Genomic DNA, 144,179 nt, shown 5'->3' with positions numbered 1-144,179 from the left:
ACCATGGCTGGATCCATGGCTACAAAACAGCCCACAGCTGATGATATCCAGCACTGATAGAGGTATCCGCTTTCATTACGGAAGACTCCATTAGCCAAAGGGTGTGAATTTAACGTTTGTACTTTGAGGCCAGGCCTCAGATAAATGAAGGGTTATCTATAGCACTCTAATTGGAACCACCTTGCCTCTTTGTTTTCTCTTTTCTCTCCCTCTACCTCTTTCTTGCTCTCCTTCTCTCTTTTACTCTGTCACCCTCTCTCTGTAGTGGGTGATTTCATGACTTTTTGTCCATTGGTGTCGCTGTAACCAGATGTGCGTGAGATTCCTGCAGGTTTGTGTTTTGGTTTTGCGGCCCCGGTATAGATGGTTGGTGTTGATAAGGTTTTGTTTGCCTGTGAACTTGTTCTTCAGTGAATTTATCGGTGTGTCTCCTTTCAAAACGCCTGCTGTGCCAGGACGGGTGCCAAATCATCACTAATACGCTCATATCTCCCAAATCTCTGAACGCAAAGCCAAAAGGGAAAAATAAAAGACTATACCCAGAATGGAAAAACCTTGTCCGTAATTAGTAGAATCTCCTGTAATGTTTATGAAAGTTTATATCATGCCTTTGCCGGAGGAGAAGTTATTGTGTTTCATAAGAGGGGCATTAAAACCGCATTCGTCATCTGACTATGCCTTATGCGAATGTACTTGAGAGATAAATTATGCTAGGAAGGTATATCTATCGTCTACTAAAGCACTCTGGGATGAAATATCTATCCATAGAGCGTCGCAGGCGCAATTATTTGGACCGAACAAATAATTAGAAAGAAGAAAAACAACAAAAACGGTGTTTCGTACCTTGCCCTTTTTCGGCATAAATAATTGTCATGAGTTGTCAGTCACCATCCGAGTTGGCTTTGTCCGAGGCTTACAGGTCTTTAAATGGTAAATACTTTCTGAAACATGTATGGGAAAAATGAATGGGAAATTCTCTTGAGAGAGGCCGCTCATAATATTTCTTTGTTTCTGCAAGCTTACCAAATAATGTTTTGAAGCACTATCACAATGAGTAACCAGAGAATATAAGATATGCAATTAAGAACTTACTGTATTAGCCATATACAGTACTTAATTGTACAGCAAATAATGAAAATAATAGATATACAAGCGATGTGAGCTTGTATACATGAACTATTTTGGAGAACTCTTGAAATGTCTCCTGTGAGGACATGCCCAAAAACGGACACCAGTGGGAACCCCTTTTGGTGTTTTAAACATTATGTTATAATTTAGCTATTGAAAAATAGCAGATCTACAACTTGTAGGTCTACTATTTTTGGAAAATCGTAAAAATGTGCCTCAAATCTTTCCGAAATCTTTCCAAAACTAAATCTCATGATTTCGATTTTTTTTCCGACGTCAGGCCTGAATGGGACAATAATTTGGGGCCGGCAGTGGCTCAGGGATATAGAGTGGCTGGTATAGAGCAGCTGGATGGGAGCTGTGAGGTTCTCTCAGTTCCATCCCGGGGCTCCCCCAGAGTTAGTGTCGAAGTGTCCTTGAGCAAGACAGTGTGTGAATGTAATACACAATCTATGTAAAGTGCCTTGGATAAAGGTATACATGCATATAATTGGTCCTCACTATTGCTCAATATCAGATGGCACCATTTCTGATGCCATATTGTCTCTCTCTCTCTCTCTCTCTCTGTCTTGACTTACTTGACTTACTTGACCCTTTGCTCCTCTAGGATGCATAGGCCGTTGACAAAAAATGTCCTCCATTTCACTCGGCTTTGAGCCGTATCTCCCCAGTTGAGCCCACTATTACTCTCTGCCATTTCTGCCTCGATGCTCCGATCTACAGCTGTTCCTGGGGCGACCATGGTTTCCTTTTCCCCTGCCTGGGGGTTCCATTTCAGGGCTTGTCGGGTGATATTTGTCGCAGGTTTTCTGAGGGTGTGGCCAATGCAACTCCACTTTCTTTTCCGGATCTGTATAGGTCAATGGGATCCTGGCTTGTTGTTTTCGACATGGGTCCACATTGCTAACTTTGTCCCTCCACCAGATGTGTAGCATTCTCCTGAGGCATGTGTTGGTGAATGTTTGCAGCCTGTGCGTTGTGAGTTTTGTTGTTCTTCAAGTCTCAGCCTAATACAGCATCACCTGTTTCTTTTTTTTTTTTATCCCACGATTTTGTAACCCATTTTTCACCCCTGTGTCAATTATCTAATGTGATCATGGGCTCTACACACCCTCCGCCGGACAAGGGGAGAGCAACGGACTTGAACTCATGCTTCCTTCATGCCTGAGTGTCCAAGTTGCTCCTTTACACCTGACAGGGTGTAAAGTTTCCCTGGTTGGACGTAGCGCGTGGAAGGAACACGTTATTCCAACCAGTTCCTTTCCCTTCCATCAGGCGCCCCGGCTGGCCAGGTGGAGGCAGTTTAGTGACCAGGATTACTGCATGTTTTTTGTGAGGGCACCTACCCTATAGGGGGGACACGGGGAGAACATGCAAACTCCACACAGAAAGGCCCTTTCGCCAACCCCGCCTTCGGGTATGGGCACTGATGACGCGGAGGAGGAAACACGCCGCCAGCACCCCGAGCGGGTGCGGGAATCGAACCCAGGACCTTCTAGCTGTGAGGCGACAGCACTACCAACTGTGCCACCGTGCCCCAGCATCACCCGTTTCACACTGGAGTTGAAGATGCGCATTTTGGTGTTGGTGGAGATGTTCTTTGAGCTCCAGATCTTCCTGAGCATGTTAAACACCACTCTAGACTTGTTAATTCTGCTTCTTATGTCAGCATCTGTTCCACAACACTGCCTATAGGTAGGTAAAAGCGTCTACCTCTTATAGCTATTCTCTCTCTCTCTGGTGTCTGTAAAACCATGAGGGTTGGGCACTTTGGGCCCTATAAGGTTAAAAGATCTCTTTTATCAATTATTTGGGGTTTCAACCATATATACTAACGTAATATCTAATATTGGTTTCATTGCAAACCGACCACTAGGGGGCGAGCCAAATTAGTCTGCAATGGTTTTTGAAAACCTTGTGTCCATACCTAACACCATGCCAAAATTCAAAAAGTATAGTTACCAAGTGCATAATTGTTTGATTGATTAATTTTTTTAAATATTAAATCCCAGGCATTTTTGCTCCCGGCAGCCATCGTGGATCAAATGATGTGTTTCTAGTAGTTTTTCCTAAAATCTTAGTATGTTATTTAGCACACCCAATAGTAACTAAATCTCTTCTATCAATTATTTTGAATTTCAACCATAATACCTATCTAATATTTGAGTCTGTGCAAAAAGACCAGTGCACAGTTTTTTTTAAAACCTTATAGCCATACCTACACCACACCAGAATTCCAAAAGTCACCAAAAGCCAAATCTTTACAAGTTCCAACCCTGCTAGCAGAGAAGTTTAAATGGCCGCTCTGATCAGGTAAAGAGTGCATGGGACTATAATCACCTGTAGACGCGCTCTTGAGTTGTCTTGGCTGTGCAGGCCTGCTATGCAGACTGTGAATCATCAACACATTGTGACTAGGGCTGCGAATCTTTAGGTGTCCCTGCACGATTCGATTCGATTCCGATTCTTGGGGTGACGATTCGATTCAAAAACGATCTTTTCGATTTTTCCGATTCTCGATTCAAAAAAGATTTTTGTTCGATTCTAAAGCAGTTTTTTTATTTTTATTAAAAACAATTAAATAGAATTTTAGCATGATCTACTCCAGTCTTCTGGCATGAAAGCAGAGTACATTTAGTAAAAAGCTTGTATAATTGTAAAGGTTTTATCAACTGAATGATTTAAACACACAAAGGTTAAATCCAAGAGTAAGAACATGTCTCATTAATTAGCTTGCACAAATTTGAACCAGTACAAAAGTTACAAAATCTCTTCTCACTCAATTTTTTTTTTTTTTTTTTTTTATCGATTTTTGGAAAATGAGAATCGATTCTGAATCGGACGGCATTAGAATCGCGATTCTAACTCGAATCGATTTTTTTTGACAGGCCTAATTGTGACCTTGTAGAGTCGCTATTAAAAAAGGGTTTAAAAATAGTTTAAAAAAATCACACCCACGTGAAGTGAGGGGCGCTCTTATAATCATACATCACATTCCGTGCTGAACCGATCGAATCATCACAAATGCCTTTTCCGGCCAATCACTTTGGTCTTCACATTCTGCCCCCACTTTTATCTTCAATCTGTACTTTGCTCAGCCAATCAAATTATCGCCAATTACAAGCCAAGGTTTGTGTTCACACAAACCCGGAAAGCTGGGCATAGGAGGGCCTAGCGCCCGTCAAACAGAGAAGTTTACGGATAAAGCTGGGCATAGGAGGGCCTAGCGCCCCTCAAACAGAGAAGTTTACGGATAAAGCTGGGCATAGGAGGGCCTAGCGCCCCTCAAACAGAGAAGTTTACGGATAAAGCTGGGCATAGGAGGGCCTAGTGCCCCTCAAACAGAGAAGTTTACGGATAAAGCTGGGCATAGGAGGGCCTAGCGCCCCTCAAACAAAGAATTTTAGGGATAACGGGTAAGGCACTGACGAAAATAGGGCCTTTTGTGTGCAGGACACGTAAAGAATCAATCAATCAATCAATCATTTAATCAATCAATCAATCAATCGACCAATCAATCAATCAATCATGGACAGTTCAAACTAAAATAGTGCCATTTTATAATGAGCATTAGTGAGGAGTGGACTACTAATTATGAATTACTAATTGGTTGAAAATGCATTAAGTTCCCTGCTGCATGTAAAGCTAAGTTGGGAGCTTTTAACTTCACAAGGGGGTCATCCCTATAGAGCGTCGCAGTCCCGCCGCCTTTCATGACGACGCCAGGCCCAATGCATTTTTCCCGTAGACATTTCAAAAAGTATTTATTTTAAGACCTTTTAAGATCTTTAAAGCCAACTCGAGTCGTGACAAATCATGACAATAAACACAATATTTTGGACCAAACAAATGATTACAAAGAAGAAAAACAAGAAAAAAAGTGTTGTAACCTGCCGTTTTTTTCTTCTTTCTAATTATTTGTTCAGCCAGAAAAAATTGTAGTTTGTTGTCATGATTTCTCACAACTCGAGTTGTCTTTGTACGAGGCTTAAAAGGTCTTTAAATAAATACTGTTTGAAATGTCTATGAAGAAAATGAACGGGGAATCATTTCCTAGGCCCCGGTAGGGCCGAACGGTTAGCAGAGCCGTTTTGATACCGGAAGGTCGCCAGTTCGCATCCCCGGACTGGCACGTTAAAAATACCACCACTGAAGTGCCTTTGAGCAAGGCATTGAACCCCTACCATGAAATGTTCTATGAGCAGGGTGTGGCTATAAACAAGTCCTTGGCTTAGTCCACTTCCCTGGGTAAACAAAGAACTTTGCTTTGCTTTGCGACGCTCTATGTTGAATGTTCCCCACTTACCTTATAGGGTTTAGGGTTAGCGTTCTGTTTTATAGTGTTATATAGTTAGTTTATAGTGTATAGTTGCGAACGTAGTGATTGCGAATGTAGTGAGCACTAACTATGAGACCTAGCAGAACATGTCTGTCTGTGTGTCTGTGTGTCACGCTGTAACACCGCCCGCCCGCCACCAGAGGGCGCAGCTGTATCACACACAAAAAAAACACGCGCACACACACACACACACACACACACACACACACACACACACACAAAAAACTTAACTTAACTAAGAAAAAACTTTAAAAAAATAAAAACACATGCACGCACACATACACACACTAAAAAAACACTCAAATTACAATTACACGTAATTTATCCGAGTTGTTGTTATTGCAAATTACGAGCTGCGTTCGCTTCCCGCGTTTGCGCGTCTTATACTTGTGTTATATATACTATACACAATTGTATATGTAAGTACAGAACATGTTTGTTTTTGCCATCTTTGTTGAAGAGTCTGAGCAATTATGTTTTAGTTTATTTTATGCCAGTGTTCATTTTTAGTTGGCTAAGACTAGATAGTTTATGTAGCCTAGGCAGGCCTAAAGTTCAAGATTACTAAAATTACTAGGTTGGGTTTCTGGTTTATAGGTTGAGGATTATTCTGGGGAACCTTTTTTGCATGGTGGAGAACATAGAACCTGGGGAACATACACACTCCCAATTGTTCAAAATAAGAGTAATTGCGTTTTTGATGTGGATTATTTAGGCTAAGTGAATTGTGTGACTGTAGTTTACTTTAGACCAGGTAAACTACAGTCTTTATTCAGCAGATAGTGACATAGAAGCAACGTGTCGCAAGTTTGCAAATCGGCTATATCCAGCACATGACACCGTTGTATGACAAATTATAATTCAGGCCAAAACGATCCACTATTATTCCCCCCTCAATCTTTAGAGGCCCTGTCACATTGGATTACAGCTAACAGTCAGCGGCAGCCCGCTCTGTTTGGCAATCAGCTAGCCCCTGAAACACCTGCTCATGTCAGGCAGTTTCCATGGAATAATCTAGTAATTCCATCAGGAATTGATTGGGATTGAGGGAGGGTAGGGGGGGAGAGAGAGAGAGAGAGAGAGAGAGAGAGAGAGAGAGAGAGAGAGAGAGAGAGAGAGAGAGAGAGAGAGAGAGAATGAAAGAAGGGGAAAATGGAAAACAAATATGCGCCTGCACACACAGTAGACTCAAACGGGAAAGAATGCCACTGTTTGTTTTCACAAGCAAAAGGGAGAAGGGGGGGGGGGGGGGGGAAGCAGTCTTGTCTTTTACAGGGAGAGGGATCAAAGCGATTTTGTGATATGAGATGGACTGCGCATGCATGGCCCTGAAATGAATTACGCCAGGCCCAGCTCACTCGATCTCTATAGTCTAAGAGGCTTTGATAATTGAGAGAGAGAGAGAGAGAGAGAGAGAGAGAGAGAGAGAGAGAGAGAGAGAGAGAGTGTGTGTGTGTGTGTGTGTGTGTGTGTGTGTGTGTGTGTGTGTGTGTGGTGGGGGGGGTTGGAGAGCTGTTATGGCTCGGTTGCCATGGCTACCTGTCTTTTATTTATGTGAGATAAGTCATAAATTGAGTGCTGAGTTTTTCTCTCTCTCTCTATCTCTCTCCCATTTCCAGAAAAAAAAGAGAAAAAAAAGAAAAGGCTACTTCGTGTTTGAAATTCCACACGCGTCCAAGAGTCCTAAATCAAGCGAGGAACATACAGGGACAAGCAGAACTAATTATACATGGAATCTCTTTCGGGCCATCCATGCACACGGTGTTGTATCTATGTGGTATTTCCTGGATCAACCTTTTTTTTTTTTGGAGGACGTGTCCGGGGAGATGAATCCCTCCCACCTCGATCGTTACGAGTACCGCCAGGATCTTCTCCCTCCTATACACATCCTTGGACACCACCAACTGTTGTTTCACCAGCGGTATCCCCTATCAACAACACGCCAATACACACACACATGAGTATACACACATATACACATGCCTGGACCCATTGTACGAATCACTACGCACAGACACTGGGATGTTTTGATATTGAAAGATATTATGCTGCATATAGGCCGGTGATTCTCGATATTTTCATTTCAAGGACCCCCCTGTTTGATAATGTAGCCTACTCTATAGGCCACTAGACCCACCGTCTGATAGCATTTAAAAATATATATATCGGGGTCCCCAATCTATTCTACACTGTATCTATCCTCAGTGTTACTATAACTCTGACAGTGTACAAATGAATACATTTTGTGTACACTCTCTCTGAGTTACAGATCTTGCAAGTGTCCATCTGGCCCTTAACTATATTATCGTACATCTTGCTTTGTGGGAACCCCCTGGAATCCCCTTAAGAAGACCCCCTGGGGGTCCCCGGACCCCAAGAACCAGCGGAGACTACACACTGGCAGTCTCCATGTCTCTCCAGCTCTTTATCAAACAGATCAGGATACAAATGTTATCCAATCAGGATTGAGAACTCAGACAGGATACAGGTTGTACAAGTTATGGCACAAAGAAATGAGCAGACGAAATTGGAACTTAGAACGCTATAAGAATTGAGCAGCTGATAAATGGGTTTTCTGTCCTGATTGGCTAAAATGTAGTCACCTATACCTGTAAAAAAGGTATATAAAGGTATGTAAAAAAAAAAAAAAACTTTTAAAATTGTTCAAATAGCCGATCTACAAGCTCACAATGTCTCGATGTAAATCGGCTAGTTGAACTTTCTTTTAAATGTTATTCAAAATAGTAAAAAAAAAAAAAAAAAGGCAAATAAGTTTAGGGATAAGCGTGGCGCAAGACGGAGCCCCCCCTAGTGTTTTAACCCAATTTCAACACAATTTTTAAATTTTTAATCCCACAATATCACTTACCCTATAGTGGTTATAAATTCAGACTGTGACTTGGAGGCGTTCCGAGGCCTCAGAGATTTCCCTTCACGGGGTTTTATTCTCAAACCGAGGGACTGGTATATGGATGGGTTTCCACGTTTTTTCCGCCATTTTTTTTGGACTAATAGTGAAATTCCCACACCTTCCAGCGGGGAGGGGATAGTTTGCGCTTGGTTGTTGCAGCCAGCCAGCGGGTCAGGGCTGGACTGAACGCTGTCTGGACAAGCTTTGGAGAGAAGACGTGATGTGGAAAGGGGGCTGTGGGGAGGATAGGCCCGGATCCCAGCGCTATGAGGTAGCAGTCCCCGCGGAGCTCCTCGAGAGCTCTGTCCTTCAAGACTAGTGCACATTTATCATCCCACACACCTAGAACTACTTTAACCCATTCTGACCTGAGATCAGATTCATACGAGGTTTCCACTGGACACACACACACTGGTCTGATGAACCCATTCTGACCTGAGATCAGATTCTAAAAAAAATGTCAGTCGTTCTTCGATTTTTCAAAACCTACAAGCTCGTAGCGCGCCACTCGGTGGCGCGCTATGAGCTTGTAGATCTGCTATTTTTCAATAGCTAAAGCACGACATGATGCTAACACCGAAATGGGTTCCCGTTCAGAGTGGGTTAATGCTATGTCATTCCTGGCCCGCCGGAGAAGTTCATCTCTCGTTCTGTGTCAATTTCTCTCGATGTTCTGAAATACTGGAGCATCGACCGATGCCAGAATTCTGGGTATGACGCCGACTCCTAGTCCTATAGCCCCGTTGAATACCAATATTTTCACCAATATTATGTCAGGGTGGGCAAAACGTTGATAAAAATAAATGAAGACGCTCGCACACTGGGCTCCGATGCTGTGATAGATGCCTTTATATTGCACCATAAGGTGCACTGACTGTGACGTTTCTCTTCCTCAGACACTCATCAGACACATATTGTGCTGGGAAACGTCACAGTTATACCTTATGGTGCAATAAAAGATCACATTGAATTTATAGTTTCCCCAGACATGTCGATATAGACAGAGATCTCTGATCATCATGGCTATACGCGAGACTATGTCTATGACTCTATGTCTATGCATGTGCATATACACAGTGAAGCACAACGCCAAGCTCCATAGCACAACATTAAACATTGTCAGCTCAGTGGCCTTGTGGTTATAGAGTGTCCGCCCTGAGCCTGGGAGGGGAGGGGAGGTCAGGGTTCAATCCCCAGTTCAGTCATATATATACCAAAGACTATACAAATGGGACCCATGCAATGCCTCCCTGCTTGGCCCTCAGCATCAAGGGTTGAACTGGGGTTATATAAGTCCCTGCGACATGCCCAGGGGGTGTATTTGTACATTCCGTGACATGCTATAGCGTCATGTCCAAGGGGGAGTGCTTGCTCCTTGTACAGTACATAATTCATGTGACATAGAAACATCATTATTTTTACTAGTGCACTTCATGTGGCATACTAGTGTCATGTCTAGGGAGTATAGGGATGTATACTTGTACATCATGACATTGCCATGTTACTTACTATAGCGTCATGTACCAGGGAGTGTACCTGTACATCAAGCTGACTCGTGGTGCTACCGTACGTACAGTAGATGAAATAGGAGATATAGGCTTGTGAGTGACCTCCTATGGGCTACATTTCTCAGGAGCCACTGCTACCTATACTGTATGTCAGTGAACACTGCCTCTAGTGGTTACACAGAGAAGTGAGCACAAAAGCATAATAAAGTATAGTGTTTCTCAAAGTATACGGTCCGGGGACCTTCAGGGTTCCGAGTGGACCGTTACAGGTCTGTAACTCTGACAGGTATACACACACAATGGAACCAGATGGACTCTTACAGGTCCATTATGTACACTCAGACTTGAAATATGTGTGTTTTTTTTGTTTTTTTTTAAAAGCACCGGATAAGGTGTAAGAGTTTGAGTGAAATGTGACTATAGTTGTCATCGCTGTGCTAAAGGAAATTTAACAATACATTCATGCTTATCTTGTGTATATGCAACAGCATAGACAGCTGACTGAAGTGATTTTATTTGTGCTGTGCTTGTGGTCTTTTGTTTTTGTGTAACTTATAGCAGGGGGTTCTCAAAGTTCTTTGGCCGGGGACCCCCTGGAAAGGCTTTGGCCATGTGGCCATGCGACCCCCACACCACCCCTAATACAAACTGACTGCAAAAAATAACCTCAATAATGGAGAACATATATCATCATGAATGAATACTGAACCCAGATATGAATACTGAAACCAGATATAATCACTGAGGAAAGTTTACGCATGTACTCTGTGTATGTAAACTCTTCGTTTACATACACCCCCCGAGGGGTCGCGGCCCATGGGTTGAGAACCCCTGACTAGAAAAACAGGTCTTTCCTTTAAGGTAAACAACGCTGGATGGATGGTTACTAATTGTTGATGGAAAAGCAGCTCTGTGTGTGTGCGCGCGTGTGTAACACGTTGTCATGTTAGCGCTCTGCTTAGAACACTGTTTATTTAGTCTCTTTAGCCTGCTAGGACATGAGATATTATCTAACTGCAGGTATTTTACTCACTGACACGCACGCACACGCGCACGCACACAAAACACACACACACACACACACACACACACACACACACACACACACACACACACACGCACGCACGCACGCACACACACACACACACACACACACACACACACACACACACACACACACACACACCTCGCAATATATTGTATATATAATATACCTGTATATTTATCAAATTATATATACTTGTGGGGACATTTGGGCCCTCACAGGTAGATACACCGTGTTGATGACTGTATACCTCGCTGAGGATAAACATTCCTTGCAGTCAGGAGGTGGATGAGCCCTGAAGGTGTGTTGGGGTGTGTGCGTGTCTGTGTGTGTGTGCGTGTCTGTGTGTGTGTGTGTGTGTGTGTGTGTGTGTGTGTGTGTGTGGAGGGTACTCTTGGCGCCCTCGTGGCAGTGTACATAAACAGACTGCAGCGGGGTCTGTCTGGCTGTCAAAGGAGCGCCCGTCTGCAGGGAAGTCATGCGTGGCGTGAGAGGTGTGAAAAGCCCCCCACATACAGTGTGTGTATAATATACTGTATACTGTGTTCATCCTGGCCAATGACAGTCACAAGAAGAGCAGCGTTGTACGTTGGTTTGTTTGCAATAAGCCGCGTCTCTTTGCGTTGTGACTTGAAGATGACGCCGTCCTCCTCGACCTCAGGGTGTGTGTGTGTGTGTGTGTGTGTGTGTGTGTGTGTCTTTCATTTGACTTCTGTGACCTCTGTGTCCTGTCTTTGTAATGCAAAGCAGTGACTGCTGAAATATACTGCAAATCAGGCTCAATTCTGCTCAGGAGTCACCGATGATTTAGTAGAGAACACTTTTTTGACACTCTTTTTTCACACTTTGAAGCGCGCACGCAGGTGTACTGTATTAGAGTGTGTTTGTGCGTCTGTTATTCCCGTCCTCAGGTGTATGTATTAGAGTGTGTTTGTGTGTCTGTTAATTCCCGTCCTCAGGTGTATGTATTAGAGTGTGTTTGTGTGTCTGTTAATTCCCGTCCTCAGGTGTATGTATTAGAGTGTGTTTGTGCGTCTGTTATTCCCGTCCTCAGGTGTACTGTATTAGAGTGTGTTTGTGCGTCTGTTATTCCCGTCCTCAGGTGTACTGTATTAGTGTGTGTTTGTGCGTCTGTTATTCCCGTCCTCTTGACAATGAGCTTTGACAATCTTCCGGGTGTTTCTTTTATCACAGTGAGAGATGGTAGAGCTGGACGGAATTCCCACTTCCACATGACACACACACACACACACACACACACACACACACACACACACAGCGTTGTCATTCCCAGCAGGCCTCAGCGACTGGACGTGGTGAATTAATTATGTTTATACACCACCCGTTCATAATATGGAACACATACAGTATAGGCTATACTGAACAGTCTGCAATGCGCTGGTCCTCGCATATATAGTGACACCGGTGTGTGCTGTTACATGCTGTAAGTGATCGTAGAAAGGAAAGAGAGACCTTTGTTATAGTCCATATATAGTTATTGGTTTTGCCCATGGTATACACTTCAATCAACAACACGCATGTACAATCTTAAGATTACATGTTACGATATATGATTGTTTTTTATCCATAATCTATGCAATACTGCAAACAACTGCGGTTCCTTGCCACAGTCATCCACAGCACACAGCCAAATCCAACTCTGAGAGTGTGTGACCCTTACGGCCCGGGTCCATTCAAATGAATACACTGGCGGCGTGTGCGCTCTACTTGAAATGCCAACTACTTTCCCCCTGCTCAAATTGGGGCGCATTATGCATGCATGAATATGTCATGTTGGAAACAATGCGAGCGGTATACATGCCATTTCTACATTCCCAGGTTCACACGGGCAAACGGTCTGACTCTGGAGACAGACTGACGGCCCCGAATAGCGAAAAGCCGGGCCCCGTTCTCACTCCGCGTTGATGAAAACGGAGGGCCAGAGAGGCGTCTGGAAAGCTGCTGGGTTAAGTGACATGAGCGAACGGCACTTGGCGGGGCGAGGGAAAGGCCCCCGAAAAAACAGGGCTGTACGTCTCTGCTCATATTCACACTTAACAGCAGAACAAACAATGACAGGGCGGGGAGGAATTGCAGACACCTCACCCAGCATGTGTGAAAATAAATCTGCAGCTATAGGGTGGAGCTCTGTGTGTCTTCCACAATCATGGAAATTTCAATGGCCGCGCCACGGGTATAAGGCAACGCGCGCCATAATAAAAGCATTTAATTTACCCATGAGCGTGTCAACGGGGGTTACGTGTGCTCGCTGGTATTTTTGCATCACTGGTGACTTGAAGACCTGTGTGGAATTGTAGCCTACACTCCGTTGCATTGCCTTGAGAACCACCAGACTACTAGAATGAGCTGGAGCTATTAGACGGACAATAGATCATTATTCATTATCGTTCAGGAGTGGAATATTCCACTAAAAGGGTGTCTCCTCTACTACGTACATCTCCTTGTTTATCCCGTTAATCTTTGAACTTGTCATCAAGCAGATTAATTGCATTTTGCCAAAGTGAGCAAAAGTATTATTGTCTGTATAACCACAAGGTAACAGTAATATTTGGAGTGCCATAGATCAAAGAACGGTTGCGGCAGCTTTTGTCCCTTTCGGGGTGGGGGGGTGGGGGGGCTCTTTGAAGAAACGGAAACTTTGATTGTACTCTTGTCTAAACTTATAGGCTAACCGCCTTTTTTTTTTGCCACTGAAAATACCGTGTGGAAAATGTGATCTATAAATAATTCTCCTTGGAGATAGTGAGCTATTGGGTGCAGCAGCGTGCGTGATGGAACAAAAAGTCAATCCTCTCACGTGGGTTCGTTTTCATCGCTTCCCTCACTTTGGTTTCCATAAATGCCACCGCCGGTAGCTATCGATATGTGTTGTTTTGTTGAATGACAAGGAAGTGGTTGTTAAGTGCCGCCGGTGGCTATGGCGAGAGAGTAGCTGGCCTACTACAGTAGCGTACGGTAGTACACGATGTGCACGGAACATATAAACAGGCCAGATGGAAAGTCTATCATCCCACAGGTTGAGATGCTGTTTGCTTTGCATTGTGCTCCGGTTTCCCTCCCCCCCCACCCCCCAGGATACAATCTGTAGTTGTGTTCTCTTTCCATGAGTGACGCGTCACACGAACACAGTTCCAATTTCACAAAACACACACGCACACAGTACACACACACACACACACACACACACACACACACACACACACACACACACACACACACACACACACACACACACACACGCATCGACGCACACGCACAAAAAAGTGTCCAAACCCTAAACCTATAACCTATAAAATGCCTACACATTTTCCTTTCTTTTCAAATCTTTTCAATTTCAATTTTTTTAAGAACAGAAACTCTCCATACAAGGCCTCGTACTCCATCTCTGCTAACGATAAGTCATGGGAGAGGGTGAAGATAGCCTATAGGTCTCCTCAGATCCCCGGGGTCAAGCTTAAATGCCTATAATCTTAACCCCAACCTGAATCGTTGCTAATTGTTGCCTACAAGTAAAACGTCTTTTTTTTGGTGCCTTTTCTGACTCTATTGATAGGTTGAAAGTAGTATGACATGAAATAAAACTTTTAATCACAAAATCAACCCTTTTAAAAAAAATATTTTAACCTTCTTTTCTCCCCAGTTTAATCGTTATGCCAGTTGATTCCTCACCGCACACATTTTGTCACTGCTTGTTCCTATACTGTGACTCACCCGCCAGTGAGGAGCCCCCACTGGGAAGACGTATAGAGCCTTCGTCCTACTCCTCCAGTGAGGAGCCCCCACTGGGAAGACGTATATAGAGCCTTCGTCCTACTCCTCCAGTGAGGAGCCCCCACTGGGAAGACGTATAGAGCCTTCGTCCTACTCCTCCAGTGAGGAGCCCCCACTGGGAAGACGTATATAGAGCCTTCGTCCTACTCCTCCAGTGAGGAGCCCCCACTGGGAAGACATAATAGAGTCTTCGGCCTACTCCCTCGGCCCAACACCTACTGACAGGTACAGTGAGGTCAGCACATTTGGGCAAGTGCGACTATATGGCCGAATTTAGCCCAAAGGAGTGTTTTTCATGCAAAACTAATGCTTGGGATGGATTCAGCATCATGACAACGCCCTAGTTTGACACGTCACATGCTACTTAAAGCATGATGACATTTAGAAAATGTTGCCTTATATACTTTAAGGTTGTCAATGGTGGCCATATGGTGACCCCGAAGGTCGCCGGCTTGGGCGCCCTAGCTAAATCATTAGGCTTGCCCTATAGCATGCCCTGGGTTATACATCTGTGCGAAGTTTGGCGCTTTTAGCCGAATTAGCGTGAAATATCCCTATGCTCCTCAACTAAACGTCTATTTCTCAACTGATTTCCACTGACTACATTCATTCTCAAGGCCCTAATGACCTTAATTTACCCTAAATCCTATCCTTAAAGGACCATAGTGGTCGGTCTGGCATGTTAAGCCTGTTGACTATATGACACAGTAAGTATATATTTGACATGACTGATTTCACAAAGCATATCTTTGTTTTTGTTTTCTAGGAAGCCATTGGATGGTACAAAAATCAACTTGCAGAGACTTGAAATTGAGTGGGTAATCCCGCACACACACACACATGCACACACACACACACACACACACACACACACACACACACACACACACACACACACACACACACACACACACACGCACACAGGCAAGGAGAGATTAAGTGCAACACCTTCCCTGATGAGATGAAATCTTTGTTCCTCTGAATGATTAGCAGCAGAATATGAAGCAGAGCATCTTAATAACTAAATATACTGTTCCTATACACCTCTCATGGACATGAATCTTTCTCTCTCTCAAAGTGTCTGTGAGACACGACACTTTTTGGCAGGCAGCGTGAGCTATTAAGCTGCTATACAGTAAGAGATACTGTAAATGAGCAGAAAACACACATGGACGGAACAATGAATGGCCCTTTTCCTCCCCTGCTATATACGGCGGTGCTGCCGTCTATCAGAACGCCGATTCGGAGTCTATTACTCACCGACGCTACAGTGGGGAATTAAGAGCCGTGTGCGAGGCCTCATTAGGTTCTGGTGATCCGCTTCCACTGACGCAACCTGCATGTCTCCGACGTGGCTGAGGGACCCGGGGCGGCTCGGCCCGGAATCGTATCAGACAGAAATCACTCTTCTTCCTACATGGGCGTCTTGGCACTGACGCTCTCGCAAACACACAGGAATGTGCATGCATGCACGCGTGCGCACGCACGCACACACACACACACACACACACACACACACACACACACACACACACACACACACACACACACACACACACACACACACACAGAGAGAGAGTGGAACACTGACATCAGCTTTCAGTCCAGGTCCTTTTGCCATGGGCGGAGAGTGAGACCTTATACCTGTTGCTATACGCCTCGCCTCCAATTCAGCCTGGACCAATCACCTACCCGTCTTCTCCACTATATATGTTTACTGGCAGTGCATGTGTCTAACAGTTTGCTGTAGCTGTATAGTACGCAACGCTACATGTCCAGAGCTGTGAGGTCTCAAATGATGTCCATGCTGTCTGCCCCGCACTGAATGTTTGGTGTGGCCTCAGTTTGTTTGTGTCAGAACTGAACACATGTTATGTGTAAACTGTGAAAGTTGCAAGCGTCAGTAAAGTATGAGAGCCTCATGCTTATTGTATAAAGCGACGCCTTTCGGATAGTTGCAGTCAGTGCAGCCAGAGAGTGCTATATATATATAGCCTTTGTATAGTGTGTAAGTTCTAACCCTTTTTATTTCCCTGAGCTGCCAGAGTTTTCTTATATTTTTTAAAGGTGAGGACAAGATTATTTTCGATTGTTTCTTTGATTTGCTCCATATTATTTTGACTGTAAGAAAAGACAGGTTTGAAATCCTCAGAATTCTGTATATTTTTGTACTAAGTTGACCTTCAAAAAGAGCCGAAACTTGCCATATATTGCATCCTTTACCACCCCTAGACATTTAAGGATTGTGTAATAGCCTGCATCCACTGAATATTGTGCATGGCCGGCCGCTGTTTCTTGGAGCATTGAGGACACGACCCCCTCGGTTAATGATATCATAGGTTAAAAGGATCACCACAAAACAAACCCTTGTTCCAGATGTGAACAGCTGTATAAGTGTCAACCTAAGCGCACAGCGCCGGCGGGGGCCTTTGATACAACAGCGCTAATGTGGCATAGACTCTGTGGGTGAGAGAACACACTATCTGTCCTCCGCTGTACGTGACAGCCTACTGCGATTTATTAGCGGCCCTTTTTTTTGCCGTATACACGAGCAAATGGATTAAATTGCCGTAAATATTCTGACCAAACCCCCCCCCCCCCCCTGAATAAAGAGAGGTGACTCTTGTTGTCTGTGTCAATCATTTACATTTCAAAAGGGTATATGAAAATACCGACCGGCTGGAGATTCTCTTTTTTTTTCTTCACTCCCCCAGTTTTTATTTTTTAGCTTGACTGTTTTCCCAGTCCTGTGTGTGGAAACGGGTCTGGAGTTATCATCGCCGCGGAGTTCCACAGCAGGTACTTAAGGGAATGTGTTTCCAAGCTCTGTCTTTTAATGCACGGGAGCTGCGCGTCAGGGGAGAGAGGACAGCGGGAGTGGAACAAACACAGGAGGGGAGGAGGAGGAGGAGGAGGAGGAGGAGAAGACCTGGAGAGAGATAGATGGATGGGAGACTGGAGGGAGGGAGGAGCAGACAGGAGGATAAACCAAGCGTAGATAAGGGAGATTAAGGAGATGAGTGGCTGTGGTGGGGTGAGATGAGGAAAGGAGATGACGGGTGGGGGATCGAGTCCCCCACACAGCAAGCATCAGACTGGGACGGAGAAGGCAGCAGAGGTGCACTGGTAAAAAAGTGACTCTCCTATAGCGCCATTGCCGTTGATTAATGCCAATTGCGCTTTTATAGTGCATTCGATCGATCGAGCCATAATGCTATACTTACGTTAGCCAGTTAGCTAGCTGTGTTGTTAGCACAGCACTGGATCGTCCATCTTAGATCGCCGTCGACATAATAATCCATTCTATCCGTTTCTTTCAATCGCCTTGTATCTCCTATTCCTTGTTCCCAGATGGCATTTGTTGGTCAAAACAGCGTTTCTTTGACGGCACAGATGTGGAGCTCTCCAGAGCTCCGGTTTGGATTCACATTGTAAACAAGGCCTGTTCAGCTCCGTTCAGCTTCCTAGGTTATGTCTGCTGCTAGTGGATTTCAAAATAAGAGCTCAAATGGAAGAAATGCTGGCGTGAATAAGAGTCTAAATACAGCTGTGGGTGCGGCTTCAGTTCAGGTGGATCACCACCCATCACCACCCACCCGGCAAACCAGGCATACTTAATGAACTGGTGGGCGTGTCCAAATAAAAGCATGATTTTAACAAATACTGTACACTTTTTGGAAAAAGTTATTCCCCCTTATATGGTAATAATACCTGATGATCATGTTTTAGGGTGGAAAAAAATGGTGGCACTCCATCTTTAAAATCTTTCACGTTTCTTCAATTTATTTTTATATTAGCTGATCTATACACGCTCACGACGCGTCGCATTGTGTGACGCGTTGTCAGCTTGTAGAGGTCTTGTAAGGTCTTGAAAAATCGGAAACGCTTTCCCCCCCGCTGCAAGTCGCAGCCGTGGCGCGTGAGTGTCATTTCCATCCACCAGCTGTTTAAAAACCTGGAAGAGACACCTGCTCTATAGGCTGCGCATCTTGCATCTTCGTGACGCGCTACTGTCTGGGAGTACTGTGACTAGTTGTGTGTGTGTGTGTGTGTGTGTGTGTGTGTGTGTGTGTGTGTGTGTGTGTGTGTGTGTGTGTGTGTGTGTGTGTGTGTGTGTGTTTGTGTGTGGGGGGGGGGGGCGGGGGGGTGTAAAAGTAGAAAAGGTGGAAAAGTGATGCATATTTGTGTGATTGGTGGCCGCAGATCTGATTGAAGGGTGCCTATAACTGCCTATTAGAACATGGGGACCAGTGGATTTGCTATTACTGTGGTTGGTCTAATAGAAATGGCAATGGTGGAGTGTGCTACAAGGGAAACGGCTCAGTAAGGGTACAGGCACACTGTTGCGTCAAGAGGTGGCAAGAAAGCGCAGAGCATGCAGGCATCTCTTCCGGGGTTTTTAAACAAACAGCTGCATGTTGGATGGAAATGACGCTAGTGCGCGGCGGCTTCAACTTGTAGTGTCGGCAAGGCGTTTCCGTTGTTTTGCCGAAGCTACAAGTTGACTACTATAGCGTAATTTCCATCTATATACCAGATGTATAGCTCTATAGGCGTTTGTTGATGTGGATATGCGCCCGCGCCCTAAAGCTGCGTTCAGACTTGGATGGTTAGAGAGCAGCGCGATTACATACGCATTCAGTGCAAAGATGAGAAGTTGCGCGAGTGCCGCGAACGGGCGCGGCGTGACCTGCCGCAGCGCAAGCGGGACGAACTGAGGCGAATTTGTTTAAATTCTGAACGGACCGTAAGAGTGTAGGCTGCCACGGAGAGAGGTTAATACTTTGCCTCTCCACTAAGCCACAAAAGTTAGAATTTGTTGCGTTTTTAATTCAGCTACTTTTCACAGTTTTTCCGGGGTCGGTCCGCTCATAATTCCAAGTCCAACCTCCCATCATTCTGACGTCCCAATATTCACAAATGTTAGGTTCGTGCACTGCTGATATAATAAACTTACATTAATGTACACAGACATACACACACAAAATGTAATGAACTTTGCGACATACTAGCGTCCATGGGGTGTACTTCAAGCTGCCTCACGCTACAGAAACAGGAGATAGGCTCCTGTCCTATGGGCCTCATGGCTCGGCAAGGCTATACTTACTCTTTTTTACAGGTAAAAGGGCGCCAGAAGAAATGCCTGGCTTTAGTAATCAGCGAGTGTCTAGACCGACATAGTCTAATTTCATACGTTTATTCTCTTACATTTGAAAGAGAGGATTATGCATTTTGACATTTTCCATAAGTATCGTGAGACCTTGACCCTCTGGCCCCGAAGTTGAATCTATGGTTCCTGTCCCGTCTCTGTGACGACCCACCAGCTGCAAAGCTCTGACTGCTGTACAGGTATAGGTACAAACCAAAAGAGCTTATATAAACACAACATAAACTCTAAACTAATGTAGTACAAACATATACACACGTTTGTATTTTCATCTTTGTGACCTTGGGTTAACCCATTGCCCCCAAACTAACACTAATCTTTACCATACCAGTAAGACGCCTGAGGGCGTGCCGCGTGCACGCATCCGCCTCGTTGACGGCAGACCTGCTGGGCGAGCGCTAACGCTTTGGCATGGGGGGGGGGGGGTCAGATCAACATGGAATGAATTCTGTATACTTCCCATATAAGGAGCATTTCTTGAGTGTATACAGGGTTTGATGAGGTCAGATCAACATATTGAATGTCAGAAACAGGTCAGCTTCATACAGTATATGGAAATCTAAGGGTGGTAGGTTGGGGACATTCTCTTGAGTGTACAGGGTTTGGATCTACAAGCTCATAGCGCGCCACCGAGTGGCGCGCTACGAGCTTGTAGGTCTGCTATGTTTTTTTAAATCGAAGAACGACTGACATTTTTAGAATCTGATCTCAGGTCAGAATGGGTTAATCAGACCAGTGTGTGTCCAGTGGAAACCTCGTATGAATCTGATCTCAGGTCAGAATGGGTTAATTTCCAGGCCTGTTGAGAACTCTAGTTTTCGCCGGCTACCGGGTGCGGCTGCACTAATAACTTTGGGGCACGGCCAGGCGGCCCCGTCTAGAGTTTGAACGGACAGGTGTAAGTCAAAAGGGAGACATCGAGGAAGAAGGATGGAGGGGGAAGGATCAACATATATCCATATAATGTAGAGATCTAAGGGTTTGAGGTCTGAGGTCAGATGATTTGCTGGCCAATATGGATCAGAGTTCTCCACATACAGTATGGACAGCAGATCACATTTTCTATATATCCATCCCAGATGATGTCACGCAATGTCACGATGACCTGGGCACCATTTGGGGGCTGATGTCACGCGATGTCACGATGACCTGGGCACCATTTGGGGGCCAGAGTGTAGAGTAGGAGAGTAGCGACACGCTTTAATCTCGCCGCAAAGAGAGATCAAAAATTGCTCCTATTGGCTGGAACTATCCCATTGAGATAGAATGAAAACGACCCTATACCCTATTTAACCCCTCCCTTCACCCATCCCTACACCAACATGCCCAATCATAACCCTGAATTCCAACATTTTCCTAATTGTAACTCTATATCCCACCGTATCTTTGCAGGGTGGCCCACCCTCAAATAATAGCAAAGCATGCCACGCACGCACGCACGCCCACATACACTGAGAACCACCCAAGCATTGCCAGCCATGCCCTGCCATGGCATGTCTTCCACATGTCGATTATAAGATTCAACAACTAATGTCAGAGTAATTGCCGCGGAAGGACTGCGAGCGCAAATACTTTGCGTGTGATTTATTGATGGGAAACATTGTTTGAAGGAGTAGACATATGTTTCTCTTGGGTAGCACATTAATGTTAATATCATAAACAACTGTCATACTTTTGGCTCAGACAGAATGCAACCATTTACAAATGGTCCAACGGGTACATTTTTATACTTAACAGCATAACGCCTGGTGTCACTATTCTGGGAGGCGAACATTTGGTGAAACTACAGCTGATGCACAAGCTCCACAACGCGCCAATCGCGCCATATTGTGACGCGTGAGTTTGTAGATTGGCTATAATGTTGTTTAGTGTGGGCTTTGATGGACTCGGGTCAACTAAGTATATATATATGATTCAAGTGGATAAATGATCACTCCGCGAGTTTCACTTTGTAGTCTTTTCAACAATGCCCCTCTGTGTGTATTACACTAACGTTGTTTTAGTGGTCCTCTATAACTCTATTCAAGTAAAAAATCTACTTTGCAGGCATTCCTTTGTCCTTCATTAAATTAAGCTCTTTGCTTCCATTTGATGTTGTGACGGCCTGCCAGAGAGATATGCACTGTATATACACACACACCCGTGTTTCGGTCACCATGACGACCAATTCAACTGGCTCACATGTCATCAGATGTCTGATAATGGACATGTCTTGTAATGATGATGTCACCACCTTCCGTACAAAGGAGAGTTCTAGTATTTAATAGAAGTGTGGAGGAGCCTTCTCATTGACTGCACAGCTCTCTGTTGAGTTAGGGATTAGAGGGGGGGGGGGGGGGGGGGGAATTAAAGTGCTGGTGTCACCTTCAAACAACTCCCCCATCTTTTAAAGTCACACACAAAAAATAAAAAGATAAAGTTAAATCTATGCACTCGGGCCATGAGCAACGAGAGCTTTGTTACATTGTATTTTCCACTTGGTCTCAATAGCCAAGAAAAATATGGCATAACCAGCAGTGCTACATCAAAGTCAGGAGTTGCAAAGGGAGGAGAAAAAGAGAGGGGGCGAGCGTTCCTTCTGCTCCTGTGCACTCCACTCCCATTCCCCTCCTGTTGGCAACGAGACCTGCAGTTCACTGAGGCCAGTGGCCTCAGCTAGGCAGCCTATATACTTACTTGTTACAGTTTTGAATTCATGTTTTTCAGTTTGGTGTTTGCGTTTTGTTTTAGTTTCAGTATTATTTCACATAAGTGCAAAGGTGGGTTTTTTTTTTGGTTTAGGAATTGACTTAGTTTTAGTTTAGGGTTTATTTAGAGAGAGAGGGCAATTAATGCCGGGTACTATACTGACCCTTGAACATGCTGATCGAGCGTGACAAAGTGCCATTGTTTCCGCAGTAAACCCAGCAATGCCACACACCTGCTCTTTGTTCTGCATTTTCTATTTGTTGCTTTAATTCAATTTGCATTTATATCAATATGGCTTGAAAGAGTTTTGGAGTTGAGCTTGCATTTTGAACTACAAGTATAGAATTTGAGCTTGAAGAGGTTTGTAATGATAGTGAGTTACAGGTAACATTATTGACCTACAGGTATACATTCTGTAATGTTTATTGGGTGGCAGAAAGGAGAAAAGCTCAGGAGGTGGAGCAGATCGGTCCCTGGTTCGATCCTCGGCTCCTCCTGGGTTGCTGTCCTGTCCTTGAGCAAGGCAATGTAATTGTTCCTGACGACGGTGAATGTATAATGCACATTGTACAATATACATGTAGAAACACTTGGAATGGTCTTTTAAGCAGTTCTTTCACAACCCTCCCTGGCATTACCAGGTGTTTGTAGGGTTGAGGATCTCATTGACTGACAGAAAGAATACATTATATGGTTCTTTAACTATACATGGACACTGGTCTAGTCAAACGATTCTCTACGGTTGAACCATTTCCCCAGGCTTTGTGTGCCTCTGGCCTAACACAACGCTCTCTCTTTCTCTCTCTCACACACACACACACACACACACGCTGACACACACACACACACACACACACACACACACACACACACACACACACACACACACACACACACACACACAGGCAACATTAGAGGCTAATGTGTGGGTGCATTTAACCAGAGTCGATGCACAAAGCGCACGTCCTCCGCCCCCTCATAGGCAGCTTGTACGTTCTCCACTGCTGGAGACGCAATCAGCATGAAAGAGCTGTATTCTGCCAGAGAAGTCAGATGCACTTACTTCTTCTCCAAGAGAACTGTTGATTTGCTAGTGTCTCTACACGGCCACATTCTGCAAGGCCAAGTTCCAGAGCCCTTTGATGTGTCGTCGTCTCCCCCCCCCCCCCCCCCCCCCCCAACGTATTTATGTGTTGTTCAACGCCGAAGGAGTATTGTTAACAAGTGCAATAGAGGCGACCTTTTTGCCAAAGAAAAAATTGTTTCCCTGCCGTCCGCTATAACGATTTAACTAAAAGGATTAAATAAGGAATTTGGTTAAGCGGAATAGGATTTGGATTTTCAGAATCGATATAATGCAATCTAACGACTACTGTAAGTCTGTAAGTGGCATTGACGAGCGGGCTGCTCTCATAGGCCACAAGGCTCTCATAAAGCTCACTAATGGCCCTTTCATGTGACCTGGCTCATTGCTTCCCTTACGTTGCGACACCTGATTGCTCCTTTGTGCTCTGATTGCTTCCTGATTGCTTTCGCGTGTCAAATTTGCTGCAAATCTTCCATGTTTTATAGTGGCATTATTGCTAAAAAAAAAGGGCCTTGCTTTGTTCACCTCTCCACCCGGTGCCGAGACCAGACATTGCTCTTCATCCAACTGGAAACGTTCTTGTTTTCTCTCAATGCCAGAGAAAGATGTCTTGTCATAGAACCTAATGCACAAAACGGCGTCACACCATAACGGCGTCTTTGCCCAAACAAATAAATGACACGCGACCTTGGCATGTTGAGCTGATTATCGTAATGCCCTCATGTAAATGCTCTCCAAATGACTCGAAGTCCATCAGAAGAAGGGGCAAAACAGTAAATGACAAACACGAAGAATGAGGGAAGAGAAGCGACAGGCGGACAGAGGAGCAGATATAGTGCAGTGCCGTGTTCAGAGCTATAAGCAGACAGGATGGCTACGCCTGTTTTGAATCTGATACACTGCTATCGTCTGCTGTCCAACATCAGCCCTGCTGTGTCTATGAGTCAGGGCTAAGACAGAAAGACTTGTCTACCAGCACGCACGCACGCACGCACACACAAACAACACACACACACACACACACACACACAGAGAGAGAGAGAGTGTGTTGAACCTAGCAAATAATCTACTCAATGATGCACTAATTATCACCACCAGCCAGGCCAAAGGTCAAGGACGGAGAGCATGTTTTTGCCCTGTCTGTCTGTCTGTCTGTCTGTCTGTCTGTCTGTCTGTCTGTCTGTCTGTCTGTCTGCCTGCCTGCCTGCCTGCCTGCCTGCCTGCCTGCCTGCCTGCCTGCCTGCCTGTCTGCCTGTCTGTCTGTCTGTCTGCGTGCCTGCCTGCCTGCCTGCCTGCCTGCCTGCCTGTCTGTATGTCTTTCTGTCTGTCTGTCTGTCGGGTTAATCCAGCAAACCTGTGTCAAACATTTTGTGCATGCTGCCAGTAAGCCAATGAAGACAGAACACCCCAATGTTTTCAAACTGGCCTCATGGTGGTGCTATACCAGCCTGCTTTTCGTTTTGGCCAACTTTTCAGCTTAGGTCCTACAATCAAAATGTATTTGGATTCTTTGGTTCAACTCCCCACACAGGCCTCGCCCATTTCCGCCATAATTTAGCATTTTCTTTAAAACACACCGTATCACATCACAAGTTTGTAGATCTGCCATTTTCAAATAGCCGCAGTGTGTGTGTGTGTGTGTGTCTGTGTGTGTGTGTGTGTGTGTGTGTGTGTGTGTGTGTGTGTGTGCTCAGGTTGCCTAGTCGCTTCTGTTGGCCATATTTTCATAGAACCTGGTTGCTTGTTTCTTTCGCGAAATATGTCAACACTGCTCTTTGCCACCCTGCCACTTGAGCTCCAAAGCTGCATTGATTGATTGATTGATTGATTGTTTGATTGATTGAAGTATTTATTATAGTTTGCAGAATTACAGTACATTTCAAGCACAACTCAATACAAAAACTTGATTCAGATTTTTACGGGGGCCAGTTTCGAATTGCAGCCGTTCGAAACTGGCCCGAAGGGAGTCAAGGTCAAGGGATCGCATGTCTTCATGACTGTTGGTAGGGCGTTCCGGTTCCACATTTTGGTGGCATAGGAAGCGAAATTAATTTAGTCCCTTGTTATAGTGCCGAATCTGAATTGCACATGGTTTGTTGAGCTCCCTCTGGTGTTGTGGGTGTGGACTTAACATTGACATTAAGGAAGTATTTAGACAGGTACATGCGGGTATCTTGGTGGTGTATCGAATATTGTGGACCAGACCCATTGCAAGATGCTGTACTCTGTCGTCGACCCTACGCCATTCCAGCCTGTCAAAGTGGGCAGGGGTGAGGTGGGTTCGGGAGGAGAGGCCAAGAAGAAGTCTGACCAGTTGGTTTTGGGAAGTCTGGAGCCTTGTTTTAAGGTCCTTTGAGGTGCTGTGGTACCAAGAGGTGCATGCATATAGTCAAAGAAACCTTGTTAGGGTCTTCAAGGTGTTTAATATCCTGTATAGGAATCTTGTTCTTTGGTTGACTTTTTTGATTACGTTGGTGGACATTTTATCACCGGAAAGATTTGCCTCCAGTCCAGGATGGAACCTAGGTATACGGTAATTTCATCTTTTCGTGTGACTGTCACCCACTCTAATCAAGAAGCCATCTGCCTTGCTGAGATTACTGCTTGGTCCAAAAAGAATGGGTTCAGTTTTTCCCAGGTGTATTAAGTTATGTTATGTTGGATATGTTGTTATCCGTGAGCCAGGTGCAGATTCTACAGAGTTCAGAGCTGAGGGCCTTTTCAACCTGCAGTTTGTTCCTTAAAACAGTAAAGTCCCTAGTATGTTTCCTTGTGGAACGCCACAGCTCACTGGGAGGGGAGGGGACAGTGTTCAGTTCACTGTTCTCTGCTCTCTCCCCTCCAGGTATAGGATTGCATCCAGCTCACTGATGTGCTATGAAAACCAATTGCTTTTAGCTTGTTAACCAGTATGGAGTGGTTCACGGTGTCAAAAGCCTTTTGGAGGTCCAGCATGACCATGCCGCAGTATTTGTCCGCATCCACCTCTTGTTTGATGTGGTCACTCACATTATCACATAGGTGCATAATGTGCGTGTAGCTTTCCCTGTAACTCACTCAGATTCTGGCTGTAGTGAGACAGATGACACCATGTTGGTTTGAGCTGGTGTGTGTGTGTGTGTGTGTGTGTGTGTGTGTGTGTGTGTGTGTGTGTGTGTGTGTGTGTGTGTGTGTGTGTGCGTGCGTGCGTGCGTGTATGGCGCTCCATCGATGCGCGCCATAGTGTGTGTGTGCGTCGCTGGGTCGAGACCTCTGGACCGTGAACTGTGGTGTGTGGTCGAGACCTCTGGACCGTGAACTGTGGTGTCTGGTCGTGGAGAGGACAGCTGGGGTCACAGGCAGCGCTATGGCCTGATCATTCCTTATCCCCGTTTTTACGTAGTGCTCACGTCTGCCTTCGGCCCTAATGGAAAACAGACACCATTAATCGCGGATTCCTACCCGTGATTAATGATATTGATTCAGTTTTCCAATCCTATGTTTTTCCCCTTCTCTCTCTCTCTCTCTCTCTCTCTCTCTCTCTCTCTCTCTCTCTCTCTCTCTCTCACACACTCACACGCACGCGCTCCCTCCTTTTCTCTCTCTCTCACTCTCTCCCACTGAAATGTTTCATCAGCGTTGCCATGGCCAATTAGTCTGATTGCTCTCCGCTGGCATCAAAGGCCAGCTGGGAGAGAGGGGCCGATGGAGTCCCTGGGCTGCGTGTCCAACATGGCTGGAAAACAAAGCTCCATGTCTCTCATTAGAGGCTCTCTCCCACGTAATCAAACGAGACTCGGGGAAAATGTCAGCTATTTCAGCTATGCTTTTACGTCTGCTCACATAAAAAGATTACATGATGAGAAAACCTGTCCGAAAAAACAACTGCTGAGGGGGTTGAGTTGCAAGCCAGGCGGAGTCACACGAGTACAGAGAGACAAAGAGACGAGGAAACTCACCGAAACAAAATAACAACCAAATTCTATCTTGTATAGATTGGCTATTTTTGGCAAAGAGATTCAGAATACAATTGTAACTCAAGTCTGTGTCATTATAGACTAAGGGGTTTTAAGTGGTCAAGTGTATACTTATACTTATGAGGGTGCTCTGGTGGTGATGCAAGGGTATAAAGTCCATGCCCAATATAGGGGTTAAAATCTATACTGTGGTGCATCCGATTTGGCCCCCGGGCATCCCGATGAACACGTGTTCGCAGGTCGGGGACGGTGATCTCTGTCGCTGATCACTATACTTACTACCTACAGGTTGAGGCCCATGGCTAGTGGGGGACTGCTGAACTGCATCTCCTCCTCGCCCTTGATGGGGCTGGGGTGGAGTCACATTCATGTCGGTGGAGTCAGGTTCTTGCTTGACTCACGTATAGCCCGACGTGTCACAGTATGGGGCTCTGTGTTGCCATACTGTGGCTATGTGTGGGCGTCGCCCTTCCACCCAGCTTCCAGCCTTGGCACACCTGTCTGTGGTCACCTCATCGCACTCAATTGACACACCTGCCGGCCATCAAGTCTTCAGCCCTGACAGTATTTATACCCTGGTCTTCACTCCACTCATCGTCAGATCACTGTTCAACCTTTCATGGTAGTACTATAGCTTGATTCTAGCCAGTGTTTATGTTCTAGTGAAGTTATAGTCTAGTTATATTTCCTAGTATCTGCTCCTGTGTTTTCTGCAAACTCAAGCTCTTCTCCTCTCCTCCAGAACCCAGCTCACCTACGGTATATTCTACTGCCTGCTCTTCTGCCTGCTTCCTGCCTGGACTGCTTTCCTCATCCTCCATGTTTGTTTGCCATGCAACCTTCCACAATCTGCAATTCACCATATTGTGAATAAATATCTGAATTTTGCTCCTGTGTTTGGCTCTGCATTTGGGTTCAACTTTCTGCTACCGTGACACGACGGTCATATAGGTCAATTCCACAATGTAGTTGCTAGAACAGCAGCGAATTACAGAATTACAGTAGATTGTGGGATTGTGGGTATTAGAGCTGGGTGGGTGGGTCGCACTCGCACACATGCACGCACACACGCACGCACGCACGCACGCACGCACACACACACATACATATACCGTATGCAGTATATTAGGCTAGGGTTGTCATCACGTAATCTATAGACAGCAGAAAGATGGGGAGAGGTATACTATACGCAACTAACGTGTATGAGAGAGGGAGGAAGACAGTGGCTCAGGGGGTAGAGTGGCCGGATGGTAACCGCAAAGGTTGCCAGTTCGAAAACGGGCTGCCCCCCCCAGAGTTAGTGTCGAAGTGTCCCTGAGCAAAAGACACTGAACCCCTAATTGCTCCCGATGTGCATGGTTGGCGCCTTGCATGGTTTCCGCCGCCATCGGTGTGTGAATGGGTGAATGTATAATGCACAATCTATATGTAAAGCGCCTTGGTTAAAGGCGCTATATAAATGAACCATTTACCATTTATAAACGATGTGCACATCGGGCCGCCTCAAGGGTCTTTCATGGATAGGTAAACCCCAGAGAAAACTCCAGACCACAGAAAATCCACTGAATGTTCAAAGATCAGGTTTCGTTTGGGTGTAATTGAGGTTTGAGGCAGAGATTTGCACCCTACTGAGCACGCCTTTCTAGTTTTGTAGTCAAATCATATAGTAATCGGTTATGAGATAAATATCTACTCCGAACACAAAATGTCATCACATAGGTCATTCACAAACACAATGATTCTCTAAAATAACAATATGGCAGTCTCCCTGTCTCTGTTTATCTGTCTGTCTGTCACTCACATCTCTCTCCCTCTCTCTCTCTCTCTCTCTCTCTCTCTCTCTCTCTCTCTCTCTCTCTTTGTTTACTGACCTCCAATGCCCCCTGCACATGACATGATTTCACAGAGTCTCATCGGAGATTGTGCCTCTATAATGTGCAACCAATTAAACTGAATTAACTTTGCAGCACAATGGCCTGAGGACTGTTTCTATTGGCCATGTTCTAGGCGAATGAGTGTACGACAGACAGACAGACAGACAGACAGACAGACAGACAGACAGACAGACAGACAGACAGACAGACAGACAGACAGACAGACAGACAGACAGACAGACAGACAGACAGACAGACAGACAGACAGACAGACAGACAGACAGACAGACAGGAATCGTGAGGGAGGAGCAAGCAAGCGAGAAGCGAAATAATTATGTCCTATATATATACTTACGCACATTTGCATCGAGGCTAGCTCTGTCAAAACTCACGTTGGAGAATAATAAGTATAAGGTACCGTACCTGTCCATGTGAGGAATACGCATATATACACTGCTTGGGTGTTCAGTTGATGAATGGATGAATGAACTCCTGCTGTGCTAACCCACGGTTTAATAATGTTATTAATCGTTCTCCTATGTTAGTCTTCCGTCTAGCGCATTGGTTCTCAACCTTTTTATTCTGAATTACCCCCTGAGAAAATACTAGTACTGTACTGTAGTACTGTATACCTGCCCTTTTTGTTCCATTCCCAAGCCAATAATGCTGCTGCTCTGACAAAACTCTGATCACCAATCAGCACAGCTGATATGTCTATGATGATGATTTTCTATGATTAATCCGTTCTCAAATCGTCTCATTAACGTGTGCTGTCATGCTCATTTCAGCACGGCTGGAGAGCCTATTTCAGAAGAACTATATTTCAGACTACCTCATTCATTCCACTTTTTGAGTGGTGCAACCGTGCAACCACTCCCTTACGGAGCTATGTGTGTGTGTGTGTGTGTGTGTGTGTGTGTGTGTGTGTGTGTGTGTGTTTGTGTGGGTGGGTGGCTGGCTGGGTAGCTGCATGGCTGGGTATATGAGCACGAAAACAACATGGTTGTTTTTCACCACCTGTGCGCAACCTAACGCACACACAAACACACGCACATAAATATTAACTGTGTATATGATGCTTTCGGGTGTGCCAGTACAGTGACAGTACAGTACAGTACAGCACAGTAGAGGGTATACAGTAGAGGGACTGCCGCACGGTAACTATGTCATTTCTCAACCATTTCGGACGTGGGGCGGCATGCCGGAACCCCGGAATCACATTCATGGAATGAAAACAATGTTAAGGAGTTGCTTCAATGAAATATAATTGCTTTAAGCTGAAAATGACATGTTTAATGGTGTTTTTTTTGCGTTGTTACATTCTATGCGCAGCTAAATGTTACACTGGAACAGCGTCCACGTTCGGTTTAATAACTCCCGACCTGTTTTATCAATTGAAAAACTTTAAGTGGTTTATGGTAGCAGACATGTGTATAGGTCCGTTGCCTGGAAATATTGTAGATAAACGGATCTCTGAGTAAAAGAGTGAAACGTGCAAAGTGTTACAACCATGGCGGCTCGATCTCCCCTACCACCAGTCATACTAGTACCAGTGGTTGGGAACCTCTGTTCTAGTGTAATAGAACAGATATTTACATAACTTTAGGTAGCACCTTATCAGGTCATCATGGCTGTACTGGCTTGGCGCACGTAGGGCCTATACGTGGTTCTCTGCCTCAGACTCAAACAGCCCTGTGGTCTGTGATGTCGACACTGCACCTCACCTCGGCTCTGTCTGTTGTCATGCTCCCTCTTAGGAGCGCGACAGATGTCGACATGAGACTCAAACTAAACTTTACTAATTGTTAGGGGGAGAAAAGTGGCCTCATTCACTGAGCTTGTTTATGTCACATATTTTGTACTTTTTTGTTTATTTGTTTATTTGGATCCCCATTAGCAACTACCTTAGTATAGCAGCTATACTCTTCCTGGGGTCCACACATAAAAGACATTACAATTACATCATATGAAATACATTTTACAAGAAACAAAATGACCATTTTTCTTACGTCATCATTGAGAGCTAGTCATACATATACACACCACGTACTCTGGTCCCAGCAGATCAGGCACAATTTGCTATTTTATTTTTTACTGATTATGTGTATAGTATACGTATGACTAACTCTAAATGATGACGTAAGACATATGGTCATTTGTGTAGTCTGGTCTCAGCAAACCAGGCACAGATTTGCTGTTTTTCTTGCATACCCATCAAATGGTTGACGGCTGTCACGTTGAAGAGACCGGGGCGAAATTATTACTTGCGCGCTCTGCTTGCGCAAGTAATAATACCTCTGACAAAAGACAGCAGGGAAATATGAAGTCTGTCCTCCATCAGTGGCCATCCCAAAGTGGCATTTATCGGCATTTATGCAAATCGCCACGTTATGAGTCCGATTCATCAATCTTTTTTTTTTAACGTGGATTTATCACGTCTGCTCGGAGGCAGACTTACACGGGACCAATGTGTATATGCATGCATCAATGCCTTATTCTTATACCTGTATGAGTGCCTATAACGCAAATTCAATTGATTTTTTTTTCTTTTTAGTTGACGCATATTGGGTTGAATTAGTATAGTTCCCTCCACAGTTTCTCTTATAGGACTTTCATGCCAACTTTGCACTGTTCATTTATAATATTGACCACATCACATGAATGCAGTATAATTACCATCCTGTTGAGGATATACGGATGAAATCTATCCGTGTCCATTGCTCCATCATATCCAATTCCAATGTATATAGGACAGCGCATGGAGGATGTTCATCCAAAAGACAGTATATCCATTCTTTAATCCAGGGGTTCTCAACGTTTTTGGCTGGGGACCCCCGCGGGAATGCTTTGGACATGTATCGCGACCCCTGTCCCTCCCCCCTCCCCACCACCAATACAAACTGACTGCAAAAAATAACCTTAATAGAGAAAATGTATCATAAATAATGAATACTAAAACCAGATATAATTTTTAAGGAAAGTTTATGCATGCAACACGTACTACTGTATGTAAACTCTTAATTTCCATTTTCCGCAGGTATTTAGTTCAGTTGCAAACACCCCCCCCCCCCCCCCCTCCCCCTTTTTATATAATTTGGGGACCCCCCAGAATAATTTGGCGACACCCCGAGGGGTCGCGACCCACGGGTTGAGAACCCCTGCTTCAATCAATAAAGCCCTGATAACATTTATCAGATATTGCCAGATTCCAGAATCATCTTTTTTACCATTGCAAAGTTATGAGTGAACAATTATTCAGTAGAAAGGCATTCCAAGTTGTGTCATGAGGTTAAACTTTGTAAACTATGTCTTCTTATTCTCTTTATTATTCATAGGCTATCCATCGCGTGGGGGACTCGCTTGCGCCAGGGACGGATTAACCCCCATGAGGGCCCCTGGGCCAGTATTTTTTTCAGGGCCCCCATAGGGTGCGTGCGCGCGATTTTTTTGTCTTTTTCCATGTTTTTCTCATCTTTTCGACCTAAATTTAACAAAATCAACAGCCAATGAAGGGCCTCAGGAGCCCTTTTCAGGGTGTCAACCCCAGTACCACGCGGGTACCAAATGGAAATTGCGGAAATTGCGGAAATGCGGAAATGGAAATTGCGGAAATGGTAATTGCGGAAATTGCGGAAATGGTGGAAATTGCGGAAATGGAAATTGAGGAAATTGCGTAAATGGAAATTGCGGAAATTGCGGAAATGGAAATTGCGGAAATTGCGGAAATTGCGGAAATGGTAATTGCGGAAATTGCTCTTCACTTATAGCTATCTATTTTCAGGTAGATTGTTTTATTTTACGGTCCAATTTTGCTGAAGGGCCCCTGAGAGCCCCTGAGAGCCAAGGGCCTCTGGGCCACGGCCCCACTGGCCCAATGGCAAATTTGTCCCTGGCTTGCGCTGATCTACAAGTTGTCAAGTGGGTCACAGTCCTGCCGTGTTGTAAGCTTATAGATCTGTCCATTTTGCAGATTGATGACACTTTTCGGCTGATGCTGGGTGTTTCCGGTGTTGCCTTTTGTTATGGTCTTCAATTGGACGTGGAAGGATGCAAATGATCTCCATGAGTGAGCGCCTCTGAACTTCTGTGATCCACAGTGGCCCCTTTTCCACCGGTTGGTTCACAGTGGGAACCGGTTCAGTTCTTTTTGGTTTTTAGTCCACGAGCCAGAGTTCCAAAATTGAAACGTTAATTATGAATTGAGTGTCAAAACCATACTAATATTAGATTGTTATCACCATTAAACTTCCCCAATTGAGTACTTACACGAAGACAATGATTTATTGTATTACACATGTTTTATTTTAAAATATGCAAATTAGGCATTATGTAGGAAAATATGCTAAATAATCAAAAATATGAAAAAGCTACTACTGTGGAAGGGTTATCATGTATTAATTTACTTGTATTGATCCTATAAACAATTGAATATAGGGTATAGTTTGCCCACCAATTCTGGAGCTCTGTCTCATGGACTAAAAACCAAGAAGAACTGAACCGGTTCCCAATGGGAACCAACTGGTGGAAAAGGGGTCACTGTGTGATCGCACGTATCAGTTCACACCCCTGTTTCGTGAATCGCACGTCAGTTTGTGCTTTGGAAAAAATACACCCGCCCCCTTTTCTCACTTTATTTACACACTATTTCAGCTAGTGAAATAGTGAACGAGGCCCAATGTCTTTGTGCAGAGAATATGCAAATCTTTCCTCAGTCGCCTCATTACTGACCTTGTTGTGTTAATCTATACCGTGTCTCTCACACACCACCAACACAGTTTCCATCCGACACTTCTGTGTCTCTGTCTCTCCGACTCATGTCCCACCTGAAACACAGCGCCTTAAAACACTTTCCCCGCCATGCAGGGTTAATACATTAATTCACCTCGTATAGATAGAGCGCTGAAGTCCATGTCAGGACTAATTTATTCACTGTCAGTAGAGGGCGCCAGTCCACAGGTTCGTGTACATTGTTTTGCATTGAAATCCCCATTTTTAGATCTCTTTTTTTTGATTGATTGAAATATTTATCAACAGTTTGTAGAATTACAGTACATTTCAAGCACAAACTCAATACAGAGACTGTTAACTGTGAGTGGACGACCCAATTAAGCATTACACTTGTATAAGAACTGTGTTTGAAAAATAAACCGATCATCCTTTTCACTCATATGGATATGAAGCGTCGACTGAAGGTGGAAATGTACAAATATGCCCAAAGAGAGACACAATAAGCGCTAGAAACAAGTCAAACAACCCAGGTGTAGGTCCGGGTGGGGTCGCACAACAGAAACTGACATGTTAATGAATTAATTTATATATTTTGTATTGATATTTTATGTTTCGTGGTTAGTACAAGTCGAGTCAATGCCAGCTGAGCTTACGTCAAGGAATCTCAGGAACGCAATGTGTTGACAGCTGGGCGTGACGTATATTAGCAGTGACATTGATTTCATACCCTTGTTTCAAGGCTTCTGCGGCCACATTAATTCCATTTTCTCCAGAAACTGGCTGTATCAAATATGAATGGACATCATTAACGACGCACAGCCACTCCCCCTGACAGAAAGGCCGGGATGATCGGTTTATTTTTCAAACACAGTTCTTATATGAAGCGACCTAAAATCCCCCTTTGGGGATTTCAATGAAAATAAAAAAAATCCACATACCTGTGGACTGGTGCCCTCTACTGAAAGTGACGTCAGACTTCGTTGCTCTATTGCCAGGATTTCACCCCATTCAACCCTTATTTTGAAGAGCCAACACCCGTGACCGGATGTTACAAATGATACTACTACTGTGTGTTGTTGCATCCACTCCCGGTCTCCCAATCAGTGACAAGAAAGACTCATCGCTAGGATCACGGCATCGGCTATGGGCCGTGGAATAAACCTTGTTTTGATCAGAAATTAATTGGAGATACGAGGCGATTGAAAGAAACGCGCGAGAAATTCAAGATGGCGCGCTCCAGTCTTGTTGACATCATCAGTTCTAGCAACCCAATGCTAATGTGAGTAGCATCTTGACTCGATCGATCAAAAGCACTATAAAAGACCAATTGGCGTGAATCTACGCTAATGGCACTGGGCCAGACTAACGCAAATGACGTAAATTCACACTAATGGATTCACGCTTTGGGCTTATCAAGCGTGTTATCGAACATAGAGTGGCCCTGCTGGTCCATGACATCATGTTCAACAATCAAGACAAGAGGCGGTCAAGAAATGAATCTGGCATGCTGGCACAAACATGTCGGTCTAAAAGTGTATCGATACCAACCAGCGCTGCCTGCATGGGTAAACAAAATTACGTTTTAAAGTGACGGTTACATATACATTAACCAATAACCAGTTAACAGTTTCTTCAATATTTTTTTCCAAAAGTAAAAAGGTCAATTTCCTTTCCACCTGTTAGAAAAGTACTGAAGTATTTGAAGGCCCTAGTGAAAGTTACTGGTTCTGTTCAGAATATATATATATATTTGTTTTCCTAATTTTTATCCCACGATTTTGCCTTTATTTTATATTTTTTAGAGAGGAACAGACAGTAGGCTGACAGGAAATGGGGAGATAAATGCAGGGGAATGACATGCAGTAAAGGCCGTCGGGATCGGGAGTCGAACCCGCGGCACACTGCCAGACTCGGACTATACCGGCCAAGATGCACCCAGTGTCAATTACCTAGTCCTAATGCAATCCCGGGCGCTACACTTCTTCTGCCCAACCTGGGGAGGGCAGCGGACTGACCTCATGCTTCCTTCTATGCATATAATCCAAGCCGCTTCTTTTCACCTGACAGGGGAGAGTTTCCACGGCCGGACGCATGGAAGGAACACATTATTCCGACCAGTTCCTTTCCCGAACCCAGGAATCGACCCCAGGACCTTCCAGCTGTGAGGCGACAGCACTACCGTCGTCCGTGCCCCCCCGGTTCTGTTCAGAATTTATTGTCTTTCCACAAAAAGACCACTATTAGAAAATGGCTGATAGTGGATCGATAAGGTGCTCGTTATCAATAAAAGATCACACCTGTGTGAAGCGATCGTACATCATCTCATTCTGGCCAATCAAAATGTGCGTCCTCACTTTTGTCTTCAACGTGTTTACACAAACCCTTGTTAATGACATTCAATGTTTGTGTTTCAAAGTTGGACATAGGAGGGGCTAGCGCCCCTCAAAAATGTGTATGTTATTATATAGGTATATAGATATAGTATATAGTAGATATAGGCTACAAAATAAATGTGGGTTTTCAATTCATAATACTAAAACACATTTTCTTACATAGATAGATAGTAACAGCGATGGTTATAAAACAGTAGTCAGTTACTTCTACAACTCAGTATATGTCACTTGCAGTGGAGTCTTGACAAGCTTCCCGCTTGTTGACAAGCGGCGGCATAGTGGCCAAAGAGATGTCTACCTAGTACTGTATACCTACAGTAGTACCTGCAGCTTTTACAATCTCATTTGAAATAACTGGGCTCTCTTCTCATGCCCACCAATCTCACAACATCATCGGTACACTACTCTATTATGTTGGAAATGCTAATCAACAGGCCATATATGTCGTCTCTGTCGGGTGGGGAACCTCATTATGTCCAAAACGGTTACATTTCAGGATTCAAATGAAAAAAAAAACACCCAAAATAGTTTTGTGTGACGCTGTAGTATGATCAAGGGCGTTACTTTACGAGGAGAAAAAAAAGGTTAAGTTGCCTAATAACGATATCAAAAATGATGCAGACCCACCCACCCACCCGACAGACTCTTTTTCTTTTTGCAATATATATTGCAATAGTCAAAGTGATTTCTTTATGACCCAGGGCTGTGGTCAGATTTACTCAACATGAGTGAATATCATAATAAACTATTGTTTGCTACAGTGCTTAATTAAAAAAAAAAAAAAAAATCTTAAACCCAACACAAAGACAACGTTGTAAATCTGCAGCGGGACCCCATGGTGGCACGCGCGCGCTTATCTTCCGGGTTCGGCCCCGCCGCATCAGCACATCATTTCTGCGGCGCTCCGTGTACACAGACATGTTTCCTGCCAGAATGATCAGTGCTTTATGGCCCGAATGGCAACAGAGAACACTTTAATGGAGCTGGAATCTGTGCAACATGTGGTTCACAAGTTACATACCAGGAAAACAGGAGCAGGGTTCGAGCAGCGACCGGGGTACTAACACTATACGGCCTCTCTCAACATGGTGCAGCATCCCCCGCTATACGTCTAAGGAGTCCCTCTATATATGGCGGGCGCCGTGACCATTTGGAAGCATCAGAGTCACGAAGGAGAGTTTCCGTTGCTCACCGTGTGTCCAAGAACATGCTAACAAGGCTTTATCGATTCAGTAACGGCATTCCCGTCGTCCACTCTATCTCTGCAGGGCGCCCCACCCTAACTGGAACCAGATGATCCAATCATGTCATACTTGGAGGAGAACCAATCTTATACATGACAGAAGTGGGTGGGTATTTCTAGACTTCTGATAAAAATGGAGAGGAGGAGGAGGAGGAGGAGGAGGGGGAACAAAAAAAGAAAAAAAAACTTTTCTAAAGGGACAGTCTATTAAAGAGAAAGCATGAGGCCTTTTCCACAGCTGTTTTGTACATTGTCCTGACTGAGTCAAGCGGGCCGACTGGTAATGGAGTGATAGTCAGTGTGGAGCAGTTGGTCCGCCGAGGCCTGTTTCACGCTTTTTCAGGGTGTTGAAGAAGTAAACTTGCAGCGGGACCGCACACGCGCATGGACCTGCTTTGTCTCTGTGTTCTCACACATGCAGACAGACACATTTACGCACAGACACCAGCCTCAAGCTGAAACACCGACCTAGACACTAAACCACTAAACTCGTCAACTGAAAGGGGGGGGGGGGGGGTGTATAGGCGATAGTGTTTGGTTAAAATTAAGTGTTAAATAGCTCTATATAGGTTACCAATCATTGCTGTCGTACATGTGTTTGTTCAGTATGGGGTCTCGTCTCCCCCATAGAGTTATATACAGTATAATAGAGACGTCACCGGATTTCTCGCATGAGGACGATTTCACCTCTTCTTCCGGCTTAGAACAGAGTGCATTCTGGGGATGGCTTTGGGCCATATACGTGAACGTGCCGGTGGCGGAAACATGAACGCGTGCTGTGTGTGCGCGAGCGTGTCACGAACGAGAGCCGCCGTTGTATTGTATATTGGCTGGCGGCGTGAGCCAAGCGCGTTCATGTACTACTGCATGGCACAGGCTGCAGTACCTACTTTCGGCCACCGTGTACGTATTTTTTCGCTTCAGGGTTTCCTCTCGGTGACGTCTACTCCTCGTCTCTCCAGCTCTTCTGTAATCAGAAAATACATCTTCAGGTCGGGATGCCAATTTCATCCAATCAGGAGAGCCTATAGAGGGAGCTCATACAGGTTAGTTGAACAAGTGAAATTCAAAGTGATTCTCTACCGACTAAGTGCACGTTTCTAGATTTGTAATAAGAAAATAAAAACACATAGGAACAGTCAAAACTAGAACTTGAACACTGTAACATGCATGACAATGAATTCTCTTTGGGGGTTTGTCTCTCCAGATTGGATTTGGACGACCTGAAAAAGCCCTTTCTAAAGAGCCGTGGAGATCGAGGGAGACCCGCTGTTATTGAACAAACACTCAATTCAAATTGCTTCATTGCCGCGATCAAATATTATGTTTTACAATTGGGGTGGTTGTAAATATTTTGGTCTTTCTGCACTTCTATTGTGACATCTGCAGTGTCTGGTTTGACGCCTGTTTGACAAGTGGAGCACAGCCTGAAGCTCCTTTTGATCAAGCAGCAAGGCTCTATTAGTTCAGTGGTGAAACAGCACACCCGAGCAGCAGGTTTGAATCTGCATGGGGGTGGAACAGGAAAGTTATACAGAGGAGGGTGTGCAGCTTTAAGTCAAAAAGAAAACCACTGACTGTGAACAGCTAGCGTATGAACAAGCACCTCATGGTGACGTGACGGGCCTTCCGTGGACTCCGTCTGTCCCCCATACATATACTTCTCACAATTTAACTGCCTGGCAGTGCGAGAAAACTCATTACACCAAAACGGTGTACATACTTCAAAGTTCATTTGGATCCCTGCACGCTTCACACGCGCTGATTGCCTCACTCCTACATTATGGTCGTGTGCAATACTATATAGAGCAGGGCTGTTAAAAAACCACAATGTGGCCGCGATGTTTCATGTATTTCGCCGGTGTTTGTTGGTGCGCGGCCGCGGGTGCTGGGCTTAATGTTTCCTTCCCCCCAACGCCAAGTCTGGTTTCAGTGGCCAGCTTCCATGTTCCAAAGATCACTTTGCATTTACACTTAGCAGTATATACGCCGGTGACTCTTGAACTGTACCTTCAACCACACACGCACACGCACGCACACGCACACACACACACACACACACACACACACACACACACGCACACACATGCGCTCGCAGAATCATCTGTTTCAGATCTTCTAGTGTGACCAGCTTGAGACATATGCAGCAAACTGGCAAGAGAATAATTCCAATGAATTGAGAATAAGAAAGAGAAGAATCTGGAATGGCGTGTGTGTGTGTGTGTGTGTGTGTGTGTGTGTGTGTGTGTGTGTGTGTGTGTGTGTGTGTGTGTGTGTGTGTGTGTGCGTGTGTGTGTGTGTGTGTGTGTGTGTGTGTGGGGGGGGGGGGGCTTGGGTCTGGGTGTGCGTCCATGCAGGTATGAAGTAGTTCTGACACGACTTAAGTGACATCACAAGGAATAGTCCGGGGGTCCGGGGTCAGAGCAGTATATAGAGGGCTGCTGAGGGGCCCCTAAGAGCCCCCTAAGGGCCCACTAGACCTCTGACTCCATTCTTCCACTTTTAACAGCTCCCCCACTGTGGTGTGAAAGACTCTTACAGCTCTATCGGTGTCTGCCGTTCAACTCTTTGTTTCTACCGCTCTGTCATCAGCGGACACAGCAACTATAATATACATTTACTTATACTATTACTTACTATTACTACTTTTACTTAATGTAAGTTTTGTCGCTTTGTATATCTGTTGGTCAGACTTCGCTGAACGTCATGTGTGGAAGGCACATCGGCCGGCAGGGGAGTTTGAGGAACAAACCAACAACAATCCAGCATGTAGCTTCCTTCCATTGCATCTGGAAGCTCAGGTTCAATTTGTATAGCTTTGTAGCTTTTGCAGCAGCTACAAACATTACATCGGATGTATCTTTGTATCTTCAAGTCGCTGGCCTCCATTGGAAATGAATGGTAGACTGCATCTTTGCATATGCCCGTGTGAACGCGAGGCAAAGATGCAAAGATCACAGCATGTCTGTCGCTTTGTTGTTAAAGTAACACCCAGAGTGGCAAAAAAAACAACAGAGGTCTCCGTCCTATATCATATAATCCCACTGCACGCCCAGGGCGGAGACTAATCAAAAGTTCCATCTTTAATCATCCAATTCTAATCAAAGATTGTGTTTTTTGACGGCCCATCGCGGTCCCGTCACTTGTCGCGTTAGAAGTAATCATACTTCCCGTTGTTTTCGATCCCCTCTGGGGTGTTTTGGCTATACATCTAGCAAAATGGAGCGGAGCGTATAAATTAAAACGATAGCAATGTAAGCTAGCAATGTAAAAGCACACTTATTTAGCGGATTGTTTCCGGGTCGTGGGTTTCAGAGTAAAAGCGACCAGACATGTCCGCTTTTACTCTGGCACCCCAGAGCTCCTATTTTGAAGGACTTCCGGCACTGTGACGTGTGTTGGAGGCACGGCGGCTGGCGGGGGAAATTGAGAAAAAACAGCAAGCATGGAGTCTCAAATGAGAGCCCTTTTAGACCTATAGCAGGCATTATTTATGCATTGGAAACAATTGAAACGGACAAGGAGAAGACGCCGCACGTTTTTGTCAGCCAGAGCAGGGTGAAAAAGCGGAGAGACGGTCAATGAAATAAATTGCAGCTATACCTACAGTTGTGGCTTTGTAGCTTTGCATCTGGAAGTTGAACCCGTGAGCTCAGCTTCAATCTGTATAGCTTTGCATCTTTTGCAGCAGCAGCTATATACGTACAAACGTCGGATTTTTCTTCGTGGCTTTCATGTCGCTGCATGGGCTTCCATTGACAATGAATGGTAGACTGTATCTTTGCATCTGCCCCGCGTGAACGCAGCATATTCACGGCTGCTTACTTGTCTGTCTCTTTCACGGCTCTTCCCTTAAAAGACACCCCCCTTATACAATGCCATGATGTATAACTGCAGATTAATGAGAGGTCTGGATCAGTGACACAGACTGTGTCAGCGGCGCCGGCGAAATAACAAAGCGAGGACAGGCCTGTGAAGCGGGGCGCGCAGCGACGCGGCACAGCTAGCATTGCCGCGCGTCATAGCCGCCGCCGCACAGCAACACCCACACAGGACGCGGCGCGCTATACCGCGCGGCTGTATATCCTATAGCGGAAAAATAGAACAGCGGCGTATCGGAGCGTCAGGCGAGGAGGAGGTGTGAATGAACGCGCACCATGCAGCGCGCGTCGGGGCGCCGCCGTCCGGTGTGGGATATATAGTTCATTGAAAATAACGGAGGCGGCTGTTTTGACGCCTGCGGCTGGTGTTCACAGACGGTGTGTGTCGGGCTTAATAGACCTTATACAGATACAATAGGTATGTATGCAGGATAGTGGTGGAGGAGGAACTTTACAGTAAAAGTATATCAACGCCACAGTGTATGAATACTCAGTTACAAGTAAAAGGCCCGAATACATCATTTTACTTGAATAAGTACACAAAGGTATTGGCAGGCATCAAAGTAGTCATTACGAAGAATGACCCATTTCACACGTTTTCGACATTTGTCTTTGGCTTGTGTGCTTAAAGCCATTAAGACCTGAGGCCGATTCTACAAATACGCACGCGCGCGCGCGCACGCACAGAAAAGACCGAGAGAGCGGGAGAATGAACCGTGTATCGTATATTGCGTCTTCTCGTGGTTTTTACTCGATGCGCGTTATGGGAGGATTTATCCCACAATTCCAGCAATTCCAGTTGACTTTACTGTGCCTGGGGGAGTGCTTAAATCAATTAATATATCGAACAATAAACAGCTCCATGCGGGAACTTGAGACGAGCCTTCGCCAAAGGGCCTCCGCCAGGCCAACAAACATGGCACCTAAACATCAAGTCAAACATAAACCCATAAAACCACTATTAATACTCCTCGCAGTGGTCCAATTCACTCACAGCAAAAGACAGAATAACAGACAATTGGCTTCTTACGCCACTCGAGGGCCAAAAGGATTCACTTACAGGCCCTTTTTCTGCCGGCCAGACAGTGGAGACTGTATTAGTTCACACCTCACACCTCAATGAAACATGCTTGTGTTAGTTTTACAGGCTTTGGCCCGATGGCGGCGAGTATCCACACTGACCAGTAAAAAGAAGAAAATAAAAAACGGCGGTCCACAATGGAAAGTCGAGATAGTGATGCTAGCTGTGTGTGCACGCACGCGCGTGTGCGTGTGTGTGTGTGTGTGTGTGCGTGTGTGTGCGTGCGCGCGTGTGTGTGTAATCGGACAAAAGACAGCTGAGATGGAAGAGATAGCGCCCTTCGCGACACACCAAACAAAAATGCAAAAATGTCACAGAGCGGAGCAATGAATCGATGGAAAAGACACTTAATCCTCGTTACAGAGGGCTTGGCGCCTCTTTATGTGACACATGTGACTGCAGAACAATTATACAATTCTCCCAAATCCCCTCCAACTGTGAGCGCTGCTCTCTCTCTCTCTCTCTCCCCTCCGAAGGCATAACCTTTATAGTTACAATGGAATCTTCTGATCAAAACATGTCATGTCCTCCCATTTAAACACAGTTTGTGTGTGTGTGTGTGTGTGTGTGTGTGTGTGTGTGTGTGTGTGTGTGTGTGTGTGTGTGCCCGCCCGCCCGCGCCACGGGTATGATAATGCAGGGAAAGTCTGCTACAGTGACTTGGAGTTCATTCAGCGCTGCCGCGCTTTGAAGAGCTCAATTTGTTCACAGTCGTCTTGCTTTGGGTTTGTGGGTTTCTATGGCCACAATTCATTAGAAACACTTTTCTTGTCAGAGCATTTACTGCACTATCAGCAGGCGCCTTGCCCTGTCTTCTAGGCAGAGAGAGTAGGGGGGAGTGAAGGGAAGAGAGACAGAGGAAGATAAGGAGAGGGAGAGAGAGAGAGAGAGAGAGAGAGAGGGGGGGGGGGGGGGGGGGTCACACAACCAACTGCCACACTGCTCTGGCAGGCTGACAGCTACAAGACTGGGGGGGGGGGGGGGTACAAGTGTGTGTGTGTGTGTGTGTGTGTGTGTGTGTGTGTGTGTGTGTGTGTGTGTGTGTGTGTGTGTGTGTGTGTGTGTGTGCGCGCGCACGCACACGTATGTGTGTGCTTCCCTGCATACTGTATTGCAAGCATGCGGCATGCCCGGCTGTGTGTGTGTGTGTGTTGCCCACCGTGCACGTGACCGTTGCGTCGGAGGTCCAGAGATGTTGTTCTGAGGATGGGGGTTCGCTGTGTGACCCCGCGTGGCGGCGGGGGGGGGGGGGGGGGGGGGGGGCGGGGCGGCAGCGCGCGGCGCGCGCACTAGGGCCATTCCAAGCAGCTTGTCAGTGTTGGCGGCTACTTTCCGTGGGACCGCTCGCTTCTCTCTTATCCAAATTGCAGTCAAGCTTCAGAAATAAAGAGCCCCCGAGACCCATTCGCCTAAGCAGCTAAAACCCACGCCGACCGTGCGTCACAAACTCCATATTGACACTTTCATGGCTGTTCGTTTTTTTTTTTTTTTTTTACTTCTCTCTCTCTCTCTCTCTCTCTCTCTCTCTCTCTCTCTCTCTCTCTCTCTCTCTCTCTCTCTCTTTTTTACCAGCGCTTTGACCTTTGGAGAATTTTCACAATTGTTCCCTCCTCCTCCGTCGCGCCTGCATCGCCTTTTGTCTCCATCCATATTTTCCCCCCTATTATGACTTTTTTTTCCTCCTTTTCTTCATCTCTCTCTTCTCCCCTTTCTCTTGTTTTGTTTTTGCTTGTTTCTCCTGCTTGATTTCTATGGTGACAGTGCGCTATCCCAGGAATAATGGAGGCTGTGGGGATTAGGAGGCGTGAAGGAGAATAAGATGGCTTTCTCATAAATAGGTATAGGAAACTCCTGGAGCCCGGGGCGGATGGGATCAGCAGATGTGTGACATGAGCTCCAAGGCTCTAATTGGAGACTTTTCTATCACTCAGAGGTACGAGGAACCAGGGAGCGCTCAGGGTGGAAATGGAGACACCATCTTGCCCTGCTGCAGGCCTCACGTCGTCTCATCTCAAAACCCCACTTAATCCCTGTTCACGCGCTTACGCACGCACGCACACACACACGCACGTATGCACACACACGTAACATAAACATACTCACGCCGTTCATAGCTCCGGCGTTGACAGCCACGTCCTGCACGGCTACAGGTAATGACATCATCACGCCGAGCGATGCACCACTTCCAGGTCTCATCGCTGCGAGGCTCCCTGTTGACAGGATACCAATCGAGCGTTTGCGGCTCTCTCTCTCTCCGAATGGCATGGGAACCGCGCACGAGTCAAAACACATCAAAACACTTATAAGGCACACGCAGCCGCGAGGCCCGCGGCGGTCTGTTTACAATCTGACACGGCACTGTTTGGAATGAAAGGGACAGGGCCATTGGTTGGTTTCGCGGGGGGGACGTATACAGTAACTCTTTATATACACTGCAGCGTAATGAGGGAGTCGGGTTTCAAACCGGCGGTTTTGTCCAGTAAATGCCAACCGTTGGTGCCGTGCCTTTGGAAAGCGAGAGAGAGAGAGAGAGAGAGAGAGAGAGAGCATGTGCCTGAACTGTTCAGAGGCTGATGGACGTGACCGCATCGACCACAGGCGAGCCGCAGCTAAGCCTCCAAAGCCAATTAAAATGTTACAAACTCGTCCGTTTATTTATTTATTTTTTTGCTCCTCTGGTCCCGGGGAACGGCTCGGAGACGCTTATACTGTAACAAGAGGAAGCAACATCCTCCTCCTCCTCCTCCTCCTCCACCGTGGGTCCGCCTGCCTGTGGGAAAGGTGTGGATGGGAGAGAGGAGGTCCCCATGGGTGGGCCCGGCCCCGGGGCAAGGTATAGGCTGGGGGGGGGGGGGGCTTTGAGAGCGAGCCTCCATCCTGACATGGCTGACAAGAGCGAGAAGCTTACAGAGGCCGGCATCATAGAGTATATATACTCTAAGGCCGGCATGCTTCCCAACAGACAGGGAGGGGGTGGGGGGGGGCTACAGGAAAGGGCTGCATGTTGCAGCTTTGAGACAGACTCGTGTCTTGCATTCCGACCATATTGCACATATAAGTGACGCATTGTGCGCTGACCACGTAACCCTATGCCGTCAGGGCTAAAGCCCATATGCACCTGTGTGTGTGTGTGTGTGTGTGTGTGTGTGTGTGTGTGTGTGTGTGTGTGTGTGTGTGTGTGTGTGTGTGTGTGTGTGCGTGCGTGCGCGCGTCTCTGTGTGTGTGTGTGTGTGTGTGTGTGTGTGTGTGTGTGTGTGAAGGAGGGGATTGCCTCCCTTATAAAAACATCCTGAAAGTGCAGCTGAACACACACCGCAGTCCCCGCAGCAACCCTCAACTCAACACACTGCACTGCAGACTGACTCGCACGTGTATACAGTATACCCAACACTCCGGGATCACACACATGCACACACACACACACACACACACACACACACACACACACACACCCCTCCGGCGGGAACCATATAGCCATGCGGAGCTGCAGGCCGTCATTTCCCAGGCTTCACTGGTATCGCGTGTCGCAGGTGTCGGAGCCCCGCTAAATGGCCTCCCTCCTCCATGCATGCGGTGGTGGTGGTGGTGGTGGAAACGCCAGGCGAGAAGACGTCACAGTACAGTTGGTAAACAGCACGCGGCGGCCGACAGTATCGTCGGCGTGAGGGAACACACGCCTGTGATATTCGCGCTTGTGTAGGTCTGCTATTTTGGAAAAATCATGAAAATGTGTCACAAATTTGGAATATATATATATATAATTTTAACTCAAAACTTTGCTTCTGGGGGGGGGGGGACAACATATTTTCAGATGTGCGTCGGGGGGCCAATTACATATAATTTTTGGGGTCCTTGACATGAAATATATTGAGCACCACTGATAAAGAAACATAGGTATAGGGGTATTTCAGAAAACTGTCAGAATTTAGAAGACATTTCGTTATTTTGGCGTCAGGCCATAAGCACTTTTATTTTGTCAAGATTTGCCTGCTTAATAATAAGAGAAATAGCCCCTTTAAGAGAAATAGCACATTGGCTATACCAAGACTAACTTTGATAGTTGTGTTTTTTCTTAATTTAACAAAAGTCAGACCCATCTGAAGTGAGTTGTACTGTACTGTACTGTACTGTACTGTACTGTACTGTACTGTACTGTACTGCACTGTACTGTACTGTACTGTACTGTACTGTACTGTACTGTACTGTACTGTACTGTACTGTACTGTACTGTACTGTACTGTACTGTACTGTACTGTACGAGGGACAGACACACATAGCTGTCTATATAGGCGTGGTTGCACCACTCAAAAACTAAATGAATACTCAATAAACTCCACCTTTGTGGACCTTCCATCATAATACCTCACAAATACCACCAGCTGACCATTATCACTGGTATCATCACAATACCTCATGCACAAACACCACCAACTGACCATTATCACTGGTATCATCATAATACCTCATGCACAAACACCACCAACTGACCATTATCACTGGTATCATCATAATACCTCATGCACAAACACCACCAACTGACCATTATCACTGGTGTCATCATAATACCTCACAAACACCACCAGCTGACCATTATCACTGGTGTCATCATAATACCTCACAAACACCACCAGCTGACCATTATCACTGGTATCATCATAATACCTCACAAACACCACCAGCTGATTATCACTGGTATCATCATACCTCATGCACAAACACCACCAGCTGACCATTATCACTGGTATCAATATCATCATAATACCTCATGCACAAACACCACCAACTGACCATTATCACTGGTGTGAGTGGACTTGTCCACTGCTGGGGAAATGCATTCAGCATTTTGTATTCCCACAAAGCTGTTTGGACAAATCACCATCCAGTATAATTCAGTACTTCCGGAGGTTGCTGTGTGCCCTGAGAGTGCAGGGATTGGCTTTATTTTAGCTGTCATTTCCTCCTTTTCTAAACATTTAAGTTGTTTATCACTTCATTATGAACAACATTATTTTATTTCAATTAAGAAAAAAGAAAAACCCCGTGGTACCCCTTGATATACAACAATACAAAAATGTACTTTTACTTCATTTGTGTATGTCCATTTTCTAAGGCTTCTCAATACTTCTACTACACCACTACATCTCAGAGGCACACAATTGTGTTTTTTTTACTCCACTCCAATGCACTGCACTTGATTAATTGAATACACAGAACAGAAACAACTAAGCCCTCTGGGCTTTTCGTGTTATCCTTTTAGCATTATTGTATATACCGTGTACCTGCAGGTCTTGTATTTGTGCGTGCGTGTAAATGGGCGTGCGCATGAGTGCATGTGTGTATGGCAGGCACACTTATGTTTGCTCGTGCAGGTTTGTGTGTAAAGTATATATGCGCGCATGTGCATGCATGTGCCGTGCGTGCATGCATGCATGCATGCATGCAAGTGACCTGCATGAGTGTCTCTACAGTAGACAACATTACATGCAGGTGATTATGTCTACTGTACTGTAGGCGAAGAGATGTTGTTTCTATCTCCCTGTCACACACGCACACGTGCGTGCACACATGCACACGTGCACACACACAAAATATGCATGCACATGCACGTATACGCACACAAACACACACGCACGCACGCACGCACGCACACACACACACACACACACACACACACACACACACACCTATGTACTATACTACACGCACACACACACGCGCACACACTACACATATCCGGGGTCTGCCCCAACCTGCTGATATAGGAGGTGTTTGTGTTGTAACTTTCTTTTCTTTTTTTTGCTGCACAGGGGTAAATGTTTTGATTAAAAGGCTGTTACTATTTTTCTAGTCACAATGGCTTTGTAGTGGTGTGGTTCTGCTGCCGTGCTGACGGACGGACGGACGGACAGACAGACAGACAGACAGACAGACAGACAGACAGACAGACAGACAGACAGGCCGCTCCCTGCCTCCAGTGACTGGCGGAGTGGGAGAGAAGCTGTCAGCACTTCACTGCCGTCAACACTGAGAGAGAGAGAGAGAGAGAGAGAGAGAGAGAGAGAGAGAGAGAGAGAGAGAGAGAGAGAGAGAGAGAGAGAGAGAGAGAGAGAGAGAGAGAGAGAGAGAGAGACAGAGAGAGAGAGAGAGAGAGAGAGAGAGAGAGTGGGAGACAGAGAGAGGGAGGGAGGACGGGACAGAGGGAAGAAGGGAGGGAGAGAGACGGAGGGAGGCAGAGAGAGGCGAGGGAGATGGAAGAGAGAGAGAGAGAGAGAGAGAGAGAGAGAGAGAGAGCGAGAGAGAGAGAGAGAGCGAGAGAGAGAGAGAGAGAGTGAGTGAGAGAGAAAGGGAGAGCGGGATTGAAAGTGTGTTCGGAGAGAGCAAGAGAGAGAGAGAGAGAGAGAGATTGAGAAAGTAGAAAGCGTGATGGAGGGAGGGAGGTCAATGGAGGGTGTGCGACTCACTCACCTCACACCCTCGTCCTTCCAGACGGGAGGGGGGATGGGGGGGGGGGCTGCATTACGTAAAAGGGGAGAGAGCAGATGGTATACCCTCTGTGAGCAACAAGAGCAGTATAGTTCTCAAGCTAATTATTCAACTTTTCTTTTAAAGGACCACTTCACCAACTTTTCAACCTATCTTCATATAATAGGTCCTCGCTAATAATCATGAAGAAAAATGGCGCAGTTCTTTTCTATACTCGGTCTGTGCGGGCATGCAGTTCAGAAACCGTCTTCCAGTGACATCATCGCGATGGGGAATACAAGCTAATAGAAACCGCAGGCTTTTCTATAGTCCTGAAAAGTTGCAATGCGAAAATGGATGCCATCGTTCTCACGATAATGAAAATCTAAAATATTTTTGTAAAGAAAATGGTGTAAAAAAAAAAATCTGCCTAATGATGATGTCACTGGAAGACGGTTTCTAAACTGCCCACAGCCCTCCTATGAGACACAGACTGAGTAGAAAACGTTGTGCCATTGTATCACGATTATTAATGAGGACCTATTATAATTCATGAAGAGGTTGAAAAGTGGTGAAGTGGTCCTTTAAAGTAAACACACTGCAGGTTTTCTCATAAATGCTCAACAACAAACAGCAGATATGTGATGCGAAGAGTGAGCTTGTATTATCTGCTATTTGTGAATAGTCAACGTATATATATGCTGTATTAACACATGTATAGCATGATGGGGAACCCCTCAAGCACCCCCGGGCGTCCCCGGCCGGACCCCCTCTCTTTATATGGACCAGTGTGCTATATGAGTCCACCACGGGGCATGCTCCACTGACTCTGGAGGTCCTGCAGGACGTGATGCTAGACGTTTCACAGTCTCCAGTAACGGGGGGGAGGGGAGGGAGGGGTGTTACGGCGGTTGCTATGCGTCGCGTCGGAACGGCTATAGCGTATACGTCACTCCAGAGGATGACGGAATGCCATAAATCCCAGAGAACAAAAGGGAATGAAAGGGACGAGGCAGCATCTCTCCGAGGGCCGGGGGTTATATTATTAATGGGGCCATACTTTAAAGGCGAGCGTCAGACACTGCACGGTGGAGGTCATCTCTTCCACTCGGTATACTGTGTATAAGTGACATCAGCGGCATGTCGGAATAGGATCCGTCCGTCCTGTTTTTTTTATTGCTGCAGGTTTCCTCGTCGTGTTTCGCGATAAAGACGAACGCAAACCGGACGCTTTGGTGTTTGGTCAGACATATAGGACAACGGGACTCTTGATATCTGGGATTCCAACCCCCCGGGACACCAAAGATACAGCACCAGGCGCTATATATACTGTAGGACCAGAGGGAATGCCCCCCCTTGACCAAGGACGGGAGATATTGGGTTTTTTGGGGGATTCAGCTCCCCCCCCCCTCCCTTTGACCCTTTGACCTTTGACCTCTCTCCCACCAGGAAAATCACATCCAGGTCACAATGCTTATAGATTTGAACCCGGGCTGACCACCTGGAAAACCAAGAGGGAATTCCTAACCTGACGCTGCCAGATCCAAAAAGCTTGCTACACAAATTTGTTTCACAGCTTATTGGGATCTGGGATCGCGGAAGCAAATTCGATGACGGGGCTGTTCCTTTTTTTCCAAGATACTTGGTAGATGATTGGATGGGACCGTCTGTCTATCACCGTGTGGGCGTGCAAACACAACCAATCATATTGACGTGTCTATATACCGTCATGCACATCCGCTTTTGCACATATCCCGCCTTTAGCTCACGCTGATTGGTTCGGTACGAAGCAGATCTGACTCAGCTCAACTCCGTCAGAGATCCCAGATGAGTGTTGTGTTGGGGAATATGTTTCCCCAATACTGCCCTCATCTGGCAGCGTCAGGTTAGGGAATTCCCCCCTTGGTTTGAATACTTTATTACTGTGGTCAGAAATATAAACAAACACAAGGTACAGTCGGACATTATAGGCTAAAAACTCCTTTTGAGCTATACTCTCTGCTGCACAGGCTTGATCTTCAGAAGCTGTTTAGGCCGAGGCCTATAGCGACCCTATTCTGGGGGGGGGGGGGCGATCGCGAACCTTCAGCGAACATTGCCGATGTACAAGCTCCCGACGCGTTCATGGCTATATATTTTCACCGAAGACATTTTGGTGTATAGAGCAGCGGTTTTCAACCTTTTTCATATTGAGGTCCATTGTTTATTTGGCATCTGACCACCATTTGATGAGATGGTCTTATTATAACCAGGTCTTATTATTCATTATTATGAATTATTAACTTAAGACCTGGAGGGCGTGGTCAATGCCATTTGGCTATTCTGAGTGGCCAAAGAGCATTGACCACGCCTCCAGGTCTTAAGTTAAGTAATAAGACCTGGTATACTTAAAACAATTCCATGCTGCATTGATGTTTGTATACCACGAGCAGAGATAACAGGCAAACGTTGATCAAAATAACAATTCTTCTACATTCTCTAATTGTGTCGACTTCTTATAAATGAAGTAATGTTTAACTCTTCATTTTACATTTCATTTTACACTCTCAAGAGTTAAATATCTATATAGGGGTCCATTTGGTTACCAACTTTCCAACTTTCTGGTGTAGAGGGGGAAAAAGGTCAGGAGCGGATATCATGGGCTCCATTTTTGTCACCGCTAAACCCCTTATCCCTAAACTTCTTTGCCTTTTTTCTTTTTTTTTACTATTTTGAAAAACATTTTTGAACTAGCCAATCTACATTGACACGTTGTGAGCTTGTATAGACTGGCCAATTTAACTATTCAAAAATGTTTTGTAAAATAGTAAAAGAAAAAGGCAAAGAAATGAGTTGAAACAAGAAATGTGATCCCACTTTTAATCCAGCGAGAACCCCCAAGACACTGCCAGCAAGCAGGGGGTTTGTCCCACCGTTAAAGATGGTTCTAAAAGCATTTTATGATCGTGAGGTTAACTGTGGAATTGTGTGCTGCTGCTATACAGCCAGTCCCTTAATGCTAGAATGGTCTCACAGCGCCCCATATTGGTGACTTGGACAAAATGCTTTTTTTTTATCATCCAAAACTGTGTTCGGCTTCAGTTTAACCCATTTAGGCCTGACGTCGAAATAAATAAAAAAGTCTTCCGAAAGAATATATATTCAAAGATTTGTGCCGATCTGCTATTTTTCAATAGCTAAAGTATAACATAATGTCGTCCAGAATGGGTTAAGTGAACACAGAACAAGGTGATGTAATAGTACGGTATAGTAGAGTTTGAATACTAGAGGTGCAGGAGTCCGTTTCAACCATGAGTCCATCGTGTCAAGCAAGCATGCTAAATACAGAACTTTGTCATTATATATTAGACGGAAACATGTCATAATTATAGGCCTATAGTACCATGTGTTTGAAACAAGAATTGATTCAGCAAAGGTATATTGATAATAGCCTAAAAACGGTGATGTTCAAATTTTAGCTTCATTGGTTCATTACAAGGGCTAATGGTTATAGTCTATGGAAAAACAGAGAATTTACACACAAAAAAACAGAAAAACATTGCATGGACGCACCTGGGACGTATCCTCAGTGATGTATCCTGAGGTCATCAGGGTTTCATATACCCCTCACTCAGGTGACCCAGCCGGGAGTGATCAAGTCCCGACTTACGTCCCAGTATAGCTATACCCTCGATCAGTCCCATTAGGGAAAAACCAGGGCCACACAATCCGTTCCTCCTGAACTAATCTGCCGGGACTGGGTCACAAAGAAAACCATGGCAAAATATTTATACAACAATATTGTAATATGTTGTCTTTTTGCTCGCTACCAGTAGCCTATAGGCTACAGGTGTGTAACAGCACAAAATACAGTAGGCTATACCAAAATATACCCCTCTTTCACCTATACCACAGATTATACACCCCTCGTGTTTTTCATGAATAAATTCACTTCAATAATAGGCCTACAGTAGCCCAGTGGATTTGGATCTTGAGTAATATCTCTATAGTCCAGATTATGTTTTTTCAGAGACAAGGTGACTTGAAGTATTGGATTTAGTAGTAGTCTGGATAGAAACACAAGTATAGTCTGGGCTATAGAGAGTCATATTTTGGGCTAGCCTATATCATATACCCTGGGCTATAAACTGCGCTATAGAACATACAGGTATAATAAAACAGGCCCACTTTAAAACCCACTTTAGGGCCTGACAGCAGGGCCTACCCCATTCTCTAGCTCTCTCTGACCTAGCCTCCAGAGGTCCACGTTTCTGATGACATTAAGTGCCCATTCTTAGTGTAGACGGCATCCATGGACCTATAGAACAATTAGAGTGGAGGAACATTTCAAAACGCATCATGTTGTCTGAAAAGGTTTCACCTAATCTGTACAGTATAGCCTATAACTCCATCGATCCGTGTTCTCATGCTATGCATTAAATTCTTCATTGTAGACCATCCAGCACCCCCAACTGGTTTTATTTGGTATCCTGTAGATATTTCATCATTTAATATATCCATAAGCTATATACTTGCATCATAAATGATCATACTCACAGATATGATATGGAGGTAGTACGTACACACACATCCCAGGAGGTTAGAATACAGTAGCCTATACGCACATATTACACTCGGATCCATACAGTCTTGCACACGATCGTTGTGTATCAAAAGATTGTTCGTTTTATTATTTTCACAGCAGGAGAGACATACCGGTACAAAACATCCACAACAGATCAGAACGTGGTTCCACACAAGGCATTCCACTGTGAACTAACACTGCCACCTATTGGCAGGTGCCAGGTGGAGGAAACTATGGATGTAAACACCTCCTATGTGACTTAAACAGGTATGATACACAGCTAATGTCAAACACAATCCTTGTAGGTACTACATTCTCCCCTGCAAAATAAATGTTGTCCACAACATGAATGTGCATTCTCTGCATAAGAGCTGCCAAATGATCTTAAGTCAGTGACGATGTGCATTCTAAAGCAATAAAGCAATATACATTCTGTTATGTAATTTCTTTCTTTCAAGTTCCGTGTCCATGTCAAATTGTCAATCACAATCAACAATACTCAATTACAGTTTCAAATATTTTCATCACTAGGCAAGTATCACAGCCCTTCCCATTGCTTCAAAATAGTATCAAACCATTGCAATAACAGGTGAGTAACAAGTTATCTTTTTTTTTCCATCTCTTTATTTCTTTCCTTTCTATTCACATCACAGTGCCACACTTTACTGTTCTCATTATTCCATATACAACTGTATGCAGAGATCAGTTCGAAAGGCTATGCGAGCCTCCTATTAGTCCGTATGTCTGATTGCACTGTGCATGTAACAGTCTCCAAAGCCATGTAGGCTGTGTGTGCATGTGTAATATAGAATATGCTGTGTAAGACAGTCCTTTGCCGGTCACACACCGTAAGTGGATTTCAATAATATCCAACAGGCACCGATGTGGGGTGTATATCATCTGAGGACCCCACCAGTATGGGACTGCCCAGGGTACTCCATATTGTCCACTGGCTAGCCTTGGTGCATCTACATACACTGGATTATTGTGCAGTTCCACAACACGGTGAGTAGGTTGACCTAACGTATCATAGGTCAGTGTCTCTTTGGGCCGACGCTCTCTTTGAGATCTCCGTTGTTGTGTTTCAGGCTGAGCTGGTTCCTGGTTACAGCTGTCACCTTCCAGTTCTACCGTCCCTGTCAGCCGTTGCATTTCAGGCTGAGCTGGTCCCTGATTACTGCTGTCGTCTTCCAGTTCCGCTGTGACTGTCCCTGTCAGCTGCACAGTCTCCGTTGCACTTTCCTATTCCACGGGCTCCGGCCTGCACCGGATTCTCCATTGTGAATGTGAACTCCTCCACCCCAGGATTGAGTGAGAATTGTGTTCTAGTTTCAGGAGTGACAACAGGGTTGTCTGTGCTGAGAGTGTCTGAGCCTGTTTGCCCAATGGCTTTTCTCCTCCTCAGTCCTCAGAGCTCTCAGAGTCCTCTGATATCTCTCTCGTTTCCAACTGTTTGCGACAGCTTCTCTGTTGAACCTGCGATTCTTTTCTTACAGAAACAGGCACTGATTCCTCCAGTCAGTGGCAGAGCATTGCAAGACATTAACATACTGCGGTGGAGTATTCTGCTTCTCCCTGGCCCACGCTCTGGTTTCACTGCATACACCGGACTGTCCTCTCCTTTCCTGGAGACTACAACATGTATCTGCTCTTCCCAATGGGAATGGCGTAATTTCCCAGGTCCTCCCCGCTCAGACATGTTTCTTACAAGAACCTTGTCTCCTGCTGTAAGGACTGAGCTCTGTCTCCTTTGATCATAGTATACCTTTTCCCTCTGGCTGTAGTGTTTGTGATTGTCCTATAGATGCAATATCATATGCTTCCTTCATTTGCTGCTGCCATTTCTGTGCATATTCTTGATATGACTTCCCTTCCTCTTCCTCACTTATAGCCCAAAGATTAGGTCAATCGGCAAACGGGGCTTTCTCCCAAACAGTAAGTAAAAATCACACCTGTGTGAACTGAGTGGTGCAATCCCCCCCCACACCCCCCCTCTCTCTCTGTCTCTGTCTCTCTCTCTCTCTCTCTCTCTCTCTCTCTCTCTCTCTCTCTCTCTCTCTCTCTCTCTCTCTCTCTCTCTCTCTCTCTCTCTCTCATTAGCAGCCACAGCAATACCCCTCTCTCTGTTTCTGGTGCCCCCTACTGGTATAAATACGTAACATACTCGTGCTCACGTGCGCACACACACAGGTACACAGGTACACGGACATTGCTGCTTGTAGGAGTGGTTGCACCACTCAAAAAAAGGTGAATATAACCTGTGGCCTCACTCGTTGTGCAGTTATAAGCATGGATTACTTTATTCAGATATTCACTCCAGTTGGGCTTTTTGTCTTCGTCCAAGGTCCTCAGCATGGACAACAAGGTGTTTAGTTTAGTTTATTTGATCTTCCTTCAGTTTCAAATACAAAATGTAAAAGACAATGAACGTTGAAGCTGGTATGAAAACAAAACCAAAAACATGAAGATGATCAAAAGGAGTAGGCAGTAAGCTAAAAGCTTATAAATGCCTACCCTATACTTACAACAGAAAATGAATCGTAATACTCATTACATTAACAGATTCACAAACAAAAGTCAGATACGAGAATTGAATCCTACACCAACCCCCCTCCCCCCCCCCCCCCAGTGTCACCGTAGAGATAGCATTACATAACCGTTAGATTACACATTATTATTGTTGTTATTATCCTTATTCACATTACCCTCATTGTCAATGATCATTATCATTTATGTTGTTGCTGAGAAATATAATTTGGTTCACATTTTTACTGTTAGCATAAATACAATAACATTAGTAAATGTATTATTAATAATGACAGCACTAATGACTATCAAAACCTGTACAAAAAGTATCAGTTGATCATACAATAATAGTATGCTGTATTTGGCCAAAAGGATTCGCTTGAGCAATTTTTTAAATTTTGAAAAGTTACTACTGTGTTTGACTTCCTCTGGTAGGGCATTCCAGATCTTAACCCCTTGGACAGAGATGCACATAGTACTCTTCCGAGTGGTCTTGGCACTGGGTTGTTGGAAATTTAAGTCTCCTCTTCCTTCCATACCCCCCTTCCCTATCCTTGAAATATGACAAGATAGTCTTGGGAATTAGTCTATTTCTTACTTTATAAATGACAAGAGCTGTTTTATGTTCAACTAAATCAATAAACTTCAAAGTATTTGACCTTGAATTTGACCCTGAATGTGATTCATTCTCTCTGCAGGACTTCCTTGTGGGTGGTAGGGGGTCGTTTTCGAATGAGTCCTTCCTGTATATTTCTGTAGTCTTTTGAACAGCTGGTTCTCAAATTCTCGACCCTGATCGTGGTGGATTTTCGTGGGGAAATTGAATTTCAGGGAAAAGTCATTAAAGATTTTGTCTGCAGCCGTCTTGCCTGATTTGTTTCTGGTTGCATAATATGCCTGTGCAAATTTGGTGAAATTGCCAATGATCACTAAAATATACTCATACACTCCCCTGCTTTTTTCAAGATGAAGATAATCTATAGATACCATTTCAAATGGTGCGGTAGCAGGTATGTGACCCATGGGAGCTCTGCTTTGAACAGTAGGTTTTTTTTGTTTAATGCACTTACATACTTATACTTTGGTTACAAAATACTCAATGTCACTCTGCATTCCGGGCCAATAAAACCTATCTCTGGCCAAGTTCACAACCCGCTCTGAACCCAAATGTGTCACTCGTATCCCTGACGGTTCCTGTGTAGTTATGATCTCTTGAATAGCTGGATTACAAGTGATGGCTGAGATCCAGTTCACATCCTCTTGTGTCGTGACTGCGGTTATGACTGTGCGAGATAGGAAGTCTGCATCAATGTTCACCCTTCCAGGGCGGTATTTCAAGGTTATATTATAGTCTGCCAGTTCAGATACCCACCGGTGCCCACTTGCATTTAATTTAGCTGATGTCAGGACATAAGTGAGGGGATTGTTGTCACTGTATTCACTAGTACTAGTACATCGTTTAACATGGTTTAGTATTTATTTAGAAAAGAGGTGGAACATGAGAAGGAATGATGCATAGAATGAGATGCATTGGATGGCCTCGACTGTTCGTGTAGGATGTGTCCCGTTTGGGATGAGGGGGAGAGGAGGAGGATGTCGGGTTGGGAAGAGGGGAAGGGTAGGGCGTGAGGGGATGTAGGAGGTTCCGAGGGGCCGGAAGGATGAGTGAAAGGAGGGGGTGGGGAGGGGAAATGGTAATTGCGGAAATTGCTCTTCACTTATAGCTATCTATTTTCAGGTATGATTGTTTTATTTTACTCAGTCAGCCATATCACTACTCATTTTTTTTCATGAAAAAGGTCATAGCTGGGTAATCTATTTTCAGGCAAATTGTGTTTATTGTATTTTATTTTACTCAGCCATAACAATTTATTTTCTGTTAACCAACTTGCTGGCTGGCAGGCAGGCAGACAGCTACTCATAGACAGACAGACAGCTACTCATGGACAATTGGACAGGCAGGAAGGCAGGAAGGCAGACAGCTACTCATAGACAGACAGACAGCTACTCATAGACAATTGGGCAGGCAGACAGCTACTCATAGACAGACAGACAGCTACTCATGGACAATTGGACAGGCAGGACGGCAGACAGCTACTCATAGACAGGCAGACAGACAGCTACTCATGGACAATTAGGCAGGCAGGCAGACAGCTACTCATAGACAGGCAGACAGACAGCTACTCATGGACAATTAGGCAGGCAGGCAGACAGCTACTCAGACAGGCAGACAGACAGCTACTCATGGACAATTGGACAGGCAGGCAGGCAGACAGACAGCTACTCATAGACAGGCAGGCAGACAGCTACTCATAGACAGGCAGACAGTAAGACAGCTACTCATTGACAGACAGACAAATAACTACTCATGGACAGACAGACAGACAGACAGACAGACAGACAGACAGACAGGCAGGCAGGCAGGCAGGCAGGCAGGCAAAGAGCTACTCATGTTATGTTATTATGTTATTATAACAGCTACTCATGTTATGTGCAATAATTTGTGCAGTTATGGAAACATCTCTTTGTTTTTATGCAAGAAAGTGTAACACATTTAATTTATTTACATATTGTGTGCATGCACATTGTACTTTGATACATTTTGCGAAAATAAAGCAATTGAAAGAGAGAAGTTATCAAGTATCATTAATGTCGTAATTTTATCTACTGGCCCCTGGCCCCTTGCCATTTTTGTAATGTGGCCCACAGGTAAATCTATTTGAGTATACTGATATACAGTATAGGCCTACAGCAGGGGCGTATATAGTCATGGGGTGTCGCACGCGTGCATGCAGGCCCACCCAGCTGTTGTTTTATAATTTGCATCAAAAAATGATCTTATATCCATTGGCCCATAACATTTAACCAACCTGTTCACTTGAACGGGATTTCTGCTGATGGCAGGTGGTATTGCCAAACAGAGAGCACTGGAAATGCTACAGCAGTTCACCAACTTTAGTATAACGAGCAACCAGAGTTCTTGGTATTGAATTCAGAGATTGTACAAATGTAACCAAATGGACCTGTACAGTATATAAGGGAACATAATAATGAGCTTACTCAGTAAAACCATTGTTGTTATTGTTGTGAGAAAACAAACAAAAGACAATTCATTTAATTGCAATGCAGTGCATGTCTGTGGAACAAAAGGATAGAAAATATTATATTCCTGTAGTTAAATAAAATTGTTGCAAATGTGATGCATTTTACTGCGTGCATGCATGGTCCGAAGGTATACTGTATACGACAGGAGGACTAAAGTTAGCTACTACTTAGGTCGCATTCTCACCAGAGAGCTTTGCTGCGATTAAAACGAATCCTGCTGCGCATTTTCAGAAAGTGCGCTTCGTTTGGCAGGTGTGAAGGCTCTTTCGAATCCTAATGCGCAGCAAAGAACCGCATTTTACTCCGAGCAAAAACGGGGGTTTCGCTTCGCTTCCAATCGCGCTTGACTACGATTCGGTGCAGGTGTGAATGCAATCCGCAGCAAATAAAGGAAATGAAGCAAACAATGTGGCGGGTGAGGAGCTGAACACAGTTGGAGACGGAGAAGGCATTATTTTACGCAGCGCAAAGATGTCCCGTTACCGTGGATAGACGTGGTCGAATGAGGAGAGTGGAGACTGAAGCCCTGATCGAAATGAGGACGAGTAGCCTACATTAATCAATTGCTTAAGAAAACACAAACACTGCGTGCCGTAAACATGGAGTGCTGTCACTGTGTGGGGACTAGTGGGGAGTAGGAACATTCATCTCGATAAACTTGTAAACATTTTGCGCTGCTGTCTGTTATATCAGTGCGCTCAGCGCTGTGCCTCCATGCCCAAAAGAACAGTGCGTGGCTGCGTGCTTATAGTGAGAGAGAGAGGGGGGCAGTCCCAGACGGCACGACACATGCACGTTATGAGTATAATTTTATCACCATAGATTTATCATTTCACTGTGTAGGCTATGAATGGAACACATTGATAAAGGTCCCCCCTGCTGCGTTTCCAATTGCTGCGGATCATGACAGTGTGAAGGCAAACCGTAGCCAATTAAATATGCAAGAACCCCATTTCTCCGCCCATACGCATTCGAGTCTACCGAAGTATTAGGTGAGAATGCGACCTAATTATTGTATTGCATTCCAGAACAGGGCATAACTTGTGATATTAGATGCAGACTTGCGAAGAATGTGTGCCCAATCTGTCCCCATGCTGCTTTTGAGGAATTCCTCCTTTACAGGGTGTTGTTTTGTTCATTGCCATTGTTCCAGATCGCTGATAGTGTTTTTAATTATCCAGCAAATTCGGAGGATTCTTCTGAGGCAGATTGGCAGTTGAATGCCTGGATGGATTCTCTTCATGGTGTTAACAGTTAACAGGTTTCTGATTACTAGGCTTCACCGTGGAATTAAATATCCTGATCTTGGTGTTGGACTTTTATTGTACCTTTTTAGGAGGGCCATTCAAGGCGCAAGGCCGTAAGCAGAGCCTGAGAGGCCCCACCGTTCCCCTGCTGGTGGAGCCTGCGTAACCATTGCGGCTCAAGAATCCGCCGCTCCTGAATGAAGTGTCTGGTGCAACGCACAGGTCCTGGTGCTGGGAGTCTGGTGCAACGCACAGGTCCTGGCTGCACCTGGTGAGAGCAGGAGTGGACCTGGTGAGACTTATAGGAGGCGCCCGGGCAGGAGTCTTCTTCTTCTTCTTCTTCTTGGGGTTTTATGGCGGTTGGCATCCAAATAGTTGCATTACCGCCCCCTTCTGATCCGTGTATGGATCAGACAAAACTAAAACTTATATAGCGTAACTTATCATCGCCCTGTACAAAATTAAATATTGCCCAGCCCAAAGTGATCCCCATCCATATTGTCCATTCTGTGCGCTACATCCCAGACCCTGAGGCCTGAGATGGTGTGAATTCTTCTCTCAATGTACTATCCACATCTTCCTACATCTAGGAATCTCCTCGCCGCTTCCAACACCATCTTAATTCGCTCCGACTTAGTTTGTATGTCCGCCGCACAGTTGATGATCATCGCAATGAATGCCAAGAATCGCTTCTTGTCCATACAGATGTTATCAGTGTCCCTTACGCCTATATTACTTTTCCCTTCACTTGCCTGCTGTACTTCCACTGCCGCTTTTCCATTATTGTCCTTGCTCCTCTCCACTCTCTTTACCGCTTCGGCATACGACAACCCCTTCACTTCTGCTCGGACCCTGCTCACCATTACCTCCTTCTCTCTCCTAGGACACCCAGCTGATCCGGTGTAGTGTCCCCCACCACAATGTACACACTTTTCTTCTCCCTGCCCTTCTTTACATTCCTCTCCTTCGCATTTTTCCTCCCCACACCTTCCACACCGTCTGTTCTCCCTGCAAACTGCTGCCACATGCCCATAACGTTGGCAACAAAAGCACCTGAGCGGTGCTCTCTCATATGGCCTAACCCTGAAACTCATGTAGCTCACGTACACTCTCTGAGGTAGATCTCCTAAAAAAGTCAAACAAACAGACTCACTTTCCTCGCGTTTCCCCTCTCTGAATCTGGACATTCTTTTTGCCTCGGGCTCGACTGGACCGCTCGGCCGCGGCCCGGGCCAAAATCTTTAATTGTTTTTATCATGTTTAAAAAAAGGAAAAAAAAAACTTCAGAAAAAATTAAATGTTGTGAACTTGTGACCCATAAAAATATGTACGCAACCCACATATGGGTCCCGACCCATCGTTCAGGAACCAGTGTTCTACAGTCTACAAAGCACATCGGCAGGTTTGTCCCACCCTCTAGTTGTTGATTTGGTACCCCTTCCGCCGTAGTCTGAAAACCCACCTTTTCAGACTCCATCATGGCCCATAGCACTTACCCCACCCCCTTAGATAGCAATTCTGTAGACTTAGATAGCATTTGATACAGACTTATAGCATGTTATGTAGACAGCATAAGTGCATTGTATGTGCTATTGTCATAGCACGTCATAGTACATATGTATAGCATAGTAGTATAGATGTATAGCTTATATGTATAGTTTCATTATAGATATTCCACTGTTACTTTCTTAGCTTACGCATGTTTCATGATAAATGTTTTTATGTGATGTATTCCCATGCTTTTTTGTTCTTGCTTAATGTAAGTCGCTCTGGATTAAGAGCGTCTGCTAAATGCCTAAATTGTAAATTGTAAATTGTAAACTGTACACAGTCAAGTGACCCAGAATGAGTTGTTTCTAAATCTATTATTCATTTGTGAGATAACATACAAATAAATGTAAAGGCTATCAAGGATATATAATATAGGCCTAATATAGGATCACATCTGTACATGTATACGTATGGAATGGCTTGGATGAAAATAAGACGTGATATGGATCCGAATGTCTTCGTTTTAAAATGTTGCTTTTCTCATTTCATGTACACAGTAACTGTGTGTGGAAGATGCATCGGAAGATAAGATGATCTTTTGGAAGATCTCCAAAACCACCTCCGGAGGGGGCCAGAGATGCATTTTTGACAACATTTATATAGCCGGTGACTCACTATTTTCCAACCAATTATCATATCTGCTCAATGGAGTCCTATATACAGATGGTTGGATGGATGGGTGGATGGATGGATGGATGGATGGATGGACATTTTATGTGCAACAAAATTATTTGGTGGCATCAATCCAATGCAGAAGAATCAATATAGTGAACAGTAATATAGAGATTAATAATATATATTATAAATACATGTCTAGGGATTGTACTTTTACTTTTTATTGCCTTGTGTTTTTTTTTTTTGCATTATGATTACCCCTGTTAGGTGACCCCCTTCATTTGATTTACTGTATTTAAATGTGTTGTATCTATCAGTCTAATGATCCCCTCCACTATATCCTCTGGTCAATGTATTCTCTCCTTGTAAATAGGTTGCTCTTAACCCTAAACACTTCATTGAGTGGAGTCCCCCAGGAGTCTGTATATGCCTTCTCTCTGCAGCAAATCACCTTGTTCTACAAGCTCACCATTACATTAAGTAATTATAATGTACTTGAACTGTTCAACAATTGGACTTTAATCCATTTTTGGGGCGGGGAACCCCTTTGGGTGTTTTAAACACTATGTTAGAATGTAGCTATTGAAAAATAGCAGATCCACAAGCTATACGAGCTTGTAAGGTCTGATCTTTTTGAAAAGTCGTGAAAATATTTATTTCAGAAAACTGGAGGATTTAGAGGGGTTTTTTTCTTTTTTTTTTTTTCTAAATGGGTTAATACAATTTATCTTTGTGACTTCCTTAGAAGAAAAAAAGTTTATGAAAAAAAAAAAAGAGTCTTTGAGTGGCATGATTGCCTGTCGGCAGGTTCCTTATTTGGTCATGACTCACTATAGGAAGATTATGACATGATTCTGAAAGTCTTCCTCAGGATGTGTGTAGAGGTGTGAGAGTGTCAGCAAACTCAGCATATTTACTAGAGTATATAAGCAACAAGTATTTTAGCATGCACCATTAAAGCTTTCCACTTCGACTTGACAACTTGAGCTGTATTAGTTTGTATATACCTTCGAAGCCATGAAGACTGTATGGATCCTCTTTCTGACATACATGATGTTGTACTGTATGACGTTGTACACAGCAGCAGCAACACCAAAGCACCGCGACATGGAACACAGGCTGAAGAAGGGCATTATAGATGCAATAGTCGAAGTAGAAGAAAACCACCACGTAAGTGTATATATATATGTTCAGTGTTGCAGAATCTTCGGTGACATTATGTGATTTAACCCATTTTGACCTGAGATGAGATTCTAAAAATGTCTTCTATTAATTACATCCTGACAGTTTTCTGAAAAAGCTATATATGTTTCTATATGTCAGTGCGGTTCTTCGATTTAAAAAAAAAATAATAATAGCATAATGCTATAATACCAAAAGGGGTTCCCTTCCCGCCCCAAAATATGAGCAAAAGCAAAATGTGTCATATATCTAAAAGCCTTTTTCAATCTCTGATTTTTTTCTCAAACAGGCACTGTTGAATGAGTACGTCTACATGTCGGAGGAACAAGCAAAGTGCCATGTGGTATGTTATAAACTTTTACCACAATTTGTAACCAACTGTTTTGGTATTGTTATATTAGTAATCTATTGTTTCTATAGACGTTTTCTTTTATTTAAAGGACAACTTCACCACTTTTCAAACTGTCTTCATATAATTGGTCCTCACTCATGTCTCTGTGTCTCATAGGAGGGCTGTGGGCAGTTCAGAAACACGTCCACCAGTGACATCATCGTTATAGGCAGATTTATATTAAAACAATATTTAGATTTTTATCATCGCGAGAACGATGGCTTCCATTTTCGCATTGCAACTTTTCTGTTTCTATTAGGTTGGATTCCCCATCGATGATGTCACTGGTGGATGGGTTTCTCAATCAATCAATCCATTTTTATCATGATCATTAGTGAGGACCAATTATATGAAGATACATTGAAAAGCGGCGTGCTGTCAGGCTACATTGTAGCTAATTAGACCCCTTATCCTTAAACTTCTTTGCCTTTTTTACTATTTGGAAAAAAAACAGCCGATCTACATCGACACGTTGTGAGCTTGTAGATTGGCTATTTTAACTATTCAAAAATGGTTTTCAAAATAGCAACAACAAAAAAAAAGGCAAAGAAGTTTAGGGATAAGGGGTTTAGCATGGACGGAAATACGCGCAGCGGTCTTCATAAAAACAATACGATGCTGTTATCACAACAGCATCATGTTGCATCGTGGTGCTTCACTCCGGCTGACTCATATTCTAGTCTATATTTCAACCCTATAAGGTGTAGGATATTGTAACTTATTCTGTAACGTGTTCTGTCTTCTTCCCCCAGGATAAATTCTACTGTTTGGCTGAGAAGAGTCTAACTACTTTTCCGCCACATTCATCTCTGAATGAGAGAGCCGTGAGGAAGCTTAAAGTACATCTGCAGACCTTCAACAAAAAGGTATAAGAAATAGTACTTTCTATGATATTTACACATCCAATGTGTCTTATTATCTGCAGTATAAAAGCTCACCAACTTTCACAAGTTGTTTTAACTATATGCCTTTGTGCAAGCCAGAGATATACTGTATTTCTATAACAATGTGCACATGTTGCTCTAGAGAAGAGTGGTTTTCAACCCTTTTCATATTCAAGTATGTATCATTTATTCAGCATTTGAGCCACGGGACCACCATTTCATGGGATTTAGCCTTGATGGCCCAAACTTAAAGAAGTTTGTCATCGTTGGATATAAGATTAAGTGTCCACAATTCCATGCTGTATTGATGTTGGTACCATAGGCGAGATTAACGGGCAAACCTTGATCAAAATAACAATTATTTTGCATTCTCTAATTGTTGTGTAGACTTCTTGTAAATTAAGTAATGCCGGTGTTTAACAATGATTTAACTCTTGAGAGCGTTAATCCAATAATGAAACCAAATGTTAGCTACAAACTCTCCATCAAGCTGGGGGCCACCTGGAATCCCCTCAAGGACCACCGGTGGTCCCCGGACCACTGGTTGAAAACCACTGCTCTCTATTGAGCATGCTTCAGAAACATGCCACAGAACAAAAGCATGATTTTGTTAACTGTGGGGAGGGTCCACATGTTCATCATGTAATTGTCATTATGCAATGATTTTGTTTTTGATTACAGGTTACCAATTGCACCAATTGCACGAATCATCATCCCGAAAGACAACGTAAACTGAAACGACTACTTGAAAAGATCGTCGAATGCACCGGACTAACCAGTCACATAAAGACGTGTCATCATCACTAAAGGGTTATTATGCCATGGCTCTGCAGGAGTTTTGATTTTGACTTCGTTTTAGTCATCTTAAAAGTTGTAGTTTTAGTCCAGTTTTAGTCAACTAAATATAAGATTTTTAGTCAACTATTTTGGCAGGCCTTGATGGTGTCGTAATCACGTAAATGCTTGATTTTACCCTTTTGTTTGCATGCTGAAAATATGCGATCTATAAGCTCACAATGCGTCCGCACTGCAACGCGTTGTGAGCTTGTAGATCTGCTATTTTCAGTCCCTGCAACAAACATGAAAATTACTTGCCTTTTAGTTCTATACTGGATCTCTCCTCCACTAGTCCCTCCCTAACATTTTAGTCTAGTTTTTATTTGTTTCGTCACTGACAAAATGTAGTCCACAAACATTTTTTGTCATGGTTTTAGAAGTCAACGGAATGAACACTGCTCTGGGGGAGAGGACAGATAGCCGTCTAAAAGGGCTGGTCTGGACTCTAACCCTGACTGTATCGGCACTTACATTCAGTGTTGACACTGACCAACTATTTATTGTAACATGACATTCTAATTTATTTATTTTTCATGTTCCTTTTATTTATGCAACAATAAATTATGAATTAATATATTTAAGGTGTGTTGTTTGAAGATGGTGTCATTTGTATTCTCGCAGTGACATTGTGTGGTTATATGTTCCACAAGACTGTAATACAACAATACCTTATACACAAGATAATTATTGACATACCGAGTAATGCTGCATGGGTTGTAATGAATAAGACAAAAATAGAAATAATAAAAATAAGATGAGACAAAAAATGAAGTAAAGGTTAAAAGTACAGGTACGATTCACACTAACCTTCTTTAAAAAAACCTTGTGGCAGAAACGGGGAATGGGAAATTGGGCATGCAGAATTACAAGGGAGGATAGGTGTGGTAAGGTCCAGGACTTTGTGCTATATTAAGTATAAGGACACACAAATAAAACATGTAATAAATATAAAAGATACATACTCCAAAACAGACAAGATCAGTGTACCCAGCATTCCGCCCCCAAGGTATGAACATACATCAACTAACCCCCATCATGTTATGCTTTAGCTATTGAAAAACAGCAGATCTACAAGCTCATAGCGCGCCACCGAGTGGCGCGCTACGAGCTTGTAGGTCTGCTATTTTTGAAAAATCGAAGAAACACTGACATGGAAACATAGCTTTTTCAGAAAACTGTCAGGATGTAGAAGACCTTTTTAGAGCCAATGCCACCGCACTGCCCCAGGTGATCAAGCAAGGTTCATAAATGCTCTATAGGCCTATATTGCTGCATTATGGTGCTAAATAAACATTACATTACCTTCCAACACACATGCCCTCAACTACAGGAATCGCAAGCCTTACTGCATTCATTTTCACACATTTTCAATTATTAATATCTATTGTTTTATTTGATGCACGATTAGGTAAAACGGACAATGCTGCGATCCATGCCTGACTGCATATAGATCAAATCATGCATGACAGACAGCACACGCAAGAGTTCAGCAACAAGCTTTTCACATGAATACAAACTAAAGGGTTTTGTATAAAGCATGATGGTGAGTGGGACCAGACACCGATGGCCCCAGATTAGAAGAATACTGGACAACTCACCACGGTGCTTGCCCGTTTTTCCTCCCGGAATTTTCACCAGTGAGGGGGATAACTTTGTAATATGCTATTGGCTGTTTGTATTCTTTTTGGAAAAATATAAAAAGATACTCCTGTGGAAAGGCTATATTATTTTACTTATATTGACCCTATAAACAATTTAGTATTATTTAGTATGTAAGGTTTTGACCACTCAAATGGTACCTCGTCAGATAATCCCCCACATATCCTACAACGACTTCTGTGAACAGACTTCACTGTAGTAGCTTTTCATTAATTATATTTGTGCTTAAGCCGTCTGCTGCCAGCTCCCCTCACTGGGGAAAATTCTGGGAGGAAAAACAGAAACGGGGTGAGTTGTCTTGTTACCGATTAGAACATGGCTACTGGGAGTACTGGAGTCACTTGTAGGCCTATGTAGGTCACCAACTTTGGTGTAACTATATATAGCAACTACAGGTGTACATTTTGCTCCGAGTGTACAAATGTAACCTAATAGACCGACCTGCATTGGGCAATATTATAATGCTGATCATACTTTTTCTAAATATCCTTGTTAATCATGTAATATACCAAGACAGAAAATAATGATCAGTTTGTTCACCTTTAAAGGAGAATTCCATAGAAGGCTTTCTTATAGCTTTATTTGTAGTTACGTTATGGTTACGTCCCCACCAAAGAGGTCCAAGTGTTATTTTGTGCAAAAGTGCATTATTGGCTATTTCCCCTAATATAAGCCTTCAATGGGTTGGTTTTTGTGCTAATTCGCTTATTTCCATTGAAATAAGTAACAAAGTGTGCCGCTTGGGATACTATTTACACTATGAAGAGAGGATATTAAAAAAAATAAGCAATAAGCATACAACACCCCAATGGCCCATTCAATTCTTTGAGGGCTTATTGAAATAGCCATTAATGTGCTTTTGCACAAAATAGCACCTCTTTGGTGGGGACGTAACAACTACAAATAAAGGTAAGAAAGCCTTCTAGCAAATTAGACAGTGTTTTCATCATGTTATATTAAAGATTTTCTTATTATATATATATATATATATATATATATTATTATAAATATAAAATGTTTGACTCCATCAAATAAAACCAACACCACCATTACTTCATCACATGAACTTTAATTCAGCCGAACCTTTGAAATCATTCAACTATATTTGCTGTAGGCAGATATGGATTTAATAGTGCATAAAATGGCACAGAGAATGTGAGATAAAACATATAAAAATCATTTGATAAATTAAGAACGCAGAGAAAAGTCTGATGCTGTAAACATGTAACATACAGTATAATACAATATAAAGTAACTTTACTTTCACTTACAATGCACCATACAACTGAAATTAGCTCCCTGTATTTAATTCACGCTAGTGCATTACATGAAGCTATGTGGATTTTACAGTATATCCTGGGAAGGGTTCATACATTTGTAACAAATGTGAAAATAAATAAAATGACTTGTTGTTTATTGTACGAGGCCAATGGCACTACAGTAGAAGAAGCTGAATAGCATGCACGCCCTACTCTTTTGACCTATAACAGAAGCACAATGCACTGCTTTTTATATTTCATGAAATTGTCAATATTGCAATAATTGACTTGCAGTCCTCTAGGGATCTTCACCTGAACAACTATTTCACCCCTTCAAGTCTTTCTGCTTCATTCTTACTGTGAGGTTGGAGGGTGACTGATTTAAGCAGTCACACCTGGCCTTAGTCGTCAAACTAGAACTGGACTCAGGCCAGGTGTGACTGCTTAAATCAGTCATCCTCCCTCTCACACTTACATTGCAGAGCTGCATGGTGCAGGTTGCTCCATCTGGGCAGGAGACCACAGCTCTCACTATCAACCCCAACCTATATATATGCTTAAAGCAGAGAAATGTAAAAACTCGCAGAAGCAAGAATGCCGTCATTAAGATGAATTCTATAGTTTAAGAAGAGGTGTCGTTGGCTTCACAGTCAAAAAAATCCTAATCTTTATGTGGCTTTTCCCCCATTAATGTTTATGGTAGCCTACCTATTAAAAGACCAGGCCGAAATGGAAAATATGTTTTTCACACTTTTAAGAACATAATGTCGTTTTACAAACAAATAACGCTTGAGTTGCAGAAACATTGACTCGATCTAACGCCACCTTGTTTAAATCCCATAGCCTGAGAGGACGGGACGGTGGACTGACTGATTCAGTCAGTGAACGACCCCCCCCCCCCCCCCCCCCACTGCCCCCATCATCACTGTGATTGGCTGAGAAGCACCCAGCCGCTTGTTTCACTAGGAAATGCAACACGATAAGGTGGCGAGGAAGTCTTAAAGTATATAACAAGCAGAGGTCCCACATGGATATGTTCCCAGGTAACGATAAAACATTGTCACCCATCCTCAAACAAAGCATTACATTGTAATACAAAATAACAGGTCCCATTGACCACAACGTTTTAAATCCTACAGTGGCTGCTCCCCCTGACCAGCCTCTCATTCACAACGAACCCTTTTACTGGCTATACAGTGTATTCAGATACATATTTTTTTTAATAAGGTAACATTATGGTGGTCGCGGACGCCAGGATTCACTGCAGAAGAGATTCGATCACAGCTTCCGGCTTCACAGATCGTTTCCTGTTTGGGGATATAGGTGGTAAGTGTTGGCATGCATTTACACGGCACATTTCTCAGAATAGAGAGTATGCACATGCATGATTTTCTCATCAGGACACGCCCCCCCCTCATCTAGACTGAGTGGCAAAACATTGAGCAGCATGTTGGAGTGTTGGAGTTTGGAAGCGCTCGTTGTAAATCACTCAACCATCCCTGCGTACCAGCTCTTTCTAAATGTCACATAATGCAGGAGGCAGCAAAATGTTGTGTTATTGAAAACAAGCACTTCCAAACTCTGACACACTTGGAAAAAATAATCAAAGGCAGGACATCTTTTGACAGAAAGTAGCTCATAACGTCTCTATGGTGGATTTTTATGAAACAAACACTTTGCAGATAGAAAGAGGATAATTCAAGCTTTTCGTAACAGCTGCAATGTTGGCGAGTTTAACATTGTTTAATGCAATCAGACAGGACTTTTCCGTTTGGACGAATGGGCTGTCATGGCCAGAAAGTAGTTTTTTTCCACTCAGTGGGCGTTCCCGCATAACTTCCCACATAACATAAAAGTAGGATGATGTCACACGCATACTGTAACCGAGATACAGTAGTCTAATCATGTTTTGGATTGAGCAATATACATCTGACAACAGGCAACAGGCGCTCCTAGCCTGTGGAGCGATGCGTTCATCGGTTGGATGAATGGGCTGTCAAGGCCAGAAAGTCGTTTTTTACCCCACGCAGTGGGTGTTCCCACATAACTTCCGCAAGTTCTCTTACGCAAGTTCGAACTGGCGGTCACTTGAGATCTAGATATAGTATCTGCGGTCTACTACGTGATCTGAGTTCTTTCTTACTTCATACTGTCTTAAACTTGCGTAGGCACGATATTTATAGTTCCGGGGCGTCGAGGGTGATGTCACCCCCTGACGTCCCGGTTGTGATGTCAGAGAGGCACTACATTCCTTCGTAACACTCCCCCTTAGTGAAGCTATCAGCTTCACTATCCGTTTCCTCTGGTCACTGCGGCTGTAGCCGGCAGCTTCCTGGAACTCGAAAGGCCGCGTCATGGGCCGTGTGTAGTTGTGGCTGCATGACTGCGTCTGGGGCTTCTTCACGAGGGGGCGACTGGCCGATGTGGAACCGGGGATTGTCGCTGAGCAGTTTGGCTTCGCGACAGGTGGCTGGTGGTATTGGGCTCTATAGCAGGGTGCAGTGATATCTACAGTAGTCTAATCATGTTTTGGATTGAGCAATATACATCTGATCTGACTGCATATTTGTCTTTTGTACAATATTGGGAACGGCGGCTATATAGACCCTTATATGGTTATTTGTTTGAAAATAGATGATGCAGCAAAAAAAACATATTTATATATATACACATTTTCGATGACGTCCCACGCTGTGGAGCGATGCGATCGGTTTTGATATCATTAATCTACGTCCTGTTAATCAATCTCCGCCCTGGGCATCAGAGTGTACCAATTAACAGGACGGAGACCTCCGTCTGTGGGCCCGAATCGGTATCAGACTAGAAAAATCCACGTCAGATTAGCTGTAATTTATCTGTCAAATGTACACTGTAAAATCATCAGTTTTACTATACAACAGTGTTAATTCTTTTTACAATATTTTAATTTAGTCTTAGTCCTATTTAGTCTTCTGAAAAACCTTAGTCGGCTTAGTCTTAGTCTTAATGCAATGTTAATTTTACCAGAAAATATTTAGTCTTAGTCTTAGTCTTTTGAATAACACACCATTTAGTCTCGGTCCTATTTAGTCTTCTGAAAAACGTTAGTCGACTTAGTCTTTAGTCTTAGTCAACAAAATTAACACTGCTACATAAAGGTTCAACAGTAAATTACCTTCGGCCAGTCTTGGGTCGGCCACTCTTGCTGCTTTTAGAGGTCCTGGGTCTCTCTACTTTCATCAGAGACTGTCGCATGCTCTCCTCGGTGTACGCCAGGTACACGTGGGACAGATCCACCTCAAATGGCTGCAGAGAGGACGAGAAGATAATAATTATAATAATAATAATAATAATAATAATAATAATAATAAAACTTTGTTTGTATAGCACCTTTCATGACATGAAATGCAGCTCAAAGTGCTTTACAGAGCAATGGAGAAAAAGAAAAGCAAGGCACAAACATTAAAAAACAAGAGCAGTAATGCAATACAGTGAGGACATGAATGACAAAAAAATATCAATTAAAAGCAAGGGTGTAGAAGTGGGTCTTGAGCTGTGCTTTAAAAATGTCTACAGAGGCTGCCTGTCGAAGGTACAGTGGGAGTTTGTTCCATGCCGACGGCCCGTAAGAAGCAAAAAGCTGCTTCCCCGTATTTTTTTGTTGCCATTTTTTTAGGCGAAGCGAGCAGGCCAGCAGTGGAAGACCTTAGGGGGGCGGTTTGGGACATATTTAGGCAGGCAGTCATGTAGGTAGGACGGTGAGAGACCATTGAGAGATGAAGGGTTATTATGCCTGGCTGCCAATTAGTAATCACCACAAGCTTATGATCCTCTGGGGGCAATAACACCTCGTATCCAGGTCAAATATCCGTTGGGTATGTGATGAAACAAACTAATTTAGAATATCTAAAACGTCAAAAAATGTCAGGCAAATTACTCACATCCTTCTCCTCAAACAATGTCAGGCAAATTACTCACATCCTTCTCCTTCTTGTCTGGTACCGGGGTCTGCTTTCTCATATTGTTGCCAGTGTACGCTACACATTTCTGAAATAAATTAAAAACACAGACATTTAAACACGTTTAGTTTGTATCACAACAAGGTCTCCAAGTGTAATTTCAGAGTTTATTAGCCTAAAATGTAAAAAGAACCACCGCTCATCTGCTGAAAAAAACATAAGAGAACATGAGAAAAATAAAGGGAAGCTCCGCACACACTCAGATCTGCGCACAATCAATGTATTTATTTAGCAAGCTTTCTCATATTGTTGCCAGTGTATGCTACACATTTTCTGAAAGAAGAAACACCGACATTTAAACACTTTTAGTTTGTTATACAACAGGTCTTTTCAAGTGTAATTTCAGTAGTTTATTAGCCTACAACATGCCGTTATGTTTTTGTGTTATTAACCCATTCTGAACGGGAACCCATTTTGGTGTTAGCATCATGTTATGCTTTAGCTATTGAAAAATAGCAGATCTACAAGCTCATAGCGCGCCACCGAGTGGCGCGCTACGAGCTTGTAGGTCTGTGATTTTTGAAAAATCGAAGAACGACTGACATTTTTTTAAATCTGATCTCAGGTCAGAATGGGTTAATCAGACCAGTGTGTGTCCAGTGGAAACCTCGTATGAATCTGATCTCAGGTCAGAATGGGTTAATATATGCGCTGTCCTGTGTGTTTCGATACGTGGATGTAAGAGAACTCACCAGTTGCCACTCTCCAATATCTTCATTCCAATGCACATAATTCTCTATCATCTCCTGTAGAGGAAAATGTGGCAAATATTGCTATAATCTTACAAACCCAAAATCAAATCAAATCAAATCAAATCAAATCAAATCGCCATACAAAACACAAATCAGAGCACAAGCTAAAGTCCATAACTTTCAATTGTCGTCTATCTCCTATCTAATTTCTCACGGCATTCAAAATAAGCAAGTTTGATGGCGTGTGAAAGCAAATACGTATTACTTTATACAACCATGTGCTCCACATTAGGGTTCTGGGCGATTAACAGTGACATTTCCAATACAAATGTACCGTTTAAGGCTTCTAACAATTATAAAAAACACGATAATTGAGATTATTGTGCGGTACTCTATTTTTGCAACGATGCTCTTGTTATGTCCCGGCTGTGTTTACAGTGGTGTGGTTTTCCCCTAAATAAAAACCCAAAACTCACTCACAGTAGAGATGGGGCGATTCGACACATCTTGTTCTCAATCCGATTAATAAGGCCAGTATCCCACGACCAATGCATACTTTCAAAAGTCTTCTTGTGTACATAAAAAGCTGTATATTAAAAGCCCTCGTCAGTCACGCTAAAACCTGTCAATCCTTCCATCCGTCCATGCCTCGTGATACGGTCCATATATGGCCGTCTCCATACCGTCTCCTAACCCTATAACCCTGTATGAAGATCACAACACTGACCTCATCAAACCCCTGGACAGCCATACATGGACTGGATCATCACATCCGACCTCAAACCCCTTAGATCTCCATATATGGAGCTGACCAGTTCTGTTGATCCATCCCCACCCGTCCTTCAATCTTAATTCATCATATAGTGGACAGTAAAAACAGAAAATGAATTACATTTTCGATTTCATTCCAACAGGCCAGAACATTAAGGGACCCCGTCTCTACCCGGGCCCTAACTGGGCTGTCCCGAGGCCCACACCTGGCCTCACAAATTAGCACACAGGCCCAACCTACCTGGCCCAAAAACGCAAAAAATAAATAAATACTAGTATATATATATATATATTTATATATGCCCATTCCCAGACCCTGTTGTTTCAGCGCGACCTCACCCTTTAGGGCGAGAACCGTTTTTGGTGTTAGCACTGTGTTATGCTTTAGCTATTATTTTTTTTAAATCGAAGAACGACTGACATTTTTAGAATCTGATCTCAGGTCAGAATGGGTTCATCAGACCAGTGTGTGTCCAGTGGAAACCTCGTATGAATCTGATCTCAGGTCAGAATGGGTTAAGCCAATCTAAAATGAAGCAACTGTCCGAGAGCTCACCTGACTGAGCTTTACTCATTTTGGTTAATTTTGTTCGTCCGAAAGGACAAGTAGTAGGAATCGTTCGCGACTGACGCATAGTTTTTATCTCTGCATTTCGCCCTGTCATGGAGTATATTTTACGATCGTTTTGATTATGATTTCAGCCATAACTGAGCAGCACTGCTTCGTATTGTATATGCTGCACGCACGCACACACACACACACACACACACACACCTGGTATTCTTGGGGGATGAAGTTGTCTATGATTAGCATCTGGAGCCGCAGTTCTCTGCTCAGCTGTCGAATGTTCTCCAGGAGACCCTCGATCTCCCGGTGATTCTCCTGCTGTAGATCAGCCATCTGACGCACACGCACACGCACACACACACACACACACCAGAGAGAGAGAGGGAGGAGGGGGAGGGAGAGAGATTTCAAGACCTCTTTATTCAATCTTTTTTCAGTACATGATAAACATGACAGATGATTAAGTGAAAAAAAGTTAAATTAAATAAAATAAATTACGCAATTTGTAATTTGCCTCTCCTACACATCACACCTGTACAACCCCCCCCCCCCCCCCCCCCCCAATCAGACTGTAATAGGCGTTAATGAGAGCTGCCATTATCTCCTTTGCCATCCATCAACAGGGGATCAACTGACACCAAACCCCAGGGGGCGGAAACTCCGTGGGTTCAGAGGCGCGACTGAACCCCCTGGCATTTTGGCAAAGGCGCGACTGAACCCACTGTTTGTCATCGATCATGTTGAAATGTTGCTGAAACAATTTAATGTGTTCTTCGTTGTGAACTGAAACACTGTGTTCATTAACAAACTGTAAATAAATTCGGTACCAACCGAAAGAAAAAAAACTCGTTTTTTTTCCACAGCTGGGGGGGGGGGGGGGGGGCGTGGCTGCATGAACCCCCTGCCGTTATAAGAACTTTCCGCCACTGCCCAAACCCTGCACCTTATTCTTCCTCGTCTTCCAAATTGCCAACTTAACAGATCCATAATACAAAATTGACCAGTGAGTGAGTGAGAGAGAGAGTGAGAGAGAGAGAGAGTGAGATAGATGTGTCTTAAAATAATCCCACCTATAGAAATCTAGGGAGAGCTTTAGAGAATATAACAAATCCATGGATTAAATCTCAATTAAAAATCTGGAAGATATGGTAAAAGATGAATATAAATTAGATAAGATATAAAATACGTCAGTGGTGTGCGTATGGATCCAGGTTTCAGACCAAATACGTGATTAGACTGTAGGTTCAAATCATGGAATTAAAACATTCCGTCCACTTACAGAGAAGGGACAGTTTAAGAGTTTTGAAAAACTGAAGAGAGAATTCAATCTAGATAACTCAGACTTTATTTTAGATACTGACAGATTCGCAATCACTTTGAACATAATATTAAAAAACTAAACGGATTTCGGTGACCCAATAGTGAGATTATTTATTCATACCGAAACAGTTTAGCTAAAGGTATTATTTCAGATTTTTATGATGGCTTCATGGAGAAAAAAAAAAACAACATGATACAAAATATATTAAAGAAAAGTGGGAAACAGAAGGTAACATCGTTATGTCAAACGATGAGTGGTCTGAGATATGTCAATTCCAATGGAAATTGGAATTGTACTAATACACATAGTACTAATTCACATGTATGGAGGGAATTTGGGTGGAAATGTCTTGTCACATTTCTCGAATGGGGAGGCAACATGCTGGAGACAGTGTGGGTCTGGATTGGGGAGGCAACATGCTGGAGACAGTGTGGGTCTGGATTGGGGAGGCAACATGCTGAAGACAGTGTGAGTCTCGAATGGGGAGGCAACATGCTGGAGACAGTGTGGGTCTCGAATGGGGAGGCAACATGCTGGAGACAGTGTGGGTCTGGATTGGGGAGGCAACATGCTGGAGACAGTGTGGGTCTGGATTGGGGAGGCAACATGCTGAAGACAGTGTGAGTCTCGAATGGGGAGGCAACATGCTGGAGACAGTGTGGGTCTCGAATGGGGAGGCAACATGCTGGAGACAGTGTGGGTCTCAAATGGGGAGGCAACATGCTGGAGACAGTGTGGGTCTGGAATGGGGAGGCAACATGCTGGAGACAGTGTGGGTCTGGAATGGGGAGGCAACATGCTGGAGACAGTGTGGGTCTCAAATGGGGAGGCAACATGCTGGAGACAGTGTGGGTCTCAAATGGGGAGGCAACATGCTGGAGACAGTGTGGGTCTCAAATGGGGAGGCAACATGCTGGAGACAATGTGGGTCTGGAATGGGGAGGCAACATGCTGGAGACAGTGTGGGTCTGGAATGGGGAGGCAACATGCTGGAGACAGTGTGGGTCTGGAATGGGGAGGCAACATGCTGGAGACAGTGTGGGTCTGGAATGGGGAGGCAACATGCTGGAGACACTGTGGGTCTCGAATGGGGAGGCAACATGCTGGAGACAGTGTGGGTCTGGAATGGGGAGGCAACATGCTGGAGACACTGTGGGTCTGGAATGGGGAGGCAACATGCTGGAGACAGTGTGGGTCTGGAATGGGGAGGCAACATGCTGGAGACAGTGTGGGTCTGGAATGGGGAGGCAACATGCTGGAGACACTGTGGGTCTGGAATGGGGAGGCAACATGCTGGAGACAGTGTGGGTCTGGAATGGGGAGGCAACATGCTGGAGACAGTGTGAGTCTGGAATGGGGAGGCAACATGCTGGAGACAGTGTGGGTCTGGAATGGGGAGGCAACATGCTGGAGACAGTGTGGGTCTGGAATGGGGAGGCAACATGCTGGAGACACTGTGGGTCTGGAATGGGGAGGCAACATGCTGGAGACACTGTGGGTCTGGAATGGGGAGGCAACATGCTGGAGACAGTGTGGGTCTGGAATGGGGAGGCAACATGCTGGAGACAGTGTGGGTCTGGAATGGGGAGGCAACATGCTGGAGACACTGTGGGTCTGGAATGGGGAGGCAACATGCTGGAGACAGTGTGGGTCTGGAATGGGGAGGCAACATGCTGGAGACAGTGTGGGTCTGGAATGGGGAGGCAACATGCTGGAGACAGTGTGGGTCTCAAATGGGGAGGCAACATGCTGGAGACAGTGTGGGTCTCAAATGGGGAGGCAACATGCTGGAGACACTGGGGGTCTGGAATGGGGAGGCAACATGCTGGAGACAGTGTGGGTCTCAAATGGGGAGGCAACATGCTGGAGACAGTGTGGGTCTCAAATGGGGAGGCAACATGCTGGAGACAGTGTGGGTCTGGAATGGGGAGGCAACATGCTGGAGACAGTGTGAGTCTGGAATGGGGAGGCAACATGCTGGAGACAGTGTGAGTCTGGAATGGGGAGGCAACATGCTGGAGACATGCAGTGTGGGTCTGGAATGGGGAGGCAACATGCTGGAGACAGTGTGGGTCTGGAATGGGGAGGCAACATGCTGGAGACAGTGTGGGTCTGGAATGGGGAGGCAACATGCTGGAGACAGTGTGGGTCTGGAATGGGGAGGCAACATGCTGGAGACAGTGTGGGTCTGGAATGGGGAGGCAACATGCTGGAGACAGTGTGGGTCTCGGGAGGCTCCCCATTGGCACATTTTCTGGTGATCAGTGATTAGAACCTTCTGGACAGAATTTCAGAGATCAATAAATACAATATTTGCTGCAAATTTTCCCTTAAGAGTTTACCACGTTATTTTTGGGACATGCACATTTCCAGAGGGGAAGATCTGATGAATACCTATTCGGTATTCTGATATCCGCATGTAGAAAAGTATTTACATGACACTGGTTGCTTCCTGAGGCCCCCCACCATGAAAGAATGGATAGATATAGTAAATGATATTTATAATATGGAACAGATCACTTTCTCTCTCAGACTGCAGAAGGAGAAATTTATAAAGTTTTGGTCTAACTGGGTGGAACATATTATTCCTTCTGCGACCAGATTTTGTAGCGGCAAGGATTGAATGATTCCGTCTTACTCATGTCTCTCTTTTTTTGGTTCTGTTGTTTTTATTTTAATTACTGCTCACAGTTTCAAATACTCCCTTATGTCTCCCTATGAGTATTATATTGTGTTGTACTTTAATTTCTGTACACATCACTCTCACATATTATGCTTTATTTTATTTATTTGTATTATTTTTTGTTCCCGTCTAAAAACGAAAAATACCTGTGGACAAAAAAAAAACACTATTATACAAAAATGTTCGTATAATATGATTGTGATGTCCCTAAAAAAAAAAAAAAAAACACACAAACTCCAAAGACTAAATTTAACCTTTAAACATTCTTTGCAGATGGTTTAATCCTATAAACAATGAATATTAACACGCTCATTAACTCTACCCGCTCTATGAACTTTCAGTTTGCTAGCCGTTGCCATGGAAGTGACATCAACTAGCTGTTAGTTAACTAGCGAGGCCAATGAAAATGTACAGTTTTTTCTTCCTATTTTAAATTAGCTAGTGGTGTGTAAACCACTGGCAGGAAGTTGAAAGTGGTTTCTAGAGACAACAGACCCATCATTTCACATTTGTGTTACGTACCTCGTTAAAAAAAAAGTATAAAGTGCACTCTCTAGCTCTGGGAGTACAAGCCTTTGAGCCGTTAGCATTCTTGGCCATACCTCTGATTTGGCAGCCATCAGCATGGTCCAGACCTTCTTCAGCTTCTTGGTTTTCCCCTGCGCCTCTTCCTGAAGGCTGGTGTATTTCTCCTCAATGTCCAGACGCTCTTGCTGTGATGAAGAAGAAAGACACACTTATAACCACGCTCATGAGCTTGTAGGTCTGCTATTTTAGAAGAATTGTGAAAATGTGTCGCAAATATTTGAATATATATATATTTTTTATATATATATATATATTATAACATTTTTAACTCAAATCTTTGCTTCTTGGGGGGTCGTTCCTGGAACAACATATTTTCAGATGGGGGTCGGTGGCCAATTACATTATAATCTTGGGGGTCCTTGGCATGAAAATGTTTGAGAACGACTGACATAGAAACATGAGGTTTTTCAGAAAACTGGATTTAGAAGATTTATTTTTTTAATTTCGATGTCAGGTCAAAATAGGTTAAACCACTTAAACCAGGGGTTTTCAACTGATTTGTCAACAATGTCCTGCAAATCAAAGATACGGGGGGAAAAAATGCTCATCATTTGAGCTTATCATAATCACAGTCATCTTTAATTATATTCCATCACATTCAAGGGCTTTTGGAGAGAAATTAGACTCCAGACTCTCAGAGGGAAGGTGTGTGAGTGTGCGTGCGTGTGCGTGTGTGTGTGTGTGTATTCAGCAATCATGTTTCTGCGCTGCACTGTCAAATCTCAAATACTACATTTTGGCTTTTGTTCAAGCCGGATGTAACAACGAGACCACATTTGGTTTGTCGTGTGTGAGACACGTTTTTATAAATAAAGCACTTTTAAACTGAAGCTGATGGCCAATGTTGATAATTGAAAAAAAACGTAAAAAAAGGTTTCTGAAACAGCTCTGCGGACGGTTGAAAACCCCTGTTACGAAGTATAAATGTGAAAGTAATGCATTATAGACCCAACCTTTACAGTAAGCAAAGTGTTACCTGGTAGTTAAATAATGTGCTGTTCTTCTGAGCTCATAATGCATAATGGCCAGCACCTATAATACTTTACACACCTCGTTATAAGTTGTTGTTATGCAAGATTATACGATGACTCAGTCAGTGCTAATACATATAGTATATACAGCTATAAAGTGACATGACAAGCTTCTCTTTAAACACCGCGTATGTGCAACTTCGGAAGAGGAAACCATTGTGGCTTTGGGAAGGAAGTGGTGTGTTTATACCTCATACTTTAATGCTTAGTATGAGGTATAAAGTACAGCAGCCTGGTGTTCCTAAAAAAGAAAGAGTGGGTATTGGGTAAGACTGACGTTATGCATCTTTCAGGACCTTTCACTGCTTCGTCTCAACCATTACTCAATGGCTCTGGTCTCAGCCACCGCGGTAGATATTTTGACATTCCGTTTTTCTTTTAATGTTGCCACTACTGTTGGAGCAGCCATAAACTACACAGGTTCATCTCGATGTTCTGGGCATCTTTGTAATGTTAGTGTTGATAAAAAGCAGGTAAAAGAGTAACGTTTGAAGCAGACTAACATCAGTCACTTTTCCATTCACTGTAGTAGAAGCTTGGTGCGGGGAAACCGCAGATGTGTCGTCTCCGCCTACAGGAAATACGTAGGCTGCGACCATGAGACCCCCGTTACGGAATCGGTCTATAGGCAGCTCCTGCTGCTTCATTGATTTGACCCAGATTTGTGCCCGACAGACTGTGATGTAATTAGTTTGGTAGCACAGCTGTGTAAATTTCTAATATTATAAAGATTTTAAAAGGCTGTGATATACTCTGAATATATTCTTTCAAATGAGGTTTGGCCTAACAAGCGCACCACAGCTCATGAAATATAGGCTGCATGGTACAACAACAGGGCTTGGGCACTACCCTACCATCTCTCTATATCATTTGATGAAGGCATATAAAAAACATGACTTGGACACCCAATGAAAACATACACTTCACGGAATATATACACCACTAGATACCAGGAGGAATATCACTGCACTCAGACTCAGACTCAGTGCACTGAGCGACATTGTATTACCGGATTTAGCCTGCAAAGCAGATCATCGGCTACTGCCATCGGTGAAAGTTTGGCAGATATATTGTAGATATATTGTCCCGACTTTAACCGTTTACAACCTGACAGCCCTATTTTTGTCATGTCTTTATAGAGCATGGAAGTCTGGCGTCACTTTCAGTAGAGGGCGCCAGTACACAGGTTCATGTATTTTTTGAGTGGTGCAACCACTCCCTTATTGAGCTATGTGTGTGTGTGTGTGTGTGTGTGTGTGTGTGTGGGTGGATGGGTGCCTGTCTGCCTGGCTGGCTGGCTGGGTATGAGCACGAAAACAGCATGGTGGTTTTTCACCACCTGTGAGCAACCTAACACACACACAAACACACATGCACATATGTTCTGATGAAGGCTGCATAGTCGAAACGCGTAAGCGTTCCTTTTTGGTGTGTGCCCATAAAGAAATGGAAATGTGAGTACTTTGTCCACCGCTTGTTTAATTTTTGGATGTGCTACCTTTTTGGAATTTCTTAAATTCCTGTTTTTTTTTATGTATACTGGATTTTGGGCACTCCACTGAAAACCATTGTTGATGCGCAACCTCTTTTTCTCATTTACACATGCACATATTAACTGTATATATGATGATTTCGGGTGTGCCAGTACAGTACAGTACAGTAGAGGGTACAGTAGAGGGACCGCCACACGAAAAATAAACAGACCTCCCCGGCCTTTCTGTCAGGGGGGTGGCTGTGCATCGTTAATGATGTCCATTCATATTTGATACAGCCAGTTTCTGGAGAAAATAGAACAGTGGCATATCGGAGCGTCAGGCGAGGCGTGAACGCGCGTCGGACGCCGCCGGTGTGCGATAGGTTCATTGAAAATAACGGAGGCGGCTGTGTGTAGCCCTTTAGAGCGACAGAGAGAGAGAGGAGTGTGTGTGTGTATACATGTGTACATGTGTGCGTGTGTACTGTGTATGTCAATTTTACCAAGGTGCAGACGATCAGAAATCAGCAGAGAGTTGAGCAATGTTTGCGCTATACTCTATGCCGAATTGAAGTGGACTCTCAGACCCAGACTTTTTTTTTTTCCTCCTTTGGAAATAAAAAACGTCTGGGTTTTCTCCGAGGCTAAACTCACCTCTTTCTCCTCCAGTTCGATGCGGAGCTGCTCGGCCCGCCTGCGCCGCTCCTCCAGCTCACTGTTGGACTCCTGCAGGAGCTTCTCCTGCTCCTCGGCCTTGGCCAGGAGGTCCACACCTCCCACGATCACCTTCTTCTCCAGAGCCGACAGCTTCTCCAGCAGGAGGTGGTGCTCCTGTCTGAGAGAGACAGACAGACAGACAGACAGACACAGTCAGTCAGTCAGTGTAGTGGTTCCCGAACTTTTTAGGTTGAGAGACCCCAAAGAGAGATAAGACGTTTGGCCGGGGACCCAAACTAGTGAAAATAGCAGATCTATACAAGCTCACAACGCGTTGCATGTTAGATCGTCCATTTTTACTACTTTCTTAATAATCATATTTTTTATTCATGGAATTTCTTAGATTTAGTTTGTTTGTTTTAAAAAAAACACACATTTATAAAATAAAATAAAACAATATTTTTAAATATATGTATATTTTTAAATATAATAAAATAAAATGGGAATTTTGGGAATCGTGTCCCATAAAAATGGTCAATGACCCACAAATGGGTCGCGACCCACTTTTTGGGAAATGATTGAATCCTTGAATTGTAGTGACTGACTTTGAACAGGATTTGTAGTGATTTGAAGTCGTTTGAATGAGATAGTGATTTAAAGATGAGTTGTAGTGATGTGAACATGAGTTGTAGTGATGTGAAGTTGTGAACATGAGTTGTAGTGACGTGAACATGAGTCGTAGTGATGTGAACATGAGTTGTAGTAACGTGAACATGAGTTGTAGTGATATGAACATGAGTCGTAGTGAAGTGAACATGAGTTGTAGTGATGTGAACATGAGTTGTAGTGAAGTGAACATGAGTTGTAGTGATATGAACATGAGTTGTAGTGATGTGAAGTTGTGAACATGAGTTGTAGTGAAGTGAACATGAGTTGTAGTAACGTGAACATGAGTCGTAGTGAAGTGAACATGAGTTGTAGTGACGTGAACATGAGTTGTAGTGAAGTGAACATGAGTTGTAGTGACGTGAACATGAGTTGTAGTGAAGTGAACATGAGTTGTAGTGACGTGAACATGAGTTGTAGTAACGTGAACATGAGTCGTAGTGAAGTGAACATGAGTTGTAGTGAAGTGAACATGAGTTGTAGTGACGTGAACATGAGTTGTAGTAACGTGAACATGAGTCGTAGTGAAGTGAACATGAGTTGTAGTAACGTGAACATGAGTCGTAGTGAAGTGAACGTGAGTTGTAGTGAAGTGAACATGAGTTGTAGTGAAGTGAACATGAGTTGTAGTGATGTGAACATGAGTTGTAGTGATGTGAACATGAGTTGTAGTGAAGTGAACATGAGTTGTAGTGAAGTGAACATGAGTTGTAGTGACGTGAACATGAGTCGTAGTGAAGTGAACATGAGTTGTAGTGAACATGACGTTTCTCACTGGGCTTTGAGCAGGTCTTTCTCTCTCTTCTCCAGCTCGGCTCGGGCCTTGTTCCTCTCCTCTTCCTCCATGTCCAGCTTGGCCTCCAGCACTTTCCTCTCCTCCTCGATCTTCGCCTGCATCTCCACCATCTTGTCCGCGGAGACCTTCTTCTTGCCTTCGGAAGAGCAAGACATTCGATACGTCATTGCAGGCCTCCTTTTAATCTCACCCTCAATCTATACTATAGCCAGTTTCCAAGCAGTTATGGGTGAGTGAAATGTGGCTCACTGGGACGAGCACTGCAGCGTTTGTACATTTTAATCACTTAAACTCTATATACTTCATACCGGAGTCCAAAAGGGTTCTATGCTATAGGCCCCCCCTTCCGTTTTCACTCTATAAATATCTTCACAAATATAACCTACAAAAGCTCAGCTTGCACTGTAGATCTAAAGTGGTTAAATTCAGACAATGTAGTATTACATTTATACATAGGAATGTTAATCTTTCGTATAACCAGACAACTATTCCACAATCTGGAACTACATCTCCAGAAATACAAGACAAGCAGCTCATCGGTTCCGTTCACCAAAATATATTTAAAATTTACATTTTATTTTAGAATTTCAATTTCAATTTCTGATAAGCAGCAAGCTCTATGAGATTAGAATGACTGTATAAAGACGAAACGGATGGCGGATAAGGAGGCGTCACATCCGCGTATCATTTTCAAAGATTCCGTGCTCCAGACTGTATATGACGGAAGCATCTGAAAACAGTCCCGGCTCGCGAGACTACCGATTTTGTGAACCACATTAATCCTGACGATCCCTATTTTGGGAGTGTGAAATCTCCGTTTAAAAAGATCTACAAGCTCGAACTATGGGGCTCATATGTTTGTACACCGTGCTGAAATTGGAAATGTCCACTATTCTGGGGCTATATAGGGGCTGAAGTGATAAAATGTTCCATCTAATGTGTACTAAAACTTAGCTTAAAACTCACTAATAATTAGTGTGATACTTAAAGGATAATTCCATGCTAGAAGGCTTTCTTACCTTTATTTGTAGTCGTTACGTCCCCACCAAAGAGGTAAAGGTGTTATTTTGTGCAAAAGCGCATTATTGGCTATTTCCCCTACCATAAGCCCTCAATGAATTGAATTGAATTGAATGGGGCTATGGGGTGCTTATTTCCATCGCTCAAAAATAAATAAAAAATCTCTTCATAATGTAAATAGTATCCCAAGCGGCACACTTTACTACTTATTTCGATGGAAATAAGCGAATTAGCACAAAAACCCAACCCCCATTGAGGGCTTCATGGTAGGGGAAATAGCCAATAATGCACTTTTGCACAAAATAACACCTGGACCTCTTTGGTGGGGACGTAACGACTACAAATAAAGGTAAGAAAGCCTAGCATGGAATTATCCCTTGCAAGAGGTTAAAAAAGAAAAGAAAAGAAAAAAGGATTTTCCAGAAATCCATTCATTCCATGTAGGATCACAATGATGGAATAATGAAGACGATGGAAGACATTCATAGGACAGAAAGACAGTAAACAATGATTAGAAGAGGCCTGTCTGCTGTTGGCCTCTGTAGACTCTAACCTCATTTGCATGATGGTGTTTTTGGCAAGCGACGCCATCATGCAACGAAGCATCAATTAGGCAGAGTTAGATTAACCTCTTACAATCTGTATACTTGACCAGAGTCCCCCATGTCCATCCTGTTTTCACTCTATAGTTAAATATCTTCACCAAAATAGCCCAATCAATAAGTTCACAATGTGTCACGCATGACATTGTTGTGAGCTTTTAAGATTGTCCATTTTCACCAAATGTCCACCACGGAATAGGTAAACAAGGGTTCCAAGTGGTTATAAAGACCAGCTGAAATGGCTTTTTATGACGATGTCACGACATAACATAAGAGCAGTGGTGGTGGGGGCTGGGTTGTGTCTCAGCCAATCACAGCAATGCTTGGTAGTGTTTGAGCTCAGGTTTTCCAACCTCCATACACGGCGTACATTTGTGCACTCGAACTATGGGGTTCTAAACTCTGCGCACCTGTGTTGAATCACGTCCGTTACCGCCCCACCTATTTCACCTCAAATGTTATCAGAAACAAATTCAATTGTACCGTTTAAATTCAAAACGAACAAGAACATTTGTCACAATGTGTTGAGATTTTAAGTGCCACCGCCCTCTAGTGTCAGCTAGGGCATTCACTTCTAGTCATTTTTACTAGTTGACTAGTTGCCTAGTCGACTAGTTGTTGAACTACCTATTATGTTTTTTTTCTTAAAAAAAAACTAGTACCAACAAAGTCGACTAGTGGATTCACTAGTAAACTAGTCGCTTAATGCCCTAGTGTCAGCATCAGCTCCGTGTAGGAAGAGGGATTGGCCATTGAGCTACACTATGGGATTGACAGGTGGCAGTCATCATTTCATTGATTGGAATTAGTACCTGGCCTGCCGATGTAATCACACATTATGTTTCCGTTTTCGAAATTAAGAATGGATTTGTGGAGGAGAAAAAAAATAACAGGATTTTTAATTTGCCAAATCATGCCTATGCTTTAATAGTGTGCACTGTCATTTCAGTTGGTCTTTAAGGGTGATACGTTGGGTAGGAGAAGTGTAGAATTGTCATGTCTACTCTACAGTACATTACAGTCAGGAGCACCAACCTCTTTCTTCTGGAATAAAGAGAGTATGGCAAGTCAAGACAGGCAGCATTTTGTACCCAGAGAAAGACAGAAAGAGAGAGACAAGGTGTAACACATTACAGAATGACCTGGAAAGTCTTACTGTCTCTACCAAAATGATCATGGGGAGAAAGAAAAAAAGGCAGATGGTAATTAAGTAAAAATAAAGACTCACAGACAGGTAGAGCAACAAGACAGGAGGGGCATGAGGGGACACGTGAAAAGGCTAAGGCCTGACTCACACCTTTACAACAGACTGATGTATAGCTGATGCATGAGACTTGTTTACTCGCAATTCATTTCCAATGGGAGTCACATCGTTTGACGCAACATTTTTGTTGTATGAGGGGGGGGGGGGGGGGGGGAGTTGAAACCAGGGGGGCAGTCAGAGAGATATTTTGTGAAGCCACTAAGGAAATGAAAGTTCATATAATGGCCTGTTGTGGCGCTGTCACTGGACCCAGAAAAACCCATAGCCCCATAGAAGTCCATGTATTTTGGCCCAACTTCACCTAGACTGTATTACCTTAATAAACATGGTCATGAATACTTTTTGCTTCCAGTCACTAGTTTAAAGTCTCATTTCTAATGTCATAATATTCTTTTTGGAAAATTATGGTCCCATTTATTAAAAAAATGACCATAAAATCGCGCATGTTCTGAGGGGTGTGGCTACCGTTACAGTCTATGAACGGGATCCCCCACCCACTCGAGTCAAAATAAAAACCAACGAAGAAGAAGGGGGAAGTCCCGCCTCGTTGTCTGGGCCAGCCAATGGGCCAGCTGGCCTGAGCTGGGCCAAAACGGATCTAGAAAGATGGCGACTTCCATTGCAAGGACTGACAGGCTTCATTTTACCTTCATGTTAGACCCGCGGAACGCTTTGTCCATATTTTTTACAGTCTATGGTTGAAACACAGCTGAAAGCCGTACAACAAAAATGTTGTGTCAAACCATGTGACCTCCATTGGAAATGCATTTGGGGCAAGATGTAAACACATCCTTTGTTTACATCTAGCATCCAACAATGTTGTATGCTAGATGCGAAGGTGTGAGCGAGGCCTAAAACGTGTGACAAATGCAACATGATGCAGACGGGGGACACGTACAGTATGTGCATAGAATAAAGCCTATCAAATCACACACGGCATCATACGGGGCAGGATTAGAAGGCCCGGCGCGACACCCGAGAACGTCATGCAATGGAGAGTTGATGCTGTGCCTCTGGTGAAATACGTCATCCTATATCATCACATTCCGGGCCAATCACAAATCGGTGCCCTCACTGCCATCAGTGGCCAATCACAATTGGAGTCCTCTGTCCTCAACATTTATCCTCAATACGTACATGGCTCAGCCAATCACATCCTCGTTATGGGGTACACACAAACACACAAAGCTGAGCATAGGAGGGTCTAGCGCCTCCTCGAAGATAAGTATGGAACAAACGCTCCAGCAATTATAAATGTACAATAACTTACATACATATGGTTGAATGGTTTGACCTTTACTGACCCAGAGATGAACCACGATTCACAATTATTAATTAAGACACTATCGTCACATAAATAACACCATGTTGGTGTACATATTTTCCTATTGACTTAATATTTTCCATGGCGCTAGGAATCAAAGGATTATGGGTAGCAGGGGAACTCCTGACCATGGGCTGCGGTGCGTCTTCCAATAAACTCCGCTTCAGACGTGTTAGTGATAATTATCTGGAGTAAAGGTTGCTGAGTCATAACAAGATAGGGGTGGGCTCTAATTAGCTCATTAGAGATCATATCAGTTTAATCTTTAGAGTCACAACACAACCCTTCACTGGGGGAAGAACAGCAACGACTGTGGAGACTTGAAAGGAAAATTACAATTCCCCATGAATTCAAGGCATCATTCATGAGTTGATTATTGATAGAAAGAAAGTCTTTGTGGGGTGAAGTGCTCCTTTGACCGCGATGCAGAATACAAAGCCTTCTTTGCTTTAACCCATTTTGGGCGGGATCCCCTTTTGGTGTTTTAAACATTATGTTATAATTTAGCTATTGAAAAACAGAAGACCTACAAGCTCATAGCGCGCCACCGAGTGCTATTTTTGAAAAATCATGAAAATGTAGTGGAAATCTTTGAATATATATTCTTTCAGAGCGAATGTTTTAAACTCAAATCTTTGCTTCTTTAGGCCTTTAGGTGGTGTGGTTTTGGTCACATGGACCAATCGGGTCGCAGCTTCATTCCCACTCCCCATAATAACAACAGCAACGGCGACCTACTACATCGAGCTGCAAGGAAGAGCTAAATAAACTAAAACAAAGACAAAAAGTGCGTAAAGACGAATTCAAACGATGCTATATGCATGTTTTATTAGTACAGAAGGACGTCGTCCAGGATTTTACTGAGACAAGGTGGGAAACGTGCAGATCCTGAGTCAAACAGTGGCTTAATTTGTCTGGACGGCAACAGTAAGGGCCGATTCATACTCCTATTTTACCGCCGTTTCGGCGCTGTAGTGCCGAAATGATTTCGGCTCGTCAGAAATTTTCAGTAGCACGGAAGAGACGACTTTAGCCCGGTACCACCCCCCCTGGGGGGAGGAGACACTGGGGCACACATTATATAGCATCATGTACAACACTACCAACAGTCTCAAAAGACAAGGGCCACAGAACTTGTTTCACGATGAAAGTGTTCCATTGCAGGCAGAGACATATACCGGTTGAACACTGTGTCTGCTGCCAAACAGAACTGGCATGTGTTTTTTTTGTGAAGTACACATATTATGCTGAAGCATGTACAGTGCCAATAGAGGATTTACAATGTAAATGTAGTGATGCCACTATGCCTACAATCCATTTAAATGCAATGCATTTATGCAAAATGTTTGGACCTTACTTGCACAGCCAATTTTGTATTTTAGTTTTGCAGATACTGTGTATACACATATATAGTGTGTGTGTGTGTGTGTGTGTGTGTGTGTGTGTGTGTGGGGGGGGGGGGGGTACACATGACAAATGTCATTGTGGTATTTTAATAAATGTAATAATTCAGATTTTTAGTGCATTCATTTGTAGTCTTGTGCATTATTCCAATTTAGGGGGCGTGGTAACATTTTGATAGATTATCAGTCATGTTGGGCCAAGGTGAGCTGATTTTCTTTAATGCCTTTCATTACACAGTAGGTTGAGACATTTTTTTATCTATAAAACATAAGCTTTTGGCAAAATTTCCTATGTGTATGCTTCATTGTGCTGGGTGCCAATTACTTAAGGTGAAGCGTTTTCTTTTAACAAATTTGCTACATTTCAGGATCTAAATTCACATATGAGTAAAACTATGGCACCAATACTTGTTTCAGATGTTTGGTATATGTATTTATGATTTTGTGTTGCCAAAATCAGTAGCATGCGATTTTCGTTTTTTAGTTATACACTTACATACACAGTACATATCTGGCTTGTGACAAAATACTGCAGGATATTATGCGGAGAACTTTTAACCCAAAGTCCAGACGGCTATTGTCTATGCAAAAAATGCATTGAAATAGTAGTGCCAAAGACGTGGGAACGAAAATCTTTTTCTAGGCACTTTTTCTTGGGTCGCAGCACAGCCTATGTTGGCTATGAGGACCTTTGCGCAACCTAGTCCCTTTGCGCGACCACCTAGTCCTGATTGGCTGGCCCGAGTCTGACCCCATACTCTGAAACGCCGCCTAAGCCAATGGGAGTCTGACCCCATACTCTGAAACGCCGCCTAAGCCAATGAGAGTCTGACCCCATACTCTGAAACGCCACGCGGAAGTCTCAACCAAGTCCCCAGACTTCCATTGAAGTGAAAAACGGGGGGGGCGGGCGGGGCCTGTCGCTCCCCATCCGCTCTTTAGATATATAGTATTATCCCATTTAGGCCTGAATATATATATATTTTTTTAATGTATTTTCTTCTGAAAAACCTCATGTTTCTATATCAGTGGTTCTTAATATTTTCATGTCAAGAACCCCAAAAGTTATGTGTAATTGGCCGCCGACCCCTATCTGAAAATGTCATTCCAGGGACACACCCCCAGAAGCACAGATTTGAGCTAAAAAACGTTCGCTCTGAAAGAATATATTCACATTTTCACGACTTTCCAAAAATAAAAAGGGGAAGCAATGGAACGCGGAGCCATCGCTCGAGGGGAGCTTTGATTAGCGGCGAGCCAACTTTATAGTTGTATCATTAAATAGAACGCTGAACACGTTAATGGCGTGGTTGGCGGTGCGGGATCTCATTAAAAAGACGCTAAAGGAGTCCTTAACCCATTCTGACCGGGAACCCATTTTGGTGTTAGCATCATGTTATGCTTAAGCCATTGAAAAATAGCAGATCTACAAGCTCCTAGCGCGCCACCGAGTGGCGCGCTACGAGCGGCGCGCTACGAGCTTGTAGGTCTGCTATTTTTGAAAAATCGAAGAACGACTGACACTTTTAGAATCTGATCTCAGGTCAGAATGGGTTAATCAGACCAGTGTGTGTCCAGTGGAAACCTCGTATGAATCTGATCTCAGGTCAGAATGGGTTAAACCAGGGTTGAGTTAAGAAATAATCCTATAAAAATATATCCTATTCTGACAATAATCCTATGAGGGAAAAAAAAAACCAATAGGATTTTTTGTAGAATTTTTCTATCGGAATCCTATAGGAGTTTTTGACTGGGGTACTACACGGCCATAAAAGGGAGATCATGTGGTTAAACGTGTATCTGCCCCCATCCGTCCCTCCTTCCCTCCTTTCTGACGAACAGCTGTTCCTGTGAGAAAAATGTGTGTCCTCCTCACCTCTTCTTCTCCTGCGTCCTTCTCCTTCCACGCCACCTTCGTCGTCTCCTTCGTCCATCTCCTCTGATCCACTGGCTTCAGAGCCCGAGATCTCCTCACCTATGAGAGAACCGCATTACTTCTGTGTGTGTGTGTGTGTGTGTGTGTGTGTGTGTGTGTGTGTGTGTGTGTGAATGCTCTGCATTTCACACGCGCATGCACGCACACGCACACACGCGCTATGAAAGGCCAACCTGCTCATCGGGAGCATTTAGGCCGGGGTTCAGTCACTTGTTCACAGAATCTTTGAAGTAAAGCCAGGAATCCGAAATCCGAAACCTTCCAGTTCCTAGATGGTCCACGCCACTATCTACAGTATACACACACATCTGTATTCTGTACAAAATGTGTACATTTCCTTAGTGGGGGTGGTAAATACTGTAATCATGCGTTCATCAGTGTATCGATCGACAGATTCACTATGGGAGCGGTGGATGTAGAATTGGACTCTGTGCAATGCATAGAGGCAACGACGCTTCCTTTCAGGTGGAGTGGGCCCCATTATTAGATTATTTTTTTATAATAATTTATTAATAATTTATTATAATAATATAATTTATTATAATAATATTTTTATTATTATTTTTATTATAATTAATAATGTATTATAATAATATAATTTATTATAATAATATTTTTATTATTACATTTATCGGATCCTTCTAAAAGGCCCAATGCCCCATTGATTGAACAGACCAAGGATAGGAGGGGGGGGGGGGAAATGGGGAAAAAAAACTCTATGTCTACATGTGAATGGGCTCGAGGCATGTGCAATACTGTGGCGGTCTTGGGTTTGCTTTCCTTTTTAGCTTGTCGAGTGGTGCAACCACTGCAAGGAACAGCAATGTCCGTGTTCACCGTCCTATGTGTTGGTTCATTCACCTATGTGTCGGTTCATGAGCACCAGTATGACTAGTAGTACCAGTAGGGGCGCTGTTGTGCCAGAAACAGAGAGAGAGAGAGTGCTGAACTGTTGCCTGCTAATGAGAGAGAGAAGGGGGGGGGGGGGGGTTTGGGGGAGGGGGAGTTGCACCACTCAGTTCACACGGGTGTGATTTTTTTTCTTTTTCTTTTGCTTCCTATGGTATGGTGTGGATGATGGCGTAGCCATAGATGAACTGGAGGAACCCTGTTTTTTTTTTTTTTTTGTCTGCCTTGTCAGTTTGTTAAAGTATGTCTTTTGTAAAGGTTTGTAAACTGTACGTGATTTTTTTTTTTTTTTTTTTAAACCAATAAAAAAATATCAAAACGAGAACTGGTACCTTCCTGTAGCTTCTTCTTCAGCTCCTCGATCTCCTTCTGGAACTGTCGGAGCAGGGCGTCCTTGGGGTCCTCGTTGATCCGGGCTTTGTTCTTGATGTTCTTGGCGCGGTTGGCGTAGCGAAGCGTGCTGATGGTCTCGTCGTAGTTGTAGTCTGCTGGCCCGATGTTTGCACACTGCACAGAGGGGAGGGGACTCGTACTCGTTAATAACCCTCTAACACCCGCATTAATTTCTACTTGCAAAAAATTGATTTCAACCTTACTACTACTTTGTACTACTAGGACTGACACAAAAAAATATGTTAAAAAAAATAAAAAAATAAAGTTTGATGAAAATGTTATAATAATTATATAATAATTATATAAATTAATAATTTACATTTGGGGGATATCTTTCACAATAATGAATAAAACATGTTCTAGACATTCTAATAATCACAAAAAAAACATATATTACAATTATTTTACCTACTTTTAATTAGGGTAAAGGTCAAAAGTCTTAGGTTAAAAAATGTTCAAAATCGCACAGAGTCCAGACATTTTTTATTTGTGTGAATTTCAGCCTCTGTGGGGGGTGTTTATATGCAAATATCATGACCAATGGCATTGAAATGGCATTGCAATGAACATCACTGATGACGTTTAGGTGAAAAAAGAACAGAAAAAAAAAATAATAATTTAGTAATTAATTAAATTAAATTTGTTGCTAAAAAGAAACTCTGGGTGCTAGAGGGTTAATTAGAAGTAAAGCCCAACACACAAAATAACGGAGGCGGCTGTTATGACACGCGGCGTTCGCAGACGGTGTGTGTGTGTGGGGTTTAAGTTAACTTCCATGGAGTCCTTACTTTGTTTCAAAACGTTTCGTAAACATTTAAAAATCAATGCCATTATAGGAGAAAATAAATCTTGAAATATTTTCAAAAGAAAAAAAAAAAAAGCAGTTTTAAATCGAAAAAGACAATGCAGGATAAGTGGTGGACATTTTTTTTTAACCCTTTTGTTTTCAATACAAAAAGGTTATGGTGCTATTTTGTCATTTCCATAAAAGACTTGATGAATTGTTGATGGGACCACAATGGAATTGTGCCCTCTTTGGGCTTTTTTCTTTTGTGTTTTCATCCTCGGGTGATGATACTATTATACAATTAACCCATTTTTTGGGGCGGGAACCCCTTTTGGTGTTAGCATTAAGTTATGCTTTAGCCATTGAAAAATAGAAGATCTACAAGCTCTTATACGAGCTTGTAGGTCTGCCATTTCTGAAAAACCGAAGAACGACTGACCATAGAAACATAGCTTTTTCAGAAAACCGTCAGGATGTAGAAGACATTTTTTTTTAATCTGATCTCAGGTCAAACTGTATGTCGGAAAGTTATTTTGAGCTCGTTACGTCACCAAATAAAACGGACAAATCAATCAATCAATCAGCTGTGTGTGTGTGTGTGTGTGTGGGTACCATCATGGTCTTGGAGTTCCCCCCCAGCGAGTCCTGCAGCAGGCGGGTGAGCTTGGAGTTCCTGTAGGGCACGTGCGTGCTCTTGCCGTCCACCAGGGCGGAGATGACGTTCCCCAGGGTGGACAGGGACAGGTTGATCTTGGTGGCCTCCTTCAGACGCTGGCCCGTGGCGCCCGTTTTCCCCTGCCTCTCGGAACCCTGGGGGAGGGGGAGGGGGTGGGGGTGGTGGGTGAGATGGAACAGCCCTGATAACGTGACGGTTTCTCTGCGTCTGTGTGTGTGACCACACACACACACCACACACCTGATGCTTATCATCGTCGCTGCTGTCGTCGGGGTGTGGAAACCTACTGTGACTTTTCAGGAAATTAAAAGTCAAGACTCGTCTGAAGTGAGTGAGTGAGTGGTGCTGTACTGCACTTGTGCCGTGCCGTGCTGTGCTGTGCTCTACTGTACAAAGCCCTCCTCCCTGGCCTGTGTGTGTGTGTGTGTGTGTGTGTGTGTGTGTGTGTGTGTGTGTGTGTCTCTCTGCTTTAGGCTGTGCAACAGTGACACTTGGTGGTGAACAAATGCTATTGTCGTGCTCGGACACAGGGGACACAGGGAGGGACACACATACTGTAGCTGTCTATAGGAGTGGTTGAATCACTCTAAAAGAAGGGAGGGGGGGAAATGTTTCCCCAATAGAATAGACTTCATCAATCTTAGCATACATGTAGTCATTGTGGAGCAAATATTTGACAAAAACAGCTGATCTATAAGCTCACGCGTCGGAGTGTTCTGAGCCTAATAGATCGAGCAAAGATATTTCGTTTTTTTTTTTTTAGTAAAGGGGTCGGGGGTGACCCGAGTTTTCCCCGACGATGTGTTCACCTGCCTGAGCATCACGACCAACACTGTTCCTAGAAAATACTCGAATAGTGGGTTACAACCATAGACTGTAAAAAATATGGACAAAGCGTTCCGCGGGTCTAACATGAACTTAAAATGAAGCCTGTCAGTCCTTGCAAGGGAAGTCGCCATCTTTCAAGATCCGTTTTGGCCCAGTTCAGGCCAGCTGGCCCATTGGCTGGCCCAGACAACGAGGCGGGACTTCCCCCCCTTCTTCTTCGTTGGTTTTTATTTTGACTCGAGTGGGAGGGGGATCCCGTTCATAGACTGTAACGGTAGCCACGCCCCTCAGAACATGCGCGACTTTATGGTCATTTTTTTTTATAAATGGGACCATCATTTTCCAAAAAGAATATTACATTGACATTAGAAATGAGACTTTAAACTAGTGACTGAAAGCAAAAAGTATTCATGACCATGTTTATTAAGGTAATACAGTCTAGGTGAAGTTGGGCCAAAATACATGGACTTCTATGGGGCTATGGGGTTTTTCTGGGTCCAATGACAGCGCCACAACAGGCCATTATATGAACTTTCATTTCCTTAGTGGCTTCACAAAATATCCGTCTGACTGCCCCCCCTGGTTACAACAACTCACCGCGAGGTCGACCAGATGTAGCTTGCCCATGCGAACGTGTTGGTTTCCGTCCACGCCTTTCTCGCTGCACTCGATGGTGATGGTGAAGATGGCGTGCGAGCGGGAACTGTGCTCGTTCATATTGGTGGCACCGACCGACCCTGAAACATAAGACAGCGGAAACATTTAACCCATTCTGACCTGAGATCAGATTCATATACGAGGTTTCCACTGGACACACACTGGTCTGATTAACACCATTCTGACCTGAGATCAGATTCTAAAAAAATGTCAGTCGTTCTTCGATTTTTCAAAAATAGCAGACCTACAAGCTCGTAGCGCGCCACTCGGTGGCGCGCTATGAGCTTGTAGATCTGCTATTTTTCAATAGCTAAAGCACGACATGATGCCAAACACCAAAATGGGTTCCCGGCCAAAATGGGTTAACCACACACTGGCTCTGAAAGGTCATAGGGGTACGACAGTTAATACAAAAATAAACAATCTTCGATTATATGAAACGATCAAATACATTACAAAATCAGGTTCCCTTCCCGTTCTATTATCTTGGCCCTCGGGGGTCTGTTTGTTTGTTCCGAGAGGACCCCTGTGCTCAGCGTTGATCGCTAGAGAAAAAGCATTGCACAGTTCTACGATGATTACACCGACGTGGGATCAGATTTAAACTGACCCGGGATCAGATGAATCCCACAAAGTTGAGCCTTGCCAACAACAATTCAGTGAGAATTGAGCGGAAAAGTGCAAAGTCCATGGCACACAGAGACTCAGAGCGCGTCAAACTATACCCCATGGAATCAGAATGTGCACGTGGAGGAGTGTGGAATCATTTATTCCACTATCTATGAACACAGGATTGTGTAAAAAAAATGGGTCCTTTTGGTTCATTCCGCCGGTCTACAAAAGTGGATATTTATACAAATGATTACATGTACGTTCAATTAAACTTCTTGAACAATGGATTACTATTCTGTGGTCTGAGTGCAGACTCGAGTTGCTTACGGTTCTTGTGCCCCAGTGTCATGATCCGGTCCATGTCGTCGGCGTTGTTGACGACATAACCCGACAGGTCTTTGATGTACACGCCAACGTCGGGTCTCTCTTTCACCTACGACACATAAAATTGGGGCCACCGGTCAGTCACACACAACACAACAAAACTCCTACACAAAACTTGCGGCGCTTGTCGAGCCCGCCGGTCACCGCCACAACAAACTCCCACGTAAAAAAAAACACATGTGACTCAAATAGCAACGCTTGGGAGTGTTGCATCCGCCCTCTGACCTCCAGCCTCTGCATTTGGTCCTTCCCCAGCAAATCACGAACTTCCTCATTGTAGATCTCCAAATATGATACACGAACCAGAAACCTGTGGCAATGAGACAGCGAGAGAGAAGAGAGAGAGAGAGAGAGAGAAGGGGTAGATAACAGTGGAGAACTTTCAATCTGGCGCCCCTGTTATTGCCGCGTGTCATTAAATGTGGAACAACACAGACATCTTTGAACATAAACAAATTTTATATAAAATTGGTTAAGTGGTTAAAAGGTTGAACTGTGAGCAGCATAACAGGTCATGACTAGATTCTGTGCGTGACATATTTCTGCTGCCTGATGGTGCTAAGAGTGGCATGTCATGCTACTCATCAGATGAGATGGAGTACAGTCAATACATGGAACAGGGTTTGCGTAAGGGGCGACCACTGACACCAGTAATACAAAGGATTGGTCCGTCCAACTCAGAATTAATTAAATAATATGTTAGTTATCAAATAAATCGGTTTAGTGCACAGCATATTTAATTTATTTCAAGGTGTCTATTTGTGATGATAACTTGTGTCCACCGAGTATTTAACATAATGTTGTACTTACCTTACCTTATTTCACCTTTTTTTATGTTCTAGAGTAGACTCTAGAGCCTTAGATTAATCATACTGGTTAACTTATAATAACAAAAGATTGACAGATTATTAAACAAATCATTGGCACAGTCGTTTGCGTGGTTGGTTGCTCTTACCGAGTGTCACCCTCAGCCTTGGCAATGTGACCAAAGACATGAGCAAAGGAGTTGGGGATTATCCCTCGGAGCTCTGGCACTGCCCGCATACCCTCCATGGTGAAGGTCTTCCCCGTGCCAGTCTGCCCATACGCAAAGATGGTGCCTGGAATGAAACAATTACTGCCTTAGTTTCGGTGTGGAGTTTGCATGTTCTCCCCGTGTCCCCGCCTAGGGTAGGTATACCCTCACAAAAAAACATGCAGTAATCCTGGTCTCTAAAACTGCCCCCCCCCCTGGCCAGCCGGGGCGCCTGATGGAGGGGAAAGGAACTGGTTGGAATAACGCGCTCCTTCCACGCGCTACGTCCAACCAGGGAAACTCCCCCCTGTCAGGTGTAAAGGAGCAACTTGGGCACTCAGGCATGAAGGAAGCATGAGTTCAAGTCCGTTGCTCTCCCCATGTCCCCCATATATGGGGACAAGGTTGGAGACTGAAGCCCTGGTCGAAATGAGGACGAGTACTGTACATTTAGCAATTGCTTAAGGAAACACATAAAAAACACTGCAGTGTAGCCTACAGAATATTCTGTCTGTCTGTCTGTGCGTGAACATGGAGTGCTGTCACTGTGTGGGGACTGGGGAGTAGGAACTTTCATCTCGATAAACATTTTGTGCTGCTGTCTGTTCTCAATGCGCTCAGCGCTGTGCCTCCATGCCCAAAAGAACAGTGCGTATAGTGAGAAAGAGAGAGCGAGGGTGAGAGAGAGAGAGAGAGAGAGGACCAGTCCCCGACAGCACGACACATGCACGTGTGACGTTATAATTTTAACACCATAGATTTCACTGTGTAGGCTAGGCTATAGTTTATGAATTGAACACATTGATAAAGGTCCCTGCTGCGGATGACAGCGCAGTGTGAAGGCAAACCGCAGCAAATTAAATATGCAAGAATTCCAACTTCTCCGCCCATTCGCATAAGGCTCATACATAGTCTGGATTTTCGGTGGTTAGGTGACCACCGAACTACAACATGACGTCACGAGCCGCGGAGAAGAGCAAACCACCGCCACCGCTCCAGCCCTTCTCTCTGTTTTTACTCACCACCGCTCAACGTTATTTCAGCTCCGGTGGTCAGCTCACCACCGGAGCGGTGGTCACCTCACCACCGAAAATCTATGAATCTATGAATCTATGAATAGGCCTATAGCCAGACCACTATTCCACAATCTCTGAATGCTATAGTCTGGAACTACACCTCCTGAAATCTGATAAACAAAAAAATATATTTTAAAATATTTTATGTTTATTTCTGCTTAAAGCAGCAAGCTAAATATGCTTTGGTGATTTTAATGTATATAAGGAAAGTGGGGAGAAGGCTTCACATCCACTTTCTCCCGTAATCATCAAAACAGCTTCCGTGTCCCAGACTGTATGACCCGGTCCGTAAGCATTTGAAAAACAAGTCTGGCCACACGAGAGACTACGATAACTTCACTTGTGTAGGTCTACAATACTAGTGCAGTAGTTTCCGACCTTAGATGTAGATTTCACTGCAATCGTTTATCCCATTCTGAACGGGAACCCATTTTGGTGTTGGCATCATGTTATGCTTTAGCTATTGAAAATTACCAGATGTACAAGCTCATAGCGCAGCGCGCTACGAGCTTGTAGGTGTGGTATTTTTGAAAAATCGAAGAACGACTGACATTTTTAGAATCTGATCTCAGGTCAGAATGGGTTAATCAGACCAGTGTTTGTCCAGTGGAAATATCGTATGAATCTGATCTCAGGTCAGAATGGGTTAATCATAAAAATGCCCAGTGAATGGTCAGCTGCAAGAATATCATCCGTTACTTTTCAAATCAGAATCCAAATAAAAAAATGGCAAAAGTAGCAAATCAACAGGCTTGTTTCAAGCTTGCGGATCTGCTAGCTTTGATGTTTGTGTGACACTGTACTGTGATCAAGTAGAGCGCTACTTTACGGAGAAAACCCCCCCCCCACACTGACAGTTAAAATATGGAGATAGAAGGTTAAAGGCTCATACATACATACAACAGTTTTTTGTGATAGGTTATCACCGTTTTAGGTGATAGCTTATCACCTAAAACGGTGATAAGAGTTGAGGCCGTCATACTCGCGGTGATGTCCTTAAGGATTGACCCCGCCTCCCTGTGGTTTACCCAACTTCTAGAACCAATCAGTGAACGGGGGGTGATAGCTCCAGAGTGAAAAGACTTGTCTGATAGTAAAAACAGAGAGATGGGTCTGTGTCCGCGGTGATAGCTGATCATCACCGCGACTGACGTAATGGTGTAGTTTTCCAATTCCAACCCTTTAACCCTCTAAGACCCGCATTCATTTCTACTTGCAAAAAAAATATTTCAACCTTACTACTACTTTGTACTACTAGGACTAAGACTAAAAAAGATGTTAAAAAAAATAAAGAAATAAAGTTTGATGAAAAATGTATAATAATTATATAATAATATAATAAATTAATAATTTACATTTGGGGGATATCTTTCACAATAATGAATAAAACATGTTCTAGACATTCTAATGATCACAAAAAAAACGTATATTACAATTATTTTACTTACTTTTATTAGGGTTAAAGGTCAGAGTCCAGAAACTTTTAATTTGTCTGAATTTCAGCCTCTGTGGGGGGTATTTATTAACCTGCCAGAAGCTGCCAGATGAGGGCGGTATTGCGGAAACATATTCCCCAACACAACACTCATCTGGGATCTCTGACAGAGTTGAGCCCTGAGTCAGATCTGCTTCGCACCGAACCAATCAGCGTGAGCTAAAGGCGGGATGCGGATGTGACGGTATATAGACACGTCGATATGATTGGTTGTGTTTGCACGCCCACACGGTGATAGACAGACGCTCCCATCCAATCATCTACCATGTATCTTGAAAAAAAGGAACAGCCCCGTCATCGAATTTGATCCAAATAAGCTGTGAAACAAATTTGTGTAGCAAGCTTTTTGGATCTGGCAGCGTCAGGTTAGGTATTTATATGCAAATATCATGACCAATGGCATTGAAATGGCATTGCAATGAACATCACTGATGACGTTTAGGTGAAAAAAGAACAGATTTTTTTTTTTTATAATTAAGTAATTCATTAAAATATAACTTGTTGCTATAAAGCAACGCTGGGTCTTAAGAGGGTTAAAAACTACACTGCGGTGATAACCCATCACCAAAAGCTGTAGTATGTATGAGCCTTTAGGGGGTTATGAGGGATAGGAGCTGCCCCGACAGTATAGCGAACAGTACAGTAAAATAAACGCACCGTTGTAGCCCTCCAACACCGAGTCGATGATGGGCCTGGCGGTCAGATTGTAAACATCCAGCTGGTTGCTGTCCGGTCCAAACACCGTGTCAAACGTAAACGTCTTGGGAGGTTCGTGGGGCGTCTCCAGCTTGTTGACCGCTATGGTGCCTCGGATCTCGTCCACGCTGACGGCCAGCTTGTGGCCCTGTGTCTTCTCCTTCTGGTTGAGAGGACGACATCTCACCACCACCTTCACGTTGTCACACACTTCTGGTTTATTGCCCTGGGAAAGAAAATGTGATTGATTGATTGATTGATTGATTGATTGATTACTTTATTATTAGCAGTTTGCAAAAAAAAAATCACAGGAAAGTACAGTTCGATACGAGGTCCGTCAACAGAATTTTAAACCCAAGAAATCCTATAGCTTGTTTCCATCATACAGTAACATGATACAATAAAGATAACAGAGATACATACAGTACAATTCAGCTACAAGTCAATAATATGTGAAGGAAATTAATGGAATACAGAAAGTTTAACAACACTGACTGTACAACAGTCAGTTGTAAGGAGCGACATTTATTGAATCCCTTGTTTGAGCTGAATCTGGGTTGCACATGGTTTGTTGAACTCCCTCTGGTGCTGTGGGTGTGAACTTCGTTGACATTAAGGAAGCATTTAGACAGGTACATGGGTATCTTGGTGTAGCAAATCTTGTAGACCAGACGGGATTGCAGGATGCTGTTGACTCTGTCGGCGACCCTAAGCCAGCCTATCAAAATGGACAGGGGTATGTTGGGTTCGGGGAGTGAAGCCAAGTAGTTTAGCCTGACCAGTTTGTTTTGGTAAGTCTGGAGCCTTGTATTAAGGGCCTTTGAGGTGCTGTGGTACCAAGAGGTGCATGCATTAGTAGTCAAACAAACCTTGTACAAGTGCTCCTATTAGGGTCTTGACTCTTCAAGGTGTTTTTGTTGACCAGTGAGGAGATCCTGTGTGTGTACAGGGATCTTGTTCTTTGGCTGACTTTTCTGATTACGTTTTCACCCACTCTAACCAAGAAGCAGCTCCAGGCTTAATGTCAACGAAGTCCACACCCATAATAACCCCAGAGGGAATTCAACAAAACCATGTGCAACCCAGATTCGGCACAAGGGAAGGGACTAAAATATTTTCGCTCCTATGCCACCAAAATGTGGAACGCCCTAGGCTACCAACAGTCATTAAGACATGCAAATCCCTTGACTCCTTTAAAACCGCTCTCAAAGGGCACCTGTGACGGCTGCAATTCGAAACTGTCCCCTGTCAAATCTGAATCCCCCACCCACCCCTCTTCCCCCTCACTGTATATGTTTTTTTTCCCTTTTCACCTCCTCTATGATGATTTCCTGTTTTTGGCTATATAGAAGTGTATATTAGTACGTCTCTAAATGTTATGATGATGAATTGAACACGGTGGACCCTATTGTAAACGAGTATAATGCTATGGTGTCACCCACACACAGTTTTTGATTGATTTGTGTACTAACAGTTTGCAGAAATACAGTACATTTCAAGTACAACTCAATACAAAAACTGTTCACTGTGAATGGACGACGGACACCATAAAGCATTACACTTGTTGTTTACAAGAGAGCCCACCATTTTCAATTAATCAAAATGTTAAGAGTTAACAGTTTTGTATTGAGCTGTGCTTGAAATGTACTGCAATTATCCAATCTGTTAACACGTGTTAATACTTCAATCAATCAACGGTAATTTCATCTTTTCGTGTGTGATAATAATATTGTCACCCACTTTAACTGAGAAGCCGTCTGCCTTGCTGAGAACATGACATCATCATTGTGCAAGTGCAACCTTGAATAATTGACAGCATTCAAATGCAAAGCTCCAGTTCTGTTGAGTCACGCGACAACAAACAGTAATTACAGCGTAATAACAATCAATCACGGCCTTGGTTTGCATTTTTTATATATTAATGTAACGTTAGCTGGTTGCTAGGCAAAAGATCCGACGCAAACACAGGGCTGCTAACGTCACGGTTATATATATACCTAGCATGCGGAACAGATCATTATGACAATCAAATCCTCACGTTTAATATCGTCATGTCAAGTGACATTTAGAGAAATGTCGTTTCATGACGATGTAGCAGTGACTGTTCATTAGCTAGCTTAGCTAACGTATCGATTAGCATCACATCATCACATCAGACGAAGGGTGGAACCCCCGATAACAAAACACAACACAGAGGCGTGGCGACCTACCGGCATGTTGAGAACAGGAGAAGTGTCGTCTTATTGTTCGCCTCGGAACAATTAAAGAGTCGTAATTGCCTTGGTAGTTGTTTTTCTGTTATTGTTATTTGATCATTTGACGATTTAAATGCCGACACAGAGGAGCCCCCATAGCATCAGCTCAGGCTGCGCATGCGCGATGGAGGTGATTCTACATCCCATAGCCCAGAGGGTGCTGTGGTTGTTGCCAGGCAACCGACAGTAGACAGATAATGGCTCTGACAGTAGGGTACCAGAACAGAAAACCCGTTTTATTAAAGTGCCGGTAATTAAAAAACAAATCTCCTGACCCTAATCTACACTATAGTGCGGCGGTTAAGCTCATATATGGAAGGTATTGTGCATTTTATGACTAAAGCATGAAACTTTCAGGATGTCATCTACACCCCAAGGTTTGATTTCAGACGTGGAAACACTTTCTGACTGACCTCTGGTGACCTTGAGGGGTCATTGACCTCAGAATTGCATTTTTGCACGTTTTGCTCCATTATTTTCCACTATAATAAGTTATTAAATTAAATGGAAGTTTTGTTCTAATGAATGACAACTTAAACCCCAATAGTCTACAGAAATGGTGAATCATCTCAACTTTTATGATATAAAGGTTATGACACAGACATTGTTATAACATTAAAAACATCTAGGGGAGCGGTTAAACTCTATGGGAGGTATTGTGCATTTTACGACTTAAGCATATGACACTTTTCTACAGTGCTAGCGCAATAAAATAAAGATGCAGCTCTTACACAGCTACAAAAAGGACTGTATGAAGAGGTATAAGGAATTGGTGGAGATGGTCAAAGCCAAGAAAGCTGCACAGGAGCTTGTGGCAGTGAAGAGTAAAAAATGACAAGAACCACAGAAGAAGGTAGTTGTCGTTATTTTAACATTATTGTATTGGTCTTTTATTGTTTTTAATGAAGTTAGGGAAGAAAAAATGACAGAAAGACTTGATTGATGAGTTTGTTTGGTTTTTATATCCAATATCGTTACAGTATATTCAAAGGTGCTATAGGGCATAGCAGTGGTGGCCATTTTTTGGTTCCATCCATCCAGACTCATTTTTCACATATAGAGATTTCCAAACAATATTTATATAAATTATTCTAAGCCTATGTAATCAAGCCAAGGATCCTGGTAATTAATGACCATAAATTATGTGAAAAACTAATAAAAAACCTCAAAACAAAGGCTATTGTATATTATATAATTAAATATTTAAAAATAAATCACAGAATCAAATGTTTTAACGTCATGATTCAGTAGGGTCCCGGATGGCTTGATTATGTATATACAGGCTTTAATTTTTTTATATTCGTAGAAATCTCGATGGGGAAAAAAACAATGGGGTCTGGAACGATGGAACCCAAAAAATGGCTGCCACTGCTACTGTATGCCCTATTCATGTATATGGCAAGTGTTTTGGGGGAAGTAACTGTTGGATACTCTTAAACCTCCAGGTGGCAGGAATTTAAGGAGATGTTGGGAGATAATATCATGGTACCATTTCTGTCATAACCTACCGACAATGTCACCGGTATAGGCAAGTCTCTGAACTGTCCACAGCCCTACTCTGAGACACCAACCCTGGTTGGAGACACAGACTGAGTGGACAAAAATTGTACCATAATGAGCACTATAGTGCACTTCTACCATTTATGCAACATTAAAAAAATTAAGTAAATTCTGTCACCTCAAGACCTGGAAAAAAATCATACACGCATTCATATCCTCCCGTTTGGACTATCGTCACGGTCTCTACACCATGCTAAACCATTCATCTCTATCCCGTCTTCAATTGGTTCGAACCACTGCAGCTAGAATTCTCACTAATACCAACCTATATAGGGCCCACATAACCCCTGTCTTAGCCTCTTTGCACTGGCTTCCTATTAAGGCCGGAATTGATTTTTAAATGATTTTAACGACCTACAAAGCATTACACGGGCTGGCCCCTTCATATATCCGTGACCTACTGCCCCCAAAGTCTAATGTAAGACCCCTTAGGTCCTCTGACAAAGACTTATACTGAAGATACCGGGGACTAAACTATAAAAACAAAGGGCGACCGGGCTTTCGCAGTGGTTGCCCCCACTCTTTGGAATGCCCTGCCCCTCATGTTAAGAAATGCTGAGTCAGTAGACTCCTTTAAGAGACAGCTAACCTCGCCTCACCAGGCTTTCCACCGCCTCGGAGGAAAGCCTGGTCTCTGTTTCAAAAGTCTGTATGATCCGAGCTGGGGCCGGATGATGTGGTTACGTCATGTTGTAGTATTGTTTTGTATAGTCGCCAGACAGGATGAACAGGCGGCGACAACTTCCTTTTCCCTCTCGATAAAATTCTCTCGCTTACGAGAGCTTTTATTGCTTTTATTCAAACAGGAAGCAACAAACAGCTTCCTGTTTGTTGTAGGCAAACCATTGCCTACAACATGACGTAAGCATATCATCCGGCTCCAGCCCGGATCATATACCGAAATGAAATGGTGCCCAGGCTAAGAGACAGCTAAAGACACATTTATTTTTCCCATGTAGTTCTTACCTGACTTATTTTTATATTCCTATGTTTTTGTGATTCTGCCTACTTTACTATTTTACATGCATATGTTTTTTGCCTTGTTTATTGGTTTCGTTAAATTCTTTATTGTCTTTTTTGTGCTGTTTTCCCGTTTGGTTTTAACTTGTTGATTGCTTGTTCTGTGTTCTGTTCAGCACCTTGTGACATTGTCTTGAAAGGTGCTTTACAAATAAAATGTACTTACTTACTAGTGCTATAGTAGAGTTCACTTAGAACCACAACCTCACACTCAATGGTCTTTTTCCGCTATCTTCATCATCTGTGTTCAAGTGTGTTCAGCGTCATCATAATTTATATCAAATTGTTACTTAGACTACTAAAGTATTGTACTTAGACTACTAAATCAAGTAGCCTAATGAAATGCATACCGGCAGTTCACCAAGATAGGCTACTTGCTGTTTTTCTATCTTATCTATAATTACAAAATGTTTCTTCACTTCATGCAGGTTCATACGTTTTTTTTTTATCTGTATTTTTCTTTAAGCTTATCTGTACGAGTGACAAATAGACCCCTCTTAATTCTTCATTCTCAGAACCCGACAACCAACGTTGGTTACCTGGCAACCAACTCTCCAATCACAGCGCAGCTGTTCCTTCTGGCAGGAGGAGAGTGACATCCTTGGAGATTATTGTTGGGTATCACATTGCATTCCATAAACATGATACACTTATGGATAATTGATTAGCATTGCATATTATGGCAAAACGGGTATTGAACCATGTGGTGGAATAAATACGTCCTGAATTTTAGACGTATTATAACTTCACATATAGTATAATTATGTATAGTTTAATTATATAGATATTCCACTGTTACTTTCTTAGTTTACGCATGTTTCATGATAAATGCTTCTTATGTGATGTATTCCCATGCTTTTTTTGTTCTTGCTTAATGTAAATCGCTCTGGATTAAGAGCCTTAATTGTAAATTCACGAATTGATGTGAAGCAGTGGTTCTCAATATTGGGTCCACGAGGGGGTCCGTCCGGGGCCGGGGTGGCCCCAGCTAGTATTGAGAGTTAATCTTCACTATTATAACATAGTAAGTATATACAACAACAGAACGTAAAATAATGTCTATTTTGATCAGTTTCACATAGCTATAGTTCATAGACAGCAAAGGAATTACAGTATGGACCAATTGCCAGCCACAGCATGACAAACAAAATGTCCAACAAAAACATTTCATAGATCATGATCCTAGAGATTGAAATCATATCAAATTGAGGGTCCAATTACACCACGATGGATCCTAACCCACAACGGAAGCATTGATTATTACAAGATAAGAAGATATTATTACTCATGTAATTCAATTTATTGGATACCAGTCTTCTTTTGTGGGTTTTTTTACAAAGGCACTCAACAGTGTGTAACACGGGTATTCAAAAGGGAACAGTGGGACTCTTCTGTGTGCAATTCTCATAAAATATGTAACATGCATACACTCATTGGAACACACACACACACACACACACACACACACACACACTAGGTCATACAGTCAAATGCACTAAAAATCACAAGAACACACATCTTTGCAGGGTTCACGTTTGGCAGCACTGACCTCTAGTATGTAACAACATAAACTAAGCCAACTGTTGGTCAAGACATTTGGCATTTGTCTGAACAGAGAACACAGAAACGTACTATATTATCGTCATGGTCAGTTTGAAACCCTGTATGTCCAAAACTGTTGCTTTTCAGGAAATGGGGGGGGGGGGGGGGGAACTTGTGTTCCAATGTATCAAATTAATGTATCATTTAATCAAAAGCTCTTGTTAATACTTTTCATTGGTTAAATGTCTATAGAAAACATAACCGCTTTCACTTTAAAAAAGCAAAAATTGCAGATTTCAGGTTTGATCGCGATATGCTGTGAGCTTGTAGATCTACTATTTGTGCTATACTTGTGTGTGACCCTGTAGTATGACGAAGTAAGGCATTAAAAGGTAGGGCAAGTGATATTGTTATTAGGGGTGTTATTGTTGTAAAATGACTATCAAATAGCTCTATAATGATCACAACAGGGGTCCCTATAGTCTTGCTTCATGGGGCCACGGCAGGCTCTTCTACATAGACTTCTATTGAAAGGGGACAACCGGAAGTTTACGGAATGCATTGGAGTCTATGGGCTCGCGCGAGTACATGTATGAACCACGTGACCCGCAGGCTGTGTCTATGGGCTCTGGTCTTTGCACAGGGCCGGAGCACACCTTATAGCGCACAGCCGCGGACAGAAGAAGCTGCGTTTTGACGTCATTTCAGAGTTTTTTAAGACAGCTGGTGGATGGAAAATAAGCTCCACCTCCGCGGTATGACTGACGCGACGGACAGATTCCCCGGAGACGCTCTCCTCCGCGGCTGGAGCTTCTTTTCCATCCACCAGCGGTCTAAAAGAAACTCGGATATGACGTCAAACGCAGCTTCTTCTGTCCTGTGCGCTAAGGTCTGCATGCCCAGGGGGATAAGCTAGACCCTTCATAGCTCCGCCTACTCTTCTCAGGTGGAGTAGGCGGAGGGGTGAAGGGCCTCCCAATGCGAGACTATAGGGTCTCTCTAGCCCATTTTGGACTGGGGCCGATTCTAAAAAAAAACACCATGAAATCCTGACCTACGTTTTCTGAAAATACTTCAAATATTTATAAAGCAGATTTTTCTTTCCTTTTTTTCTCTCATTTTTGAATACTGTACATTACTGTACAGAACCCCAAGAGGGGTTCCCGGGCCCAGAGTGGGCTAGTAAACTACCCAGATTGCTAGTAAACAGACATTTTCCAGACCTTGACATTTTTTAGGTTGCGATACCAATTGAATCCAATCGGGAGAGAGAACTCGTACAGGATAAATAAGTGAAATTGGACATGAAACAAAGAAATGAGCACAACAGAATTGTCAGTGGAACACTGTGAAAGTGAAGCTGATGAATGGGTACTCTCTTCTGATTGGCTTAAATTGGCATCCCGCCCGATTTCTTTTCTCGTTTATTAACCCATTAAGACCTGAGGCTGATTCTATACAAATGCATTCTAAATCAGTATTTCTCACAATTGTTGAGTGGTGCAACCACTCCAAGGAACAGCAATGTCTGTGTTCATTCACCTATGTGCCTACAGTTTAATGGTTAATGAGCACCAGTATATGACTATGAGTACCAGTAGGGGCGCTGTTGTGCCAGAAACAGAGAGAGGGATAGTGCTGCACGGTTGCTTGCTAATGAGAGAGAGAGAGGGGGGGGGGGGGAGTTGCAACACTCAGTTCACACGGGTGTGATTTTTCAAAAATGTAACAAAATAGCAGATCACTTAACAATGATTACTATCAGAATTAAAAGCTTTATCCTGTTAAAAAAAAACAAAAAAACAAAAACTTTTCAACCAAAAACATATCCCTTACCTTACCCTACCTTTAAATTACAATTTAAAAAAATAATAATAATAAATACGAGGTTTTCTGCCCGACAGCGACGACATAATGTACTAATAGTAAAAACCCAGTCAGCTGAGCCTCTCCAGGGCCTGTAGGACACCGCTGTGGAACAGGCCAGTCAGTCCACTGCACTCCCGGGTGACCAGAACCCGGCCATCCGGTCGATGCCTGTGGACCAGGACCAGCTCTCCTTGCAGCAGACTGAGCTCGGAGTCCGTCTGGGCTAAATATGTCGTCGTCACTCTGTGCCTGAGGAGAACAGACGGAGAACAGACGCTCAAGGTCACAGTCGAGTCAACGACCACACAGCGGAGACCAACGGCACGGCTCTGCTGCACAGTAAAAAAATCCTCCTCTGTTGATTTGAACATGTTCACTCTAATGTAAATAGAACCAAATGTACCCATAACACTCAGGATTTTACTGATTTTACCTGTTATGTATGTATGTGTACATACATACTACATGCATACGGTACATACATACACATACATATAGATACATACTGTACATATTATTATTATTTTTATAGTAAACTATAGAAAAAGTGCCCTTCTGGGCACAGGTCTCCACCAGGAGGATAGGAGTGTGTGCGTTTGGCAAAATGTTTAGGAGTAATATTTTAGTTTTTTTGTTTTGTTTTTTATTTTCTTCATTTTGCTGAGGAAATGCAGTGCCAGATCACTCATAGCATCTCTTGAGGATAGAATTCTGGATGAGCAGGACAGTGCAGCCTGCCTTCATCTGGTGGTTGTATAACAGGGCAACGAAAACAAACCTTGAAAGCAAATGGGTGATTTGAGGCATCATAGGAAAGTGTGTGAAAGGTTTCACGTAAATTGCACGCTGCATTCATGATTTGAGGCTTTTTGTTCAAAACGGGCCAATCCTGCAAACTTTGAAAGGGAATTCAGTATAGCTTGGATTAGGTGATGTAATGATGATGTAAAACCAGACGTTAAATTCTCTTTATTGTTAATTGCGTTTTTAAATAAACTAAAAACAAACATTAAACCTGTATATAGGAGGGGCTAGGGCCCCTCGAAAATGTGAAAAGCTGCCTCATGGTGGCGCTATAACAGGCCGTTCTGGAAAATATGGGGCAGAGGTTCATAGTTGGCATCCAAGGAGTGTGTGTGCCAAGTTTGGCATCGACCGGGTTAACGGTGCCGGAGATTAGCTGGTAACGGACGGACGGAGTGCAAAACATACTCTCTCCCCATGCCTTCGGCCTGGTGGAGACAATAAAATAATTGTCTTTTGAAGCGCTACAGTATATTTTGATAGTAATATATAGTGTTTGTTCAGTAATAGGGGTCTTACCATCTCTCCAACTCTTTAGCAACTAATGTTTCAGGTGCGTTACAAGTTTTATTCAAACCCATTCAATCAGCTTAAACGTTATAGTGTTCCAGTTCCAACTATGAGTTGAACTATCCTGGATCAGGTCTCTCCCAATTTTGTTTAAATTGGTACCCCGACCTGAAAACGTAGTTTAGTTTACAGAGCTTAATAAAGGGGAGACCCCCGTTACTGAACAAACACCAGTCTATAGCAACGATTACTACAGTAATATACATCTTTGCATTACTATAATAATGATGTTTAATGTTTCATTTATGTTGGACAGGGCTCCCTCGAAAAAGAGATCTTGTATCTCTGTGGGAATCGCCTGAATAAATAAAGGTTTAACCCATTTTGGGCGGGAACCCCTTTTGGTGTTTCTTATACTTTAGCTATTTAAAAATAGCAGATCTACAAGCTCATAGCGCGCCATGAACTTGTAGGTCTGCAGTTTTTGAAAAATCGTTAAAAATGCGGCACAAATCTTCGAATGGGTGTATATTCTTTCGGAGCGAACATTTTTTCTTATTTCGACGTCGGGCCTAAATGGGTTTTTAATAACTATTGAAACCACTCGTCATGAAGGAAGCATGAGTTCAAGTCCGTTGCTCTCCCCTTGTCCCCCGTATATGGGGGACTATAGGTTGGCGGAGGGTGTGTAGAGCCCAGGATCACATTAGATTAAAAAAAAGAAAAATCCTTACATTTTTATCCCACGATTTTGTAACCCAGTTCTCTTTTCACCCAGTGCCAATTATCTAATGTAATCCTGGGCGCTACACTTCCTCTGCCAACCTGGGGGGGGGGCAGCGGACTGACCTCATGCCTCCTTCTATGCATGAGGAGTCCAAGCTGCTTCTTTTCACCTGACAGATGGGAATTTCCCCGGCCGGACGTATAGCGCGTGGAAGGGACACGTTATTCCGACCAGTTCCTTTCCCCTCCATCAGGCGCCCCGGCTGGCCAGGGGGAGGTAGTTTTATCATTAGATAATTGACACAGGGGTGAAAAATGGGTTACAAATGGGTTAAAAAAAAAAGAAAAAAAAAAAGAAACCACTCGTCACCTGCTGGGGCTGTACTGAGCCGGCGCCGCCGCCGATAACGACGACGTCTGTGACGGCGGCGGCGGCGGTTTCTGCGGGCCAGAGGAGGAGTGCAGGTCGGAGACGGTCGCTTCGAGGCCCTTCCTCAGAACGACGGGACTCTTGCCCTCTTTGAGCACGATGCCGGGTCCGTCTCGGCCCAAGGTGAGCGACGGCGCCCACACCTCCAGGGGGAGGGAGGAGCGGGGGCGGCCGCCGCCAGCGGCGGAGCTCGCCTGATGGCCGCCCGACGACGACCACGAGGAGGCTCGCAGTCTGGGAGGAGAGGGGTCTTCGTCGGTGAAGAATCGCACCGACTTCGCTGGCTGGGTTGGGTTGGGTGGGTGGGTGGGAGAAAGAAAGAAGCGTTATATTAGCCCATTCTGACCCGAGATCAGATTCATACGAGGGTTTCCACTGGACACACTGGACTGGTCTGATGAACCCATTCGGACCTGAGATCAGATTCTAAAAAAAAAAAAATGTCAGTCGTTCTTCGACTTTTCAAAAATAGCAGACCTACAAGCTCATAGCGCGCCACTCGGTGGCGCGCTATGAGCTTGTAGATCTGCTATTTTTCAATAGATAAAGCACGACATGATGCCAACACCAAAATGGGTTCCCGTTCAGGATGGGTTAGAAACGGGATCCTTTCACTGGTTAAATGAAATGACTAGTATACACTTCATCTTGAGAGAATAAGGTAGATTTCCTGAGAAACAGGGAGAGACAGTTAATAATGATAAGGTTTGGCTGCCCCTTGTCCATTATACCCGAGTATAGAAACAATTAATAGACAGGATACCATTGATATGGTTGACTGTATACGCCATTTTCTTTTCAGATGTTTTCCATGAGCTTTCTATATCATCTTATTATATAGTATGCAGTGTCACTGAGCAGTATGGGTGGGAGGGTTAAGGGATTTCTTTATCTTTTTTGTCTTGTTTTTTTCTTTCATTTTGTGGCATAATGTTTAACAATTCATAATCTGTTCAATAAAAACATATTTGACATTGAAAGGAAATTTCTCTGGTATCCGTTGTGGTGAGAACCAATTAACAATGTAGGCATTTAGCAGATACCGTTAAGTTATCCAGAGCAACTTAGGAGTGTGAAATCAGAACAGTACAGTACAGTACAGTACAGTACAGTACAGTACAGTACAGTACAGTACAGTACAGTACAGTACAGTACAGTACAGTACAGTACCTTTCTCCAAAGCTTTTAAAATGTGCATTACATTTACACACGCATCGACAAAACAACAGTGGAGGAAACCATTATAAGGCAGTTAGGGGTTAAAGGGACACTTCACCCTTTTTGCAAAAAAATATATGTTAATGAGGTTTAGAAGCTTTAGAACACTTTCCTGGGGGTCTTTATGTGTGTAATATGTGGTTTTAGATATTTTAGATTGTAGCAGTGAGCCTGTTGTCTCTGATGTCATGGACACTGGGCTCACTTCCTTCCTGGACTACATGTTGTCTCAGTAAGACAGCTCTCCCCTATCCACAAGGAGGAGCAGTGCACCAAAGAATTATGGGAATTGTAGTCCAGGAAGGTAGTGAGACCAGAATCAGAGGAACCAGAATCAGGAACCTTTGGATTCCAAGGTCAGCCACTGTAGTACCTGCTGAGCCACTGCCGCCGCCACCACTCAGATTGAGATATGACCCGTTATGTCATTCTGACCTTGATCGTGACCTTGATCCACGCCTTAAATCATGTCTGCTGATAAGTCCCACCGAGTTTCATTAAAATCTGCCCGGCCACTCTCAGTGTTGACCTTGACCTTCAATGTGCCCTTGATCTTATTTAGTCCATGGTCTCTTTGGGGCAGCCTGCCAGTCAGACAAACGGATACAGACAGACGGGCACTAGCACGTACAGAGCAGGTCAGACACCACGACCCTGACACACATTGCTCCAGACAGGGTAATTAATGACCGAGGACTCACATTAATGCACTGCAGAACATAAATTCAGACAGCAGACAGCACTAGGCTAAAAATAGACAGCAGACAAACGCTCACGGCATACCATTGAGAAGAAATTGGTAAATGTATGTTAACAGAAATGCAGGAGAGGTAGTGTAGTCGTGATAAATGATACATGTTACAGTGGGGGGGGAAAAAAAACGTTTACTGTATAAGGCATGCGGCAAATAATTTCTAAAAGCAGCTGGGAGGTCAATTCAATTAACTTCCAATTTAAAAAACTTTAAGTCTTTCAGAGGAAATACACAATACCTTGTCTGTGTTGTTCTTGTGCGAGTCGGGTCTTACTAAGATCGAGTGAGGGCCATGATTTGTGAAAGGCTTTCGGTCAAACGCTGCCTCTTTCAGAACCGTGAAGTCTCTGCCGTTCGGCATGGCGCCAGCAGGGGGCGCCATTGTGTCAGACATGCGGCCCAGTGGCCTGCCGGGGCTGGGCAAGATGCTGCCGTGTTTCCTCCTCTGCGGGGCAGGAGAACAGCCGGGCGCCGCCTGGACCTGGGCGAAGTTGTGCGAGTGGGACAGGTGGCTGGAGGTGGACGTGTGGATGTAGTGGCTTCCTCGCTGTGACGAGCCTGGGAACATAATAGGAACCAGACGCCCCAACTCTTTCTTTGTGAAACTTGAGTGAACAATGCTATATAACACCATTCTGACCAGAGATCAGATTCTAAAAAAATGTCTTCTGCATCCTGACAGTTTTCTGGAAAAAGCCATGTTTCTATGTCAGTCGTTCTTCGATTTCTCAAAAACAGCAGACCTACAAGCTCGTAGCGCGCCACTCGGTGGCGTGCTATGAGCTTGTAGATCTGCTATTTTTCAATAGCTAAAGCATAACATAATGCCAACACCTAAAAGGGGTTCCCGCCCAGAATGGGATAAAGTCAATGAAAGGTTGATGTTGGAATTTGGTCAATATGGCTACAACTATCGATTATCTCCGTAGCAATTATTCTATCGATTACTTTTCCGATTAATCAAATCATTTTATTTTATTGACAATTCAACAGGGAAAAATGTCTAACTGATCTGTTATAATCCGTCTGAATAACCACCAATAAGCCCCAGTTTGTATAACTGTCATGCAAAAGTAGCCGACCGTCAAGCTCACAATGAATGAAACGCATCGTGACACGCCGCGAGCTTGTAGATCTGCTATTTTTTTACTATTTTGAAAATCAATTATTTGATCGATTATCAAAAAATAATATATATATATATATATATATATATATATATATATACATACATATATATATATATACATATATATATACACAACAATCCATGAAATCGATTTGTTCGGTGAACGCGCCCCTATAGAGCGCCGCAGTCCCCGCCCCCTTTCAGAAAAGCGAGTGGCCCAGGAAGTGGAAGCATTCTCCCATCGGCACTTTTAATATAATTTATTTAAAGACGGTTACGCCGCGGACAAAGCCAATTCGGATCGTGACGAATCATGACAATGAACGCAATATTTTGGGACGATCAAATCATTAGAAAGAAGAAAAGAAAGTCAGGAGACAACACTATTTGTTTTATTTTTCGTCTTATAAATTATTTGATCGGCCCAAAATATTGTGTTCATTGTCATGATTCGTCACGATCCGAAATTGGCTTTGTCCGCGGCGTATAACCGTCTTTAAATAAATTATATTAAAAGTGCCGATGGGAGAATGCATGGGGGCTTCCACTTCCTGGGCCACTCGCTTTTCTGAAAGGGGGGCGGGGACTGCGGCGCTCTATTGGCCAACAGATGCGTCTGATCCCCCCCTCTCTCTCACCTCTGTGTGGGTTAAAGGCCCGTCTGACGGTGTCCCAGCCTTGTTGCGAGACCCCGAACAGGGACAACCTTTCGGCGCCGTGCGCGGCGTGCTGCGCCCCGTTGAGGACAGACGCCGGCACCGGTCCCGCCGAGTACATTGTTCCGTCCGTGTTCACCCTGTCGAGAGCGAGGAACACGGCGGGATTCCGCGATGACGCTGTGGGCCTCTTTACAGCCGCCGGAGAGGATGTGGTGGTGGTGGTGGTGGTGGTCGCTGCCTTGGTCTCCAGGAGCCTGGCGGAGGTTCTGTTGGCATTGGCATTAGCATTAGCATTAGCTAATTAGCATTAGCATAAATATTAGCGATGGGAGATTGATCAGCAAAACACGTCGGTATTATCGGACGATTTTAGTTGGTTTTTTTTTTTAGATCAAATCGGCGTCGGTTCGATTAATCACAATCAGACCGATTAATCGGTCTGTCTTTTTACAGATAAACGAGCCCAAAGTAACAGCTTGAACAGATCTACAAGCTCACAATATAAAAGGTATTCGAGTTAAATCTGACTTTTGCCTTAAGCATGTATTTTTCAGAATGGACAAAATTATTATAATCTCTCATTAACACAGAATGAGATCATATCGACGATCGGTAAATATCGGTTATCCATAACAGCAAATTCATTATATCGGATATTGATATCGGCCAAAAATGTCTCATCGGCACATCCCTAATAAATATCAATTGGCAGACACAACGTATACTACAATGTAATACTGCACACGTGGGTTTATCTGAACCGATAAAACAACCCCGCGAAAATACCAGGAAAGGACCAGAATGTATGAATGACAGTACTATAAATATAACCATCTCAAACAGGCAGGTACGGTACGGTACGGCAGCGTGTCACCTGAGCACAGGGGTGACGTAGCTCCCGGGAAGGATTCCCACTTTGCCCGTCCTGAGAGACAACCCGCGGAGCCAGCCCTCCTTGAACGTCCCGTAGACCCCCACCATCTCCCCCTTCCTCAGCTCCAGCTCCTCCGGGCGTCGAGGTTTGTAGGAGTAGAGGGTTGCACACCTGAGGAGCCAAACGGGAGAGTTTATACCAAAGAACGTAACCAGTGTTGTTTTTGGCAGCAAATTTCTATTTTAGTTTAGTCATAGTCTTTGGACTGAAAGTTAATTTAGTTTTAGTCACATTTTAGTCACCTGGAATGTCTTAGTGTTAGTCTAGTTTTAGTCGACTAAATGTCATAAGATTTTAGTCGACTAAATCTACAGTTGATTTAGCCGACTAAAATGTATTTTGGCAGGTCTTGATGCCGTTGTAATGATTGTTTTTACACTTGCTGAAAATAGCCGATTGTAGATCAGCTATTTTCAGCATGTAACCAAGTGTAAAATGACTTATACTGGATCTCTTGTCCACTAGTCCCTTCCCAACATTTTAGTCTAGTTTTTATTTGTCGACGAAATTGTCAGTAGGCCTATATTTAGTCTTAGTTTTAGTCATCGTAGCTTAGTTTTCATTTAGTTTCCATTTGTTTTTGTCAGTGAAAATAGGTAGTCGACGAACATTTTTCGTCTTAGTTTTAGTCGACGAAAACAACACTGAACGTAACTTCCTCAGTTGCTACCGCACAGCTGGTGAAGAAAAGAGTGCAGGCGGAGATGGGACGGGTGGTCTGGAGGGATTTGTGACAGATGGGTACCAAGGTTATAATAGTTAACTAAAACTGCCTAAAAAGCTAAAAATAAAAATGAATTAAAAAACGATAACTAAACTGAAACTGTATTGCGTGTCCTCGAAACTAACTGAAATTATAGACAAAATACCCTTAATGTTCAATATTTATATGCCTTTCGGATATTTATAATATAATACTTTTAAAATTCATTAGATTAATTTCCTCATTTCTCCAACAAGTTTTACGGCAGTTTCCAGCACCGTACGGCAGCATGTAGCCACGCTAACCCCTAACCCACAAATAAACCAAAGTACGAAAAAAACTAAAACTAAACTATAACTAAACTAAAACTAAGCATTTTCACCAAAATAAAAACTAGCAAACCCGCTCTAAAAACGAACTAAAACCAACTGAATTAGAAAAAGATATGTCAAAACTAACTAAAACTAAACTATAATGAAAAAACCAAGACTATTATAACCTTACCGGCAAGAGCGAAAAGAAAGATGTGTAAGACCATTAGGTATAGTGAGACCAGCTGTGCTGTACAACGTGGAGTTGGTGACACTTGATGAAAAGACAGTATAGGCAGAGCTGGATGTGGCAGAACTGAAGATGATACAATGATCACAGGGTGTGACGAGGATGGACAGGATCAGGAATATGTAATATCAGTAGTAGTGGTTCTCAAAGTGGGGTCCGGGAACCCCCTTTGGCCCTTGAGGGTGTTCTACGGGTCCGCAAAACAAAGTCAGTTAAACCCATTTTGGGGCGGGAACCCCTTGGTGTTTTAAACATTATGTTGTAAAATGGCTCATACACACGGCCCGATATTTGCTCCGATTATGCTGTCGGGGAGCATTCTTTGTGCTCGCCGACAAAACTCCCGATTTGACGGAAGATCGGGCTTTGATCGCCAAGGTTTTGCTCGCTGTGTGTGGAAGGCTCTGCGAGAAGATAATAGCGTCAGATAAAAGCGCTCGCCGACGCCTTCCCGACCGTTTCTGAATATCTGGCAGGTGTGATATTTGACTCCGTCGCCGACTGGACATCACACAGTATGAACTGGGTTGCGACCGCCGACCACACACACCGAGGCCATATTACAGCCAATGAGAGCACAGGACAGCTGTGCTCACTGGCACCGTCTGTCTGTCGACGGTATCGATAGACGATCAGATGATAATATATAACTTTTATTTATTCCTTGGGTAAATCCCTGTGTCATACATATTGGTATAGCTACATTAGCCCAATGTTGCTGTTAAATAGTCTATAAAATCAACGCATTTCACTTGAATAATGTTGATAAAACTGTAGACTTCTGTAGTGTGAAATACTTAACGATCCGATGACTCGCCGACAACTTTAACCCATTCTGATCGGGGAACCCCTTTTGGTGTTCGCATCATGTTATGCTTTAGCTATTGAAAAATAGCAGATCTACAAGATCATAGCGCGCCACCGAGTGGCGCGCTACGAGCTCGTAGGTCTGCTATTTTTGAAAAATCGAAAGAACGACTGACATTTTTTAGAATCTGATCTCAGGTCAGAATGGGTTAATCAGACCAGTCAGTGTGTGTCCAGTGGAAACCTCGTATGAATCTGATCTCAGGTCAGAATGGGTTAAAACTCCTACGGTGCGTAGGGGCCATTAGTTTGACAAGTTGCAGTCCTAGGAAAGTTGATTCCAAGAGGAGTTGTGTCTTATATTACTCACACGCTGATGGAGAGCTGCTGGGTGGTGGAGGAGGATGAGTGTTTGCCGTCCGCGGAGGGAGGAGTCACCTGGGGGTTGACCAGGGCCATGCTGATGGTGGGCGGCGGCTCGCTGTTCATCTTCTTCTCGCCCTGGAAGGCAGCGAATGGAGGTCAACATTGGCGTCACGCACACAAAATGCTAATCGACTCGTGATTCACATAACAGTATGTACGACGCAACACGATGACTCTGTGGTTAAAAGGCTTCCACCCGGAACTTATTTTCGTATGGGAGAGTATGTTAATTCAATATAACTACATCTACGTCTGTATGAAAGAGAATGTTAATAACTAGTACATTATGTAGAATATGTAGAATAGAGGATGTCAACAATAATTAGTTAATTGTGAATTTGTATGACGATGAATTCATCGTCAGGTAAAAGGTCATAATCGTGACAGGTGTCAGCCAGCTACTGGTTCACTAGTAGTACTGCCTGAAGCTCACAAGTCCAGTATCTCCTCATGGTGAGGGTTTGTTTTGACATAGAAGTTTGTTCTCAAACAAAGCGTACGGATTTCAGCTTTAATTAACAGACACAGAGGTGAGAGGAGGAGGAGGAGGCAGGTCAACACACAGACCAGAACCTTTTTCTTTGGATAAAACAAAATAAATAAAATCACACCCGTGTGAAGTGAGGGGCGCTCTTATCATCATACATCACCTTCCGTGCTCAGCCAATCAAATCATCACATTCCGTGCCACAAACACATTCCGTGCTCAAATGGACATACTGTACACACAAAGCTGTGCATAATATAGGAGTGGCTTGTGCCCCTCAAAAATACTAAGTGGATCTGTGTGTTGCCAGTGATGTAGGCGTGGCTTGACACAAAAGTCCAATCATCTTTGCCAAAAGGGTCATGTGAGGAAGTCTTTAATGTTCTGCCTGGCACATACTGTAGTTACACAGTAAAATACTCGGCGTTAGTTTAACCATTTGTTACTCAGAGAGTGTAACAATTTAACATTCGTACACTCTCAGAGTAACATTTATACCACTGAGGATTTTATTGTGCACAAAATTACTGACGTTTCATAGAAGAAGTCCACGTGGAAGAAATGTGCTCTATGATTCATTCCCGTTTTATTCTCACTTTTTGAATGACTCATTTGAACCTAGTGTTGTTATGATTATGTCTGCATGGAATGTCCTGAGACATTCCCGGGCCATGTGTAGAGAAAACAAAATGCAGATAAGGACATAACGGAACCATGGCAAAGGGCAGTCCCTGGCGGAGCCAAAACTCTGAATAGCGTCCATTTCATTACATTCGTATCCATTGTTGAGGGGCGCTAGTAGGCCTGTCAATTTCTTTTTTTTTTTTTTTTTTTTACAAATGTACCTGTGCATGCAATGCATTATGGCCTGGGTTTCTGCATAGTGCATTTACTACCAGCTAAGCTAAGCCTGCCAATTGTATTTATTTTACACCTGTTTTAATACTAATGTATTGTTCTGGTATTGAGTGAGAAGAGATTTTGTAACTTTTGTACTGGTTCAAATTTGTGCAAGCTAAATACATGAGACATGTTCTTACTCTTGGATTTAACCTTTGTGTGTTTAAATCATTCAGTTGATAAAACCTTTACAATTATACAAGCTTTTTACTAAATGTACTCTGCTTTCATGCCAGAAGACTGGAGTAGATCATGCTAAAATTCTATTTAATTGTTTTTAATAAAATAAAATAAACTGCTTTAGAATCGAAAAAAATCTTTTTTGAATCGAGAATCGGAAAAATCGAAAAGATCGTTTTTGAATCGAATCGTCACCCCAAGAATCGGAATCGAATCGAATCGTGGGACACCTAAAGATTCGCAGCCCTAGGCGCTAGCATGTCCAGCTTTGAGAGTTTGTGCAAACACAAACATTGTCCGGACACAAACATTGAATGCCATTGATGACAATGAATGGCCAGCCTTGAGCGTTTGTGGAAACACAAGACGATGGTGAGGACGCAAATTGTGATCGGCTGGAATGAGAAGCTGTACGATGATAAGAGTGCCCCTCACTTCACATGGGTGTGATTTTGTTAGATTGTATCTGAAATATATTACATTTTCTATAATGTCATCTCTGTTGTATCAAGTCAAATTACCCAATTAGAGTTCATTCTTTATTCTCTCACCAAGAAAATAGAAAATACGTAGTTAATTTCAATCCATCCATCCACCCACCCACCATCCATCTTCATCCACTTATCCCGAGTTGGGTCACAGGGCTAACAGTTTGAGCATTGACTCCCAGACAGACATCCCTTTCACGGGCCACATTAGCTACTTCATACTCTTCTTCTTTTTTTACTATTTTGCAAAACATTTTTTTATAGTTAAAATGGCCAGTCTACAAGCTCACAACGTGTCAATGTAGATTGGCTAGTTGAACTATTCAAAAATAAATTTCAAAATAGTAAAAAAAAAAAAAGGCAAAGCGGTTTAGGGATAAGGGGTTTAGCGGTGACGAAAATAGAGCCCAAAAGGCTATATCTTGCGCCACCCCTTAACCCTTATCTCTAAACTAATTTGCCATTTTCTACCATTTAAAAAAACGTTTTAAAATAGTTCAAATAGCCGATCTACAAGCTCACAATGTCTCGACGTAGATCGTCTACTCTAGTTGAACTATTTAAAAATGTTTTTCAAAAATAGTAAAAAAAAAAAAAAAAAGGCAAATACGTTTAGGGATAATGGATAAGGGTGGCGCAAGATGGAGCCCTATCCCCTATCTGGTCCTTGGTCTGACCCATGGCCTCCTCCCAGTGCATAACACGTGACACACACTCATCCACGCCGTCCGCTCTCCCAGAGCAGTGCCAGTGAGTCAGGCCTGACACAGCCATCATGTGGGAGGGAGCAAATCCCAGGGTGTGGCTTGGCTACGAGCTATTGAGGAGAATGTAGCCTTTAGGATAATGGTACTTACTACTTAACAAGCTGAAAATAGATTTTTAACCACACAAGACTTTGTTGATTCAAAATGAAAACCACTCATGGCGAGTCATGATGTCATTTCTGAAAGGCGTTAATATATTTTTCCCTAGTGACCGTTATCCTTTTGGTGATGCACTGTACACACGTCATGCCTGCTGCTATTTACAGCTCAGCTGTGTTAAACAACATTAATTTATGAACCGCTTGAAAACCTAGTGTCCCTATTCTGGTGTGAACATTTGACTGAATGTGGGGGGGAATATATTTGGTGTAGAGCAAGGGTTTTCAACAGGTGGTCTGTGAACGGCTGGCGGTCTGTGGAAGTATTGCATGTGGTCCCTGACCATTCATTTAGTGATGTAGAGATTTGATTTTTTTTTAAATCCACTACTTGAGAAACATGTAGTCATTTACTGAAGTTGGAGGTCAAACAATTCAACAGAAAAAGGGAGTTAGAATCTCAAAAGGGTGAAGTGCACCGGATTGTCTGGTTGAGTCCTCATTATTAGGAAATGATTAGTAGTCAATGGACCATTGGTTGAGAAACGGTGGGATGTATGTGTTACAAAAGCACAAATCTTAGTCCATATCCCCACCTGAGACAGGTTGATTCTGTCAGGGTGGTGGGTTCACAATCAGTTGAAAACCCCTGGTGTAGAGGGGGGAAATTGTTACTTGTTGTTGTTATTGCTACTACTTGTACTTGTACTTGTACTACTTTGCCTGCATCTATTACCCTGTCTATCTTTCTTCTATTTTCTTTCTTTCTTTTTTTTTAATACTGTTTTTATTAGGCATTTTTTGTATAGGACAACTTCAGAATATCATTGGAGTTTTTCCGTTACCACTGTCGCAATATTGCTTGCTCTGGGTGTATGTTTTCTGCTTATGTAAAGTGTCTTGAGACGACATGTTGTGATTTGAAACTTAAATAAAAATGTAAAAAAGGATGGGACCTACTACTGTAGACCCGTGGGGGACTCCGGTCAACTACTGTAAGTAGTGTATATAGCGATAAAGTGGTTAATGCTCTTCTGCAGACAGAGAACCCACTCTGTACAGTTACGGTACCATTAACCCTTTAGGCTCTCCCACAAGTAGGTTGCATTATATTCACACTGTACCCAAGAGGAACACAAAAGGTCCTAATGAAGATGCTGTGAAGTAGTGACATGAGGCGGAAGTAACAGGAGATCGAGTTAACGTGCTACTGTATTATTATTACTGAATGTCCCGGAGACATGACAGCTTTCCTTTGTGAGGAGACGGAGAAAGAGAGAAAGAACTGAAATGGCTTGACTGACTCCAACCTTTCAACGTCGTCATGTCTTCGCATCCATCGGTCCATTATGTCATCTGTCATTTCTGTTCCGGTCTTTTATCATCACAAAACACAAACAGACAGTGACCCGGCATGTCACCCTGCAGTGTGTCACGGCACTATCCCAAATTAAACGTCATTGAGGTCTGGTGGCTATCTTTAAACACTGAAACAACAAGCGTGACAATATGACAGATATGAAGAACATAACATTCATCACTATCCATGTAATATCTACCTAGGTGTACAGAAAGAGATATGCTCAATCAATGTCTAACTCGGCACACGTATGGCTGATGACCCGATGGAGTGATGCGTGTCGGATCGGCGGTGGTTGTCCCTCATGTGTCTCCATATATGGGCGTAAGAACACAAAGACACAAACAGGGACGGACGGTAGCTCTCCGTCTGTCGGTCTGTATCCATTTCATGCCCATATATAGACATCTCTGCGTCTGCTTGAATAACTCCTTCAGGTCCTCGGTGATGGGCATGCACAGTTTGAAGTCTATCAGTGGGACAATTCTCCAGATAAGACAGACGGCAGAGATTTATAGATGTAGAAGACTAATTAATCCGGACTCTCTCTCTTTTCGCCGGTGTTTCGCCCAGGTGGAAGTGGTTTTGAGGTTAGGTTAGGCATAGTTTCTGTGAGGTTAGGGTTAAAGTTAGGGTTAGGCATAGTGTTTGTGATGTTAGTGTTAGGGTTTATACTGTAGGTTTAGACAGTTTTTGTGAAGTTCAAGGTTAGGGTTTAGGCACAACCTGGGCGACAGGTTGTGCCGCACAGGGTTACCATTAGTTCAAAACTTTTACGGCTGTGACTGGAAAAACCAAACTCATTAAATGACTGCTTCCAGAGTTTTTGTGACATTTTGTGTTGCATCATCACCAATCATACAATGATAGCCGAAGAAAATAAAGGCAGGAGACAACACTATTTGTTTTGTTTTTCTTCTTATAAATTATTTGATCGGCCCAAAACATTGTGTTCATTGTCATGATTTGTCATGATCCGAGTTGGCTTTGTCTGCGGCGTGACCGTCTTTAAATAAATACTTTTTGAAAAGCCTATGGAGAAAATGAATGGAGAATCATTTCCTGGGCCACTGGCCGTTCTGAAAGGGGGCGGGACTGCGACTCAGTCTATAGAGTGAAAGATTCTTTATTTACGAAATAAATAAAATATTGATGGTGTTGTATAGTGTTTTAAGACACATTTGTCTTATTAGCCAGGGACCCTTTTAACACTCACTGAGAGACCTCAATAAATGTGTACACGGTTTGTAAACAAATTCAATTATTAGCCTACATATTATTCTGGCTCCTTCACCCATGCTGTGTTTTATAATACAGTACACAACTCTGTTAATAATTCACAATAGAAGCAGTATTTCAAACTCAGCGGCAGATTGCACAGCTGAGAGAGGTGATGGGAAGCACGTCTATAAATAGATCTACAAAAAATAAAGGAAAAAAATAAATAAAACACACATGCTGGCTTGGCCAATGGCGAGGAGTCCTGTCCTGTCCCCCCTTTTAGAGTGAGAGAAACTTCCGCACGGAAAGGAACCCGGGCTTGTCGTCTATTATTGGCCGGGGTGATGATGTTACTTGCTCAGTGAAGAGGAAGGAGGAGATAGAAGGGGTCCGTTATGTAAGCCAACCCCAGCCAGTGACTCATCAGCATCGCCATGAGAGAGATAAGCAGAGAGACTCCCTCTTCTCCATGCCTCTCTCTCTCTCTCTCTCTCTCTCCATTTCCCAGCTATACATTATTCTCTTTATTTTCCTGTGTCTTGTACCGTCACCCCCCCCCCCCCCCCCGCGCCTCTCCAAACTCCATAATTTTGTTCCTTTCTTAAAGCTAAAATCCGTAAACTCTCATGTCCTACCCACAGGTCCCCCCCCGACCCAGAGACAACCATTCTACCGCTCTGTCCGGAGGGCATCGGGGGGAGATATTGTTTCAGGCAGTACTACTTGTAAAGCAGTGTTGTGTGGGTGTCCGAACCGGGCGATACCAGGGTCTAAGGCCCTTATTTATCATAAGACACCATGTGTACACCCAAAATTGGGTGTACACCTAATTTTGGGTGTACACCGCGTTGATAAATAAGGGCCTAAATGTGTCAATGGAAGAGCAGGGACACCACACACGGCCAACCACTGCAGATGTAGTTTGTATTAACATTCGGTCTATATATAGTCCGGCAGCCGGGGGTGTGCTGTGGACTGGAGTGGGACATTTGGTATATAGTTTTTTTTATTGGCATAAGATATTGTCTATATAGTATATACATATATTCATGAATCCACTTGCTGACCGGCTGTTGTTATTGAGCATTTTTTTTACCATGTGACGTGTCAAACTAGGGGGTTTTCATGATTTCTGAATCCATTCCAAGCATTAGTTTTGCAAAAACTTTTGCAAAAACAAAAAAAACGCTCCTTGAGCTAAAAACGGCCATAGTCGTCGTCATCACAAATGTGATGAGGTCAGCACATTTTGGGCTCATTTGGCTATGGCCGTTTTTAGCCCAATGAGTGTTTTTGTATCTTGCCTTATATACTGTAGGTAGTCAATGGTCTGGTCACATACAGTACAGTATATCCCCCCCAATAAAAACATTGATCAATACGGATAGCCGGTCAGCAAGTGAATTCATGAATGTTATGTACTGTATATATTACAATATATACAGTACATAATATATACAATATTTTAGGCCAATAAAAAAAAAAAACGATATACCAAATGTCCCACTTTAAACAAAAGAAGCATCTTGGCTGCCGGACTTATGCTGTTGGCCATGTCATTATAAGCGAAACCTTTCAAAAAATTGGCAAGCAAATATAATCAATACGCGCTTGTAGGTCAGATACTTTCGCTATTCTTCCATGACAAAGTATAAAGCTTAAGTGGTTAAAATAAGTTCCAGATTGCAGCTTTAACTTCAAACCCTGCATACCCCCGGGCCCCCACGCCATTGACCCAATGTTCCACCTTCTTGCCCTTCCTCTCCAGTCTAGTCCCCCTCCTCTTCCTTCCTCCTCCTCCTCCTCCTCCGTTTTGCCTGTCCCTCTCCCTTTCGCAGGCTGCCATTATACAGTGAACAGTATAATTGCAGGGCAGACATGTGAATTATCTCCTCAAAAGGAAACCGTCGTATCAGGGCAGGTCGTTTGGCAACACTTTCGGTTCAAGATGAATGCTCGGCAGACACTCGTATACAGGAAACGCCCCAGCCTTACCCCGACATTAACCTGCTTGTGACAAACACTACACAGTCATTTAGTTCTGATTGGCATGAAAGGACAGTTTTGTAGACGCATAAAAAGGTTTAAATGGAAGGTGTGCATTTTCATGGTATAATCCCTGCCATTAATGAGACTCATTTGATCCATTCTTATTAAAAGAACAAAACATGGTGCTAAAACATATTGAACATTAGCCCCGATTTTGCTGAATTGTTTATTTCAGTCATGGCATGCAACTGCCCAACCAGCTCAGTGGCCTTGTGGTTCGAGTGTCCGCCTTGAGACTGGGAGGTTGGGGTTCAATCCCCGGGCCGGGTCATACCAAAGACTGGGACCCAGTGCCTCCCTGCTTGACACTCGGCATCAAGGTTTGGATTGGGGGTAAGGGCCGATTCATACTCCTATTTTAGAGCCGAATAAAAGTCGGTTCGGCGCTGTAGAGCCTACAATGTGACGTCATTTGAGGTTCGGGGGGGGGGGGTACCGTCCTAAAGTCGTCTCTTCGGTGCTACTGAAATTTTCTGACGAGCCGAAATCATTTCGGCACTACAGCGCCGAAACAGCGGTAAAATAGGAGCATGAATCGGCCCCAAGTCCCTGCGACATACTAGCGTCATATCCAGGGGGTGTACTTGTACATCAAGCTGCCTCACGCTACAGAAACAGGAGATAGGCTCCTGCCCTATAGGCCTCATGGCTCGGCAAGGCTACTTATGCAACTGCCCAGCATGGTTCAATGCACACATTCATCAGCCCTGTGAGAGGTGATAGATACACTGTGTGTATAATAATACACATTGTATCACCGGCACAAGGTGATGAATGTGGACATTACTAAATAAATACTGTAAGCATGTGTGACTTGTGTTGGCATTTCATCCTCATACTCGGAGGGAGGCCTTAAATCAACTTCGTAAAACATGACCACACATTTTGTTATCCTACAAAGCTTCAACCTCTGGCTTTTAAAAAGCCTGCTTCCAATTGATATGTTTTACAGACGTTACAGCAGAAAAATCCATCAGGCAAGAACAGACAAGTGCAGAGCAAGGGAGCTTGTCAGTCTTTTTTTTGCTCTTCTGGTTTTTCAGAGGTATTCATTAGACACTAGACTTCAGTCTGCAATATTTTATCATTGGTTCTGAATGATGTCTGCCAACGGTCTCTCTTCCATCCAAACCTCATTCACCTCGACTAATTTGCAAATTAACCCATTTTGGGCGGGAGCCCCTTTTGGCGTTTTAAACATTATGTTATAATTTAGCTATTGAAAAATAGCAGATCTACAAGCTCATAGCTATTTTTGAAAAATCGTGAAAATGTGGCACAAATTTGGAATATGTATTTTTTCAGAACGAACGATTTTAACTCAAATCTTTGCTTCTGGGGAGGTCCCTATGGAACTACATATTTTCAGATGGGGGTCGGCGGCCAAATACATATATAGTTTCTGGGGTCCTTGACGTGAAATATTGAGAACCACTGATATGGAGAAAAAAATTATAATATATTTTTTTAAATTTCGACGTCAGGCCTAAATTGGTTAACAGTATGACAGCTAATCAAACACTCCGCCTATAGTCCTTATCTCTCCCCTTGCTCTTTATCTCCTGTGTGGGGGGGAGGAAACCAGGCTAACTTCCCAATGCCGATTAAAATCTGTGGCTCCTGCCTCCTTCCACTCACCTCTATCTCTGACCCTCTTTATCGCTCCATCGTTCAGTCGTACAGGCCTCCGCGTCAGTCTCCATGTGAGCCTGTTAGTCATGTAACGGCGAACAGAAACACAAGGGCGATGTCTTTCCCTCTGCACTCATTCCTGGAACCTAGTGTAATGCTTCCCTCCCTGTTCTCTCTCTAGTAGTGACTGATGAAAACATTCATTATCACGGACAAAACAGGTCAGGTCTTTTTTTTTTGAATAACATGGCGTGTTCCATTAGAACAAATAGAGGGAGACAAAAGAGTCACTAAAGGAAATCCACACGCCACAGTTTGAACCAATGGATGGAAGATGGAAAACGACGAGGTAAAGCAAACAAAACAGAAAGGAACTCCAACCAAAGGGGCATCTTGAACCACCGTGACTGACACAATAAGGAAGGCTTCATGTTTGCCCTGAGGCCCAAAATATGTAGGCATGCTGTTTGTTTGTTCAATGAGGGAACTAGCCTGCTTTATTAAACCTTTTTTTTTTTTTTTTACATCGTGAAGACTGAAGAGAGCCTTGGAATCCTTTTCTTCTTGACTTTAGAGGTTTCCTATTTTGGACCAAAGAGAACCCTTCCAAGGATTTTAGCTTCACTAATCATTATAAAGACGTAGTATAGGCCCTGCTCTTTTTTTCTGATTTCCACAAGAATGGACTCACCTGTGACAGGTGTCTGTGCGTCCCGTCGGAGGAGCGGCCCTTCACGTGCTGGCAGGTCACCCTGGAGGGCGGAGCAAGGCCGTGGCTGGCCGGAGCCGCGGAGGGGTGGGGCGTCGGGCCCTGCAGGCCGTTGAAGGTGCAGCTGTTGGCCGTCTGGTAGATGGCACTGCTGCCAACAACGCCCGACTGTTTCCCCTGGCTGGGGGGAGGAGGCAGAGCGTTGATAGGGGGAGTCTTTGCCGGGAGTTGAAGGACTCCGAAATGGTTGGTCCTGTCGGGCACGTCAGCGGCCTTGTCCTTGCTCCCACTTCCGTTTCGCTGGCTGCATTCCGACGAGTCCCTCCCCTTCCTGCTCTTACCCTCCAGGAGTTTGACAGCCGCCGAGTTTGGCTGAAAGAGAATAGAAGAAGACGCGTCAAAGGATGGCTTCTTTGCTCAGCTGAAAAAAAAACAACCAAGGTCATCCAGCTACTTCACTTCACCTCTACCTGTTCTCTTCGGCTGAAAGAGAACAGGACAAAAAGAGAACATATCCCCCGGTTCACAAAAATAACACACGAACTTCTTAACCAACCACACACTAACTACTTCGCTCACCCCTTCACCCGACAACTTATATTCTAAGTTAAACAATAACGAAGGCCATACAACTACCTAACAAACCCATGCAACTTTGTCGATCGGGTTCGAGCGCGACGACTACGAACGGCCAGGCCGAGAGGCGGCGGTGGGAACGATGACGGCAAGATGGCAGAGAAATGAGACTGTAGAGATGCCAGACCGTCGGGCAGGACAGGGTTAATGCTCGCACTCCCTACAGTGATGTGTTGTTACGCCACCCAAGCAGAGAAAGCATTACTGTGTCCTCACGCTCCACTGCCTCGACATGCCGAGAGAGGCACAGAGTGAGGGGGAGAGGAGAGAGGAGAGGAGAGGAGAGCAGGACGATGAAAGATGAGAGCAGAGTAGAGGAAGATGAGGAACAAGGTTGAGAGGGTTGCTGTTAAGAGAGAAGACGGACAAGGAGACGCATGGGAGGAGAAAGCAGAGAAGAGGAGGAGGAAAACAACACGGCGAAGAGAAGAGAAAGGACGTGAAGAAGAAGTCAAACATCTGAAGAAGGCGCATTAACCACTTAAAAGCTTGCGAAGTTGAGCAGGGTCCTCCAGGACTCGACAGAATATTAGATCCTCTAGTTGTTTCCCTCTACACCAAATATCTTCCCCCGAATATAGACGATCCACAAGCCGAGTCACAAGATCTGATAGAGCTCGACTGCTTAAAAAGGAGCAGTTAAAAAAAATCTCTAAATTCTTTGACGCGGATCTGAGAGGAAAACAAGTGACAGTCGGCAACCTAAGCAAGCTCTGGGAGCCTGAGTAAACCTCGTAGTCACACACCAAGGAGGGGCTGCAGGCAGCGCTGTGCCTCAGCACGCCGCTGTACAGCCACTGACATTTTATGGATGAAGCAAAAGGTTTGAGCGCGAAAACGCTCCGGCAGTGACCCACGCTTCCAGCATCAACACTAACACGTACAGTTGTATTTGTTGCTGGAGGCATATAGCGTCAAACAGCATCAGCCCACGCAATCTGCAACGCACATTACATACAGCATACCACTCACTGTCAACGTACATGGACAGAGAAAGAAAGACACAGAAAGAAAGACAGAAAGAAAGAAAGAAAGAAAGAAAGAAAGAAAGAACGAACGAACAAAAGAAACTAAGAAACAAAGAAACAAACAAACAAACAAACAAACAAACCTCCGTAAACTGTAGAGGGAGAATCCCAACTTTGTCTCCAAGTTTCGCTTCAATCCAGTGTTCATCCACCCGTCTGACGACAGTAAGGATGTCTCCCTGCAAACCAGGATGACAGGAGAGGAACGGGGGAGGATGAGATGAGAGAGGGAGAGAGATAGGGGGGGGGTGGGGGCAGTGGTAGAAGGAGACACAGAGGGGGCGTGAATTTAGATTGAATGGAGAGTTATAAAAAGAAAGAAAAGAGAACATGTTTGGAATAGAAATAGCCCTAGTCTTAAGCACCCCCCCCCTCAAAATAAACTGCACCCACGCACGCACCATGTGACATCAACTGCCGTTATTTCTGTAAGGCCCAGTACATTTCTCTCTCTCCCTGTGTCTCTCTCTCTCTCTCTCTCTCAAACCCTTCTGACCAGCTCTCAGATGTGCTTTAATGGAACACTAAGGTCCTTATGTAACTCCTTCAGAAAGTCCTTTGCGCTAAGTAGCGATGCAAAGTGGAGGTCTTCCTGTGCCACTATGCCCCTGGCTCCACCGTCCTGTGGGTGTTCTGTTCCTTTCAAGCAGGGAACAGGAGAAAGAAAGCAACAGACATTATGAAATAACACCATTGTGCATATTCGTTCGTGTGTGCTTGAACACACGAGCATGATGCAGAATTTGGTGTCGCCTCTCTCTCTCTCTCTCTCTCTCTCTCTCTCAACTAGCTTGCACTTGCAATGATATTTTGCACTTTTAGGTGGTTTCACAGACAATGGTCTTTTAAACACACTTGAGACCGTAGGTGCTGTGCTGGTTTTTAGTGCACAATGGCCTTCACATGCCTTTTACCCCTTTCTCTCTCTCCAAAAATTGCAGCATGCCTGATGTAGGTGTGGAGTGTCCCTGGAGTTAAATATACCGCTCTGAACAGGAAGTCCTATTATTCTAGCCTCCTGATGCTCCCTGCATTGTAAACATGGCACACAGACTCTCAACTTGTCCGCTTTTCCTCGTCGAAGTATCGGGTTAAGTTACACAATACAGAGGGAGACGAACCTTGAGGAACCTCAGGCAGTATTTGTAATCCTCCTGGTCCATACTAGTGCTGGGATTGAAGTCCGACAAGGCCCTGCAAAGAGCCAGCGGTTGGGACTGAGGCGTCAGGCTGACGTCCTGCAACAAGTTGGCAGCGCCTGGCCCACTGCTGCTGCCCTCCTCCATCTTCTGTCTCGGGTTGGTGGCGGCGGTGTTCGCAGTGCTGAGGACCAGCTCTCCCATGCCGCCGCCGCCGCCTCGTCCGTGGTTGTGCAAAGCTCTGGTAACAACCTGCACACGGCACGAAAATAATAGCACATGTTTTTAATTGGCTGTGTAAAGGCAAGGCAACGTTTATTTGTATAGCACATTTCAACAACCGGCCCTTCCTATTTCGGGGCGTGTCGTTAGTAGGTGAACAATGTCCAAAATCTTATAACAATAATATAGCTCTACAAGCTCTCAACGCGTCACAATGTGGCACATATCTACAGTATAAGCTCCCAACTCGTCACAATGCAACACACTGTAAGCTTGTGGATTGGTTATTCTTGCTTCGGCGTATCGCCAAGTACTGTATATATCATAATATACAAAATAAATCATCTGAATGCAAAAGGAAAACTTTACGAGATATCTTTGATACCATAAGTTATGTGTCGCACACATTGGGCTGTATTTTGCGTGTCTTACGTACCAGGTCTTATTACTTAACTTAAGACCTGGAGGCGTTTGGCTATTCTGAGTGGCCAAAGAGCATTGACCACGCCTCCAGGTCTTAAGTTAAGTAATAGACCCGCAAAATACCCGCAATAGGGCTGTATTTTGCGTGTCTTAAGTACCAGGTCTTACTACCTAACTTGAGTAAACTAAAGACCTGGAGGCGTGATCAATGCCATTTGGCTATTCTGAGTGGCCAAAGAGCATTGACCACGCCTCCAGGTCTTTAGTTTACTCAAGTTAGGTAATAAGACCTGGTACTTAAGACACGCAAAATACAACCCATAGTGTTCACAAATTCTTAAAAATCAAGATGAAAATACAATCTGCTGCATTTGGGCAGAGAAGCAGCAAGGTACCAAAGGGACCCTGGGCTACTCTTTCCCATGATGTCAGATATAAAACAAATAGTGGCTCGCCAATACAATTGCATTTCCCTTGAGTGAAACACAAAACTTGGGGTTTGACCTACTTCTATAGTAACAAAGTGAGACCAGGCACTTTGGAAAGGACATTTACCAACAAGAATGAGAGAGACGGGGAGATAGCAGCGGGCCAAAACAACTCACATAAGCCTTGTGCAGAACATTAGCAAAAGGCCCCAGTCCTTCAAATACAATGAAGACAAAACACAGACACACATACACACACATCCCTGTAGATACTAATCAGTGAAGAGCTTAAATGTCATTGTGTTGTTCTCTCTTTCTGCATTGATAGCTTGTCTGAGAAATGAGTCAATACTTTGAATATAAAACATTCCATTCCTCACACTGATCTCACTGGCTTTCTTGAACATCATTTTTGTCTCCACCAGGCCGAAGGCATGGGGAGAGAGTATGTTTTGCACTCCGTCTGTGTGTCCGTGTGTGTCTGTCCGTCTGTCTGTGTACAGCTAATCTCCGGCACCGTTAACCCGGTCGATGCCAAATTTTGCACACACACTCCCTGGATGCCAACGATGAACCTCTGCCCCAAATTCTCCAGAACGGCCTGTTATAGAGCCACCAGGAGGCCGATTTTTGAAAAATAAAAATATATTACTCCTCCAGATTCTGTCCAAGAATCCTGCAAAACGTTTCACACTTTCTCTATAGTCATGTGGTTCAAGACGGATCTGTCCGATACTTCATATTCCATCCTAATTGGCTAACATTGGCTTTCAAATTTGGCAGAATTGGCCCGTTTTGAACAAAAAGCCTCAAATCATGAACGCAGCGTGCAATTTACGTGAAATCTTTCACGGACTTTCCTCCTAGGCTGAGGAATAAATCCCACCCTTTTCACATTGGCCTGTTATAGTGCCACCAACAGGTGGATTTTTGCTAAACACATTTTTGGAACAAATTGCCTCAAATCATGAACGCAGCGTGCAATTTACGTGAAATCTTTCACGGACTTTCCTCCTAGGCTGAGGAATAAATCCCACCCTTTTCACATTGGCCAGCAGATGGATTTTTGCAAAACAAATGTTTTGAACAAAATGCCTCAAATCATCCAATTGCCATTCAAGGCGTAAGAAGAAGTGGCACCCTTTCACATTGGCCATTCTGAAATTTGTGATAATCTCTGGGCTGTTAAATTGTCATGTTTAATTTATAGTGATGATGCAATCCAAAATATCATTATTATTATTATTTTATTATTATCATTAATAAACTGTCTATGTCTAATAACCGTTTTTTGTTAATCCCGCAAAGTTTCACTGTATCCTTCACTGTATAAGCTTCACTGTATCCTGTATTACAAGAGCTCTCATGATTGGATGAAATTGATTGACGTTTAATGATTTACTATTAGAATATAGAGCTATTTAACACTTAATTTAACAGCTCTTTTAATGTGATTTAGTAACTTAATTATCAGAAGTATCAGACTAAAAAGGGATATTGTCCTGCAAAACAAATATATGTTTTTCATCGCACAAATAAAAAAACATAAGCAGCACAGTTTGATTTACTAACATTTATTAAGAGTAATGAGCTTGCATGACTCGGTCCTCCAGGGAGGTTATTAGAGGGCACTTCATCTTGGTGTTGTGTTAATTAATGCTCAAATGGCAGCGTAGATGAAAGAATATAATGACCCAATGTTCCTGTGTGGGACCCTGTTGGGGAAATATAGCTTTCAAGTAATTAGTCTGTCTCAGATCATTAGTGAACTGACTAGATGAAGCTTTTTAAGAACCAAAACAAAATAATAACCTTAACCTAAGCTTATACCCTCTATACTTAGTAATAATACGGCCAGCTCGTTTTCCCCCAATTCCCATACACCAAATATCTTAGCGGAAACTGCTAATTCTATGTATGTGATTACCTTGCTTATTGCAGTTTGCTCTGGGTAAGACAGCATCTGCTAAATGCCTAAATTGTAGCTGTCGGGACGATCTAAGGGCCGATTCATACTCCTATTTTACCGCTGTTTCGGCGCTGTAGTGCCGAAATGATTTCGGCTCGTCAGAATTTTTCAGTAGCACCGAAGAGCTGACTTTAGGACGGTACCCCCCCCCCCCCTCCGAACCTTAAATTACGTCACATTGTAGGCTCTACAGAGCCGAACCGACTTTTATTCGGCTCTAAAATAGGAGTATGAATCGGCCCTAAGCTCCCAAAACGTTGTATTGTGATGTTTTTTTCGTTACCCCCAGAATAGGGATGCTGGTAAAACCACCATCGAAATCCCACACTATCAAAAAAGAGTGAAGCCTATAGTCTCCTTTACAGTTGGTTTTGTTGAGATAGTGACACATATTCAAGTACATTTCTCCGGCAAACTTCCCAGTGGGATTAAATGGGGAGGTTAGAAACAACAACAGTAACATAAACAAACTGAATTTATTGTGTCAATCACTGTGCCATCCCGATATTCAATACCAAACTCGCATTGTGCCAGCAGTTAGTCTCTGTGGTGACGCAGTGGAAGCACCCTGGAGCAAGTAGCTAATTATTATGAGATTAAAGGGAGTGTGTACTGAGCTCACAGTAATGTGGGAAACGTATAGACTAGAAAGCAGAAAATAGGTGTGTTTGGTTCTTGCCATGGCCCATGATTAATATAGGTTTAAACTTTAAAGGCGGTGTAGGTGATATTTTCTGGTTAAAACAAAATGTATTTTTGTTAGTCCAATATTAATCATTGTTATTGAGTGTTTGTTTAGTAACAGGGTTCTTCCAGTCTTTCCAGCTCTTTAGTCAACTGCAAATACTGGTGGGACACCAATCTCATAAGAGAGCCGCTTCAAATTTGATAGTGTTCCAGACAGTTTTGATTTCGTCTGCTCAATTATTTGTTTCGTCACGGACACTTATTTCTCTTTTTTGTACTGTGTATCTGTAGGAGTTCTCTCTCCTCCTGATTGGATGAAATTGGTATCCCAAGCTGTTTACTAAAGAGCTGGAGAGATATAGGGATACTCCCGTCACAGAACAAACACTCATCTGCAATGATCAGAATATATATTAAAGCTACTTAACTGTTACTTAAACAAAAAATAAACAAACAAAAAAACACTTCCTACACTCGTGGAAATATTGTATTGAGTGAATGTGTCAACCTTCTCAAGATGTAATTTGATATCAATATAGTAAGCTGTAAATTACAATAGAGGGTATGCGCATGCTTGAAGTGAATGGCACATCGAGTGGCAAAGCAACATGCAAAGTGAGTTTAACATTGTTTAATGCAATCAGATATGACTTTTCTGTTTGTTTGTATGTATGGCCTGTCAAGGCCAGAAACTAGTTTTTTGCCACTCCGCGTAACCTCTGGGTTTGATGATGTCACGCGCATACCCTCTATAAACAAATTAATACATTGTTTGGTAAATATTTGTATTTTTTTAACTGAAATGGTTGTTATTAGCACTAAAGTTAGTAGGTACTATAGGTAGGCTAGTCGGGATGATGTGTCAGTTTGAGATGAATTGCATAATGTGTTTGACCTCCACGCTCACCTCACTGTCCCCCTGTTTGTCTCTGTGCTGGGAGCTCGGTGACTCCTGCTGCTGCTGCTGCTGTTGACCCTCCCTGAGAGTCATGTTGTTGGGCACCTGGGTGTAGCGGGCAGCAGCAGACTGCCTGGCCCCCCGGCCGGGTCCCATGACGGAGCCCTGCTGCTGCTCTAGTCCCTCCAGGAGCCTTACCAGCAGCACGTTCTCCGGGAGCTCCCCCACTGACCTGGCCTGGGCGGGACTGCGACACTCCGGACAGCAGAGAAGCACCTGCTGCTGCTGCTGCTGCTGCTGCTGTTGTTGTGGTGGTGGTGAGAAGAACGCCTCCTGCTGCAGGCAGGGTTTACAGAACGTGTGCTGGCAGGGGAACACTTTGGCCGACACATCCAGCCGCTCCAAACACAGAGAACATTCAAGCAGGTCCAACAGAGTTAGATCCTCCATTTTAACGAGTGTATCTGTCTGGAAACAGCTAATTCTTCTTCTTCTAACACGTTCCAAACACTGTATTCCGCCATACTGGGAAAGGAAATAGGCTATAGCTGTAGCCTGTCTGACTTCAGTTATTCTGGCAATCCACTTGTTGCAAATTGTCTACAATGAAAGCACTGTAACAGCCCTAATCCGGGGAGCACTCACGTTTAGGATTAGCACCGTTATTGTCACCACGGTCCCTCCACGCCACGCGGATAGATCCAAAACTTCTACCGAGGCGAGGAGAGAAGCGCTACCGTCTGCGTGCGTAAACACCACATGACGCACGCAGGTGTCATGTCGGCGCACCTCACCTGCTGGCTGGCTGCAAAGGTGAGACGACTTCAGGAAGTAGTAGCAGCACTGAATCCATAGCACTGCAGCTGCTCTCACTGCAAGAAATATTCCCTTTCTCAGCTCGAGCTACACATTGTTTTCAAAATACTAATACTTTATGACTCACGCATGTGGCATGCTGAGTTGCTGACTATTAGCCATACATTCCAATAATGGGAAATGTCCAAAGCATTCGCGCAGAAAAGTGCAGCGCTCGCCTGTCTGTGACGCAGCTGATTATTTACCAAACATGATGAACACAACTCCGTGGTGGGCGGTGGCGAATGTAACCAAAAACACTCTTTGTTGCTGGTTGTGTGACGAAGAGGATTGCAGATTATAGACACCCACAGGAATACTACTTTTAAATGGAGCTGTCTAACATGTCTCGGATCCACTTAAAACAAGTTTGGGGATTTGCACTTTCCTAGTGTCGGGTTTCAGTCTGTCCACTGGCGTTGTTAACCCTTGCGTTGTAGGCCTACACGTACACAGTAGGCTACACACACTTGCTGCTGCTATGTGGTGACTCCACACAATAATGTGAGCAAATATTTTCTGATAACATTGAGTTATTATTATCCATTAAATACAATACAATTGATTGATAAATTGCTCTCTTTGATGAATTGAACAAGGTGGACCCTCTTGTAAACAAGTGTAATGCTTTATTGGGTCTCCACTCACAGTTAACAGTCTTTGTATTGAGTTGTGCTTGAAATGTACTGTAATTCTGCAAACTGTTAATACATTTTAAATCAATCAATCGTTTACAGTAGGCTACTTAATATATAAAAATAAATTATATCTATTTTGTAATGATAATTTAGAAAGGACTGTAAATAAATATACCTTCAAATAACCCAGCCGGGAGACCAAATACCGTGCTGTATTTCCCTTAAAAATGAGTGAGTAGCCCTTTAACTTGAATGACAGCCACCATAAAAAATAGAAATACCTTAAAAAATGATTTGGAGACAGATGACAAGATGTCAGATGTCAAGACCAGGGTTGGTGGTCTCTCATTAGTCCAACAGATTGATGATGAGGATGGTGTTGCGACGTCGAATTCATCTTCCTTGGTTCAGTCATTGATGGCCATAGACCGGGATTGTTGATAACTCCTTTCCCTGCACTAAGTTACTAGGCTAAGGTCAAACTAGACTTATAACACGGCAGCTGCATGTTGAATTAAAAAACAGCGCCTACCATAACTTGGTGACTGAGAAGAGACAGTATGTCGACTGAACAAGATATTAAATGGGACAGATGAAAATATTTTGGCCATAAACATGGATGACATGACATTAATGATGATAAGGAGAACAACCCTATGTGTAAACAGGCAGTAGACTAAGGGTAAAATGATGATATGGGAGAATAAGGTGACAATATGAATGACACGGCCTTGCCCAAAGTTCAGGAGGATATGGGACATTGACCACTGGGCATTAGTTTGTAAACAGATAAGACATAATTATCTAACAGCTACCCGTGTTAATTGTTCCTTGCTATTTTTTACCATAACTCATTGAAATTGTAAGAATGTATTCATTATGAGAATATCTTTCTTCTGTGTAGCACTGTAGCCACACACACATACACTCAGTTTACACAAAGATGTACACTGAAAAGGACCACAATGAAAATAATCTCTCATATCAAGCTTTTTTGTGTTTTATCCTTTTTTTGTGGCGATGTTAGGGGGGGGGGGGGGGGGGGTGAGTAACTTTATACTCATTTATAATTTTAATTTCATTCATACTTTGTAATGAACAGTTTTGCAACATTACATGATTGACATTGACATGTAATGAGTCTAATGACTCACATGCTGATATAGCATGCTCCAAAATGAGTAAATATCAACTAAACATCAACTATGGTAGGCCTGTATTTGTAGCCTATATGCATTTCTGTCAATAAAAACATCAATCAATCAAGGCTATACTTAACTTTTCATTAGTGGAATTTACTTTTGTATCTATTGCTCATCTAGCCCGGCTAGAATGTCTCATATTACATACATTCCATGTATTCCAAATACTGTATAGGTGTATTTTGAATACATGGAATGTATGTAGCCTAATATATGAAATGTATGTATGCCTAATATCACAGACATTCTAGGACTATTGCTCAAACTGCTCTTTCTCATCACCTGATTATTCTTGCGGTTTAAATGTGTCAACATTTTGGATGTCAAGGTCAGTATAGTTCTCTGCAGGGACCCCTAGTCAGGCTCCTTAGTGCAGCTGTATATGTTTTTACTGTATTACCACTTTGTTAACTACTAACTAGATCCCTGCTTAGACAGCTAGAATGACAAGAGCACCAGGTGAAAACATCCTCTGGTGGGCTAGAAAACCAGATGGCAGCTTGCAGCCTTAACCAGCAGCCCATAAGCATCACTGCACAGCGATCTAACTGGTCCCAGCTGTGTTACAACCCTCTCATGTTCACGGACCCCCAAACTGTCTTTCTCTCTAGGGCCTATAGGAGGCCATGCATGGAGCCAAATGTTTCTACCCAAGGTACCATGTCCTTGATATGAAAATAACATTTCGAACTTATTTAAATCTAGCTAAATTATAAAAAATAAAAATTGATTCTTACTAGTGATATTGAGTCATTGAAATTGAAATTGAGACATTGTTGTTACTTGTTAGAATATCTTATTAATTAAACTAATCATAATTTGGACCCCCGGGGTCCTCCGGACCATACTTTGGAAACCATGACAGGTCTCTAGGCCACATGACATGACTTATCAGAACTGTAGCTCTAGCTTCAGCGAGAGCATCTCATATTGTCATGTGTCATGGTCTCCCTCTGCTGGTGCATATAGTGCCAGGCAGTAACCCTGCCATGCTGCCTTTGTTAACTTGAACAAGCACAATTCACACACAGCTTAACCATTTATTTAACTATACTTAAATAAACCCTCTAGTCTTATAGACTGGTTCCCAAGTAAAGTACCACCTCAGAAAACATTTGGCTCTCCCAAGTACCACCTTAATTAACTGATGTTAAAATACATGTAGGAGCCCCTTTTGTTCAATTCCTAAGCCAATAATGCTGCTGCTCTGACAAAACTCTGTCTAATCACTAATCAGCACACCTGATGATATTTCTAATGTGATTAATCCATACTCAAATCTTAAGAAATGAACGGCTTAGGTGTGCTGTCGTGCTCATTTCAGCACGGCTGGATAGCCCATTTCAACCAATTGCTTGGTCAGAAGAACTACCTGTAGTGATGTAAATATTTCATTCCACTTTTGTACCTTTTTTGGACTCCTCTGTGTACCATCAGAGGGGGACTCAAGTACCACCAGTGGTACTAGTAGTACCAGTGGTTGGGAACTTGGGAACCTCTGTAATATAGAGAACCAGACATTTACAACTGCACTGTACTTCCAACAGTATTTTCCCCGTCTACACCAAATCTCTTTACCACAAAATAGCCTATCTACTCTACAAGCACAGAACATGTTGTCGCAACACATTGTGTGCTTGTAGATCAGCTATTTTTGTCGATAGAATTGGCATGCTGAGGTTCAAGTGGTTCAACCCATTGATTCATTGACCGGGTCCGGGGTAACTAGTTTGTTTGAACTTGGCACTACGTAGGCACTACAGTACTATATGCAAAATCTCTTTGCCAAAAATAGCAGATCTACAAGCTTACAACAACACATGTTGTGGCACATTATGGGCTTGTAGATCTTCACAGAATGTTTGCCTATTGTCACCGTTTATGATCACATATTATGACTGATTATGCCCATAAAATGAATCCAGGTGGTTAAATAACTCCATGATAATCACTTAACGATGCAGCTGCATTCCCCTTGAGTGATAGGCCTATACTTATTTTCATAAAGTATATTGAAATTTGGACAAAAAAAATACTTTTGATACTGTATAATATCATTACGATGCACAGTAGCTAGAACGAACTCTTCTCATCAAATCTTTTAAGTGTCTTATTTTGTGGCATGGATCTCGGTTGCACACTTAACTTCAAACCCCAAATTCCCTTGGATTAAATAATTTACCCGTGTGGGCCATGTAGTGAAAGTTCAGGACATCCATTTGAATTTTTCAAACAAGCATGAATCTTTCATCTCTTTCTTCACGTCAGTAGAACTTGGGGAATTCTTAAAATATATGGCTTTCAAAAGGATAGGAGAGAGGGAGAGAGAAACGGAGAGATTGAGCGGGGATGAGAGAGAGAGAGAGAGATGAAGAGGTGGAAACAGAGAAGGAGGGTAAAAGAGAGGTAGGAGAGAAAGAGCGAGAAAGAGGCGGAAGAGAGAGATGGAGAGAGAGGGCGAGGCAGAGGGAGAACATGCAAACAGAGTGAGATTATATGATTTATTCACATGTTCATCAATGTTGATGTACAAGATCTTCTATTCAGGCCTCTCAGTACTTAATGGCTCTTGTGTAGCTCAATTATAAACAAGGCCGTTTCTCTGGACCCATGGTGCTCTAGTCTACAGCACCTTTTTCATTTCAGTTTAACTCTGAGAGTGTACAAATGTAACCAAATTGTGTTACATATTATACTGCTATAAGGGTCCATTTAGTTCCAAATAATTTAGCTGCGGACCCCCTGGAACCCCCTCAAGACACCACATTGAGAACTAGAAAAAGTGCCACAGGTCTCCACCAGGCCAGGTCAGGTTGTGGCTTGCCAATGTGAAAAGGGTGCCATTTCTTACGCCTTTGATGGCAATTGGATGATTTGAGGCATTTTGTTCTAAAAATGCGTTTTGAAAATCTGTTGGTGCATGGCGCTATAACAGGCCAATGTGAAAAGGGTGGGATATATTCCTCAGCCTAGTAGGAAAGTGCGTGAAAGGTTCCATGTAAATTGCACGCTGTGTTCATGATTTGAGGCTTTTTGTTAAAAACGGGCCAATCCTGCAAACTTTGAAAGCCAATGTTAGCCAATTAGGATGGAATATGAAATATCTGACATCTGTCTTACGCACATGACTATAGCGATACTGTGTAACCATTTGTGGGATTTTTCGACAGAATCTGGAGGAGTAATTATAAAAAAATGTTTTTACAAAAGTCGGCCTCCTGGTGGCGCTTATAGAAGGCAGATGTGAAAAATGAAGGTCAAAGGTTTGTCCTTGGCCTCTAAGGAGTGTTCAATTGCGTGCAACGTTTCACGCATATCGGTGCAGTTATAGGTACAAAATGTGAAAAGCTGCCTCATGGTGGCGCTATAACAGGCCGTTCTGGAAAATGTGGGCCATCAACCGGGTTAACGGTGCCGGAGATTAGCTGTACGGACAGACGGAGTGCAAAACATATACTCTCCCCATGCCTTCGGCTGGTGGAGAAAACAACCAGTGCTCTCACTTCTGCTTGATTTTGTCAAGGTCCAAACAAATGCAGCAGGGATATGATGATATAAGTACACTATTCAGTTGCTGACTGTACTTTGGTTTATTCAGTACTCTTATCAGTATGTCTATATCTGTATATTATGTTATCAGACCTGTGTAAGGATGGGATACATTCTGTTGCTTTGTCGAGAGAGAGCAGAGGAGCCACCCGCTCTGACGCTCATAAAATCAATACATGAATGTATATGATCCTCAGGCACTCCTTCACATGTGTGATGATGAGGTCCTGTATTTGATGGTTGTGGCTGATGGAGGGGGGGGGGGGGGGGTTGCCACTGGGAAGGCTCCTCCTAGCTGGGTGGGCTGTCTCTCAGAATATCATTGCTTGTCACAAGTTGCTGTATGAGGATGAGTCCTTCCCTCTCTGGCCTTCATGTTTTATTTAAGTCGCTGTCTTACGCAAAGAGTGCAGCTAACTCATGGAACGTGATCTATTTTAGCATCTCTCTCTCTCTCTCTCTGCTATCTCTCTCCCTTTAGAGTAATTCTCTGTGAATGTTTGATAATGTGTGTGTGTGTGCATGCGTACGCGTCATGCAGCAACTTGACTTTGTTTTGATTTAACAGCTATTTTAGGTGCACAACACAACATAATTATAACTCCTCCAGTTCATAGGACCAATCGGCCCCCATCATACTTTCAGGTGCTGATTAGGTGACATGTTTCATTGCTTGCTGCAGCCTGCAGTCTTTCGACAGTAAAATGTAACAACTGTTTTCCAGAAAAAGACAACCTTTCTCTTTTCACGTATACTGTATACATTGTGTGAAGTTGCTGGCTCTGTTTGGAAAAAGCATGGTCAAACCTGAAGAACCGGATTTGTCTCTGAGCTCTGCGTGTGTGTGCGTGTGTGTGTGTGTGTGTGTGTGTGTGTGTGTGTGTGTGTGTGTGTGTGTGTGTGTGTGTGTGAAACTCGAGGCCTTTAGTCCTGCTTTTGGTCAATTGATTGGCATTATTTTTAAATGCATATAAATGAGCATATAATATCATGTGTACATATCTGTCAAAAGGATAAAACAAAACAACAAAAAAAAATCATTTCCATTGTGGTCCTTTGAGATCCTCTTGTCCTGCTGTGTTGCAGACTGTCAAGTTGCCAAAGAGCCAACATACAGTATAGGGATGTGTTCACATGTGCTACATCCTAAAAGTCCAACTCTGTGGTATCATTGCTGTCTGAAAGCCTTTTGGAATGTAATTTTGTATGGGGAATGTATGCAGGCAGAGTGGCAGGTGGTCTGCTGCCAGATGCCTTTTAACGTCCTTCAGCAAAGCAGAAA

General features: G+C 43.5%; 2 protein-coding genes across 2 annotated transcripts; both read right to left on the bottom strand.

The window, feature by feature from the left end:
• Positions 1–70,029: 70,029 nt before the first annotated feature.
• LOC308322019 (kinesin-like protein KIF3A) lies at positions 70,030–103,775 on the bottom strand. Its single transcript, XM_080773193.1, has 17 exons — positions 103,636–103,775; positions 101,387–101,651; positions 98,099–98,243; positions 97,369–97,453; positions 97,087–97,192; positions 96,088–96,227; positions 94,599–94,796; positions 93,139–93,313; positions 91,838–91,936; positions 84,328–84,484; positions 82,884–83,064; positions 79,739–79,849; positions 75,340–75,465; positions 73,794–73,847; positions 73,061–73,129; positions 72,258–72,388; positions 70,030–70,410 (listed from the first exon to the last, which is right to left on the bottom strand). Exons 1-17 carry the CDS (start codon positions 103,639–103,641, stop codon positions 70,362–70,364), a joined length of 2,097 nt encoding a protein of 698 aa, XP_080629319.1. The 5' UTR covers positions 103,642–103,775; the 3' UTR covers positions 70,030–70,361.
• Positions 103,776–108,644: 4,869 nt separating this feature from the next.
• Positions 108,645–137,840, bottom strand: LOC308322602 (E3 ubiquitin-protein ligase SH3RF2-like). Its single transcript, XM_080773971.1, has 11 exons — positions 136,663–137,840; positions 132,009–132,278; positions 130,971–131,066; positions 129,206–129,595; positions 119,277–119,407; positions 116,776–116,946; positions 116,002–116,167; positions 115,881–115,971; positions 114,352–114,671; positions 112,082–112,425; positions 108,645–109,920 (listed from the first exon to the last, which is right to left on the bottom strand). Exons 1-11 carry the CDS (start codon positions 137,101–137,103, stop codon positions 109,740–109,742), a joined length of 2,601 nt encoding a protein of 866 aa, XP_080630097.1. The 5' UTR covers positions 137,104–137,840; the 3' UTR covers positions 108,645–109,739.
• Positions 137,841–144,179: the final 6,339 nt, after the last annotated feature.

The sequence above is a fragment of the Protomyctophum bolini genome (assembly GCF_963924005.1).
Source record: "Protomyctophum bolini genome assembly, chromosome: 10".
Lineage (NCBI taxonomy): Eukaryota > Metazoa > Chordata > Actinopteri > Myctophiformes > Myctophidae > Protomyctophum > Protomyctophum bolini.
This window is presented reverse-complemented; position numbering and strand designations above follow the sequence as displayed.

Coding starts and splice junctions, on each gene's coding strand:
- LOC308322019 (XM_080773193.1), bottom strand. Junction 94,797..96,087: donor TACATCTGGTCGACCTCGCG/GTGAGTTGTTGT, acceptor CCCCTCCCCCAG/GGTTCCGAGAGGCAGGGGAA. Junction 83,065..84,327: donor AAAGACCTGCTCAAAGCCCA/GTGAGAAACGTC, acceptor TGTCTCTCTCAG/ACAGGAGCACCACCTCCTGC.
- LOC308322602 (XM_080773971.1), bottom strand. CDS start 137,103: ATGGAGGATCTAACTCTGTTGGACCTGCTTGAATGTTCTCTGTGTTTG. Junction 129,596..130,970: donor TCCCTCTACAGTTTACGGAG/GTTTGTTTGTTT, acceptor ATTCTCTTTCAG/CCAAACTCGGCGGCTGTCAA. Junction 114,672..115,880: donor GGCCTTTAACCCACACAGAG/GTGAGAGAGAGG, acceptor TTATGTTCCCAG/GCTCGTCACAGCGAGGAAGC.